Source organism: Gopherus evgoodei, chromosome 1, assembly GCF_007399415.2.
Source record: "Gopherus evgoodei ecotype Sinaloan lineage chromosome 1, rGopEvg1_v1.p, whole genome shotgun sequence".
Lineage (NCBI taxonomy): Eukaryota > Metazoa > Chordata > Testudines > Testudinidae > Gopherus > Gopherus evgoodei.
Window position 1 is genome coordinate 265,376,436 of NC_044322.1, and position 144,179 is coordinate 265,520,614.

Consider the following 144,179-nt stretch of genomic DNA (forward strand, 5'->3'; position numbering starts at 1 on the left):
TCTCAGTTCCAAGAGGGAGATGTCCGTGGCAGCTAAAGTATGGACAACTCTTTGCTGCTTTGTGGGCAGAGTTCTATGCAGCTTACTCTGTAGCTTTCTGAAAAGATCTTACAGATGGAAAACTCAGATTTTAAGTTATTTGAGGGAAAGGGGGACAAGAACAAACGAGGGTTACAACAATATGATTAAGTGGTTCTCAATTCAGATGTGCACATCCTGGTGGGGACTCAGTTTTGTTATGTATTGAATTCAGAGGAGCAGTAGTAAAGATGGGAGTTTGTTAGATCATGGTTGAGGTTTTAGCTATTGGCAGTGTGAGGGAAGGATCATAGCCTCAAAACAGAATAAAGAGTAAAGGCAAGATTTGTACACAGACTATTGGGAGGAACTCGAGATGACTACCTGGCCGAGTCTGTGTGATAAGGAATAAGGTGGTGTTTTCAATGGTAACAGAGAGGAGGAAGAGGAAAATGTTGCAGGGAGGGATGTTAGAAACAAGGTAGCTGATGTAAATCTTTTATTGGACCAACCTTCAGTAAGAAGGGGGGGAGAAAAATTTTACACTATATCAGCTGAATTTCTTGTGGGATACTTTTTGAAAAGTTGAAAACTAAACTAGCAGAAAACAACATGCATAGGTGGTTTCTAGGACTACACATTTAGTAGTTTGTAGCTGTGTAGTAAACATTTGAATGCTTATTAACCTGTGTGACTTCTTACATCATCATTTTTACATAATCTGAATTTCTGTCTGGGTGAAGGAATGTTTCATTTGAGGACCAATCAGACCTTTGATCTGAAAATAGAAACAAAGTGGAATGGGACTGGAGGACCAGAGAGTAAATTTGAATAGCCCATTTAACAATTATTAAATTAATCCTGTGTAGCAAAACATAACTATCAGCCTGCTTGGCCCTTGTTCAAAACACAGACAGTCCTTGCCTGCAGATCTTTCCTGCAGTGTGAAAAATGAAGACAAATGTGGAGACATAAAAAATGGAAACCAATTTAAATTCTTTTTATATTTGGGAAAGTGAACGCATAATAGCACAATAGATTAACATAGGTGAGCCTAATAAATGAGGTTTCAAGAAGGATAAGAATGAATTATTATGTAAGATTTTTTTAGAGGTAAAAAATGTTCATAAAGATCTGAAACTTAAAAAAAACACCAGGATTTCCCCCCACAAACGCTTTTCTCCTGGATCTTGCATATTAGTGGTGAAAGAAACAGGCTGGTTGTTGCAGATGCCAATGTACAGAGCAGTGAACAGTCCAATTGCTGGATTATTTCATGCTCTCGCTGAAGGATTTTTTTTTTTTAAGAACCACCCAGATTTGTATTAAACTATAGTTTCTTCATGCTAAGGTCCAGAGATCTGTTATACCGGCTACTTCAACATGCTTGCAGTTTGGGGGCAGAATGAGACCTGACGGCTGGGAAATGCCCCACCCCTGAAGTTTTCTCCAGTTTTTTCCTGTCTCCACAGTGGCAGGTAGCTTTATCAAACCTCCCTGCTGCAAAGATTTTTCTGAGAAATTCCAAACTCAGATCTGCTAATAGACTACTGGGTGTTCTTGGGCAAGTCACTTCATTTCTCTGTGCCTCATTTTACCCAATCTACAAAGTCATTATCCATATACCTCTTTTACAAAGTGCTTTGAGCTCTACTGATAAGTGCTATAAGAGCTAAAATACTTGTTAGTCTAAATATTTGAAATAATAATTTGGGGGCTTTGGTCCTTGATCACATGCTCAGCTATCCTAGTGATACAATCAAACTTCATGAAAAACTGAGGCTATTCACAGTCATCAAAAAATCTACTTACAATCCTGGTTCCTGCCAGATAAAATAGAAAGGAATATAGTCTATATGGCAAGTTGAAGCAGTCCCTGAAGTACAACAGGAGAAGATACTGCTTTGCAAGCAGCAGCTAGAAAAAGTAGTCAGTAACTGCCCTCTATTGCCTCAAAGCTATACACAGGCCTCTCAGCCAGCCCCATCTGGAGTTAGACCCTCAACTGGTGCCAGTTCTCTCAATTAAAGAGCAAATGAGGTCAATGGATGCTAGTAAGAGTGGGTACCCTATGGAGCTCTGCAAGAATTACAGGAACAACTTTGCCTCATTCCCAGTCTCAGCAATCTATGGAAAGGCCATGGTATGAATGAAATCTGTCAGCTACTTCAGATCAGAGCAACTCACTCTCCATACTATTTCCAGCCTCAGAAAATCAGGGACAAGTAGAGCAGGGCCCAGTCTGAAACACTGAAAGTTCCTAAAGGAGGCTTGTCTTCAGAGTATGTCCATCTTACCATCCTCAGACTAGTATGTTTTGCAGATGAATGGCAGCTTTTTTTTTTTCTCCCCCTTTTCCCAATCTGATCTTACATGTGCTCTCAGGGTCTAGGTCCAGGATCACGGTACCAATAGGACTGGTGTTAGGGAAGAAGAAAATTCATCTCGCTTCCTGAACAATCTTTCTGATTGGAGTTCTGTACAGAGAGAAAGCTGAAGCAAACAAACACACAGTAATAGAGTTTCTGGAGTATCCTGGATTCAGAACAATGGGGTCAGGGAAATCAGGCCTGGAGAGAGGACAAATACACCTCTACCCTGATATAACACAACCCGATATAACATGAATTTGGTTAGAATGCAGTAAAGCAGCACTCTGGGGAGGCGGGGCTGTGCACTTCAGTGGATCAAAGCAAGTTTGATATAACACGGTTTCACCTATAATGCAGTAAGATTTTTTTGGCTCCCGAGGACTGCGTTATATCGAGGTAGAGGTGTACTATCAAATACTGTACAAAGGCTCATCATCTCAGATGAATGTTAACAAGATGACCATAATGGAAAACAAGTGATTTCACATAAGCAAAATTCAATTATTAGTGGAGCCTACTGAGAATTCTGATTCTCCATACAGGCATGCTTCAATGATCCTCTCATAAACAGATAGTTAAGGGTTAATGTCTCTTTTACTTGTAAAGGGTTAAGAAGCTCAGTAAACCTGGCTGACACCTGACCAGAGGACCAATAGGGGGACAAGATACTTTCAAATCTTAGTGGAGGGAAGTCTTTTGTTTTGTGCTCTTTGTGTTGTTGTTGTTCGCTCTCAGGACTGAGAGGGACGGGACATCAATCCAGGCTCTCCAAATCTTTCTGAATCAGTCTCTCTTGCTTCAAACTTGTAAGTAATTAGCCAGGCAAGGCGTGTTAGTCTTATGTTTGTTTTTCTCAACTTGTAAATGTTGCTTTTTGCTGGAAGGATTTTACCTCTGTTTGCTGTAACTTTTAACCTAAGTCTGGGGGGGGGGGGCTGGTCTATAGGAATCTGATTACCCTGTAAAGCATTTTTCATTCTGATTTTAGAGATAATTTTTACCTTTTTTTTTTTAAATTAAAAGCTTTCTTTTTAAAAACCTGATTTATTTTTCCTTGTTTTAAGAGCCAAGGGGATTGGGTTTGGACTCACCAGGGATTGGTGGTGGGGGGGAAAGGAGCGGGGATGGTTAATTCCTCCTTGTTTTAAGATCCAAGGGGTTTGGATCTGTGTTCACCAGGGAATTGGTGAAGCCTCTCAAGGCAACCCAGGGAGGGGACAAAGTTTTGGGGGAACAGAGAGTGCCCCAGACACTGGCATTCTGGGTGGTGGCAGTGTTACTGGATCTAAGCTAGTAATTAAGCTTAGAAGTGTCCATGCAGGTCCCCACATTTGTACCCATAAGTTCAGAGTGGGGAAAGAACCTTGACAGATCCGAAGTACATCTGATATTCAGTAATGTTGGGATCCACATTCTCATCTCATCCAGAGAACTATTTCCAACTGTATATTCTCTGCTTTCACAACTGATGAATGTAGAGAATCAGATTTATTTTTTAAAGGGAGCTTCCTGAGTCAGTTCAGGGAATGGGTTCTAAAAAGAGAGAGCACGGCATCTACCCACTGGAACACTGATTCCTGGAGATCTCCGTGCACTGATCCTTCCATGGATAACAAACTGGTTCTAAAGCTTGTCTCTCTCACCAATAGAAGTTGGTACAATAAAGGATATGACCTCACTCACCTTTTCTCTCTAATATCCTGGGACTGACACAGCTACACTACATACTGTTCTAGTTGTGATAGTCAGATGGGGTCTTCGCAATTAGGAAGAATATGATCAGTCCTACCCTAGAGAGATTCTTCTGTCCTGGGAAAGGCAGTTTCCTATCTCTATATATACTCCCCACCAGCAGGGAGTAGAACACTGAGATTAGCAGAGTGGTTCCTACATCCACAAATATCTCATGTATAGTAAATCAATGTGGTGGGCTGCTGATCAGCCTTTTGCATCTGAAAAAGATAAATATGTCTATGTGCCATATGGTATGTGAGATGGTGAATGACCACAAGCAAAGCTTGTTGTGGATGTCTTCCCATTTTTTCCCCTGACAATGCAAAAAGATAGCAACAAGAGAACAGCAGTGAAACCATTTATGCCTTTCTGGCTGAAACGACTACGGATCTCAAATTTTATTTTTAGCACTGGCTCTTCAGCTGTTTCTGTCTCCCGGATGAGGTCTGCTACTGCAAACCCAATCCATCATCAAGGATCAGACAGATTTAAAGGGAACATTTGGAAGAAGTGATTATTACTCTGATGGACCCCAAAAGAGAAGTCATCAAATAGAATTTATTCTATTGGCTGATGCAAAGTCTATAGTTTAACTATCATGTTAAACAAGTGAAATACAGTACAGCCTTGAGCTCCAACAGGAGGGCTTCATTATGGGTGCATAGTAGTGTCCAAGCAAAAAGGTCAAGCAATATGATGTTCTGGGCATGTTCAAGAAAAGGATATTTTGTACACATCCCAACATTAAATATTTCCTTAGGACAACCACCCTTATTCCAACCCTGCAGGATCACAGAGCATGACCTTGGAACCTCATTCTGCTCCTTACAGCACTGTGCAGATGGAACCCCTGCTTTATACTTCCTATCCAACAGAAGATGGCTAATATCTCCAATCAGATGAGTTCCTGGAAGGTGGAAGCTTTCTCTAGCAAGAGCCACTATTGTACTTTGAATTCAGACAGTCCTCATAACTGTCATAGCATTCATTCCCTAAGTAAATTCAAGAAATATTTCTCCTTTTGGTAAGCATCAAAGTCCAGTCTTTAGGAGCAATGACAATCTCACAGCAGAGTAGTCATGTCTCCTGTATTGATATCTGCTAGACACCCCCACAGCCATCAATACAAAATAATAAAATCCTGGATACTAGTCATCCAGTCTTAGCCAATGATGTTCCCTTTCTTTTGGCAGATGTCTTCTCCATGCCTTAGTGCCCAGGGGAAGATGGAGGATATATAGCTGCAGATTATAATCTACCTAATTTTGAATGTCCACATTTAAAGGAAGGTCTTACTTCATATCCTGGAGGCTATGAAAATCCCACTGTAATGGCTCTGTGGACCTTAGCATAAAGAAAAATTATCCATGCTTACCTGAAAATTTCCTTTCTTTGAGTAATAAGGTCCACCAATCCAGCCCACTTTGGGGACAAATGGATTATTCAGAATAGAGAGAGGAATTTATATCCAATTTGATTTGTTGTTGTTAGGTTGAATTTATCATGTGCAGTAGTAGGAAAAATCATTGTGCTTTTTCCTCAAAGTATAGAACATAATCTATAATTTAGAAAAGTATATTTGAATTATCTTGGCTGTGGAAGTTCTCACCAAAGGGAACTTCAGGAGGTGGGGCATTCCCTTGCTTCCAGTGACTGACAGATCTGGTTCTGCCCCAAACTGCTAGCAAGCTGAAGTACCTACCATAGTGGATCTGAAAGAAGGGAAATTTTCAGGTTAGCACAGATACATATTCCTAATACTGAACTGTGCATAGTTTGTTCTGTAAATAAAACTACCCTCTATTTTTTTCCTTTTTTAATATGAAAGAATAAGAGTGGAATCTGTCTCTTTTTCCCCTATACAGAATACATCTATTTAATATGACAATGTTTTAAAGAAACCAGAATTGCACAGCTAAGCCCTCAAGCAGGGAAATTCCAAAATTAAGGCTGAATCAACACCATTGTTCTGGGTATGCATCACAATACTCAGCCACATGAATGGTAATAGAATTTCTACCTGCTTGGTAAGTTGTTCTCCAGTTGGTGTTTAATACAACTGTAGAAACAACAGCAAAAAACCACCCTCTTTAATCTTGTCATATTAAGAGTTTTAAATTAAGAAATTAACACTTCACTTGATATATACAGTCTTGAATAAAATACATTACTATGGTCCCATGGTTGGGTTGTGACATGCTAGACAATGGGGAACAATGGTTATGAAAATACTTGTTGCTATGCAAAAACATTCTCTCACAAATTACAGTTTACTTAGCATAGAGGATGCAAACATCCTCCAGTCCCTTGAGTACTGAAAGAGAGGACTATATCATAACACTGATTAGTTCCCAACGTTCTCAAACCTCATTGACAGATCAGAAAAGGAAGGGTATATGTATTGAGGGTGTTGTTTGCAAGGAAAAAAAGTATTTATCTTGGTATTGGATTATTTACTAAGTTTCCTCAGCAGTTGTAAACCTCTAAGAAAATAAGAAGAAATGAAGAAAAAACTGATTTATTGCCGACATGTCCTTAATTATACAGCGAATGTAGCAAGTGTTACAGTCAATTGTACTTTATGTATGTTTATATGTGAAATGTATACTCATGACAAGCAAAATAACAGTTCAAGTATTCAGCAGGGTTATTTCAAAGAGAACAGACCTGATCTTACATTTCATGCACAACAAAAATTCCCATTGTAGTCAACAGTTTTGGTTCATGGTTAAGCCCCAAGAATTTAGTAGGTTTTTCTTTTGAAAATTTGATACAAAATCAATTTACAATTTGATATTTTTGATCACACTTGTTTGAATTTCCAGACATTTAAAATATGGAACATGTCCCTTAGCAGTTGCTCACCTCACCACTCTTTCATGCATTTTTATCTTCTGCCTGCAAAGGAGGAATATATACAGACGACTTGCTCATGAAAGCTTATGCAGAAACCCTCGACAACTTTAATTTCAGTCAGGTGACATCTAATGATTGTTTTTGTCATGTATCACTTCTTTCACACCCACAAAGACTAATGACTACCTATAGTAACTGCTATTAAAAGGTCAGCATTCCTCAGCAGTTATCACATCGTGGTATATAAGATATCTGTTTTTCCATATGCTTAAGAAATAACTGCAGTGGCTGTTTGCATATCTTGTCCACTTTTAATATTCAGTAGTTTAAAAGCAAAGACTTGTGCCTTTTAAAGTAGCTGTGGCTCAGGCACAAGACCACACTCTTCCCCTCAGACTTCTCTGCCTCCTTCCTTCTGGAAGCAGTCTTTAGCTAATTCCCTCTCTGATCCTGTTCTCCTTCTAGCCCCAGGAAGAGGAGGAGGAATAACAGACAGAAGTCAAGGCCAAAAAAAAAAAAAGAGAGAGAGTGTTCCTGAAAGAGGAGCCAGCTTGAGGTTTCATAACCTTGAAAGAGACCCTCTAAAACCATTTTGTTATTTATTCGCTTTATTTTAGCGCCCAGAGTCCCCAACCAAATCAGGGCCTGTAATGGGGTCTACAAACCCCAGATTGGGCACACAGAGGAGGGAGGAGAATCTTTCCTGTTAATAAACAAGCAGCTTGATCACAACCCCAGGCAGCTGCTAGAACTGCAAATCATAAAAGCAGGCATCCACAGCTGTGACCAATAGAGAAAACAAGAAAAAATGGAGAGTACAGGGAAAGAATGAGAGGCAGAAAGGTGTGGAATAGTACCAGGCTGTCTCCACAAAAACAGCCGAGAGACTGCAAACCCGAAATGTGAAGAGCTGATGGACTTAACTGGAGGCAAATGTCCAGCAACTGACAGAGAAAACTAAGAAGGTCAGTCAGGAGAAGATGAGACCACACTAAGACAGTGACAAGGCCCTCTTATAGTAATGATTGTACATAAATATGGTAAATAGTCTTTGCACATCCTCTCCGTGGAGACTCTAGCTATGTAATCTCCTTCCATCCCATAAGATTGCGAGCTTCAATTTGGGCTCAACTTCCAGTGGCTTCTTTGCTGCAGTAGCAGTTACCTAAAGGACTTTTTGAAAGTCTTTTACTTACCTGCTGCCTGATGAACAGTTTTGAAAATTCATGCTGCTAACTTTTCTTGTTGGTTAGTATAATCGTTCTCGGTATTATCATAGGACTGGCCAGTACAACACCAATTGCTAAAGACCTAGGTACATTGGTGGCCAGTTTGATGGGGAAACTTCTTTAAAAATTGTGTGCTTGGGATACAATCTAAAAACCTAGTCCTTATGTAAATGATAGCAATTATATTGCCAACCTTTTATTATGGTCACTTTTTGTAATACAACTTTTAAAAGTACCAGTGAGCTATGAATTAAAGCCAGCTACTGCACAATTTCATGCAACAGAATACAATTTGGCTAAGGATATTTTTATTTCCATCCTTAAAGGTTAAAGTTCCCTTTTTGAATAAATTAAAGGTATTCAAATTAATTTAAAGGAGCAACAGGATTAAACATTGGTCTCTCTCTCTTTGCTTGTATCCTACAATAAGTGGCTTCAAAATCTCTCTTTGTTCCATTCAAATTTTCTAGATTTCCATTTTTTATATTGTATCCTAAAGCAGCTAACTTTTTAATTCTGTACTGCACAATTTGGGTTGTCAGCTCCAGCACCATTGGCGTCTCTTTAATCTGATCTACAGAAATTCCTTCCTTCAGCAGTCCCCTGAGTCTTTCTTCCAGAACTAGAACAGAATTGTAGAGGAGAGCAGGGCATTTCAACACGAGCTCTTTTAATTCTTGATCACTGCACTTAAAAACATCTTTGGAAAAAAACATGCTCCTCTGCATAGTGTCAGGACTAAGATTAAAAATAAAACCTTTAAGCCTAGATAGCAGCTGCAGAACTTCAGAATCAGTGAAATCTTTCTTCTGGAGAAACTCCAAGTTCTCCTGAACTGCTGTGGAGCTATTTAACAAAATAAATGGGTTTTGACTCAATAATTTCAGAAGCCAGATCTTCATATTGGCATTAGAACCACCTAAATTTAGATACATTCTCTGTAATGTCTCTACTATATGTTTGTTTTTCTCAACAGGCTTGTAAAAAATATCGGGTGCACTTGTGAAGAACCTGCTGATTATATTATTCTTCAGTCCCAACTCTTGAAAGAATTGAACATTAGATTTCTGGTTCTCATGATGTTCAACAGTAAAAAAAGACTCTGGAAATTGTTCTATTAATTTGACCAGTTGTTTTTCATTCTGGCATACTGATTGCCACAGATCTCTTTGAGAGTTTATCTCTGCTGGGGTACAGAGGATTGCCTCTGGGCAACGTTCCAAAATATTTGCTATGGCAGTCTTATCAGCTCCCATTTCACGTAAAGCGTTAGCAGTTTCTTTAACATAGGCTGCATCCTGAAAGAGGACCCACTCCTTTAGTCTCCGAATTTTTTTAATATCAACGGCTAATCTGTAGAGATTCTCCACAGTTCTTTTGTTCTCCACTTTCGATTTTATATCAGTTGTATAACTGAAATGCTGTAAAAAGCTTGCATCTTTTATGTTTTTCCACAGGGATGAGAGAGTCAACAATGGTTTGCAGTGCTGAGATCTAGTCAACGAAAATGTAAACATGTGTGTTGCACTATTAGCAATTCCTCTCAACATTCTGGAGTGCTGCACTATATACAAAATGAATGTAAAAACAAAAATTAGAAAACATTAATTTCTGTCTTGCAAAGTATTTTCAAAAGACATTCATGCTCAAACCTGAGCTGCTATAGGAGACAATTACTTCTAAAAGGAACATTTTCACATACCTAGCTTTCATTCCACTTCAGAATGAACATGGAATTTTCTGCTAACATTTCAAAGGATGCTTCATTAGAACAATAAAACCCCCAAATGCCATATAGGGAACATGGAGCAGAATGTGAGTGTTCTGCCCCAAATACCACACAAGTTTAACTGACCCCAAAAGGATGTTCATTAATAGGCTACTGGTGGATGCCTCTGATGTACTGCAAGATACAATGATGGTTGGGGGAATCCTGCCAAAAATGCATCATTAGCCAACTCATGGGCACTCAGAAGTGTCTTATTGCTATTACAGAGTAGCTCTCCAGCTGCACATTTAAAGTATGGGATTCTATGCAATTTAGCTGCTGCTTCTTTTTTTTTTTAAACAAAAGTTTCAATTAAAAGGATCAATGGGAGGGAAAAGCTAAATGCCTTTTTTTCAAATACTTTGAATATATTCAATTTTTTCCAGACATCCTCTCTTTCTTTCATTGGCTATATATATTCTAAAAGCCACTGAACTCACTTTTTATAATAAATGATAATTTGGACTATTGGACAGCTTTCTTATGACTAGTCAGGTAGGTTAAAAGTGGCTGAACTAGCAGCTTGGCATTTTGGGGAGGGAGTTATTGTTACCGCTTTCTCCTTTAGGCTTCAAACAACTACTTTTCTTCATCTCCCATCCCCATAGCTGCCTTATCTTTTTCTGTACTTAACTTCCCCTGTCACCTGTTGAACAAAATGAGCAAACGGATTTATGTGTAAATGAGTTCCCATCTGTGCATCCTTTGGATTTGGTGCACAGATGTGACAAACGCAATCAGTTAATCAGAATGTGATTTTGGATAATTAGTGTTCCCACCCACCCTCTAACTGAATTTAGGTTATCGTTAATGCAGCTGCACATATTCTGAGATGACAGGAAGAAGAACAGTGTTTAAATACAAAAGGGCACTAACAGGTATGTTTTTAAACTTAAATTTCTACTTTTAATAAAAACCTTTTAGAAGCTAAAGGGGAGAGTAAAAACTTGAAAAATCATATTTGTTTGAAAATTTTGTACCAATTATTGCTATAAGTAACACACCACTGATTACTATAATTAAAAGTCAGCAAAAAAAAAACTGAATTCAGTTTGTGCACTTGACAACTTTGTGTACTGTCAGTTTTACTGTACAGCAGTTTCTCCTCAGCTAAAAATACCCTTATAAAGATCAAAAAGAGAGCAGGAAAAAAGTCAAATTTTCATAGACTTTAAGGAAGTGGTCCCCAAACTGTGGGGCATGCCCCACTGGGGGGCACGGAGGAATGTTTTTGAGGGGGGTGCAGCAGGGCCTGGGCCAGCTCTCATGGGGGTGGGGAAGGAGCGCAGACCAGCCCTGCTCTGCCCCCAGCCGTGGCTCCTGACCATGGCTCCAAGACCCAGCCTTGGTGCCACTCCTGTCTCCAGCTCTGCCCCCCCTACCCCACTACTCCTGTCCATGCCCCACCCCCACCCCTGAGCTGTGGCCCTGCTTCCAGCCCCAGCTGCCGAGAGGATGTGGGGTGGATGTGGACAAGGTTAAGGGGCAGGGGCGCAACTGTGAAAAGTTTGGGGACCACTGCTTTAAGGACAGAAGGAACCATTATGATATTCTAGTAGACTAATCTCGCACATACCACAGGACAAAGAACCCTCCCTAGTAATTTCTGCATCCAACTTTTGTTTGATACATTTTTAGAAAAATATTCAGTATTTCTTTAACGCCCCCAAATGATAGAGAATCCATCAAGTCCTAGGTAAATTATTCCAATGATTAATTATTCTCACTTAAAAATCTGTCCCTTAGTTCTTGTCTAAATTTGTGTAGCTTAAACTTGTAACCATTAGCTTGTTACACCTTTTTTTCTGCTAGATTAAGAAGCCTTTAATACTTCAGAAATTTAGTTCAAATTCTTAAATAATTGTAGGCATGTTTATCTTACATACAAGAGGACACTGATGTAAAACATTTTTACTAGTATTTTTCTTTGAGATTATTTAAAATTTTTGAAGCTGAATAAGATTTCTGCCCATAATCCAGCTACTATGTGAACATACTAAAGTCGCAATCTAAGGTTTCTGATGTGATCTCAAGAGTTTCATAATTTAAGGAAGCCTTGTCTAGCAAGCTGAATCACAGAACTGGGACTCAGGCAGTCTTGGTCTGTTTCTAGGTCTGTCAAAGCCTTGCTGTGTAACTGTCGGCAAGTCATTCAACTTTCTGTGCTTTAGTTTCCCAATCTTGAAAAACTGGAATAATATTTCATGGGGTTTAAGGCCTACGGCCCTGATCTTGCAAAGACTTATGCAAGTGCTTAACTTTTCGTACTGTGAGTAGTCCTACTGAATTCACTGGAGCTACTTGGTGGGTAAACTTAAGCATGTATGTAAGTATTTGCAGGATCAGGACCTTAGTTAAACTGTGTGTGGCACTTTAGCACCTTCAATCCACGGTTCTCATGGAAATGAAGTATTATTAAAAGTGGTTGGAGACTTTGGTAATGAGATACATAAAAGTACTTACTAGTAAAATAGCCAAGCCCAACTTTTATTTTCAATTTACAAATTGTGAAAGAAAGGACTTAAATGACTAGAATAGACTTCAGTACCATATTCACTTATAAATACACTACTCATGAACACTTTTTTCCAATAAAATCTAATACATTTCTTAAGCAAATTTTAAAGAGTGAAATTTGGCCTAGTAAATGCTATCCATGCTAATCTGAGGTCAGGCACATAAGTCACAGCACAGGTTCTGTCAAAGGGACTCAGCCAACTTAAAATCTGCACTTCTGTTTCAACGTTTTACCTATAAAAAATGCCCCAGATTACTAAAGTGAAACAAACTAGATGGGAAAAATCTTTGTTTTATACTGTAGACACTACTTTGCGTGTAGTCAGTTTCTCTGTTGTTTAGTGAGGGTCACAGAGAAACAGGAAAGATAAAAACATTTTTTAAAAGTAGAAAAATGTGATTTGTTAACATCCAATACTTGGTATGGGTATGCAGGGCAATTGTAATACATGAAATTAATTTGAACTTTAAAAAAATGAATAGATTCTTAAATTGATAGTGTCCTGCTAAAGAAGTGTCTAAAAGCTATGATTTGATATTGAAATAATATTATAAAGTCTGTAGATGAGAATATCATTTACAAGAAGCTTTGTAGGAAAACACTGTTTTCAAAATAACCAAGTTCTGGAATAATATTATGAGATAGTCTCTGTTCAGCGTAGTCCACAAAATCTCCGGAAATTTTTCTAACAGATGCTAGACTGTTCTTACTATCCTTAAAACGTATAGTTCCAAGATATGTAGATACAAATATGTATAGCTACATTCAGACTTTTAGATATTTCATATGTTGTGGTGGCAGTAGTGCAGTTTTGGGAGATGTTAAGAAAAAGGCCAGACTAGATGAGGCCTTTGATCCCATAGTCAACAAGGATGCCAGTTACATCCAGATGTGGTAGTAATATTAATGAAGTATACAGCTGTCTACTACGAACTTGTCCAGGATTAAACTCATTTCACCTGCACCAATGACTATTTGCTAACTTTCAAGCAGTGTACCAAGGTGTGATACTCTTGATATTTTTTTAAGTTTGAAATTCCAGTAGTGAAATATAATATACAATAGTGCAGCAGTTTACAATGCTGTATTGTAAAATAGAATAAAAAAGTTCTGAGGAGAGGGTGTAGATTCCTCCATAAGCATTACATCAATGGTATTTCTGTAATATTAGGTACATAGAAGTCCTCTTACATTTTAAAATGTGGTGGTAACACCATGGGTCTATGAAAATGCAACAATTATAAGGCTAAACTGCTGAAAGATTATAAATTAACTCCTTTAAGGTACAGACCTCCTGCAGCAGTCTGGAGAAAACATCTCTCCACTTTTATAAAATATATAGTCTGAGAAGGGAGGATTTCACACCTGTCAGGATTTATACAGTCTGAGCACCTGTGAGCAGCTAACGCTCAGCTCAGACACCTGCACTTTTGCTTTTTCAAATGTCCCCTTCAGTATGCTCAACTGTCTTCACCGAATTAGGAAAACAAACGCCATCTAGAGCCCCCTACCCCCCAGCACTGTGTACAGGAAACGGGGGGGGGGGGGGCGCTCTCTCTAGCCTCAGTTCTCAGGGGCAGCGCGAGAGAGGGATTGATTCAGCGATGGGCGACCCCGAAGAGCTGAGGATGTGCCAATAACTGGCTCGCCCCCTCGCGCGGATACCGGCCTGAGGAAGAGGCTGTGGCGCCACCCCGCCGCGCCGTACGGGTGGGGGCGGGCAGGCCCCAGCTCCGCGTTGGCGAGAGGGGCCCACGAGACCCCGAGTCGGAGGGGAGGGCGGCAGGGCCCCGCTGTGGTGCCAGCCGTGTGGGAGGGACCCAGCCCTGCCTGAGCCCCCAGTGGCCGGGCTGCTGCGGGAGCGGTCGCTGGTGCTCAGCCCTTGGGCCGCGACGGCCGCAACCCCGGGCTCCTGACCTGGGCTCCGGGCTCCCGCCGGCTCTCCTGAGGGGCGACGCGGGCTGGCGCCGGTACCGCCCGTTGGAGGAGGGAACGGAGCAAAGCCCCCCCCCCGTACCGGGTCGGGACCTCGCTGGCTCAGCGCAAGCGGCCTGTCCCGTCCCTGTTGCCCGGTGGGAAGAGCTAGGAGGCTGCGGGCCCTGGGCCCAGCGGGAGCAGCACAGCGTCCCCTGCTGGGAACTCCCCTGCCCTGCTGAGCTGCAAAGGTGGGGCCTTTCCCAGTGACGTCCAGGGGCCCCCAGGGTCTGGCCCTTTAAAAATTAGAGTTAAAACTTGTAAATCGCTAATGGGATGTTTGCATGAAATGAATGCAACGAACCCAGGCCCCAGCACGGTGGCCTGTGACTGGGTAATTTAAGGATAACTGGGGGAGGGAGACTAGGGTGTGTCTGAGTGAGGAGGGCAATAGGGAGGCCTCTTTAGACTCTGCAGAAGTGCATTTCACAGATCACTGTAAAATAGCCGATGTTTTACGATGGGCTGTCCTAGGAGCAGTTGGTGGCTAAGAGCCAAATTCAAGGGAGTAGCTATCTTTACTTCTCTAGGATAAACCAGAGCTGAATCTGCCCTTATGATTTCAGCTTTGCTGGTTATCCCCATATAATATCCTGGCAACAGCTGCACCAGATTGTTGACCAAGACTGTGAGACACCCAAAAAGGTTATTCCCCTGAGAATCCATCCTAGGTTTGACTGGGCCTTCTGCATGCTGGGATGGGTTGGGGGAATTTAGGCAGTAGTATGTGAATACTCTGGCAGTGCAGGGATGGGTCTGATTTCTCTCACCACTTCTATGTTGATGTAAATCCAGTAGTTTTGATGTTTTCAATCAGTGCAAGGAGGAAGAGAATACTTTGAGTCAGGGCTTGGCTACGCTCAAAACTTCAAAGTGCTGCCGCGGGAGCGCTGCCACAGCAGCGCTTTGAAGTGTGAGTGTGGTCGCAGCCCCAGCGCTGGGAGAGAGCTCTCCGAGCGCTGCATGTACTCCACCTCCCTATGGGGATTAGCTTGCAGCACACTGGCACTCTACAGCGCTGTATCTTGCAGCACTCAAGGGAGTGTTTTTTTCACACCCCTGAGCAAGAAAGTTGCAGCGCTAGTGTAGCCAAGGCCTCAGTCAAGCTCGCAGCTGGTAGTGAAGTACAGTTGTTAATAAATTAAGTCTCAGTGCTCTCGTTTCATTGTGGTAATTTACCAAGCTTTTGATATGCTGTAACTCATGCTACTGTATCTTCTTCCTTAATTAGAGGAGGATAAGCAGACTACAGCATCTTTCTAACTGAGAATCACTTATGTTCATATTTCTTCCACTTGATACAACTGTTTTTGTTGCAGTTTTAAATAGAAATGTTCCAATTTCAGACACTGAAGCATGTCTAGATTTAATAAAATTCCCAGACATGAAAATGGAATTAAGGTTTTAAATAAAGCAATAGCCTTTATTTCAAAATATTAGAATGTGGTTATTAAAGAAACAAATATTTGAAATTTAGTTTTTTTAAAAGTAAAGCTCTGTAAAATAAAAACCTCTACATGCATATCTCCAACCAGCACAGCCCTAAATATAGCTCACAGTTCATACTCCATTTCACCTACTAGAATAGCTTATTAAGGCCAATATCTCTTTCATAGTCTCCCAAAGAGAACAGAGACTCACATCCCAGTTTTCCTCTGTGGTCAAAAGACCCCAATATATCACATTTTATGTCAGAATGTAGGCCCAGATTAGATGTGGGTGGACTCTAGTTTTAAACTGAGTTGGAATATTTGCATAGGTCCTAAGCATGTGACCAAAAAGAATGAGATCATGAGAAAAAGTTGTTTTGTTAAACTTATTGTTACCCTTTGAAATACCAGTGTTATATTACTTAAGGTTTGGGTTCCTTGCCCTGTCCTTCAGGCATTGTGGATATTATAGGTAGAGAGAAAGGGAGAAGAGAGGTGATTTGGGGCCTCTGTTCCTCATTTTTATGTTTCCTCTTCTTTGAGGACCTGAAGTTAAGCCTATAAAGAAACAGTATTTGAAAGCCTTAAGGCCATTCATGCTCCGATTGAAGTCAGTGGCAAAACTTCCGTAGACTTCAATGGGAGCTAAACTGGCCCCACAAACTCTATTTAAGCTGTGTGGATCAGTGGTAGCTTGTATAGCAACAAACACCATAGGGCTCTCTAATCATGACAGCTGGCAGCCGCTGTACCTTAAATATTAATAATATTTCATAAAGTTCTGGAGTTGGAGAGGGACAATCAGGGCCATCCTTAGGATTTATGGGGCCCTATGCAGTATTCTTAAACTGGTGCCCCTATGCCCGATGGCAGCCCGTGCTCACAGCCCGGGGTGCGGGTGCAGGGGAGGGACGAGGCAGCAAAGGATAGCTAGATGCCTGGCCCACTTCACTGTGGCGGAGAATCACAGTTCCCCGAAGAGACCCCCGTACCCTCTCTCTCATGCAGAATGGACATGCAGAAGGTACCTAATTAAAAGCACTAAACTTGGCAATAAAAATGTCAGTCACAGGTTTTTTGATATGCCCTGACATTTGTCAGACATTTATTTGCAAAGATTTTGTAGTAAGGGCGAGTCAGCTGTCTTACTGAATACAACATTAAATATTATGGAATACATGACGCAGCTCTTCTGTTTTACATTTTCTTAATCAATATTTTAAAGCTGATTTTATATTTTAAATGTACTCTTGAGCTTTTATAAAGTAATCGTTCCAGATTACTACATATTTAACTCACTGAAACAAAGACATTCTTTTAAATTAATCAGTCTCAGACATTTAGTGTGTTCATAACAATGTTCATTACTTTTAGAAAAAGGGAACACTTAATTTACTCTGTGTGATCGCCTTAACAATAGACATATGTATGAAATTTCACCAACTTTAAAAAATATGTTTCCAAAGATTTTAGGCATAACAAAGGATTTTATATATTACTAAGATACTGATTTTGCTGGAGGGTTCTCTTAAAACTAGTTCATCAGATAGTCAGAAGTAAAGAGAGGGAAACTTTGTCCAGCTATCTGGAAGGAAAGGGGTGTTGTCCCTTTAAGGGCTTTCTTCAAGGGGTGGGGGGAGGTAAGGGAGAATGGATGGACAGAAAGGACAAGAAGCAAGTTTTTTTTACTATAGTAATTTAAATTGAAATCTATATTTTAGATAAGGATGGTCTTTTGAAGGATTTATTTTAAAAACTGTATGTCTGAAGATCCAAGCATTTAAGGCTAAAGATGCTTGTGCATCTAAAAATCTATGCAAGGATTTGTTAGAGATGTGATTTTATAATCTTCACCAACTCAGTAGTAAAATATTTTTAAAGCAAATTTTAAACTAAGGTCCTGTAGACTAATATGTTCTGAGTAAATATTTTATTAAGATGATGTTAAAAAAAAAAGTGAACGGTAGAGAGTTTAGGCATAGTAGTTTCTGGTTATCAGGGAATAACATACAAATTATCGAGGGTACAAAGTTTGGTTTAAAATCGGGTGGCATAAGGAATACATAATCTGTAATAGTAATGCACAACTGTTTTTGTCAGTAAATTCAGAAACTGACAGTATATACCTGGGATTTGGCAAATGCCTTCATTACCACTTGGATAGCTCTTTAACAGTTTCAATGTTGTACTAATAGATCTGGCTGGCGGGAAGGCTTTTTCACTTTAAGTTACTAGATCTCCTCCAGAGTAAGAGTCACCAGGCTGCAGCAGTCAGCTGTGGGAGCCTGCAGGCACGGTCAGAACAGGGATAGGAAGGTGGAGGGGTGGACACTAAGACCTAGTGGTGCCCCAAATTTTCAGGTGCCCTATGCAGCCTCCTATTTTGCTTATGCCTTAGGATGGACAGCATGGAAAAATGTAAGGTGTCTGTATCTCCAAACAGGGAATGAAATGGTTAATAGGAGCCCATACCTCCCAACATTTCAAGTGGGTAAAGCTGGACACAACTCCCTTTAGATTTGGCCTCTCCACCCCTCCATAGATGGGCCAAATCTGAGTGGTGCTATGACTGTGGTTCCAATGCCACTTGGTTTTCATAGAGGAAAGAGCACAGGATAATGGAGGGAAGCCCAGGGAAGAAAGCTAGGAGAAAGGTAGTTTCCTCTTTTCGGTTAAAGGCTGTGAGATGCTTGTTCTAGAATCAGAAGGTCCTCAGCCAGAGGTAGTGAAGTCTAGGGCCAGAGGCAAGACCTCCTGAGCTAAAAGTAAACTTGAGGCAGTAAATCCCAAGAGGCTGTGATGGCAAATCTTAAAATGCGTTTGGGTCTGAAGTTTGAAGGGCTGCATGGGAAGAGAGGAAAATGGTCTCCTTCTGAGGAGTAGGAAAGTAGAGAGTGGAAAGACCTGTGGGGAACAGGAAGGTCTGGAGAGTGAGGAGGAAGTCCAGAGAGGGATGATAGCTGGTATCCACAGAACTCGAGTAAACTCCTGTGGCTGACCGTGACATAAGGGTAAGAACTGGACCTTTGGAGATAAGCTCTGGGAGATGTTGCTTGTTACAAAGGCCCCAGGAAGGGGCTGGGGGAAATGGCTGAAGACAGGAAAGCGTCCAGCGAGGCAATGATGAAGTGTCTGACAGCAGACATAAGGTATCTGGATTGGAACACAATGTAGATGGTCGGCATGGGTTCCCCACTAGGAAGGAGAGAAGAGTGTGATGACCAGTGGGCCCCAAGTTAGAGGGCTGGAGAGACAAGGTCTTGAGATTATGTGTTCCAACTTCTGTTTGTTGGACTTTCTGTTACTCGAGAAGGGACAGACTTAAATGTGATGTGACCTGATTGGAGGGCTATGTCATGAGAAGAGACCACTGAAGTGACTGTAGACAGAGGCTGCTAGAAAGGATAGCTGCTATGCCACACACAGCTGCAAAGGTGTTGAGTCCAGCTTTCTACATTACACTATTACTCTATTTACAAAAATCTACTTCAGTAGAGAACAAATAACTAGTTTTTTTTTAAATAGTGTTCTGCTTCTAAGTAGGGACTTCTGGTCTGGGTTCATTCCTTATTGGGAGAAAAACAGGTAAATGGAGGCAGGATGCTCTTGCATAATTATTTTTATTTGTAATCAGCACACACTTCCTGTTGTTGTCCATCCCTTAAGGTAAAACTGCAAAAGCCAACAGAAAAAGTTAAAATTACCATGTGAAACTGTTTTCAGTACTCCACCAACAGTAGCAGTGTGAGGAACACATGAATTGCTATACTGTGATGATGCGGTTCTGGCGGGACCCAACTGAGAGTGCCAATTCAGGACCAATTGCTCAAACAGGGCAGTACCACCATAGGCTGTGGTTTTTCCACCTCTAAGGCAAACCAAACCAGCCAGATAAAAAGGACTTCGGTTTTACCCCACTGACTAACCACAAGTCACACAAGCAATTTCCTTAGACACTCCAGTCTCCCAGTATCACCATCAGTGCCAGTCGTCCTGGAGATGAATGGTTATGAAAACCAACACCCCATTTAAAAGAAAACGGTTCTCTCAATCCCAAAGGACCAAGCCCCAGACCGAGGTCAATATACACATCAGATCTTACCCACAAATCACGCTGTTGCCAATCCTTCAGAATCTAAAGGTTTATTCATAAAAGGAAAAAATAGAGATGAGAGCTAGAATTGGTTAAATGGAATCAATTACATACAGTACTGGCAAAGGTCTTAGTTCAGGCTTGTAGCAGTGATGGAATAAACTGCAGGTTCAAATCAAGTCTCTGGAGTACATCCACAGCTGGGATGGGTCATCAGTCCTTTGTTCAGAGCTTCAGTTTGTACCAAAATCCCCCAGAGGTAAGAAGCAGGATTGAAGACAAGATGGAGATGAGGCATTAGCCTTATATAGGCTCTTCCAGATGTAAGAACACTTCTTTCTTCTTACTGTGGAAAATTACAGCAAAATGGGAGTCTGCAGTCACATGGGCAAGTTCCTGTACACCCTGCTGAGTTACAAGACAGATCTGCCCCCTCTCAATGGGTTAGTTGTGTAGCTGATGGTCCTTAATGGGCCATCAAGCAGGCTAGGCAGAGCTAACACCAACTTGTCTGGGATGTTTCCCAGAAACACAGCATAAATTTGAAATACAGACAGTATAGATCCAATACTCATAACTTCAACTACAAAATGATACAGACATACAGAAGCATAATCATAACCAGCAACCAAGGTCTTAGACATCTTATATGACCCCCTTTACATAAGATTTGGTGCCACTACAGGACTTTGGTTGCAAACCATGTTCTATATGGTCCCAGTTTATATCAATAATGTCACATATACTAAATTAGACCAGTGGTGCAGCTAATCCAATAGTTTGTTACGGACAATGGCCAACACGAGATGCTTCAGAGGAAGGTGCTAAAAGACCTGTAAGAGGCAGGGTAAGTTTCCTCTTAGGCAACCTATAATTATTGGTTGCCTTTAGTCCTGGAGCATGAGGGTTTATATCTTTTCCAAAATTCATGGCTTTTTATTTGGTACTTACTGCTGTATATTATGTTTGTGTAAATGTCTAATTGCTGTTTTAAGTCTGCTAAACTTTTGGGCTCAATTATACTATTTAGCATTCAGTTCCCATCTGGAATCAGGGTATGCAGCAGAGTCAGTCATTGGGCAACCTAAAGAGTGCCACTGGCCGGTAGCAGATTGCTTGATTGGCTACTACACCTGATGAATAGGAAGAGTCAGCAGAATAGCTCTCTAGCCCAGCACCAGCAGTTTGGTGCCTGCTCAAAGCATTTGCCCACAGCTGTAATAGCGCTTGCTTGTACTCAGCCTTTCCCTTGTTTCTCTTCAGGTAACCCAGCTCTGAGCCTTGGTTCCAATTTCTCATTTTTTGGCTCTGACCTGGGTTTCTATTCCTGGCTGCCTGATTCCCCTTCCAACCACTAGGCCTGAATGCCTATGTCCTGGTCTCTGACTGTTCCACAGACTAACCTGCATTGTACGAAAATACTTCCTTTTATCAGTTTTCAATTTGCCATCTTCTAGTTTTTGGGATGCATTAACAGGAGCATCATATGAAAGACATGGGAGCTAACTGTTCAATTCTACTCCTCACTGATGAGGCCTCAGCTGGAGTACTGTGTCCACTTTGGGTGAGACACTTCAAGAAAGATGTGGACAAAATGCGTGGAATCTAGAGGAGAACAACAAAAATGGTAAGTTTAGAAAACTTGATCTAGGAGGAAAAGTTCTTTAAAAAAAAAAAAGTCATGCTTAGTCGTGAGGAAAAGATTGAAGAGAGGGCCTGGTAAATCTAATATGTTAAGGGCTGTTACAGGAAAGACCGTGAGCAATGTTCTCCATGTCCACTGAAGACAGGACAAAAAATGATCTGCTTAATCTGCAGAAAGGGAGATTTAGGTTAATAGTAAGAAAACTCTAAGGGTAAGTAAGCCCTGGAATAGCTTACGGGAGGCTGTGGAATCCCCATCTTTGGAGATTTTTAAGAACAGAGTAGATGAACACAGCCGGGGATGGTCTAGATATACTTGGTCCTGCCCCACTGTGGATAGCTGGACTGAATGACCTCTCAAGGTCCCTTTCAGCCCTACATTTTTATGTTTCACTGAATGTCCCCTTGTTCTTGTAATGAGCCATGGTGAACAAAAAATTCCCGATATACAAAATAATGGTACAGAAAGGTATATTATCATGTCCCTTCTTAGTTGTTTGAAAATCTTGAGCCAGATTGCATCCCATGCACAGTTCCCAACAGCTGCGCAAAGTCTGCATATCTTAACTGCACCTTTAAAAAAATATTAATCATTCTTTTCAAACACATATGTAGCTGTCACTCAGAATTACCTTGGGTTTATACTAGTTATGCCTGTATCTCTAATTAAACAAAAAAGAGAATCATTGTAACCTGTTCCATAAAAAAGGACTTCCTTTTGTGAGACAAGAGGGTCAATACAGTGACACTGCATTCAACTGCCTTAAATGCTAACTTACAAAGCTCTGCTTGTAGAGGATACTTTTTTTTAAAATGACCTATTTCAATTCATGAATTATCATCATCTTTGGTTAGAATATTATTCTGCTTAAGGTGTCCTATATGTGTTCCTACTCTCTCTTTGTAACAATAATGGTTGAGTTTGACAGGAAAATGTACTGTCTGGGCTTATGCTGCTCTTATGCTGCTCTTAAACATGAAAGCTCTTTTGAGCAAGAAACAGCTGAAGTATGGAAAGTAAATACAAAAGTAAAAATAAAAAATTATATAAAGGCAAATCTGACAAGTGTCTCAAATGGAGTAGGGGAAATCTCTTTCCTTGGTAATGAAAGGTGTATTTAAAAGAACACAATTTTTTTATTAAAGTTGATTATAAAATGTACTTCTTGGTATCTTTACTGTTTTTTATGTTTGTGGTTTTCTCTCTTTTTCTTTCAGCAGATCATTCACCAGGATCCACAACCTTGAGTTAGGTCTAGTCTATGCCTATAATTGACATAGCTATGTTACTCAGAGGTATGAACTATTCACACTGAGTGCTGACCTAAATCTGGCTAGGCTGAAGGAAGCTAGTCAGCTGTAGCATAGCCATGCCCATAGTTTTGCCTTTATTTCTAATCCTTTCACTTCCTGGGTTACGTGCTAGCCGACCCAGTGCAGCAGTGGGTGGATTACAAACTGTGCAAAGGAAAGATGGTGTTTTATAGGGTGACCATGTGTTCTCTTTTGGCTGTGACAGTTCCTTTTTATTAAGCCCAGTCCCAGCCATCTTGACTTCTTTGGCAAAAGTGGGCATTTATCCCCTTTGTTCTTGCCAACTTTTTCAAAAAAGTGGGGTGTGGGTGTGGTGCAGAGAAACAGGCAGGGGAAAAGTGGAGATGCCAGCCTGGGCTGGAGGGTGGGGGAATAAGGGTTCTACTGTGTGTGGGGGGACAGACAGGATTCCAGTGACAATTTCAGGTGGGGGGCCAGCAGGATTTGAGTGACCAGTGACAATTGGGGAGGGGGGAAATGTGCCTTAAGCAAGCAGTTGGGGCAAGCTTCATGTGGTGTCTCATTTTTCCTTTGGGAAATAGGCATCCTAGGGATGGCGGAGTCTTTGGGATGAAGGAAAAATAAAATCCTTTTAAATATTATCATACAAAATAGTACTTAGTACAAGTCACACACTCCAGCCCCCAAGAAAGTGCAGGGGGGCTGGAACAATGTGTCTAGGGGGATGGCTGAGAGCCATTTAGCCAAACTGTAAACTCTGACTGTAATGGAAACCACTTCAATCCACAGCTGAGCTGCCAGTCCCCTAGTTCTAGCATCTCTCAGGTAAGAGCAGGGCCAGTGCAACCATTTAGGCGAACTAGGCAGTTGCCTAGGGCGTCGAGATTTGGGTGCACCAAAAAGCGCCCCCCAATTTTTTTTTTTAATGGTTGAGCAGCCACTGCTGCTGGGACAGAGAGAGAGTGTGAGCTGCCCGCGGCAGCCCAGGGGGTTCCCCGGGTCAGGGCGCCGCCGCGGCAGCCGGCAGCCCAGGGGGTCCCCCAGGTCAGGGCGCCGTTGCCGGCAGCCCAGGGCTTCCTCTGGGTCGGCGCGCCAGCAGGGCCGCCTAGAGAGGGGGACAAGAGGGGCAATTTGCCCCAAGCCCTGCAGGGGCCCCCACGAGAGTTTTTTGAGGTCCCTGGAGCGGGGTCCTTCACTCGCTCCGGGAGCCCCAGAAAATACTCATGGGGCCTGGGCCCCTAGAGCTTCTTCTGCTCCCAGTCCTCGCTGGCAGGGGGTCCTTCCGCTCTGGGGCGGAAGGACCCCTGCCGGTGAATTACTGCTGAAGCAGGACCCGCTGCCGACATGCAGCCCGGTCTTCAGCAGTAATTCGGCAGCGGGGGACCCTTCCGCTCTGGGACCAGTCGCCAAAGTGCTCCGGAGACCTGCGGCAGGGGCCCTCCACCACAGAATTGCCGCTGAAGACCCTGCTGCACTTCGGCGGCAATTCGGCGGTGGGGGGGGGGCCCTGCGGCAGGTCTCCGGGGCACTTCAGCGGCGGGTCCCGGAGTGGAAGGGCCCCCTGCTGCTGAATTACCGCCAAAGCGGTGGCCCCCCGCCGCCAAAGACCCCAGGCCCCTGGAATCCTCTGGGCTGCCCTGGCGTGCCGTTGGCAACCTAGGAAGGTCCCCTGGGTCAGCACGCTGCTGCCGGCAGCAGCCCAGGGGTTCCACTGCGCAGTCCTGCTTGGAGAGGACACAGAGCAGAGGTGAGCTGGGGTGGGGAGGTACCGCAGGGCTCCTCAGGCCCAGGGGTGGGGAGCTGCAAGGGGGTGGGGGCGCAAGGTGAAAGTTTCGCCTAGGGCACGAAACTTCCTTGCACCGGCCCTGGCTAAGAGGGCTACAAGCGGTCGGGATGACGCAGGGGTAGGTGCGTGGAACAGCGGCCGTGCACGAACCGGGCGCGAGCCCTAAAACTGCGCCTCGTGCAGCTGTTATGTAAGCGACAGGCCGTGTCCCTGCTGCTGCGACTCATGCCGGGTTCGCCCCGTTCTCTGCACAGCGACGTAAGCACCAAGCAGCAGCTCGGTGGGAACCGGGCCCAGGCAGGCTCCTGACCCCTCCTGCCGAGCGTCCCTCTGACGTACACAGGCGGCTTTGCATAACAGCCGCGCTCCCCGGCGTGCACGCGCGCACTGCGCCCTTCCGCCCCTCGCAAGCATGCGCCGTCCCCCGCTGCTCCAGCAGGGGAGCATGCGCACGAACAGACACTTTTGCTGCCAACCGCAGGCACGCGCTCGGGCGCGCCAGGAGCAGCCTCGCAGCCCCGTGCTCATCCGGGCTTCTCCGCCCTTGAGACAAAGGGGGTGGGACTCGCAGTCCCGAAAGTGCCGCCCCTTCGCCCCCCTCACTTCGGTTACCGAGCCGGCAGACGGGCGGATTTGTTCACGGGAACGGGATCGGTTGTTTGCCTTTAGCTCGACAGCTCCTGTCGGGTCCTGTCCAGCCCCTCGGCCGCGCACCCCCCTTCCCCAGCCTCTCAGGGTAGTAAACACACGTTAGGAACGTGAGGGCGGCTAGGCAGGTGGGGCGGTGGCAGCCAATAGGAAGGCGGGGCGGGGCTTAACGGTCCCGTCAGCTCTGAAGTCCGGCGCAGTCACAGGGCTAGTGGCGAGGAAGCCACCGCCGCTTGGAGCTAGACACCGCGCGCGCCGCTAACCGTCACCTGTGGCTGCGCGCGGCCTCTCGGCGTGGGCGGGAGACTCCTAGAGCGAAGGTTTCGGGGTGATGTGTCCCCCTCAGACGGCCGGCCGCGCTGCCGCCTCCGCGGGGTCCTAGCGCCAGCGCACGATCGCCAAGCAGCGGGGGCGCCCCGGTAGCCGCTTCGCCTCTCAGTGTCACAGCCCCGCCCCGCTCTTGGCGTAGCCGGGCTTCGCACCGCGTTAGGGCTCCACGGGAGAGACGAAGCCGCGTCCGGCATGAGCCGCGGCGGCTCTTCCTGAACCCGGCGCTCCGCGAGGGATCGCGCCCCCGGCCATGGGGGTGAACGCCGTGCACTGGTTCCGCAAGGGACTGCGGCTCCACGACAACCCGGCGCTGCGGGAGTGCATCCAGGGCGCCGACAGCGTGCGCTGCGTCTACATCCTCGACCCCTGGTTCGCGGGCTCCTCCAACGTGGGCATCAACAGGTGGCGGTGAGTGAGCGAGCCCGGCCGGCCGCGCGTAAACCTCGGGTTACATATGCGGTCACGCTGCCCTCCCCCCATCGCTCTTATTGGCCCTTCTGCACCCTGAGCCCCGCGGTCCCTGCCTGCCCGCGGCTCAGGCAGCGGTAATCCATCCCCAGCCTGCGCGGCGGGCCTGCTGTGCCAGCCACAGCAACACCGCCCTCCGCCTCCTGAGTGCTCCCAGCTGTGCTGTCACCCGGCTGCTGGGCGGCCCGGAGCGTAAGCTTCAGCGCCCAGAGTGCTAGGAGCTTCCCCCCTTCAAAAGAAAATCTGCCCCAGCGCCAAATAAGGGAGTCCCTGCCACCCTGGCCAGCGCTCCTGCTAATCTCTGACTTTAACCCCCTATGTTGTGTAATCATGATTCAAGGAGATCTAGATGATGTACGTTAAATACTAGTGATTTCAGCCACTGTGACTTCCAATAGAGGGGCACTGCTGGTAGCAGTGGCTGGAAACTGTAGGGAAAGAAACTAGTGTATGCAAGTCCAAAGAGCTTACCTTCTAAATCATAGAAATGCAGGGCTGGAAGGGACCTCAAGAGGTCATCTAATCCAGCCCCCTGTGCTGTGGCAGGACCAAGAAAACCTAGACCATCTCTGGCAGCAGGTGTTTGTCCAACCTGTTCTTAAAAACCTCCAGTAATGGGGATTCCACAACCTACCTTGGAACCTATTCCAGATCATAACTATCCTTACAGTTACGAAGTTTTTCTTAATATGTAACCTAAATCTTCCTTGCTGAAGATAAAACTGATTATTGCATGTCCTACCTTCAGTGGACATAGAGATCAGTTGATCACCATCCTTTTTATAACCACTCTTAACCTATTTGAGGACTGTCAGGTCCCCATCACTCTTTTTTTTTCCTTCTCAAGACTAAACATGAACAATTTGTTATAGCTATGAGAAAAGAAAAGTTTAGCAAAAAGAACATCACTTTTGTTCTGGACTTTTTCCAATTTGTTCATAAATTTGACTCCCAGACCTGGATGCAGTGCTTCAGCCAAGGCCTCACTGGTACTGAGTAGAGTGGGTCAGTTATTTCCTGTAAATACCTGAGCTGAGATAATTTTGAGACAAAAAATGCACTGACACCAGGTATTGAATTCACGAAAGGATTTTTTAATATTGCTTAACATTGCTTAACACACATTGCTTAACAGATTTATATGTAAATTCTCAGAAAATCCATTCAATCCTGAAAAGTATAAGTGATGTCATTTTCAGGAAGATGCAAGTTTAACAAATTTCATACCAAACAGTGGCTACATCTTCACACTTGTGGAAGCTCTCATCTGAGCTAGCATGCTAAAAAGAGTAGTGTAGCACATTCAGATGAGAGTTAGTGTGAATATGGGTATTTGAGCTGGGAATCACACCTAACTTGTAGCGAGAGGTTGAATCCTGCTTTGAGTTTTGCTCTTATCTGTCATAGCTCCGTAGTTAAAGTTACCTGTATAATAAAGAGATGACATCGCAAGAAAAGAAGAAATAAGAGAGAAGGTAGTGGGGCTAGGTTATACTGCAAAATGATGAGCTTACTTAAAACTTCAGTATTTGTCTGAAAGGTTTTCCTTTTCTAATAAACTGATAATATCTTGGAGTTCATGTAGAATCAGCAAAGAGCCTGTAGTCCTTGGATGGATGAATGCTAATTTAGCCTCCATAGAACTGTAGTGCTGAGAAGTGTTAACTTCACTTTACAAATGATGAAACTGAGGTACAGAAAGATGAAGTTACTTACCCAAAGTTATACAAGGAATGTATGGCAGAGTTAAGAGGAGAACTTTGACTTAGTAGGCTACCAGTTTAGAGCCTTTTCTACAAGATCTTCCTTTTATTTTATATAATTTTCTCTATCCAAGGACATCAGAGTAAAGAAGTTAGCTTGTCCATGAAGTAAATGTTTGGAAGTTGCCAACTTCTGCCCATGATAGTCCTATTTATAGTTTTGAGAAGGTAGAAATACTAGAGTACCCTTCCTATGATATTTCATTTTTGTTGACAAACATGCATTAACCATCAATTTAGAATTATGCAGTATAATACGGTTGTTGCTGGACACTGGTTCCAAATGGGATGGTCAACAATTGTCTTTACAAGTTGTTTTCAGCAGATACTTTCTGCTGAAAAACATATTTTCTTTATAAACAATTCAGAGATTTCTGCTTTTATGGTAGAACTACATACATGCCATTACAAGCTGTGAAATTATATTTCCTAATCATTCTATCTGCTGGAGCCAGCCTAAAGGAATAAGGCAAGTCTGATGTTTTTAAAGTACTTTGCAGGTTCCTAAATTTGTTTGTTAGTGGAGTAGGAATTAAGAATGTTAAATATCCTGAAATATGTAATATTATGCAGAAACAAATCAAGATATGCTTCTACTCCTGTAGTCTCTAGTCTTTAAAAGGTCAGCATGCAGCATGGAAGCTTATGATCTGTGAGCAGGTGTGAACTTCATGGGACCTACTAAAGAAGAAGAGCCTCATTAATATTAATATTAACATCCTCTGGGTTTCTGGCAACCAGTCAGTGTACAATTATATGTGTATAATGTATATTACTCATATTTAGCACGTGTTAGCTTGCTTAGTCTAAAAATATTCTTAGTGCTGTACAGAAGACAGTCAATCCCTGCTCTGAAGAACTTATAGTCTAAAAGAAGAAAGTAGGACTTTGGAGACCTTTTTTTTTTTTTTTTTTTTAAAGGAAGAATGCCTGCTCTGTGCTAATCCTTCACCTCTCCAACAAGATCAGAGATCTCCCAGAAGTAGTTTCAGATACTGCAGCACCCTTTCCTAAGACACCATTTAAATTGCTTCAGATTTCAGTGCCTATATGGCTCTTGCTATAAACACAGTTTGTGTACCAGAGACTCTTCCTTCTGCTTCATAGTTCTTTATTATGTGCTTTATTCAAGCTTTTTCAAGTAAAATTTACAGCCACCATTAAGATACCAACAAAACTAGTCTCAACAACTATTTACCAGAATGATTTCAATAAGTTTTTATAAACAAACAAATAAGTTTGTTTTGAACTAAATGGAAACAATTTACATTTTTTTTCATAATTTTGTTTTCATTTTTTAACAGCTGTAGTATGTGCACAAGACCTGTAAAATGGCCCTTTCAGTTTGGCGCTATCATTCAGCAGCTGAAATTGACAGTCAAGTGCTTATCTTCTCAGATATTGGTTATTTGCTCATGTGTTTTTACAGAACAGGGCATTGCACTGGCAAAACTACAACAAAACAACTCAGTGTGAATAGGAACAGATACTCACTCAGCAACTGAAAATCTTAAACTTTCTTGTCAGTTTCCTTTTTCTGCTGCTAATTTACAGTGCCATTTTTTCATCAACATGAGTTTAGCATTGGGTTGAGGGAGGGTTTAAAAACTGAGGAAATCTATATAGACAGAAATATTTGTCTTGCAAAGGGCTGGACCAGTGACCCAGATTCTCTTCTAGACCGTGTCACCTTTTGTTCAAAATCAGTACATCCGGAGTGACTACCATTGTCAGGTTTTCATCTATCTTTGAAGATAAAGCATGGTTAACAGAATGGGCATAGAAAAAGATGCTATAATAAAACTAGAAAAGAAATGAGAGGAGACTAGGTTTTGTTTCTTCTTGGAAATAACATTACATTGTGATAGCTGTCTTCACATCAGTCATGATTGTTCCATTCACGTTATAAGTTGTGCAAAATAGAGACATTTGCAGTTTTTCTGGTTTTCAGGGTTTTTTAACCTGGCAAATTGAGAGCATACTTCAATATATTGATGTTGTATGGGAAATTCTCCTCTTAACCATGCCGGTAACTCTTGTGTGAATTAGTATCTTTGTATAGTTGTCATATTGAGCAAGTGTAATTACTAACCAGTGACATGGCCTTACTGACCTCTTTTTCTCTTGGCTTCTTTCCTACGCCCTCTAAAACTTAATACCATGCTTTTGATTATTATTCTGCCTCTCAAGTTGTTAAACTGGCACCTAAGTATATCTCCCTGTTGATCATTCCAGAGGTACTGGATCTAGATAACAAATTTTTCATTTCCATTCTCAAATGTAAGATTCTGTCCTAACAGAAGATTGATTAAATTAATGTAAAAAGTGATAGGACATGGGGCAGGAAGATGCAAAATGGAAGTTTTGTCCTTAACTCCTTGATATCAGAGTTATGTCTCTCATTTCTGGCATTGACATATACCGGGGTGGCCAAACTTGTTGACCCTCCAAGCCACGTATGACAGTCTTCACAAGTTTGAGAGCTGGGGCACAGCTGCCAGGACTCTGGGCTTCAGTCCTGCTCCTGCCGAAGACCCAAGCCCCAGTACGTTCGCCACATGGGGCTGAAGCCCTGAGACCCCCTTTCCCGCTGGGCAGAAGCCTCTACCCTACCATACTGCTGCAAGGCAGAGATCCCAATCTCTCTTCTCCCCCCTCCCCCCCCAGTCTGCTAGGTGGAGAATGGGGAGGTGTGGGGGCTCTGCAAGCTGCACATTAACTGTAAAAGAGCTCATGAGCCACTGTTTGGCCACCCCTGACATATATTAAGAAATCTAACTGGCTGTTCAGTTACTCTTACTTTACTTTACATGGTTTAAATTCTGCCCTCAAAAAAATGTTGTAGCTTTCATTTCACAGTGGAACCATAGTTTAAGAAGAAACTGAATGACTTGTGAGCTTTTCTCCTCAAAATACAAAAGTTAAAGGTATAACTTTTTTTTCGGGATAGGTTACAAAGGGTTTGAGCATGACTTTGTCTCATATTGACTGTTTTTGAATATGTTTGCCTGTTACGAGCAAAGAGTACAAATCACTCTGATCACATTTGTCTTCAGGATGAAAGAAAATGCTTTTACTCTTGTTTTGGCATTTGATTAATAGAAATATCTCCACATATTTTTTTTTTCTTTCCTTCATTGTCTTGCCATGTAAGGATTCAGTTTGGCTGATCATTTACATTTCTTCTGTTTTCCTTGATTCCTGTTGGTTGGGAAGGATGCTGGCATGAAGGAGTAGTTTTAGAAAACCTTAGGCATCCTGTTAATTTCATGTGGTGGAATTTTTTGATTTTTTCTCTCTGTTTTCTTTAAAATACTTGTTTGTTTTGTTTGAAACGAGAAAATATTATTAACTCTGCATACAGTTAATGTATTTTTATTTTGAACTGAATTGTTCTTTTGCTATGGAAATATTTTGACATGTTCAGTAGCTTATAATGTTAGGTGCTGTTTTTTTGGTTTTTTTTTTATGGCAGAAGGTTTCATTTGGGAGAGGGAGGGAGGCGTTATGTAGAGTTTCTCCATAACCTGTGCTTCATAACTTCCTGGTTTGAGGCACTGCCAGTCTTATTAATATAGTCTGCTGCTCTACCCAATCAGAGAAGTAGAGGTACAAGCATTTATTTCTCTTTTTCAGGGGCACTAGAATAATTTGTATAGTGGAGGTGCTAAGAGCCATTCAACCACATGCATCCGACGAAGTGGGTATTCACCCACGAAAGCTCATCCTCCAAAACGTCTGTTAGTGTATAAAGTGCAACAGAATTCTTTGCTGCTCAACCAAACTGTAAACCCTGTATATGATGGAACCATCTTAAGCCAGGGGGTGCTGCGGTACCCCCAGTTCTAGCACTCATGTTCCTTCATGCTCTCAACTTTTCGAATCTTAATTCCTCTGTAATTTTTTAAACAAACTCACCTTCATGGTTTGTAAGAATTATTAAGTGTGAAATATTCATACATCTGGTGCTTGAATTTCCATCTTAGGTGTCTCTTAGGTTACCCCAGCAATTCTGAAAGTCTCTCATTGTGAAGGCACATCATAACTTCAGTGCATAACTTCGCTGTGCTAGGACCTGCTTGTTGACTTTGTGTTTGCAGATGAGATTACCCATAGATAAAAGGAGAAGAGATAGGAACCAATGGCAGAGTGCTGTGGAACTCCTGCAGAAAGCTGGAGGGGGATTCTCCAAAGGTCAAGCTGACAGAGTGATTAGAAAAGTAGGAAGAGAGCTAGGATAGGATAGTCATGAAAGCCAAGGGAAGACAAGAATTTCAAGAAGAGGAGCCATGGTCAGCTGTGTCACAGGTAACCAGTAGGTTGAGGAAAATGATGGTTCTGAGATTTGATTAAGATGTCATGAGAGATGGTGAGAGTGATTTCAGTTGCGGTAAAGGCAGAAGCTGGATGGTAGGGGGTCTAGGATGGAGTTGGAGGAGAGGAACTCCAGACAGCAATTATAAACAGCACAGTGTCCTTAGATATTAAGGGAAAAGGGAGAAGATTGGAGAGGCAAGTAAATAGAAAGGGAGAGCTCTCTTTCTCAAGATGTGAGAAGTTAACACTCCTTAAAAAAAAAAAAAAAAAAAAAAGAACTAAAACGCAGCAGTCGTCCTGGGTTCAGTTTTTACTTTGAGAAGTGTTGTTCTTCTGATCTAGGCATCTAACAGCCTGTTCCCTGCTCTTCTGGGTGACCATCGGCAAGTCATGTCATTTTTCTGTGTCTGTTTTCCCCCGTTGTAAAATGGGGATAATGATACTTGCTTTTTAAAGCACTGTGAGATCTGTGGATGAAAATAATGTACTTCTGTTAAAAGCACAATATGAGAGTTGTCATTGATTTTTATGCTATATTTTAATAATAATATGATCTTTTTTTATTCATTATACAACATAAATAGATACTCCTGAAATTAGGCTTGGTTTGAAATGCAGATCCCTGTATCCACATTCATCATCATCCAAACACCTTTTGAAGGAGGTACGTTATGGAAATTCTCAGAAAAGCAATTGAGTAATTGATTTTCATAAGTTTCAGTTATTATAGGACAGAGAAATAATTCTAGTCTGGGTTTACACTGCTTAGAGACCAATCCCGTGGGTAATGGATAAACTGTCTTTTCATTCCTCAGGTTAAGATGGTCTGTGGTTTTCAGGGAGAGCTCCTCAGTGATTTCAAGATCTCTTCTTCATTTTGTACCCTCCAACTCTAACAGAGGAATATCCAGCATTTCATGAGTGAAAAGTTGACTATGGACCTCTGACTGGACTGAGTATCAGAGGAGAAATGAGTTCTGAAAGGAATTATTAATCGTTATGCCATAGAATTATATGCATTTGAGCTCTTCTCTCTTCCCATATTCCCCACCAAGAATCTGACATAACTTCCTTCTCTTGCCCAGTATTTATTTTAATTAAATAATGGCAGTCTGACTTACTCTGTTCTTGATGTCTGTGTTGGTGCCAAGAAAATGGAAGACTCTCTTTCCAAGATGAAAAATCTAAAACTGAATGGAATGGTTAAATCAAGATGTTTGGGAAATAACACCCAAGAAATCCCAGCTGGGGACTACTTATTACTCAGTGGACATGAAGGCAGCTTCCTTCATGCAATCCAGATATATAAAATGTTTTCCTTTAGTCAAGTACACCGTTTATATGTGACATTATCGTGAATTTTTGTTTTTTATCCAATTCTCCACATACAGTTGATTTACTGATTGCTGTCTTCCTTTCCTTTCATGTAATAGGGAATATGGACAGTCAGGTCATGGAAGTATCTTAATTCTGTGAAGTGACCAGTGACTCTTGAAGAGTAGTACTATATGGATATTACAGGAAAAACAGTTTTTATCATCAGGTTAAACAAAATTTCCTGACTCAAGACATTTTCTTCATTAGAGAGAAGAGGAAAAATCTTCAAATTAAGGAAATTGATTTTTTTGCTTAGTTATTCCTTCAAATTTTCTGGCAAATCGCCAGTTACTTGCCCAAGCAATGATATTGTGTGCAGAAAAAAGGGATGATAAGAGCAAAATTCAGAAAACTTTTTTTATCTCCCTATCAGTATGCTATATCTTCCCTCAAACCCCAAAAGTTTTAAGATGGTTCTCTTGAAATGCAGATCTTGCTTGCTTTTTGTGGACATGCTGTTCTTCAGCTGAGTAGAGTTTTCTCGGTTTCTTTGACCAAAATTTTCCTTTCCAATAAAGCAGTTGGCTTCCACTGTCCAGCTCAGAGGTACTTATATTTCTGCAGTGCTGCATGTATGTAGGAATTTGTTGGAATGAAAATTATAGTGGGGTTAGGTATGTAGATCCCCCACCCTCCTTTTATGTAATTCTTTTTGTATTGGGGACAGACAAGAGGTTGGCGTGTCTTTGGAAAATCTTATGGGCCCCCTTGTAAATCATCTTCAGGAGGCTGATCATTTCTTCTTCCAGAGTCTATCTTCAGGCTGACTTAGAACAACGCTTCCTCAGCTCTCGTCCCCTAACACTCCTACTCTACTTGTGCTACACTGATGAAATCTTCATCATCCGTATCCATGGAAAAGAAGCCCTTGAGGAATTCCATCATGATTTCAACAATTTCCACCCCACCATCAACCTCAGCCTGGACCAGTCCACACAAGAGATCCACTTCCTGGACACTACAGTACTAATAAATGACGGCCACATAAACACCACCCTATACTAAACCTCCTGACCGCTATACTTACCTACATGCCTCCAGCTTTCATCCAAACTACACCACTCGATCCATTGTCTACAGCCAATCTCTATGGTACAGTCACATTTGAACCAACCCCTCAGACAGAGACAAACACCTACAAGATCTCTATCAATCGTTTTTACAACTACAATACCCACGTGATGAAGTGAAGAAACAGATTGACAGAGTCAGCAGTCACTTACTACAAGACAGGCCCAACAAAGAAAATAACAGAACGCCACTAGCCATCACCTTCAGCCCCCAACTAAAACGTCTCCAGAGTATCATCAAGGATCTACAACCTATCTTGAAGGACGATCCATCACTCTCTCAGATCTTGAGAGACAGGCCAGTCCTTGTTTACAGACAACCACCTAGCCTGAAGCAAATACTCCCCAGCAACCACATACCACGCAACAAAAACACTAACCCAGGAACCTATGTTTGCAACAAAGCCCGTTGCCAACTCTGTCCACATTTAGGAGATACCATCAGAGGACCTAATCACATCAGCCACGCCATCAGGGGCTCATTCACCTGCACATCTACCAATGTGATATATGCCATCATGTGCCAGCAGTGCCCCTCTGCCATGTACATTGGCCAGATCAGACAGTCTCTATGTAAAAGAATAAATGGACACAAATCAGAGGTCAAGAATTATAACATTCAAAAACCAGTTGGGGAACATCAGCCTCCCTCACCACTCGATTACAGATCTAAAAGTCGGAATATTACAACAACAACAACTTCAAAAACAGACTCCAACGAGAGACTGCTGAATTGGAATTAATTTGCAAATTGGGCACCATAAAACTAGGCTTGAATAAAGACTGGGAGTGGATGAGCCATTACACAAAGTAAAACTATTTCCCCATGTTTATTCCTCCTGCTCTCCTCCCCACCTCAGTTCTTTAGATCTCCTTGTCAATTGCTGGAAATGGGCAATTTTCATTACCACTACAAACAGTTCTTTTTCTCTCCTGCTGATAATAGCTCACCTTAACTGAGCAGTCTCCTTATAGTGTGTATGGTAACACCCATTGTTTCATGTTCTCTGTGTGTGTATATATATATATCTTCCTACTGCATTTTTTCCACTACATGCATCTGATGAAGTGAGCTGTAGCCCACGAAAGCTTATGATCGAATAAATTTGTTAGTCTCTAAGGTGCCACAAGTACTCCTGTCCTGTCTTCAGGAGTGTGACTGCAGAAAAGGCCTATCCCCTTCTAGAACTCGGATTCTTGGCATTCTTGAACTTGGATTCTCTGCCACCGAACAGATGCAGCACTCCTCTTACTCTTGAGTTTCCCTCAAGTATTCTCTGCTCTCCCTTTTTTTTAACCTTTTCAAGATTCCACATACTGCACTTGGCTAGCCTTGGCAAAGTAAAACTGCAATGGTCTTAATTTATTGTGTTGCTATATTTAGGGAAGTGCTATTTGCGGGAGTAGTAGAGGTTCGTAATGTTTACAGTATTTGCCCAAGACTTAGGTGCTAGAACATCATCCAGAGTTTTACATCCATGTTATCATTTGTCAGGGATTCAAATAATTTTCCTATTGACTTACAGTTTTTGTCAAGACTTAAGATACAAATAAGTTACTTCTTTCCCCATAGAAAACTGTACAAACCTCTCTATTAATGTTGTCTTCATTAGGGCATATGTGAGGCTTCTATTCTTCAGGGTTTATTAATTTCATTTTTTAGAGTTTGTTTTTAGCAATTTTTGAGTTTTATTAGGATGTCAATCTATTTGGGGGGGGAGTCTCTTTGTACTGTAATGTATACAGGGTGGATTTGATTTAAATCACTAGTCAGGAAGACTCAATTTAATCAGGGATTTCTACATAAAAGTGCATGGGTTATTATAACCTTAATACATATACTTCACAACTCAGAAATAGATGTAGGTTTCATTTGTAGAAGGTACACACTATACATTTTTTTAAGTGATTTATTTTGAACACTTTTCAGATTAGTTTTACAGCTATATCACTAAAGGAATGATTGTTAGGTAATTGAAGCAGTTCACCTCCCAATGACTTCATAAATATCTCCAATTCAACAAGTTAATCATTAACATTTGGAGGATTTTCTTGCCAGACTATATTAGGAGGAGAACATCACCAGACGGACATTTAAATTGTTTTTTTTAACTAAAGCAACAACATTATGTAGTCTGGATTTTTTTTCTTCAACAGCAAACATAATATTTTAACAAAACAAGCATATGAATTTTTTAATTTAAACTTTCAAGTTTTTTAAAATCAGGTTTATTTTTGTTAAAATTGTTTTTAACTAAAATAGTTAAATGAAATATTAAAAAAAAAAAATTAAATAGACTGTCAGCCAGGTCAACATGAGAAACTTAAAATATTGGCTTCTGCAGCTAATTCAGTCATCTTCACCTTCGTTTTCCTCTTCATAATCTGGAAAAGAAAAAACCAGCTTTCCTGTTTTTCAGGTCCCAAACGATTTCTCAGTTTGGAATGAATTAGTCCAAAGGAATAATATGCTGCTCAGACAGTTTCACTTTTGTTTCTACTGCCTGGCCCTCCCTTCTCACATTTATTTCCAGACTTCTTCTCCTTGTCCAGATCTATTCTGCCCCAACAATCTTCTATTCATTGAACTTTTTAAAACTTTTAAATAGAGGTAAGGGATTGACTCTCTGTTCACAAATTTTCAGAGGGACAATAAGGTTGAGGTCTGTTATTTCTCACCTCTCTCTCTATATTTATTTATTTAAAAACATTTTTGCTGTTAGCAAGCATGTTATCTCTGGAGACACACATCCACAGTTTGAGAACTGCAAAACTAAACATCTCTGATGAGTGAGACACTAGACTGGGCACTGAGTCCCATTGGGTAGGTAGAAAGATTAACCTAAATAATCTATGCAGAAGCCCCTGGAACCCCATAAGATTGGGTCCCAAATCCATGAACTACTCGAACTTGTTTACAAAACTTTTCTTAAATGTTGCATGAATATATTGTCTCATACTATAGAATTAGAATTTATAATCCCTATTCCATGATGAGATATCTTTGAGCTATAATGTATCGTAATTGAAAAGATCTAAAGATAGTTTTCTCAAAAAACATTTTATCAAAAAAAATGGATTTTTTTTAAAAATTGATTTTTATCCACCCTGAATGTATATAATATACATTACTTATTATTGTGTATACTACCGTCATTTTTTGGTAATATTCTCTAGTGCAGTTTAATGTAGTGCAGCTTCAAAGAGCTCTCTGTTAAGGCATACTAGGGAACCTTTGGTATATGCTAGCAGGGTCTACACTCACCAATTACTCCTGAGGGAATTCTGCACCACTGCGCAAGTGCAGCTTTCATGTCCCCTGCAGATTTCTTTGCTTCCCCGCAGAAAACTGACTTTTGACGGGGAGGCAAAGGGAAGCTGCAAAAGTGAACACACACCCCCTCCTCAGCCGCACAGGTGTGCCATTTTGGGCATCCAGAACAGCTGGCGGACCGTGGGTGGCGGGAGCTGGGGATGCCCTGTCCAGTGGCTTCTATCCTGCGCTGGACTCAGCTGCTAGTCTTGGCTGGGCTGGGAAGGATGGGACTTCCTCTTCCCCTGCAAGGAGCGGCCAGGGCTGGGTCAGACCCACTCCCAGACAGTTCCGTTGACTGCAGGAAGCTATACACAAGCACATCCCCACTTCCTGCCCCCCTTGCTCCTCAGCTGCAGAGGAAAGGATCATTGTACAGGGAGCTGCTCCCCCATCTGCCCAACTCCCTATATTCAGACACACACACCCCGAAACTCCACTCTGCCACTTCTCACCCCCTGCACAGCCCCTCCTGGACCTCCACCCCAGTGGGCCCTCCCCCACCTTAACTACCCTGATGAGCCCTGTGCACCCCCACTCTTCCAGCATCCAAACCTCCCCCCCCCGAGCCACAACCACCTTCACCTCGACACCCCCCTCCCCAAGAGAGTCCCATTGCCCCTGCACCTGCCAATGAGCAAATTTTTGCAACATTTTACTTTTTAAAATTTTTTTGGCACAGAATTGTCTCAAGTAACCAATTAATGTGCAGCATAGCACACTTTAGAAATCACATTCCCTTAGTCCATATTATTGCTCTGTGTAGACAAGCCCTTAGATGCAAGTAACCATTTCTGGTGTTTATAGGATAAATACCTATTCCTTTTTTATGTTGGGGGTGCTCTACTGGTGTTTATTAGTTAAAACAAAAAATCAGAAACCCTAGGTATACTGTGTAATAATGGATTTGCATCTGTAGCACCTCTCTTGTTCTTGGAATGTGATTTCCCCCCCCCATAACATTTTATTGCACATATTAAGTATGTGGGCTTAATGTAAATGGTTGGGAAGTTGGATGGTTGAGTAGCCATGTATTCTACAGGTAAACATTGTTGACTTTTCAGTTTTATCTAAGAGGTAGCTGTCTCCAAAATTTTAGTAAAATTCAGATTTGTTTTCATAAACTTCTGAGTAAAGATGTACTGGTAGACTTATTTCTTTTGGAAAATGGTAACACAAAGCTTGTTACAAAGGATAGGTAAAAAGTTATCAAGTAACTGTCAGTGCTGTTTCCTGGATTTATGTTATATGTTTCCTCTACCACCATCTTTGCATTTAACCCTGTATGAAGGTAAGTATCAATTTTAACTTTATCATTGCTGAGTTTTGTCACAACCTTAATGTTATTCAAGTCTATAATCGAGGAATATCTCTCCTAGCTACTCTCTGTGTTGTAGTGAAGCAGCCTGTTTACAGTGAAGATTGCTGTCAGAGATGAACACTGCTTTTGGCCATGTTCATTGTGGCAGCTTCTCATGCTATTTTCTGTTAGTATTTTTGAGTTTTAATAATTGACTTTCTTAAATGCTTTTTGAAGTCTGAATGTGTACTGAATAGTTTTGTTTCTATATTGAATATGTTTCTAGTCAGTGTAGAGGAACTCATTGATCTGGGTTCTGAACATTCGGGAAGTCTGTTCTAGCAGTTGAGGGCCTCATCCTCCCTGATTGAACTGACCTCGTTATCTCTAGCTTGCTTGCTAGCACACATATATATACCTGCCCCTGGATATTTCCATTACATGCATCTGAGGAAGTGGGTATTCACCCACGAAAGCTCATGCTCCAAAACGTCTGTTAGTCTATAAGGTGCCACAGGATTCTTTGCTGCTTTTACAGATCCAGACTAACACGGCTACCCTCTGATATTCGGGAAGTCTGTTTTTGTTTCCAGGAAAGATGGGCTTCATAAGTTAAAGATTAGTCTTCTCTCTTTAGAATGTTTCAGATGTGAACATGAAATTCTGGTTATATGAGGCTGTCCTAGGAGGAGCTGAAAAGTAGGTCATTGTTGCAGGGAGTTGTCCAAACAGCCTACTGGTTGCTAGAGCAACGACCTACTTTAAGAGGCTAATTCAGTTGATTCAAACCTGCCTATTTCCTTTATATGATTTCTAAAAGATCATTTCAACATGAATCAGCATATGGATGTGAATTGCACAGCTTTGTAGCTAACCCTTTTTCTCTGTATTAAAAATGTATCTTCTCTTTTTCTCCACCTCCTCCTGTCTCATGCTCTTTGGGGGTAGGGGGTTTAAATCAAGGCTTCATTTTTAGTCTTCAGAGGTTTTATTTCCTCTCCTCCATCAGTGGAAAACTTCTCCTCCCTGGAGGCCACACATAACAGTTGTGCTTCCTGAGCAATGAGGTGTAGTTTTAGATTTCAGTCCAGAGACCATGAAGGAAGGGGCATTTCTTTCTTTGGGTATAGAAATGGCTACAGGGTTACAATAAAACCTCAGAGTTACAAACATCTCAGGAATGGAAGTACTTTGTAACTCTAAAATGTTCATAACTGAATGAAATGTTATGGTGGGTCTTTCAAAAGTTTACAACTGAACATTAACTTAATACAGCTTTGAAACTTTACTATGTAGAAGAAAAACACTGCTTTTAACCATCTTAATTTACATGAAACAAGCACAGAAATGGTTTCCTTAACTTGTCAAATCTTTTCTTAACCTTTCCCTTTTTCTTTTTCTTTTGTTTTAAGTTGTTTACATTTAACACAGTACTGTACAGTATTTGCTCTCCTCCCCCCGCCTGATTGTGTACTTCTGGTTTCAAATGAGGTGTGTGGTTGACCGGTCAGTTATTAACTCTGTTATTTTGGTACTCTTGAGGTTCTGCCAATGGTGCCAGAGCAAGGGGAGGCCATAGTCCTCCCACTTTTTGAAGGTGGATGGGCCTGGCCCATCCACATTTCGCCAGGGCAGACCCCACACCCTTCCCCTGTTCTTTTCCCCTTAGGCCCCACGCCCTGGCGAGTCCAGTGGGGAGCCCAGCTAGTTGTGGGAGCCACATGGACACTTCACCTGACTGCAATGCAGGGGGGTTGAGAGCAGCCCCTGGGGTGGGTGCCCACCCACCCCAGCTGCCCATCTGGCCCAGGCAGATGGAGGGTCCATGACTCCATGCCAGCTGCCCGCACGGCTCTGATCATGGCTGGGCTGTGGCACCGAGGCTCTGCCCCTGGGCCGGAGCTGGGTTGGGGAGAGCTGCACAAGCATCTGTGGGGAGCCTGGGTCCTTCCATCTGCTCTGGGTGGGAGATCTGGGGGCCGGGGACACTGGCAGGGGGCTGCTTTTGGCCCCACCCCATCATAGGCATGGGTAGAGGGGAAGGTTTCCCTGCCCTGCTCCAGCTTCTGGCTTGGCTGGGGAGGGGCAGATGCCTCCAGGGCAGGAGGAGGGGTGGGCCCGTGGGATGAAGGGGAGGGGCCTGTAGCCCCCCCCCCAATCTTGAGAAGGCTCAGACCCCCTTGGGTTCTACTGTATATGAGATGCTCCTTTTCCTCAGTAGCTAAATTCTAGAGAAAAGTGCTCACAGTTGCTGCCTGCCCAGCAACCAACCCAAAGTGTCTCTGTGGGGTTCTTACTGGGAAGCTGTCTGGAAGCCAGTTTTTACTAAAGGGGTAAAAATTCATGGAAGTTGATGACAAAATGGCTTTAAAAAATATAACTAGCCTTTTAAAAACAGGATGATTCTTTATAATTAGCTCCCTACCCTCCGCCCCTGCCCCTCATCAAACAAACAAATCTGCAACACTAAAATATCCTCAGTGCTGGATTACCAGCACTGGCAAATTGGAAGCACTAGCTGTGTGACCATCTCCATGAATGTAATGAAGTGTATGTATACAACATGCTGTTTCTCAGCCCTGTCTGCTTGCCTTTATTCTTAAAACTATAGTAGGGGTTGGAAGCTTACAGGAATCCTCAAAAAGTAAATTTCAGTTACGTGCCTGCTTATGAGAAAAGAATGGGTGGACACGTAGAATGATGGAAATATGAAAGGCACATCCATTCCAAAAATAAAGTTTGACCTTGTTTTTAAAAAACTTGTCTCTCTGAACAGCTGATACAAAATGCTATGCAAACTTCTAGATATAAGTACTTTTGAAAAAAGGGAAGTTAACTTTGAATATGAAGTGCAGTATGTAATTGTACATTAATAAGTGTAGTACATTTATTTGAATCTGAGTTGGTTAGGTCTTGTCTGTAGTGCAGTAGCTATTCCTGCATAACTCTGGGTATGTCTGCACTATGAAATAAGGTTGATTTTATAGAAGTCGATTTTTAGAAATTGATTTTATACAGGCAATTGTGTATGTCCACACTAAGTGCATTAAGTCCGTGAAGTGTGTTCTCACTACCATGGCTAGCATCGACTTACGGAGCAGCGCTTGTGGGTAGCTATCCCACAGATCCTGCAGTCTCCACTGCCTATTGGAATTCTGGGTTAAGCTTCCAATGCCTGATGAGGCAAAAACGTTGTCGCAGGTGGTTTTGAGTACATGTCTTCTGTCGCCCCTCCCTCCATGAAAGCAACGGCAGACGATCTTTTCACGCCAGACACCAGGGTGATTAGAAGAGCACAGTAAGGTGCGCTGCGCGTCAGAGAGGCTTTGAAAACCAGTTTCATGGCTGACCAGGCTTTGGTGTGACAGTTGTGTGTGTTTCTCTTTGATGCAAACCTGCCCCCTTTGTTGAGTTTAATTTTCTGTAAGCCAACTACTCTCCCCCCTTTGAAATAAAGTAACTATTGTTTTGAAACCATGCATTCTTTCTTTATTAAATTTTTTTTAAAAAGAGATAACGGACAAGGTAGCCTGGGTGGGGTCGGGGAGGAGGGAAGGACAAGGCCACATTGCTTAGTGTAGCCACACTAAAAATCAAACTGTTTGAATGACAACCTTCTGTTGCTTGGGCCATCTCTGCAGTGGAGTGGCTGGGTGCTCAGAGCCTGCCCCCCCCCAAGTTCTTGGGCATCTGGGTAAGGAGGCTATGGAACATAGGGAGGAGGGTAGGTGGTTATACAGTGGATACTGCAGGAGTCTGTGCTCTTGTTGGCTTTCCTGCAGCCCCAGCAGATGCTCCATCATGTCCGTTTGCTCCCCCAGCAGATGCTTCATCATGTCCTGCCTCTGCTCTTCGCGCTCACTTAATTCTTTCCTGGCCTCGCCACTGAATGCCTCCAGGCATTAAGCTGTGCCCTATCAGTGCAGGAGGACTGCATGAGCTCGGAAAACATGTAATCGTGAATGCGTTGTTGTTTTTTTTCTCCACCTTTTAATCTGCGATAACCTCAGGGATGGAGATGATACGGGGAGCATAGAAACATTCTACGCTCTATGATTCGGGGGGGACTGTATGGTCACCTGTGCTGCTGAGTTCGCCACACTGACAAAACAGGAAATTAAATTAAAAAGTTCCTGGGGCTTTTCCTGTGTACCTGGTTAGTGCATCAGTATTGAAAGTGCTGTCCCGAGCGATCACAATGGAGCACTCTGGGATAGCTCCTGGAGGCCAATACTGTCAATTGGCATCTGTACTACCCCAAATTCGACCCAACAAAGTCAATTTTTAGCGCTGCTCCCCTCGCGAGGGAGGAGTACAGAAGTTGATTTTAAGAGATGGAACAGGGTGCGTTGTGTGGTTCATTTTTAAATCGACCTAACATGGCTAAATTCGACCTAACCCTGTAGTGTAGACCAGGCCCTTGTGTGGATGCTCTTATTCTGGAATAAGAATGCTTTGTTCTGGTTTAACTGTATCCACTTTGAAAGTGGATTAATATAAACTAGAACAAAGTGTTCTTCTAGAATTAGAGCATCCACACATAGAGTTGTTTAGAAATTGCTGTTTCCTGAATAACTGCAGGTATGGACAGGTCCTCAGAGTGAGATACCTGCAGCACATTCCAACAGGCAGTGGTGTCATGTTCATGAGAGTACAGATCATACAAAACAATAAAGTACTCTAAATGCAATGTCCCTCACATTAGCTCACCCTTTCCTTGGGTATTATCTGTGTTTAGGCAAACAAGGTTTCCCATCCTCTTGCCTACCCTGCCAGCAGCCTCCTTCATCTTTATCTGGTGCAAAATGACTCCTCAGTTCACCCTGTGAGTCCCTTTATAGACTCCTGTTGGGTCTACCTGCTGTTTTTGTTCCCCTCCCAGTAATTTTCCATTACTTCCAATTCCCCTTCTTACTTTCTCCTCTTGACTGAAGGGATTTCTTCTCCTAGCTGCAGCAAACCCATCATCCCAAGGTGTTTTACTTTGATGAGCACTCAGTGATCACATACCCTTTTCTCTGATCTGAAAGAGACTTGACACAACCCTGCTAACGCATGTAGGCTTTCCATGACACAGAAATTTCATGATATGATTTTGTAAAATTCTCCACAATTCAGAAATGGTACAGACTGAACCCCCATTTTGTTACATTTTAACATTATAAAGTGTCATTTCCTGATGTATATTTCAGAGTTAAGGTTTCACGTGCAATTCAAGTTTGTTTGTGTGTGTGTGTGTACACATACTATTCAGCAATACACTTGCTCATTCTATGAACAGATTGGATTGTGCACAATAAATGAGGTTACTGAGCTATATTTTTATCCTTGCTGTTAAATTAGTGAAGTGGACCCTTGACTTAATTACAGAACACCTTACAACTTGTGCACTAAATGAGAGAAATGGGGTACATGAAAATGACAGAAGATGGAATGGAAACTCTTGAACCTAACTATAATGGTCACAGCTGCTGTAATTCTTTACTGTGGCTAATTTTGTCTAATGGTCATTTATGTCAGAAGCAGCAGCTGGCTCTGTATTTGGGCAGGTTAAGAACACATGATATGTTGCTCTCAAATTGGCAAGCAGAGAGAATCATGTCACACGTACTAACCTAGACCCAGCATAACTCTGCATCTTTCCAAAGTAGGAGTCCTGTATCAGAGTGGATTAAGTGAAAAGTTTAGGGTTTACACTTGTGACAGAAACTCCTTAGCAAGAGATCTATCTTTTTGCAAACATCTCTCTCCTTAAACCTGGCAAACTCACTACACCAAACAAACCTTACGTGTTACTCTTTATGGGTGTATATATATATATATTTACCCATAAAGAGTATCCTGTATCTACAGAAAACTCATAGCTTGTCAAGATTCATAATATTGTGAGAGGCACACATGGGTAATATTTGAGGAATAAAATATTTATATTGATATTGTGCTTTATGGACTTGGAGTAAAAATTAGTCACCAGAGGATAATGTGTTGTAGTGGTGGCCCATTCATTCAGGAGGGAGTTGTCACCCCGTCCTATTTATCCAGTGATGCAATGCAAGGCTTAATTTTTTAGCCTTCTGCTATAGTATGACATTCAGTTGAAAACTATGAAAAGGAACTGCAAACAATCCAAACTTCCTGAAGGTAAAAAAGGAACATTACAACAAGACAAGGTTTCTTCCTATCTGTGAATAGAAACAAAAGATTGTTTCAGTATAACACAGAGTAGGGACAAGTCCTCTGGATCAGTTAGTTCACTGAGGAAATCCTGTGTAGAATGAGGGTGTCTAGTTAAATCTTTACCCCTTCTTAAATAAACCTACGTTTGTTGTATTATAAATGCTCACAAGTGTAGTGTGGTTTACAGGCACACTGGTTTAAGGTAAGCTGGGGCATACTGGTTCTTGGCAGCAGAGCACCTGGGATTTCTGTGAGTAATGAGTGCCAGGGGCTAGATATCACAGAGGTATGATTTCAAAGGGAGTCAGCGACTTGGATGCAAAGACAGGGCTGGTACAACCCAGAGGAGAGTGCTTGAGGCCAGGTCAACACTCAAGAGTTAAGCTGACCAAACTATGTTGCTCAGGGTGTGCAAAATCCACACCCCTGAGTGACATAATTAAGCTGACCTAGCCCCTGGTGTAGACAGCACTAGGTCAGTAAAAGAATTCTTCCATTGACCTAGTGACTGCCTTAGAGAGGTGGTTTAACTAAGTGAATAGGAGAACCCCTCCCATCTTTGTAATGAATATCTACACTGAAGCGCGATAGCGCTACAACTGTGCCACTGTAATGTTGCAAGTATAGAGAAGTCCTGAGTGGCTGAAAGGCTGGTGATATTAAGGAGCTGACATCCAGTCAGGTACAGGCAAGACTCCCTAATGCTGGAGGCAGGGAGTGGTAAGGTAACTGTCAGTCCTGGATACCCCAAGAATTGAAAAAACATTCAGACAAGTACAAGCACTTGGATTGCAGCCCTCTCCCTATATTTTAGCTGAACAGGAAATGCAAGCTTTCCCTAAACTAAAGATTATGTATGAATGATTTGCTACACGCTATTGAAAATTCTTCTCACTTTTCAATCTATGTGCTCTCTGTGTGAATAAGAGTGAATATGGGAGAAGCTTTGAGGGTAGGAGTAAAAACACTTAGGTCATATCTACACTACAACATTATGCTGACCTAAGTTATGTCTGCATACAGCTGTGATAGTTATTACATCACTTGTGCATGTGCACACTTGGCTCCTCGTGTTGGCAGTGTGTGTCCTCGCCAGGAATGCTTGTATCAATGCAGAGTGCAGTGCGCTGTGGGTACAAATCCCACTGTGCAGCTCACTAACATCCAGTGACCAGGGTGTGTTTGCAGCACCCTGAAACAAGTCACTCAGGGTGACTGGGAGCATGGGGCAGCTTCCTGTAATGTAGTGTTCTGTAGCCCATAACTTCATCTGCATCCATAATATTTCACTTCTTTTCAAAATACGCACAAACCCTTGCATTTCTCCTTGCTGTCCGCCATCACTGACAGCATCATAGAGCCTGCACTATTGTCATGAGTGTTGCAAGCACAGGGCAGATGATCCTGCAGTATTTGCTGAGCCACACAAGTCCTCAGAGGCTAGATTGTTCTGAGACTCAGAAAGATAGAGTTCAAGGTTGTTGGCGTTCAGGGAGCAGCTGCAGATGGTGGAGTGCTGGTTCTGATCCCAAGAAACTGGTGAGATTGCATTGTCATGTAGGTTTGGGATGATGAGGAGTGGCTGCAGAACTTTTGGATGTACAAGGCCATCTATGTTTCTGGATCTGTGTGCCAAATTCGCCTCAGCCTTCCAGTTGAGAAGTAAGTGGCGATTGCACTACGGAAACTTGGAACAGCAGATTGCTGCTGGTCAGTCGAGAATCAATTTGGAGTCAGGAAAATCGCAGAATGGGCTGTTGTCATGATAGTGTGCAGGGCCATTCATTGCCTCCTGCTATTCAGAACTATTACTCTGGCAATATGCGGGGCATAGTAGATGGTTTTGCTGCAGTGGAATTCCTGAACTGCAGTGGAGTACTAGATGGTACACGTATCTCTAATTTAGCACCAGGTACAGAATGGTGATTGAATGTGCCTTTGGTCATTTGAAAGGTTGCTGGCATTGTTTACTTACAATGCAGGACCTCATTGAAACGAAACAAGTACATTTTCCCTTCTTTAAAAATGAGCATTTTTAAATTACCAGGAGAAACCAACATTACTGACAGAATCCCTTGTTTTCTTACCTGAAATGCATGTTCAAGGTCTTGATTATGATATACCTTAATCATGTACAGTAATTTTAATTAGTCTCAAAAATCCTTTTTAAACCTTAACCCCTTCTGCATTTTAACTTAAGGGTGAGATTTTTGTTTAATGTTGTAAATGTTGTTTCCATCTGTCTGAAGTCAACTTAAACAAATCTAGCATATTAGAAATGTATATAGATGGATGTCTGTTGAGTTACACGTAGACTGCATACATGATGAATTAATCAAATAGTAGTCAATTTGACTTGTAATTTTAAATTAAAATTTAATACACTATGTAACTTTGAAAGTATATTGAATGGGTTTGTGAAAATGTAGGGGGGAAAACATCTCAATAAGAAATAATAGGGTCACAGTATGGATCAAAAATGATCTGGTTATGCTGAAAGCAAACAAGATCAAGGGTGCTCACTTACCCATAGTACACCAAGTTCATTTAATTTTTCCCTAACATCTTAAAAGTTCACAACTCTCTTAAGAGACACTTCAGTATGGAATATTTGCACTTCTTTGAAGACAGCTAACTAGATCTGAAAGGAATATAATGAACTGTTATTATCAAGAACATACTGCATTGAAATGGATAGCCTTTTTTAGAAGAATTTAAGGCACCTTAAAGATATCTTACAGTCATCTGTGTGAGGTGCCTAAGGAAGAGTTAAAGTGCTCCTAAAACATACGGATGCATGCCAAAAAGTGCTGTCATATGAGGAGACCCAAAAGTCTTGTTCTTTAAAATGGCAATAGTTGTGCTGGAGCAGTGTTGTCTCTGTGGCCTTTAGAAGATTTGCAGCTTGTCATTAGCCCAAGGGTCACATCTACGTTATATACGTACTCAATGCTGCAAGAGCTTGGATTCCTTGCTGCTGATCCAAGAAAGATAAGATAAAACGAAGGGTATCCCTCTACCCCTCCAGCAGAAGATAAGCAAAATGGTGGCAGCTACTGAAGCCTTAGAAAGGACATAGCTCAGTCTTTAGTACTAGGTACCTCAGAACAACTAAGTCAACTGTGGAGAAAAGGTAACTGAGGAATCTCCTTAGGGCAAGCCTGGATGTTGGCAAGGCAGACCCCAAGGGATCCCAGCTTCAAATCCTTTGAACACATGGAACTTTACCCCAATGTGGATGGGGTGATGAGCAGCAGGCTCCTGATCTGTTGCAGGAACTGAGCGATAGTGACAAAAGGGTATCTCTTGGCATCAGGGGAGAGGAATTCTCTGTTGATGCTGGAGGAGCTGTCTCAGAACCCAAAGGAATGTAAACAGCACCCTGGAATGTAAACTTCACTCTTCAGCACAGGGGAATTTTGCTGCCAGGGCCTTATTCATTCTTATAAGAGTTCCCAGAGGAAGAACAGGATTTTGTGTAATGATGATGTCATCTCTCTGTTCTTCAGTCTGTTGATAATGGAACAAAGTCTGAGGCCTCTCATGACATAGCACAGTGGTGCTCAAAGCCAGTCCGCCACTTGTTCAGGGAAAGCGGGCTGGGCCAGTTTGTTTACCTATCGTGTCCACAGGTTTGGCCGATCCCGGCTCCCACTGGCCTCGGTTCACTGCTCCAGGCCAATGGAGGCTGCAGGAAGTGGCGCGGGCTGAGGGATGTCCTGGTCGCTCTTTCCGCTGCCCCCATTGGCCTGGAGCGGTGAACCGTGGCCAGTGGGAGCCACGATCGGCCAAACCTGCGGACACGGCAGGTAAACAAACGAGCCCGGCCCACCAGGGACTTTCCCTGAACAAACGGTGGACCAGCTTTGAGAACCACTGGCATAGCAGACTATCAAGTCTATCCTAGCAATGAGGATCTCTCGGAACTAAACTTTAAGGCATCCTCTGATCAGAATTAAAGAGACTGGTCTGGATGGAGCCAGTTCTCAGTTTGAATCTGTCCTAAAAGCTAAGCTAATTATGAGTATGAAAAGTATTTTCATCCTTATAGGCCTTTCTAGTGTACTTAAGGCAGCTGGAGAACTGATTGGTAAATACTTATTATCCAAGATATCAGTTATAAGGGTCTGACACCAGATAATTCATGTTCATAAGAAAGACCTTCCTTAAACCCAGGTTTTTTTGTTGAGTCTGCAATCCACATGTTTAAGGCAATTCCAGGAACCAAAGGTCTCCAAAGTTTTTGTTAAAGCAGCAAAGAATCCTGTGGCACCTTATAGACTAACAGACGTTTTGGAGCATGAGCTTTCGTGGGTGAATACCCACTTCCTCAGATGCATGTAGTGGAAATTTCCAGGGGCAGGTGTATATATATGCAGGCAAGCTAGAGATAATGAGGTTAGTTCAATCAGGGAGGATGAGGCCCTGTTCTAGCAGTTGAGGTGTGAAAACCAAGGGAGGAGAAACTGGTTTTGTAGTTGGCAAGCCATTCACAGTCTTTGTTTAATCCTGAGCTGATGGTGTCAAATTTGCAGATGAACTGAAGCTCAGCAGTTTCTCTTTGAAGTCTGGTCCTGAAGTTTTTTTGCTGCAGGATGGCCACCTTAAGGTCTGCTATAGTGTGGCCAGGGAGGTTGAAGTGTTCTCCTACAGGTTTTTGTATATTGCCATTCCTAATATCTGATTTGTGTTCGTTTATCCTTTTCCATAGCGACTGTCCAGTTTGGCCGATGTACGTAGCAGAGGGGCATTGCTGGCATATGATGGCCTATATTACAATGGTGGACGTGCAGGTGAATGAACCGGTGATGGTCTGGCTGATCTGGTTAGGTCCTGTGATGGTGTCGCTGGTGTAGATATGTGGGCAGAGTTGGCATCGAGGTTTGTTGCATGGATTGGTTCCTGAGCTAGAGTTACTATGGTGCCATGTGCAGTTACTGGTGAGAATATGCTTCAGGTTGGCAGGTTGCCTGTGGGCGAGGACTGGCCTGCCACCCAAGGCCTGTGAAAGTGTGGGATCATTGTCCAGGATGGGTTGTAGATCCCTGATGATGCGTTGGAGGGGTTTTAGCTGGGGACTGTATGTGATGGCCAGTGGAGTCCTGTTGGTTTCTTTCTTGGGTTTGTCTTGCAGTAGGAGACTTCTGGATACACGCCTGGCTCTGTTGATCTGTTTCCTTATTTCCTCGTGTGGGTATTGTAGTTTTGAGAATGCTTGGTGGAGATTGTGTAGGTGTTAGTCTCTGTCTGAGGGGTTAGAGCAGATGCAGTTGTACCTCAGTGCTTGGCTGTAGACAATGGATCGTGTGATGTGCCCAGGATGGAAGCTGGAAGCATGAAGGTAGGCATAGCGGTCGGTAGGTTTTTGGTATAGGGTGGTGTTAATGTGGCCATCACTTATTTGCACCGTTATGTCTAGGAAGTGGACCTCCCGTGTAGATTGGTCCAGGCTGAGGTTGATGGTGGGGTGGAAGCTGTTGAAATCGTGGTGGAAGTTTTCCAGAGTCTCCTTCCCATGGGTCCAGACGATGAAGATGTCATCAATGTAGCATAGGTAGAGAAGGGGCGTGAGTGGACGAAAACCGAGGAAGCGTTGTTCCAGGTCGGCCATAAAAATATTGGCATATTGTGGGGCCATGCGGGTGCCCATAGCGGTGTCACTGATCTGGAGATATATATTGTCATCACATTTGAAATAGTTGTGTGTGAGGATAAAGGCACAGAACTCAGCAGCCAGTTGTGCCGTGGCATCATCAGGGTTACTGTTCCTGACAGCTTGTATTCCATCTGTGTGTGGGATGTTCATGTAGAGAGCCTCTACGTCCATGGTGGCTAGGATGGTGTTTTCTGGAAGGTCACTAATGCATTGTAGTTTCCTCAGGAAATCAGTGGTGTCACGGAGATAGCTGGGAGTGCTGATGGCATAGGGTCTGAGTAGAGAGTCCACATATCCAGACAGTCCTTCAGTGAGAGTGCCAATGCCTGAGATGATGGGGCGTCCAGGATTTCCGGGTTTGTGGATGTTGGGTAGTAGAATAACCCTGGTCAGGGCTCTAAGGGTATGTTGATTTGTTCCGGTGTTAGTGTAGGGAGTGTCCTGAGTAGATGTTGCACTTTCTTAGTGTATTCCTCAGTGGGATTTGAGGAAAGTGGCCTGTAGAATTTGGTGTTGGAGAGTTGTCTGGCGGCCTCCTTTTGGTAGTCAGACCTGTTCATGATGACAACAGCACCTCCTTTATCAGCCTCTTTGATGATGATGTCAGGGTGGTTTCTGAGTCTATGGATGGCATTGCGTTCTGCACGACTTAGGTTTTGAGGCATTATGTTGTTTTTCCACAATTTCTGCTTGTGCACGTCGGCGGAAGCATTCAATGTATAGGTCCAGACTGTCATTTCGACCCTCAGGGGGAGTCCATGTGGACCCCTCGGGGAGTCCATGTGGAGTTTTTGTTGAGACAAAACATAAAAACAAAAACCTATACTGTCCATAACTGTGGAGAAAAACAAAGAAATGGCTCAGCTAGCAAGTTGAAGGAAGCAGAGTGATTTTGACATGCTCTTCTGGCATTTGTCAGGAACAGCATTTATGGATGCCATATTTCCTTATGTAGCTTCACCTGGACATTTCCATTACTTGAAGGAAAGTCCTCACAGTCCCTAACGAGCAGAATTTTCCAGAAGGTTTTGGACCTTGTTGCAGGGAGCAAGCCTATCCATAATGTGTGTATTTTGTACTGAAAAAGCTTAAAGAGAAAACGTGTTTACTCAACATGATGTTGAGTACTGTCAGTGTAGGTAGTAGCTTACAAAAGTGCATATAAAATCTGATTTCAAGGCTGCAGGGGAACAAATATCTCTGGGAAGATTAGTACAGCTTCTTGGAAACTTCTTGATGACAAGTTTTTTTTTATTTATTTATTTTTCTTCCAAAGGGGCAGAACATATTGTGGAACACACAGTAAGGTTTGGGGGGGGGGGGTGTTTGTTTGTTTTTTATGTCAGATTCCTGTAGAAATATCAGTGCTTTGTTAGTACTTCTAGGCGAGCTCAGGCGGTGTGAATGTAGCCTGCCTTCCAGCAGAAGGAGACAAGAAAACAAAGAAAACTTTATTGCTCACATACAAAGACCTTACTCGCTGCTTGGCCTTTACTGTTTGTTTGTTCCTCTAACTGATGATTAAATTCATAACAGAAAGGTCGGTTCACAAATAGGTACTTTCAGAGAGGTTTTGTACAAATAGCCCTGTGACATAACTTTGGATAGCTGTTGCTTGGCAGGTATTTTCTGTATTTAAAAAATCAGTTGTTTCCTTTATGAAATTTAAATTGAAGTAGTCTGGAGTAATTTAATTTCAACTAATCTACACTTATTTTTGAATGTAGGTGAATTTTTTTTGTTCCACTTGAAAATCTTTGTCATTGCTCAAATGAATCTTGAAGCTTCTTGATCTTTTCAACAAGCACATAATTGCCATATGTTTCTTGAACGTTTGGCTGGACAGAAAGTGGGAAAAGGTCATTTGGCTGAAGTTGTCTATGTGAAAGTTTGGTGCTGAATATAAAGGGCCAGTCTTCCATACTAGCAGAAAACAAAAGTCCCACTCACCTGTGAAGTTTTAAGTACCTGAGAATATTTTGCTGTGATTAGTCAGTAAATGATTTTAGGCTCATAGAGTGAGTTTTGCAGTAGTAGTTGCCTTCCACAAGTTTCAATGACGAGTTGATGATCAAACCCTTGAGTTTTGCTCTGACCTATCTAACACACATAGGAGCTCTGACTGGCTTCTTTCTCTAGAGAGGAATTGAAGCCTGGGGCAGTTCAGTGGCCTGAGATTTCTCTCCAGTCATAATAGATCTTTCCATCTTTAATTTCTGTGATATCCAGCTAAATAGATGGGATAAGTACACTAGCTAGATATTTCTGTGAAAATAAGCCGTAGTAAAATAGTTATTTTGCAACCATAGTCACTAATAATTATTTTTAAATGAAAGCTTAAGTTCTGTCAAAGCCAATGGGACCTCCAGCAGATCATCATAAAGAACTTTTAAAAATCCCCCCCAAAACTCACAAGCCAAACATGGGTGGAGGTTGTACACCACAGTTTTAGAGGCCTAAAATGTTGCATAAAACTGCTGATGCACATCCTAAATAATCTGGTATGATTCATATTCCAAAATTTTCAAATTTGTATGACACCAATACATAGCCAAGACTTATTGCAAGGTCCTCCTTCTGTATAAGGGACTAGAACTCAGATACGCAGAAACTGGGACAGCTGACATTCCCATATCGCCACCAAGAACCTACGTGGAGCCACATCCAAGGAGCACCATGGAGATTAGGCGCTGCAAGAATTACCGCCTAAAAGGTCCAAAGTGACAGCACTCTGGGGCCTTCTGATTGGCCATTGCTCACCAAAAAGGTGCCCTAAGCAGTTATCTGTGCATCCACATAGACTTCTGGCCTTCTGTGACTTCTCACTTTCTGATTTTCAGCCTCTGACAGTGACTCTTGCCTTCTGATTCCGGCATGGTAACTCTCATCTCCGGTCCCTGACTCTGACCCTGACTCTTGCCTATTGATCCTGGCACTAGTGATTATTCCAATCCCTACTCGTTAACTACCACCTCATAACCATCCTTGACTTGTGACCAGTAGGTCAGACTGCCTATGCCCTGGTCCCTTACAATCTGTGTCTCAGGTACACCAAAGAGAAGCTGAAGTGTGTCCCCAGCTGTGCCAAAGACCACCTGAACTTAAAGAAATGTACTCAAATTGAGAGGAGCAGCAGCCCAGATATTCTTTGGAGAACAGTTGATGACCAAAACAAAAAATGCCAAAAAGATTCTCTTGAAAGCTCCAGCCTATCATATCAGGTGACTGTTTACAAGACCACATAACTGGTCTAGAAATATTTTTTCAAAAGTAAATTGTCATGTGGCCAAAGTGAACTCTTATACATCAATATCCTGTCTGAAAGGAAGATAGCAGATGGTGGGATCTGCCTGAGCATAGAATGAGGATCTCTCATGCTGGCCCAAATATCAACTGTCCGTAACTGGATCAGACATATCGTACTCCTTATGTAGGAAAAAAAAAAATCTCTAAAAGAAGAGAGAGATGTGGTTGTGTGTGTACAGTAATGTAGTTGAAGAAGGTCATAGTAGGGAGTAGAGCAGAAGGAAGCAACTTTCTGTAGTTCACCAAACAAGTTGGGACCGTTTCAGATACTTATTTGCTTCTAGCTAATATCTACCACTGTAACTAATCTGGTAGTGTGCTAGTTAGGGGAAACCTCTCAGTTCAGACAGTTGTCAAGGGCCTGAATGGACAGAGCTCCTGTTGCTGCATGACAAGTAACCCAGTTGGGTCTAGTTTGAAGACTTTTCCAGATGGCTCACAACTTAGTATAACTCACTGCTTTCTTTTCATTTCCTCTCATTGTTTTCCAAAATAGCTCAACCCTTTAACTTGGCCTTTTCATATATTATTAGACAGTGTGATACTCATAGAATTTGGTAATGGAACTCTGCAATTACACTGGATTATCCAACTATATCCTGTAGTATTTTTTTCCTCCCTCCATCACTACTTTGACATGGTGGCAGTGAAGAGAATAAGAATTGTTATTGATTAAAATAATCAAAAAATCATCTTGTTGCCTCATTCACTTTTCTGTTTTGCATAAAGTTTATCTTGTACTAACATGTGAAAACCATGTTGTCTGTTAACATAAAGCATGGAGAGCAATACAAAATACCAACTTCCTTACTGAATACTTTTTCAGCCTTTGAAAGTCACACTAACTTTCATATTGTATTGTAACAATATAAAATTGATATGGAATTAAATGAATCAATAAAACAAGCATCTTTCTAAACAGAAGGACCTTGATTTGGCGATAGGAAGGTAGCAGTCCATCCCAGGGTCAAGTGATGCTGTGGAGTGTACATAACATTTAAATCCTGTCTGAGCTTAATCTGTTTACTTGAACGTACTGGCCCTACTGTATAATGACTGATTGCTACAAACCAAGGTAAAAAGAAAATATGCTGGCATTCGATTTGCTGAAATCTCTGATAGTGCTGTACTGTATCTCAGCAGTCTAAGTGACAGTTTATCTAACTAAAACAATCATACATCATCTGCCTCATATAGATATTAATGCAGTGAACATGTGTAGTTGAATTTAAAAAAAACCACTTTCATATATGATCTAACTGGATAAATGACAGAATAGCAGACCTTATTACCAAGTGCAGTAGTCTGGGGTTGGTTTGTTGGTTTGTTTTTAACAAGGAGGGGAGTGGGAAGGCATTAATATGTTTAACAGTTTTAAAGCTTTAATATAAATTAAAATTCCTCATTCATATCTAACAATTTAAAGCTGACTTTTCTTAATACGTAACCTTCTTTCTCCCTGGTACGTCTTGCATGGCACTAAATTTTGTGAAAGGATGAAGCAGAAGGGTCTGACTAATAGTATCAATGAAAATGTGGGAAGGTTAAGATAAAATAGACATAGGAAATATGAGAAGCTACTTAATAGGGTTTTGGGAGAGCGAGCCTGTGTGTGAGAGCTAGTGTCCTAACATGTCTTGCACTTGACAGCCTTGCAGTTTTTTGTGTGGTGGTTCAGATATAAAAATTGGAGTGAAGTTGCATAGTCAAAAATGAGGTGCAGATAATTGTCCAGCTAAATAAAAGGGAGTTTGCATGGATTGGCAATCAGTTTTAATTTAATCACAGCGTGTCTGTTTAGTTTCTTATTAATATAGGCAACTTCAATTTGAGTTTATAGATTCAAATTTTACTGCAGTAGAAAGTACTTAAGAGTGATGTCAGTTCTTTTCAATATGTCCTGGAGGCAAAATGCATGAGGTATCATGAATAAAATATTAAATTAACATATTTAATCTGTTCCCCTTATGTACCTGTTGCCTATACAGAAACTTATTTGTATACTTGTTTGCCTTCCCAGTTGCAACAATTTTTTTTATGATTATACAGACACCTCCCACAGAATCCTAATGATTATTCCTAGGATAAAACTACATTGTAATTTTAAGTTTCTTGTTTAAAAGCTAGGAACAAAATAATCTTAAACAAAACTCTTCTGGTCTCCTTAAAAAAAGAGAATTTATAGTATGAGAGCTTATTTTAAAAGGTGCAATACAAGTTCTGCATGTGTGTTGAAATGATAAGTTAATCTAAAAAGTTTTGCTCTGCCTGGCAATTCGATATTCAAAAGAATTTACCCTGAGTAAAACTTGAAATACATTTTAAATTAACATTTGTAAATTATGTTGAGAAAAGTGACTCAAAAATGGGTGACCAAAGTTAAGCTCCTATTTCCCTATTTAGGTCCCTAAATAAGTAGCCTAACTTTCAAAAGTTCTGAGCACCTACCAGTTCTTAGTGAATATCTGGCTGCACTTGAGATTCCCACAGTTGGAGCTACATAAATTCTGTGGGACTCTTTGGGTGATCATTGCTCCTAAAAATCAGGCCACTTACTTAGAGCCTTAAGAGTCTCGCTGTAGTCGCACAGTTTTGGAAAACTACAGCCTAAATAAAAATTTCATCACCTTATTTGTTAGTCTTATATTTAGGCTTGGCAGCATTTTGTATTTATTTTATTATAATTTTGACAGATAACATCAATGTTTATTTTTAAGCATTTTTAATTTTTTTATCAATTTTTAAATTCTTACAGTTATGGGAAATTATGGGGTCATCAGAATAATTAGAGTAAATGTTGAGATTCAAAAGCTTTATAACTATTAAGACACAAATGGTCAATATCACATGGCAAAATATACAAAGTTAAATGAAAGTTGTCAAGCAGTATTTTTCTTTCTTTGCCTATATGTAAATATCGATTCATGTTGGTGGAAATATTGTTTATCCTGGTTTTGTGTGTGGTGAAATCAACGTTTATGGGCGCTTACCAGGCCTGTTTATATTCACTTTTTCCCATAGACAAAGATTTACTCCTGTTAATACTACAGAGCCTGTACTGCTGTAATATACTTGATTTTATTCTGGCTTTCTTGCTGTCCACACAATTATAAACTAAGATTCAAACTGTAAAATCTTAATCTTGAGTGGACCTCTGTGTGTCTCAGTTTCACCTTACAGTTATAGTACATATTAGGTGTGTCAAAGTTACTGGTGATAGTTAGGAAGTAAAAACCAGAAAACGCAACTTAGATTTCGGATCACAGGCAGTATGCTTGGGATTGTCAGAAATAACATTTTTGTGATTATAATGGTCAAATTATATATAAAATTCATCGTCTTGCTTTCAAAAGTTCACATGTAAAATCAGAACATATGAAAATAAGGCTGGTGTGCACGGATGACTTTATGAACAAATAAGATGAATATGCAGGAATGTGTAAATTCTACTAAAAATCTTGCCTAGGACCAGTAGAATCCTTCGCTATATATAACTAGCAAATCTAAGCCTATTGCTTGTGGAAGCCATTTGCTGAAAAGTGACCTAATTTTTCTCACTCAAGGCAGGACTACGTAATAACTAGACCATTCCTGACAGGTGTCTGTCTAACCTGTTCTTAAAAACCTCCAATGATGGAGATTCCACAAACCTCCCTAGGCAGTTTATTCCAGTGCTTAATTACCCTGACAGGAAGTTTTTCCTAATGTCCAACCTAAATCACACTTGCTGCAATTTAAGCTCATTGCTTCCTTGTCCTATCCTGAGAGGTTAACGAGAGAATTTTTCTCCCTCTTCCTTGTAACAACCTTTTTATGTACTTGAAAACTGTTATGTCCCCCTTCTGTCTTCTCTTCTCTAAACTAAACAAACCTATTTTTTCAATCTTTCCTGATAGGTCATGTTTTCTAGATTTTTAATAATTTTTGTTACTCTCCTCTGGACTTTCTGCAGTTTGTCCATCTCTTTCCTAAAATGTGGCACCCAAAACTCGACACAGTACTCCAGTTGAGGCCTTAGCACTGAGTTACTCATATCTTACTAACAACACTCCTGCTAATACATCCCAGAATAATGTTTGCTTTTTTTGCAAGAATGTTACATTGTTGGCTCATATTTAGCTTGTGATCCACTTTGGCCCCCAGATCCCTTTCCACAGTACTTCTTCCTAGGCAGTCATTTCCCATTTTGTGTGCAAATGATTTTTCCTTCCTAAGTGGAGTACTTTGCATTTGTCCTTCTTGAATTTCATCCTATTTAATTCAGACCATTTCTCCCAGTTTGTCCAGATGATGTTTAATTTTAATCCTATTCTCCAAAGCACTTGCAACCTCTCCCGGCTTGGTATTGTCTGCAAACTTTATAAGTGTACTCTCTATGCAGTTATCTAAATAATTGATGAAGATATTGAACAGAACTGGACTCAGGACCAATCCCTGCAGGGCCGCACTCGATATGGCATTCTAGCTTGACTGTGAACTACTGATGATTACTCTCTGGGAACAGGTTTTCAACCAGTTATGCACCCATCATTAAGGCTATGTTTATGTCATGGAAGTCACGGAAGGTGTGACTTCTAGAGACCTCCATGAAATTTTCTGCTTCAGCCCCTGGGTCTGTGGGACTGGAGCTGGCAGCCAGTGAGGCCATGGCAGGGTTCCAGTGACAGATGACAGCCTCCTCAGGGTCCCCCTGCAGGTTTCCAGTGACAGGTGACACAGCCACCTTAGGGGACCCTCCTCAGGCTTCCAGTTACCGGGGACAGTCTTGCGGGGGGGGGGGGAGAGGAAGAACCCTGCAGCTCCCAGCCACCATGGTGGCAGGAGAAACGATGGAGCTGCAGCAGCAACAGTCACAGACAGGTCACGGCTTTTATGAAATTTTGTTTATTGCCCGTGACCTGTCCATGACTTTTACTAAAAATAACCATGACCAATCTTAGCCTTACTCAGGCTAAGTAAGTATGCCTGAGTAAGTATTGTAACTCTGTCTAGGCTGTATTTCCCTAGTTTATGAGATGGTCACGTGAGATGGTATCAAAAGCCTTGCTAAAGTTAAGATATACCACATCTACCACTTCCCTCTGTTCACAAGGCTTGTTGTCCTGTGAAAGGTATTAGGTTGGTTTGACACAATTTATTCTTGACAAATCTGTGCTCAGTGTTATTTATCACCTTCTTATCTTCTAGATGTTTGCAGATTGATTGCCTGATTATTTGCTCTGTTTTCTTTCCAAGTACTGAGGTTAAGATGACTGGTCTGTAATTCTCTGGGTTGTCCTTATTCCCCTTTTTATACATTGACACTGTATTTAATCTCTCCCATTTTCTCAGAGTTTTTGAAGCTAATTGCTCATAGTTCAGATATCTCCACAATTAGCTCCTTGAGTATTCTAGGATGTATTTCATCAGGCCCTGGCGACTTGAAGCCATCTAACTTGTCTACGTAATTTTTAATTTGTTCTTTCTCTATTTTAGCCTTAGATCCTACCTCATTTTCATTGGCATTCACTGTGTTAGACATCTAATCACTACTAAACTTTTTGGTGAAAACTGATGCATTCCCACTCTACGTACTATTGTAATAATCCTTATACAAATTATGCCTTGGGAAATACCATTAGAAAACTAAACTCGATCAATAATGTCATGATGTAATGTATGTAGCAGGATAATATCTAAAGTTATGAAATCCCCCTGCATGATGATCTTAGCATATTTTCAAAACCACACATCCCTGCTCAGGCAGAAGTATCCTGAACAAAGAAATGTGTGTTTACCTTAGTTTACATATAAGTAGTAAGCAAGGTCCTCAAGACAGCAAGGAGAGCAGATGCCAGAAGACAGAGAAAATCTGCATTTCAGCAAACACAGGTGAGCAGGAAGAACATGGAGCGTCCTTCACCATGAGACTCCGTTTTGCCTCCTTTACTGTTTGAATAAACTTTGCTTTGAGAGGTAACTCTCCGAAGAATCTATTTTGAAGGTTAACTGGACTATAAGAGAAAGGGAGAGAAACCCCCAGTTACTCTCCTACTTTCACCTAAGAACACAAAGCAACCTGCCCTTTGACTTTGGGGCAAGATCCTGACCTGAGAATTTGCTCACCCATGTTGCTGGGATCTTGTGGCAAAGATTTTACCCTGAATCAAGTCTAGCTTAAGTTGAAGCCACTAGAAAGCGTTTTATCATTTTCTCTTGTCACCATTTCTGATTTTAATACCTGAATTCACTTAAAATCTATCTGTTTTTGTAGTTAAATAAATTCAATGTTGTGTTTAAACTGAACTGTTTGCTACTTTAACTGGGGTTACCAATCTGTTGAATATTGACCCTTTACAGGTGCAACGGACCTTTAATACCTGAACTGTCCAGAACTGTTCATTTTGGGGGAAAATTCAGGAGTGGAAGTATGTTGGGAGCCCTCTGCAAGTACTAACCAAGGCTGGTGGAAGTCAGATTATGCCTGGAGTTTTGCTGACAGGCTGCTGGGGTCAAAGCTGCTGGACGAGGGCTACAGCTATACAAAGATGCTCAGGGTGTAACATGCATGCTGGTAGGCTGTTTGTGAGCAGCCCAGGTTAGGAGTTGCAATAGCAAAGCAGTGTGAGGTGGTGGAGCAGGTAGGCCAGGTGATGACACAGTTCCTCACTGGTCTGGATTGCACCCCAGAATGTGATAGAGGCGTAGTCAAAGAAGGATTTATACACATCTTGGTATTTTAACTGATATTTACACATTAAGCAGCGGTAGAACAATTTTAAGTGAGTATGACGTGTGGTGGCTGGGAACAATCACAAGAAAGGCTACAGCTTTATTATTTTCTGTCCGTTTATTTCGAGAAACGGAAATAAAACCATAGTAAAACATTAATATGAGTGCCAGCAAAACAACTATAAAACTAGAGCTCACCAGGTTGAGAGCAAAGCATCATGAGGTACCCAAATCTGCGAGGTAGGTGGTGACACAACTCCTCACTGGTCTGTGTTGCACCCTGGAATGTGACACACTCTCAAGATACCTTCAAGCTGTGCATCTTCCTCTCTCAGCCAGAAAGCACTGAAGAAACAGAGGAGATCTGCTTCCATTTTCACTTCTACAAACAAAATGATGGCTGAACCTGATGGAACGCAGCTGATGGCTGTAGTACAACAGGTAGCTGCATATTCTGTTGAAATTAAATCTACAGTTTTCACCCTACAGACTGCCATGACTGAGATTCAGAGTGCACCACAAACTCTATCCAGGCAGGATTGTTGAAGCAGAACACAGAATTTCAGAAATGGAAAATTATTTCAAAGAGAACAAATTACAGGTTATGAAGAACTGTAATGATATCAAGACTACTAAGACCAAGCTTATTGATCTAGAAAGCCACACATGATGATGTAACATCAAGATTGTGGGTGTCCCTGAGGGAACAGAGAAATGTGTCTCTAAACTGCTATTTAAGTTGTAGAGGTGGATTTTTTTTGTTTTGTTTTTTGCTATAAAGTAAACGTACCAAGCCTTTGCCCCATGCCAGCTCCAGGAGGTCAGCCTACAGCATTGATTGTGAACTTCCTGAAGTATACCTCTAAAGAAGTTATATTGCAGAAATCAAGAGAGGAAAAAAGGAGCTGTTATGGGGAGAACCAGCAATTTAAAATAATGCTCTTTCAAGATTATGCCCATGATGTGGTTGCAGTGAGGCCAGCTTTTAACCAAGCAAAGCAATTGGCCGGGAAGATGGACTTGAATTATTTTACTAAATACCTGCAGTACTCCATATTAAGATTGGCGAGAAGATAGTATCATTCATTTCCCCTCAGGAAGCAGGAAAGTACCTCAAAAATCTGCAAACTCATCCGTAACAAGAGGAGACATCTTGGGCATGGTCTGACCATATGAAATTTGGATTGCTCTCTACAATTTGATATGGCTATTCTAGACAAGTTGATGGGCTCTAGTTGATATATGTTAGTTCCTTTTCTTTTTTCCCCATCACTAATGGTTAGAGGATTATTCTTGATTTAATTCCTGTTGTCCTAGCTCATGGGAAAGGAGCATTAGTGTAAAATATATCATTTGGTTAGTAAATTTTGTATAAAGCTTCACTTTATTAGATACTAGTGTATCAAGGTTCTATTGGTATTAGATGATAACTTTAGCTGTAATGTTTGGGGTTCCAGGGTTGGGAGGATCTCCAAGTTTCACCTGACTTGTCTGCACCCTCTGCATGTCAAGTTTGTATATTTGGGCTGTGTAAACAGATATTTTTCTCTTCTATTGTATGGTACCAATGTGTATTTTTCTCTCCGCTGTCTCTTCTGTTTTGTTTTCACTTACCCTCTTTTGTTGCCCTCCCATTCTGGGAATTTTTCTCACTTTTTTTAGAATATGTACAGGGAAGCAATACCCTGTGCCTGGATTATATAACTTTTACTGCTTAGATATGCAAGAACTGTGTGCTGCTCAGGAAAACTTGCAATTTCTCATTTATTCAAAATGCGACTGTATATATTTTCCAATATATTTTAACAATGAAGCTTCTTATAATTAAATGTCTTCTGGAATATAAAGGGTTTTAGTAACCCTGTTAAGAGGAAAAAAAAATACTCATTACTTAAAAAGAATTTTGGCATTGCCATGCTCCAGGGTACACGTGGTGGAACATGAAGCTTGAAAACTGAACAGAGATTGGATAGGCCTCTCAATTTCTAGTTGGTTTAATTCTAAAGAAAGGGGCATTACTATACTAATGGATAAAAAGTTGAATGTTAATATTCTGAGCACAAGGGTAGATTTCTGACAATGAGGCTAGATTTCCTGTCCTCAAGGCTCAAAATGACAATTCTGTAATTATCATTGCCAATCTCTATGGGCCAAACCAGGATGATCCCAAATTTTTTCATATTTTGGGGGGGGGGGTATAAATGACATAGCCACCATCCTGTTACAGCTGAAGACTTAACGAAACTCTAGATCCAGTCTTTGATAAATCTTCTCCATCTCCATATAAAAACGTGAATACTCATCAGGTATGTCATGCACACATTGCTGATATAAGTTTACAAAATGTGTGGAGCCTGGGTAATCCTACAGCCAGAGACTATGGGTTTTGGTTTTTTCGGCATCTCATTTAACATATTGAAGATTGGACTATTTCTTAGTCATAAGATTTGATCAACTCTGTCACTGATTGTTGCATTGATACTGTTGTTGTTTCTGACCATGCTCCTACAGATATATGTTTTAGGCCCCCAGGGTATGCACTCCTAACTAAAATGTGGCGATAAATGCCTTCCTGCTGTTTGATACATCATTTAACTCTGTCCAACAGGAGTTAAAACTTTTTTTTGTTTTAAACAAATGCCCCCTCACTTCATCAACTGCCACATTTTGGGGAATCTTTTAAAGCCTTCATCAGAGGCTGTATCATCTCTTATGGCACTTTTAAAAAGAAATGAAGAGAATATAGAAGACATATCCTTACAAAGGGAATTAAGGCCTTGGGTGTAGTAGACTATGCTTCTTCCCCCTCCACAGAGAAACTCAGAACCCTCTTCAATCTAAGATGCAAAATCAACAAACTTTTGTCCCAAAATGCTAAGTTTGTTTTATTCTGTTTGAAGCAGAGCTACTGGGAAATCTGGTGAGAGAGCTGTCAAAGTGTTGGCATACAGAGTTAAGCAGAAGCTAACAAATGAGGTTGCTGCTATTTGCAATAGTACTAATAAATTATATACAACACAGGTTTTTATAAACAGTTGCAACGGTTTTATTCAAAACTATATTTAGCAGAAGAGAGAATCAATAAAGATGCCATACATAACTTCAGTGGATTGTGTCTGCCACAAATATCTGACTCTCAGAAGGAACTTTTAGATGCCCTCATAGAAATCACAGAACTGATTCAAACTATAAAAGAAGTGAAGATTGTAAGACTCCTGGTGCAGACGTGTTCCCAACTGAATTTTACAAAAGTTCTCTGAAACCTTTAACACCTAGATTATTGAATATGTTCCAATGAGGCCAAGAACGAGCAAACTCTGCCACCCACTGTAAGAGGAGCTGTAATTTCAGTTGTTCCTAAACCTGGAAAGACCTTGGACTAGATAATAATTATAGACCAATTTCTTAATCAATTGTGGTGCTAAAATTTTACTTAAAGCTCTTGCTATGCAATTGCTATGCAACTGGATAAAGTTCTTTCACACGTTACACATATAAATGAGGTGGGCTTCCTTCATAATAGACATGGCTCAGATAATTTACATCAACTGATATTATTGCCACTTCATGAGATTCTAAAGAATCTTAACTGTCATTTCTTTAGATGCTGAAAAGGCCTTTGACCACATGGACTGGCACTATCTCTTATGTTAGCAAAATTTGGATTTGATAAACAATTTATTGCTTGGATTAGGCTTTTATAGTCTAACCTGATTTCCAGGGCAGTTACTAGTGGTGGTGTTTTGGCCTCATTTTCATTATACAGAGGTGTGAGGCAGGGCTGCCTCCTTTATCCTCTTCTGTTTGATTTAGCTCTAGAATCTCTATCCATGCGATGCAAATCAACATATTCATAGTATCAGGGTGGGCCAAACAGCAGAAAATTGTGCCCTATACTGATGATGCTCTTGTATTTATATCTAAGCCTGAAGTTACCATTCCTAACGTTCCAACTACTGTTAATAAGTTTAGACTCCTCTCAGGATATACAATTGGGGTAAATCAGAAATCTTAGACATTAACAAATATATACAAATAGGCTTCCCTTTTTTTGTATTTAGCCAGTTGCATATTCATTTCATTGGGTGATTCCTGGTATTTGTATTATGTGAAAAGGTAAAAAGACTATATTCACTTTTTCTACATCATTCATGATTTAGTAGACCTCGATCATATCCCACTTAGTCATGTTTTTTTCTAAATTGTAGAGTCTTAATCTGTGTAGTCTTTCCTCATATGGAAATTGTTCCATACCTTTGATCATCTTTTTTTGTCCTTCTCTGAAAGCTTTTCCAGTTCCACTATATTCTTTTGGAGATGGCCAGAACTGGACACAGTATTCAAACTGCAGGTGTACCATGGATTTATATAGTAGCATTATGATATTTTCTGTCGTCTTTTCTGTCCCTTTCCCAATAGTTCATAAGATACAGTTAGCTTTTTTGACTGCTGTGTACATTGAGCAGAAGTTTACAGAGTATCCACACTGACTCCATAATCTTTCTTGGGTGGTGGTAACTAATTTAGATCCCATCATTGTGTATATGTAGTTGGGATTATGTTTTCCATTATGCATTACTTTGCACTTATCAACACTGAATTTCGTCTGCCTTTTTGTTTCCCAAATCTCACAGTCACCCAGTTTTGTGAGATTGTTCTGTAACTCTTTGCAGTCTGTTTTACAACTTAATTCAAGAGTTAAGTCTATCATCTTCAGACTTTGCCACTTCGCCGGTCAACCCCTTTTCCAAATCACTGGTGAATATGTTTAACAGCGCAGGTGTCCAGTACAGATCCTTGAGGACCTTGCTGTTTACCTCTCTCCATTGTGAAAACTGACCATTTATTCCAACCTTCTGTTTCCTGTCTTTTAACCAGTTACTGATCCATGGGTGGACCTTCCCTCTTATCCCTGGCTACTTAGTTTCATTAAGAGCCTTTGATAAGGGACCTTGTCAGAGGCTTTCTGAAAATCAAGTACACTGTATTGACTGGATCATCCTTATTTGCATGCATGTTGACTCCCTCAAAGAATTCTAACAGATTGGTGAGGCATGACTTCCTTTTATAAAATCCATGTTTATCCATGTGTCTGATAATCTTGTTCATTGCTATACTTTCAATGAATTTTCCTGATATTAAAGTTCACCAGCCTATAAGTGCCAGGATCTCAGCTGTCCTTTTTAAAAACTGGTGTTACATTAGTTACCTTCCAGTCATCTGGTACAGAAACCGATTTCAGTGATAGGTTACATGTCACAGTTAGTAGTTTTTGCAGTTTCAGATCCAAGTTGTTCAGAATACTGTCTGGTCCCAGTGACTTTTACTGTTTTAGTTTATTGGTTTATTCTAAAACCTCTCCTACCGAGACATCAGTTTTGGACTGTACTTCAGTTTTGTAACCCAAAAAGAATAGCTCTGATGTGGGTATCTTGCAACATCCTCTACAGTGAAGAATGATGCATATAATTTGTTTAACTTCTCTGCAGTGGCCTGTCTTGCTTGACTACTCATTTAACACCTTAGCTCCTCGGGGATCTAGAAAGAGCTTTAAAAGGAATGCGATGTTGCCGTCACTCATTTGTGTGCTGACTACTAAGCAAGAAAATATTCTCATTATATTTTCTTCAAGCAGGATTTTACAAAAGATTACACCCTAGCAGGGCTGTCCGTTTGGAAGAGCGGGGCCTGGGTTGGCAGTGACGTCACTTCAGGGGCCGAACACATCGGGGGAAGGTAGAGGAGGCTGGGGGAGGTAGTCCCTGCCCAAATAGCCAGGTGTGGCCCCGCGTACACTCCGGCCATCCATGCCTCCTGCCTTCCTGGGGCTGGGAAGGCTGCAGCGGCGCCGCCGCATGCTCTCCTCCCGGTGTGCTCTCCCTCAGGTGGAAGGGGTGGGGCTGGGGGTAACCTCCCCCAGCCAGCAGTTCACCCTCCAACCAATTGCACTGGCTTGTGGGGTCCCCAAAGCGCAGGGCCTGGAGCAGTCACCCCGATTCACTGTTACCTAGGGATGGCTCTGCTCTCTAGTTCCTTGTAGTTCAAGTCTCTGCCTTCATTTTATTTTGAGGTAATATTTAAAGGTCTCCTATAGGATCTAATTCTTGTTACATAAGGTGTGTCAGGCTGCAGTAGCTAATTCTTTGTTTACTTGATGGTCCCCTTATCCTTTCCTGGAGTCAAAGGACTTCTGGAAGTAAACTTATTCACCTGTTTACCTCATATGGAAGCCTCTTTGTCCTGGAAAACAGCTTTTCACATAGCAGTAATTTTGGCCCAGTGGGTAGGAGAAATTGGCCATCCCATTACAATAATTAAATCCTTTAAGTGCTAACTGAAAAAAGCATAGCATCCAGCCTGCTAGTCCTCCAACTGTGGCACATTATCCTCTTCCCATCTTCACCTACATGTACCTCCTTTTCCAGGCTCACTGTTACATCTATTTTAGTGTTTAGTTGGGGTCTAGTTCTTCTACGTCTTGATGGAGAAACTGGGAAGCTATACCTAGATAGGTGAGTATAGCTGAAACCTTTGTTTTTCCTTCTTTGTATTCATTCTGCTTGGAACAGCTACTTGGAACCCATCACTTTACACTGAGGCAAGAGGACCCCAGAAAACAGAATTTCTTGATTATTCTTTCTTTTCTGTGAACAGGCTTAATCACTATTGACACTTGTCTTTTGGTCAAAAAATTGGTCCTCCTCTCCTTAAAAGTAGTTATTGTTGGTACTAATCCAAAACAAATTGCAGCACGGAAAGTCCTTGTGCTGGGAGCAGAGAGATGCTGGCAGAGATGAAATATGGGGATTAGAAATTATCTGTTAGTGTGCTTGATTGATGGGAAGGGATACCCATCACTCTGCATTTGTTAAATCATATCACGTATCAGAATTAACAGTAGAATTTCTGTGTATGGAGGCTAGCAGCAGGCAAAAACTGTATTGTTAGTTTAAAGCTATTAATGATTCTGCAATATTTAACTAAATTGTGATTGTTTTATGATGTCATAGACAACAGGATCTATTTCTGTTGACTAACTTCAGCTGGCAGTTAATTTAAACATCTTCCTTAAATTTTCATTTATGTACAAAATTGTACAAGGGGGAGATGAGTTCCTTTTTTAGTGCAGCTAAATGCCTCAGAATTTACCGTATTAGTGTATATCTTACCCACCAAAAGTATTTTCTTCCCAACCTATGATGGATTATTCTTGCTACATGGGAAGTTTTGTGTGTGTGTTGGATGAGTGGGGAGATAGTGATGTATGTAATGCTTGCAATATTTGAATACTTCAGACTTGCATAACATTTCACGAAGTAATTTATAAGCATTAACTAATCCTCCACGCTCCTTGTTAAATATCTAAAAACAGTTATATCCTAATTTTCATAGATTAACTGCTATATGCCAAAAAATTATACTGCCAATTCGTAGTAACTAATTGTACTAGTAATGAATGTCACATTTAAGCTTTATGGACTTGGAGAGACTTACTAAAATAATTTCCATTTGGAAAACTTGTAGACTGGCCATACTAGAGATCATTTTTGGTTGATTTATTGGGTTCATGGTTTGGCTATTTCATTTGTCTTGTTTAAATAATCCTACTGGGTGGATAGCTAAGGCAATGAAATTTTGTGGCTTCCAGAGGAAACCACAAATCTTAATTAGTACATAGAAATCCTATTTTTATTGGTTTTGTTTTTGTTTTTTTAAGTTATGATCATCTAGTGCAGGGATTGGCAACCTGTGGCATGTGGCCTGCCAGGGTAAGCACCCTGGTAGGCCAGGCTAGTTTGTTTACCCGCCACATCTGCAGGTTTGGCCGATCGCAGCTCCCACTGGCCGTGGTTTGCTGCTCCAGGCCAATGGGGGCAGCAGGAAGTGGCAGCCAGCACATCCCTCGGCCCACGTCATGCCCTGCCCCCCCCCATTAGCCTGGGACAGTGAACCGGTAAACAAACCAGCCCAGCCTGCCAGGGTGCTTACCCTGGTGGGCCGGGTGCCAAAGGTTGCCATCCGTGATCTAGTGTGACCTTAACTATACTAGTACTCAGTCACATTTTAGGTTACTGTATTGTATGAGGCCTTACTACACAAAGTGTTTATACTCCTAACAACTAATTGACTCCTGTTCCTCACTCCTCTGCTGTCCCTCCATTATTGAAAAACTGCACTCCAAATTATAACTAGCATTCATTTCGGCACATTCCAAAGTTAAAATGTATGATGCAGAAAAGTGAAGTTGCATTGCAGATAGATTTTTTTCAGTTCAGTGTAGAACAATACATCTGGTGAATATAAACAACTGTAGTCAAAATAAGTATGTATAATTTGAACCTTGATAAGAATATGCATGTATGAACGCAGGTCTTCTGTAAAATCCTGGAAACTTGGTAATTTCTGTTTGACTATCCACTTGTAGTCGCCTTCCTATTTCCCCTTTCCTAACTGAAAATGTGTGTTTGAACTATTTCAGGAGGATAAATGTTGCTTTGGAATAAGATCTTTCTTCTTCTCCACAGATTTCTGCTTCAGTGTCTTGAAGATCTTGATGCCAATCTACGAAAATTAAATTCTCGTTTGTTTGTGATTCGTGGACAGCCAGCAGATGTGTTTCCCAGGCTCTTTAAGGTAAGCTCTAGGCAGAAGTGTGTTTTAATTCAAATGCAGCATTTTTCTTTTCATACACTGTTTCGCCTCCACTCAGAAGTTTTTAGCTTTCAATCATCAAACTAGTTTTGTCTGGGAAGACTTGAGTCCTGTTGCACTTTAACTTAAATCACTACTTACCTAAATACCTTTGAATCCCTCACTACTTTTTAAGATTAGAGAATTTTAGTTGGGCTCCTATTCTGAGAGAGAGAGATTTAAAGAAATGTGTGGGTTTTTTGCTTAGCAGCTTCATTGTTGACTGATGTTCGCATGAATTGATTGAAATGATTTTGACTTTGCTCTTTTTTGTGTAAAATAAAATATAGCTCATAATAGCCTGCAAAGTATATAAAAATTTTGTGCTGTTGCTAACTTTCCTCCTAGTTTGACAATTCTCCCTGAAGTAGAGAGGAAGTTTTTATTCTGGGAAAATTGTTCAGGGTTCATGGACAGAAATGTTATATTCATCCCTAATCTATAATGAGATTCCTGTATAGAGGTTAAATTCTTTGGTTGGTTTTTGGGTGGGTTCAGGGTAGTCTGGCTGCCCTCCACCCCCATTATCCACTGTGTGTCTCACTGTCTCATCTTATTGAGTCTGGAATCTTTTTGGGGTGGGGGGGAAGAATCCAACATTTCAAACTGTTCCTCTTAAATTTATAAACTTTAAAGTTGAAAATTGGGGGATCATAACTTTTCTAATTGTATAGAATCAAGCTATAATTGCTAGCTGTCAAGCTAATTCTGCTAGATACTGCTTGACTTATTTTGATAAAGTTAGACACCTAGCCTCTAAAAGGATTTATGTTGAAGATGTTTTAAGTTTGTGTGGGGAGTTTATTACTGAACAATTCAAACCTGCCAGGGATTGTGTGTGAATCTCTTATGCTTAACAATCTGCCCTTCCTTGTATGTAGCTTGGACATCTGAGTATGTCTATCCTGCAATTAAACACTCCTGGCTGGCCCATGTCAGCTGAATTGGGCTTAGGCTATGATGCTGTTTAACTCCAATGTAGCTATTCGGGCTCGGGCTGGAGCCCAGGATCTGAGACCCTGTCAGCTGACACTGGCCAGCTGTGGATGTTAAATTCCAGTGTAGACATATCCTCTGGTTAACTTCTCCAGACCTGAGGAAGAGCTCTGAGAAGCTCGAAAGCTTGTTCTCCTCCTTTGAGTATTGTCCTTATGAGTTCTCCACTTCAGCTGCACATGTGCCTTCAATAGGAGAATTTTTTTACAGTGTTTTTTTGCTCACTTTGGCCTGAGATGGAGTTTCAGCAGTGTCCACTTTGAGCTTGCCTTATAGATGTTTCTTATCCTAGTTGTTAGTTTAGTTAGTGTAGGGTAGCTGGTAGTTGGTTTATATGAGATCCGTTCGGTCTTTTTTATTTTATTTTCCCTCTGGGAAGGTTTTTACCTCAACGGGAGGGTATTCCTGGTTAATTAGGGTTCAGACGCTTCCACACTTTCCAGGAGGCCATCCTTGTGAGTAATGGGCATTCCCACTGTATCCGTTGCCTCGGGGAAACACACATCCCTTAAAAGTGCAACTTCTGCTTTGCACTTAAATTCAGAGTTAGGAAGAACTGGAAAATTAAATGGAGACTCCTCACGATAGAACAGGGGTGGCCAACCTGAGCCTGAGAAGGAGCCAGAATTTACCAATGTACATTGCCAAAGAGCCACGGTAATATGTCAGCAGCTCCCCTGCTCCCAGTGCCGCCGCCTCCCCCCTACTCCCCATGCCTGCCGATCAGCTGTTTTGTGGCATGCAGGAGGCTCTAGGGGGGAGGGGGAGGAGCAAGGGCATGGCAGGCTCAGGAGAGGGCACAGGAAGAGGTAGAGTGGGAGCAGGGCTTGTGGCAGAGCCAGGGGTTGAGCAGTGAGCACGCCCCAGCACATGGGAAAGGTGGCGCCTGTAGCTCCAGCCCCAGAGACGTGGTCCTTGTATAGGCACCATATTAACTTCTGAAGAGCCGCATGTGGCTCCGGAGCCACAGATTGGCCACCCCTGCGATATAACATTCCCTGCCATCCTTCGTCCTGCTGTACGCTGGTCTCCAGTCAACAGAAGTGCCCCTGCTATCTCAGCACAAACACTCTCTAGAGGAAGATTCCTGTAGAGGCCTCTCAGAGAGACTATTAAGACTGTGTCTGTGCTGCAATGTAAGCGCAGGCTTAATAGAACTCAGGTTAGAAGACCCTGAGTTTGTTAACCTAGGGCTTGAGCCTCTATACTCATTTGTAACCCCAGGTTAGGAATTGTTGAACCCTGGTTCCAGTCTCTACGTTGCATCATGCGGACCCGCATCCAATCACCCGTATCCCAGACTTCCTAGTGCCCTTCCAAAATGTGTTCACTCTAGTCCTTTGTTTGTGGTGCAGTGTGGGAAAACTGTCTAGGGAACAAAGAAAGTAGGCCTGTGGGATACCCTGGGAGTCCATCAAAAGTATGTCTGCTGCGCAGTAAAACAACTGTGGCTGGCCCATATCAGGTGATTCAGGCTGTGAGGCTATAAAACTGCATCTTGGTTTTCTCTTTTCTTTTGAGATAATTTTTTAAAAGTCACTTTGATCATTTTTGGATTAATTCTCTCTGAGAATTTAGCTTCCCATGCAGTTAAAACTGACAGGAATGCTTAAAGGGCAGCATTTATTCTCTGAGAAGGTAGTGTTGAATAATGACTAGAGGGAGGCCTGGTTTTTAGTTTATCTTTGCTACTGCTTCTTTTAAGATTTTTGACTTTTTCTGATGTGCAAGACTGGATTATTATCTAATTAGGTGTGGAGGAATAAGTGTCTCTTCCCCTCCACCCCCCGGCAACTGGTGTTTCTAACTAACACTTTTTTCCTGAATTTCAGGAATGGAACATTGCAAAACTTTCTATTGAATATGATTCTGAGCCATTTGGGAAGGAGAGGGATGCAGCAATTAAGAAGCTGGCTAGTGAAGCCGGAGTGGAGGTCATTGTACGAATTTCGCATACATTATATGACTTAGACAAGTAAGTTACCACTGTCGTAAGTTCACAGATCTGTGTTTTTTATGCAGCATTCAGTCATTGTTTTGCACAGAAACTGCAATGCACAGTTGCAGTCTTCTTTACTGTAAGCTTAGTCAGGTTTCATTCCTCCTCCTTACACCCCCTAGTGAAATAATGACATCTTATTTCAATACAAAGTAGAGTTTTGAACTCCAAAATGGGTCAAGGAAGCCAACATATCAGTCCTTTAATAAAATATGCCATAATCGGTCTATAAAAATGGCTGCATATTTTTTGGGTGGATATGGTGCGTTAGTGCCTATAATTCGCTTTACATAGGATTTATCATTTTATTTAAATTTTAGATTTTGGATATAGTTAAATAAATACCAGTTTTTAACAGTTCTACCATTCCATACCATCAGGGTGATAAAGAACCTGCTAAGAATACTAATGGTCAAGATCAGTACCCTTGCTTCAAATTAGTGCAGTCTTCAGTATGCAAATATGTCAAGAAGTTTAAAGTCCTTAACTGTTTCTAGTGGGCTAGTTCTGAATGGAACATTTTTCAAACACTCCCTTTCTTTCATTTATGTATCTAGAAAGTTATTGGGGATTGCTTGATATCATCATCTTGCCTTGCACGATGTCATTTATATTTTTCTACAGACCACTGTTTTTAATGGATTAGTACTAGATTCCTATTATACATACATACATACATAATCCACAAAATGTAAAGTATTGGTCCCATTGAGATTTCGATAAATTTATTAACCATGTTATAATTTCCAGTTTTATACTATTATAGCTGATTTAAAAGTAATTTATTTAAAATCTCTCACATTTATATATTTTTTCCCACTGTTTGGAACCCAGGGGTTGACCTTTCATCAGTGGGTGGGGAGAACAAATTAATGAAGTAGTTAAAAAAAAAAAAAGAAAGAAAGAAAGAAATTGCTGCTCCCTCTGCACAACATGGTTTTACCATTCTATGCCACAATATTAGGGTTGTTTTTTTTAAATTCTGCTTCAGTGTTCTCTGGAGTTTTGGGTATATCCAAAACAAATTATTCTTTTGAGGAAAAAGTGGAGTATAGAAGCAGGGTGGGGTATGTGCATGCATGTAGAGTGGTTGCCATTAAAAGCATTAGATCTTCATTTTTTGCCTAAGTAAAGTTACCATATTATTCCATGGGAATACCACAGTAATCTTTTTTTCTTCCAAATTGCAGTTTTAAAGCTTTTAATTGGTGGCTTGTATGTATGTCTTTGCAATAACTTTATTTTTACTGATATCTGTAATCTGTTTGAGGATGTGTATATATTTATTTGTTTATTCGTTATTTGTCCACTGCGGAGAGGTTTTTTTTTTTTTTTTTTAAACCCAGAAAGCTAGAATAGTAATCACTTTGTTATGCAATTAAGTTCTTCTGTCTCCCTAGTGGGATTGGAGTGGTATAATTAAGGTTCTAGGGGTGTGTGTGTGTGTGTGTGTGTGTGTAAACAGAATTCAAATTGCAGGTAAGGACAAATTGTGTGTGTATAATATATAAAAATTGTAATATGCACTGGTATTAAATGCAGGAATTTATGTGTTTTGAACACAGGATTATAGAATTAAATGGGGGCCAGCCACCTCTTACCTATAAAAGATTTCAGACTTTAATCAGTAGAATGGAACCCCTGGAGATGCCAGTGGAAACCATCACTGCAGAAGTAATGGAAAAGTGCACTACTCCAGTTTCTGATGACCATGATGAGAAATATGGTGTTCCGTCACTAGAAGAGCTAGGTATGTTATAAGACTTGTATTCGTTCATTGCACTGTGTTAGACACATTTTCAGTATTACTTATAAAATGTCCTACATGGTTATTTCAGTCTTGTTCAGGTGACTTTTACGCTTAAGCTTCATAAATAAACTAAAACTGCTGATATCAGATCAACCTAAAGCATAGGTGGAAAGCCTGAACAAGTGACTTCAAGACTTATTTTTTATTATTATTATTTTTTATTTTTACGAGGCTAGATGGATAGGTAAAACCCTATATTTTTTGGCCTCCTGCAGCATAACCATCTTTCCATGATATCAGAGTACACTTGTTTGAAAACACTGTACTGGCTAATATGCTTAGAATCATAGGACTGGAAGGGACCTCGAGAGATCATCTAGATCAGTCCGCTGTATTCATGGCAGGACTAAGTATTATCTGAACCATTCCTGACAGGTTTCTCTAACCTGCTTTTAAAAACCTTCAATGATGGCAATTCCACAACCTCCCTAAGCAATTTATTCCAGAGCTCAACCACCCTGATGGGAAGTTTTTCCTAATGTCCAACCTAAACCTCCCTTGCTGTAATTTAAGCCCATTGCTTCTTAACCTATCCTCAGAGGTTAAGAACAACAATTTTTCTCCCTCCTCGTAACAAACTTTTATGTACTTATATATTCATAGACTCTAGGACTGGAAGGGACCTCGAGAGGTCATTGAGTCCAGTCCTCATGGCAGGACCAAATACTGTCTAGACATCTCTGATAGACATTTATCTAACCTACTCTTAAATATCTCCAGAGATGGAGATTCCACAACCTCCCTAGGCAATTTATTCCAGTGTTTAACTACCCTGACAGTTAGGAACTTTTTCCTAATGTCCAACCTAAATCTCCCTTGCTGCAGTTCTTGTTCTATCATTAGAGGCTAAGGTGAACAAGTTTTCTCCCTCCCCCTGATGACACCCTTTTAGATACCTGAAAACTGCTATCATGTCCCCTCTCAGAGTACGTCTACGCTACGGGATAATTCCGATTTTACATAAACCGGTTTTATAAAACAGATTGTATAAAGTCAAGTGCACGCGGCCACACTAAGCACATTAATTTGGCGGTGTGTGTCCATGGTCCGAGGCTAGTGTCGATTTCCGGAGCATTGCACTGTGGGTAGCTATTCTGTAGCTATCCCATAGTTCCCGCAGTCTCCCCTGCCCCTTAGAATTCTGGGTTGAGAGGCCAGGGGCTGATGGGGCAAAAATCATTGTCGCGGGTGGTTCTGGGTAAATGTCGTCAGTCATTCCTTCCTCCGGAAAAGTAACAGCAGACAATTATTTCGCGCCCTTTATCCCTGGATTGCCCTGACAGACACCATAGCACGGCAACCATGGAGCCCGTTCAGCTTTTTTTTTTTTTACAGTCACCATATCTGTACTGGATGCTGCGGACAAAGGCGATACTCCAGCGCTACACAGCAGCATTCATTTGCTTTTGCATGATAGCAGAGATGGTTACCAGTCGTTCTGTACCGTCTGCTGCCCATGTAATTTGGCAATGAGATGACGGTTATCTTCCTTCTATACCGTCTGCTGCTATCATGGGTGCCCCTGGCTGAGATCAGCCGGGGGCGCAGAAGCAAAACTGGGAATGACTCCCCGAGTCAATCGTTCCTTTATGGTTTCTAAAAATAGACTCAGTCCTGCCTAGAATTTGGGGCAAGTGTACTAGAGAAGCAGTGTATCAGAGAGCGCAGCTGCTCCGTGTCAGATCCCGCAGAAATGTTGAGCTACATGCCATTCACGGGGGGTGCCCCTGCAACAACCCTACCCGTTGCTTCCCTCCTCCCCCAACCTTCCTGGGCTACTGTGGCAGTGTCCCCGCCCCATTTGTGTCATGAAGTTATAAAGAATGTAGGAATAAGAAACAGTGACTTGTTAGTGAGATAAAATGAGGGGGAGGCAGCCTCCCTGTGCTATGACAGTCCAGGCAGGACATTAAGCGGTGCGGGGGAGAGGAGCCCAGCATGTCGCTGCTATGATAGTCCAGGCAGGACAGAATCTTTTCTTTACACAGGAAAGGGAGGGGGCTGATGGAGCTCAGCCCCCAGTGGCTATGATGAGGAGCGTTACCACCCGTTCTGTCCCATCTACTGGGAATGACCAGGAATCATTCCTATTTTTACCCAGGCGCCCCTGAGGCCAGCCAGGAGTATTCAGCAGTTTTCAAGCATGTACCATCTGCCACCAGGGAGGGGAGAGGAGTGGATACTGCTCTTCCCTACTACAGCATTGTGTCTACCAGCAGCATTCAGTAGACATAGGGTGAAATTGGAAGAAGTCAAGAAACGATTTCTTTCCCTTTTCTTTCACGTGGGGGGAGGGTAAATTGATGAGCTATTCCCTGAACCACGCCAGACAATGTGTTTGAACCTTCAGGCATTGGGAGCTCAGCCAAGAATGCAAATACTTTTCGGAGACTGCTGGGGACTGTGGGATAGCTGGAGTCCTCAGTACCCCCTCCCTCCCTCCATGAGCGTCCATTTGAATCCCAGGCTTCCCATTACACTTGTCACACAGCACTGTGTAGCCTGTAGAATTTTTTTTTTGAAATGCTTTGGCATTTCGTCTTCTGTAACGGAGCTCTGATAGAACAGATGTTTCCCCATACAGCGATCAGATCCAGTATCTCCCGTACGGTCCCTGCTGGAGCTCTTTTTGGATTTGGGACTGCATTGCCACCCGTGCTGATCAGAGCTCCACGCTGGGCAAACAGGAAATGAAAATCAAAATTTCGCGGGGCTTTTCCTGTTTACCTGGCCACTGCATCCGAGCTGAGATTGCTGTCCAGAGCGGTCACAGTGGTGCACTGTGGGATACCACCCGGAGGCCAATACCATTGATTTGCGGCCACACTAACCCTAATCCGATATGGTAATACCGATTTTAGCGCTACTCCTCTCATCGGGGAGGAGTACAGAAACTGATTTAAAGAGCCCTTTATATCGATATAAAGGGCCTCGTAGTGTGGATGGGTACAGCGTTAAATCAGTTTAACGCTGCTAAAATCGGTTTAAACGCGTAGTATAGACCAAGCCTCAGTCTTCTCTTTTCCAGACTAAACAAACCCAGTTTTTTCAATCTTCTGTCTTAGGTCATGGTTTTCTAGATCCTTAATCATTTTTTGTTGCTCTTCTCTGGACTTTCTCCAATTTGTGCACACCTTTCCTGAAATGTGGTGCTCAGAACTGGGCACAATACTCCAGTTGAGGTCTAATCAGCACGGAGTAGAGCATGTCTTTCTTACAACACTCCTGCTTATATACTTACAGCTCCTCTTTTGCATTGAACACCTTCCCTATCTCTGTGCTTCAGGATAGTACCTTGTGTTCATACAAAACTGTGCTGAAAACCTATTTCTGCAAAGTTACACAAGACATTATGATAAAGTAAATGAAATAAAATAATAAAAAGACTCCTTTATCCTCACTCTGTTTGTAATGTATTTAATCTTCAGTCACTTCCATTAAACACAAGCAAATATGACTTTGCCTCCAGGTTGTCACCAGAGGTGTCTGGAAAAATCTTGTCACACCTCCACTGCTCTGTCTAGTCCAGTTCAATTCAAATCACACACCTTGGGTCTAAGAAAAAAAAAAAAGTAAAACATGTATTTGATCAATTTAGTATATAATTAAACACTTAGTAACAACTATGCAGATCACTTTTTACATAATATTGTTCACAGTAATGATCTGTTTAATTACCATTGTTGTTTGAATCTGGCAAACACAAGTGCACATATGAAAACATATCAGGCTAAACATAGCATGATGAATCAAAGAGATACTGACAAATTGAACTTTTTGATATTCACCATCAGTTTCTCCTGGAACACCTTTTAAATATGTCTGGACCCTTACAAATCATTTAAAAACATTTTTATAAGGATTTTTCTGCTCCTCTAACAAATGTCTTTTCAATCTCTGCGGGGGGAGAGGAATTACTAGCTTCTTGTCACAGTATTCTTGAGTGTAATTTATCACTATAGCAGGTATAGAATTGTCATACAAATTTTCAAGTTAACCTCGTCCCTTTCAAAAATTGCAGATTAAAGGCCCAATCTAACAAAACTCGTAAGCATTTACTTCAGTGACACTACTGCACTTATTACTGCCTCCCTGGGTTATGCAGCATATCCTTCTCATTGGTTACTGAGGGCTTGTCTACATCAGAAAGTTGCAGCGCTGGTGAAGGAGTTACAGTGCTGCAACTTTGAAGGTGTACACATCTGCAGGGCATCACCAGCGCTGCAACTCCCTGTTTGCAGCGCTGGCCGTACTCCCGTTTTGTCTCGGGTGTAGAGGATCCAGCGCTGGTGATCCAGCGCTGGTAATCCAATGTAAACACTTACCAGCGCTTTTCTTGACCTCCGTGGAAGGAGGAAGCCTCTGGTAATCAAGCTGGTCTCCTTCCCCAGCTTGCTCTCGCGTTCCCGGAACCCCGAGCAAGCAGGTCTCCTTCCCTGCGGTTTGCAGGGGGGTTCGGGAACGCGAGAGCAAACCGGGAAAGGAGACCAGCTTCGCCGCGGTTTGCCCTCCCGTTCCCCGAGCAAGCAGGTCTCCTTCCCTGCGGTTTGCTGGGTGGCTCCGGGAACGCGAGAGCAAACCGCGGCGAAGCGGGTCTCCTTTCCCGGTTTGCTCTCTAGTTCCCGGAGCCCCGAGCAAGCAGGTCTCCTTCCCTGCGGTTTGCTGGGTGGCTCCGGGAACGCGAGAGCAAACCGGGAAAGGAGACCAGCTTCGCCGCGGTTTGCTCTCCCGTTCCCCGAGCAAGCAGGTCTCCTTCCCTGCGGTTTGCAGGGGGTTCGGGAACGCGAGAGCAAACCGCGGCGAAGCGGGTCTCCTTTCCCGGTTTGCTCTCTCGTTCCCGGAACCCCGAGCAAGCAGGTCTCCTTCCCTGCGGTTTGCAGGGGGTTCGGGAACGCGAGAGCAAACCGCGGCGAAGCGGGTCTCCTTTCCCGGTTTGCTCTCTCGTTCCCCGAACCCCGAGCAAGCTGGTCTCCTTCCCTGCGGTTTGCAGAGGGGTTCGGGGAACGCGAGAGCAAACCGCGGCGAAGCGGGTCTCCTTTCCCGGTTTGCTCTCCCGTTCCCCGAACCCCCCCTTGAAGCCGCCCAACAGCGCTGCAGTGTGGCCACATCTAACACCACTTGCAGCGCTGGTTGCTGTAAGTGTGGCCACTCTGCAGCGCTGGCCCTATACAGCTGTACTAATACAGCTGTAACTACCAGCGCTGCAAAATTTTAGATGTAGACATACCCTGAGTTAGTTCCTGGTTCTCTGTTCTGCTCCCAGGCACTCAGTTTTTCAATAGAATAGAACAGGGTTCAGCAGCCTTTCAGAAGCAGTGTGCCAAGTCTTCATTTATTCACTCTAATTTAAGGTTTTGCGTGCCAGTAATATATTTTAACGTTTTTGGAAGGTCTCTTTCTAAAAGTCTATAATAATATAACTAAACATGTAAAGTAAATAAAGTTTTTAAAAATGTTTAAGAAGCTTCATTTAAAATTAAATTAAAATGTAGAGTCTCCCGGATCAGTGGCCAGGACCTGGGCAGTGTGAGTGCCACTGAAAATCAGCTTGTGTGCCGCCTTTGGCACACATGCCATAGGTTGCCTACCCCTGGAATAGAGTAATAGAACTATAGAGTTGGAAGGGACCTCAAGAGGCCATCTAGTCCAGCCCCCTGTGCTGAGGCAGGACCAAGTAAACCTGTTCTTAAAAACCTCCTATGACAAGGATTTCACAACTTTCCTGAGAAGCCTATTCCAGTGCTTAACTATCTTGACAGTTGGAACGTTTTTCCTAATATCGAATATCTGACCTAAATATCTCTTACAGCAGATTACCTTCAGTGACATGGAGAATATAAAGACTTGTCTCTGTAAATTTTAGTTCCAAATTTAAAAATTTTCAAAACGAGCTGTTTCCATTTTGGCTGTTTTTTGTTATGCATTCTTAAAATCTAATGGAGAAGGTTGTCTCTTTGAAAAATAAAAATCTCGGTAGTTCTTCCATCCCAAATGTTACAGAGCTGAGAACTCAAAAACGAAACTATAAACAAAAATGGAAATTGTTCATTTTTTTTAAACTGTCCATGCCAAGGGAAATGTAGAAAGGAATTGAAGTAAGATCTTTCCACCCTTGCCTTTTATAATAGAGCATAAAAATCATATTTAAGCTAGTTGCAGGTAAATGGTGTTCTAAAGTAGTTTGCTAGGACTTGTCACTTTGGCAAACATTGTTTTAAAAGCTGTATTCTGCTATCCAGTGATGTTCTCAAACCATGATACAGTTATTCTCCAAGAATAGGGATAACTACTGGTTCTTTGTGCTACAGTATTAAAAAATGTATCTTTTTTTCTTCTTTTAATTCACTCATCAGGTTTTGATACAGATGGTTTGCCTTCAGCAGTGTGGCCAGGTGGAGAAACAGAAGCTCTCACGCGACTGGAAAGGCACTTAGAACGAAAGGTATGTTGCAGATCATTGATGTAAGCAAAAATTGGCCTCTTGAAAACCATGGTTAATTACTGTTACAAATAAGTGTGAGGAAAAGAAGAACAGAATTTCCAGGAAACTGCAACAAAGACCTATATCCTGATACAGATTGAATAGCTATTTTATTTTTTGTAATGATTTTTACAAGTCGATAAAAATTTAGAATTTCAACTTTTATAAAAATTGAACAACTAGAAGAAGATTTGATAACATCTCATGTAGTTTTGAAAAATATATGAACCCCTTTTCCAGTGGAGATACCTTCAGTAAAGTCACAAAAAGTGACTATAAAGATAACTTCTTAATCATCAGTTATGTTTCAATTGCATACTCAACTTTATAATCTTCCTGTCTGCCTGTGGATCATCTAGTCTGTATTCTACCAATTTGTTTTTCTTTTTCTAAGGCTTGGGTAGCAAACTTTGAAAGACCACGAATGAATGCAAATTCCCTTCTTGCAAGTCCCACAGGGCTTAGTCCCTATCTGCGGTTTGGCTGTCTGTCATGTCGCCTTTTTTATTTCAAGTTAACAGACCTATACAAAAAGGTATGAACTCAACTTGGTCAGATAATCGTGTTTTTATGTAAGTGAAAAAAATTCTAATAAAATTTGTTTTCTTTTTGTGTTGCCTTTCAGGTAAAGAAAAACAGTTCCCCTCCCCTCTCCCTTTATGGCCAACTCCTGTGGCGTGAGTTTTTCTACACAGCAGCTACTAATAATCCACGCTTTGATAAAATGGAGGGAAATCCCATCTGTGTTCAGATTCCATGGGATAGGAATCCCGAGGCTTTGGCCAAGTGGGCAGAAGGCAGGACAGGATTTCCTTGGATTGATGCAATTATGACACAGCTCCGTCAGGAAGGCTGGATTCACCATTTAGCCAGACATGCTGTGGCATGCTTCTTGACTCGAGGTGACCTGTGGATTAGTTGGGAAGAAGGAATGAAGGTACAGTTTTTCATTAATGAATTTCTGATGCGGATAATAAGAATGAAATACAAACGATACCCATTGGTAAATGCATCCAAGTAGGTTTTAAAGCTTAAACTGTGGTCAAAAAATTTAAACCATGTAGTTCTGGTAGGAGTGTTGAGGTCTAACTTTCAGGTGCATAGCATGCCCTTTTGTAGATGTCTAGAAATGATCTTTGGTGCTTAACTTTAGGTAACCCAGTCTGAAAATTGAGGCCAGCAATTATTAAATCCATGGGTTCTTTTAAAATCTAAATAGAATATGGGGGAAGTGAGGATATGACCTCTTGAGGTCCCTTTCATCCTTACATTTCTATGATAAGAATAAATACAGATTATTCATCAGCTAATAGAAATTCTTTCCCAAACATACTCTCTGCCCCCCTTCCAAAAAAGAAGCGACCCACCTTTTCTTTTCAGATTAGTAGAGAAAATAAGATGGGAATTGAGATGGGGGCGGAAAAGTAAGTTGTTGAGGACACTCGGCACCTGGCAGTATCAGACCCATGCATGTTGGACAACATGATTTGTGAGTAATCGCTATTAATTAGTCCAACTAACTACACTAACTAACTAACTAACTACACCTCTACCTCGATATAACGCAACCCGATATAACACAAATTCAGGTATAACACAGTAAAGCAGTACTCTGGGAGCTCGGAGCTGTGTATTCCGGTGGATCAAAGCAAGTTTGATATAACGCGGTTTCATCTATAACGCGGTAAGATTTTTTGGCTCTCAAGGACAGCGTTATATCGAGGTAGAGATGTAGTACCAAATCTTCCTAAAACTGGAGACATGGCCATTCAGAGTACAAAGTTGTATCAGTCTCATTGTTATTGTTTGCATCATTCTTTGTTCAGTCCTTGCTTTTGTTTGTGTTTGAGATAATAAAACTAAATTTCTAAATATGGTTACAATTTTTTAAACTAATTACAGTTGTAAACAAAGTTTTTACTGTTTGAAACTTGAACATTAATATATTTGCTGGTGGTGGTGTAAGTTCACTTATAATATCTCTTCTAATTCTTTTTTTTAACCATTGAGTTGTGTTCACATCCTTCTTCCTGTTTCACATGTAAACAGCACTCTTGGTTATGCAAGTAATTGCATGAAAAATCCTAAGGCAGCTTGTCTTATGCAATTTATACATGTGTAAATTGTATATCCGTATGCCTGTAACATAGAGCTTTGTGCATTTGTTTGTGCGTATTACAGTTATTACTTAGCCTACCCTTGGAGTAAATAACCCAAGGTAGAGAGGAACATATTTATGTAGTACAAGAAGAAATAAATGATACCTCTCTGTACCAGTGAGAGTGAATCTCTCCTGCTAATTCTAGGTCGTGTGTTACACAATCTTAGCAAGTGTGCTTGAAGGGGAGCATCTAGTGGACCAGTTGTGTACTTACATTTTGTCTCTCACCAGCAGAAGCTGGTCCAGTAAAAGATATTACCTCATCCACTCTGTATCTCTAAACTTATTAGATTGGTAGCCACTTTAATTTAAAAATGCTTAAAAAGCATTTCAACTAAATATTTTTGAGAAAATACATAACTAATTGTTTTAATAAAAAGACAGAGTTGCAGGTATTCAGGTAACGGTTTATAGGGTTTTTTTTAATATCTTGTTTAAATAGCTCTTGTTAACTGATACTGATTGAACTCTACTTTTTAGCTTTCTGAAGTGTTCTAATAGTGAATTTGGAATGAAGTATTAAATGCAAGTTTAGCAAGAAGAGACCTAATAATCCCTACCCTCCCACACATACTTTTTTGCTGTGTATTAAACATTACTATTTTATTTCTGATTTCTAGCAGAACATGTTAATTCTAGTCATGGGTCACATTAATATTTGTGGTTTAGTATTGTCCTGGGAAGGGAATTAGATTGTTTGTTTGTTTGTTAGTTATATAGAACATCTTGTGATTAAGTTTTTTAAAGGAAAAGTAACTACTCATGAATACTTTTAAAATGTGTGCTAAATAAGAATATATGTATTGAAAAGAAACTTTCAAAGCAACTTTAGAAAACCTTTTCACTATTTTAGTATTTTCCTTCAAGGAATAAGATTCTCTCTCTTTCAGACAACAATCTTAATGATGCATCTAAGCAGGGAGCTTGTTTTATGCAAATTAGGCTTAATCAGATGGGCTTTCTCTATAGAAAGCACTGGAAATTTGAAATTCTACTTTGTGTCCTCTACAACTATGTAGTCCCTCTCTTGGGACTGGTGCAGCAGGACAGTAGAATCTTCTAGTAGAAGTGCCAATTAGGCACCCACACTCTCCCGCACACCGCATCTGGTGCTCAAGTATGTTCTGAGGGTGAGATGTAAAGAGGTTGTGACACTATTGGACCTCCATTTCTTTCCAGCTGCAGCACTAAAAGAATGTGAACCAACAGATCTCATGATCCCCTGATACTTATTGCCTATATCTTAGTGTAATGTTGTTAGTTAATAGTTTTATAGTTAGTAGTCTATAGTTAGTTTTTACTGTAACCTATAAATTAGGTTAGATTTAGATTAGATCGTGGATTTAAGGAAAAGCTTTATTTTTCAGTATGGTTGATCCAGTGTGAAGAAACACAGGTTCAAGCAGTGCGTGTTTTGCCCAGAGGTCTTCCTGGTATCTGACCTGCAGGTTCAGTGTTTTAAAATGTTTTGGAGGGAGCCATTACCCATCTATAGCACATTCACATCTTGGGCTGGCAAAGAAAAAGGAAAGGGATTGGTCCTGGCACTAAGTTCCAGTTCCAGATTGGTGGATTTGACCAATTCTAAACCCTCTGATATGACTCAAATTAATGCGTTATTTTGTGGAACTGGTTTCCGACTTTCTCATGACTCTCCTGATAAGAGACTGAGATGGGATACTAAATGCAGAAAATCTCCAGCATCTGTTCCACAATCTAAGACCCTCAACTGGATCGTTAAGAAGGGGCTTGTCACTACTTTACATGACCCAGATGCCTATCATGGTCACTTCACTTGCTGCTTCAATATTGGATCCACAGATGTAGAGCCAGATCCCACGAGCATACCTGGGATCTGATCATTTTCAGATCAGAATTTCCATTCTTGGCACCTTATATTCTGAACAAAGGATATAATGAAGGATTGGAGTGACCAGCAGGATTGCCCTATATGGCCTTGGAGTCATTAGCCATATTGGTCAACCTTAGCTTACTACTGTCACTTTATGAAGCATGAATCTTCAGTCCTGGTTCATCTTTCACCAGGACCGAGGGGCCTGGGTCTGACACCTACAGAATTTTCTCCATCCTTGCTACAGGAGACACTATTTGATGAAGAGCATCAGAGAACATCTCCTCTACAGAAATTTCAACAACAAGATATGTAGCCTGGACAGTGGCTCATCGCCTGATGAAAATGTGGGTGTAATTGCAACATTATCTCCTGAGGATGTGATTTTAATTTCATGAGCTAATGGATAGGGTGGTATCAAGTTTAAAATTACCATCAGTAGCTTAGGAAGAAACCACGCATCCAGATTTTGACATTTTGGGCTCTGTTGTAAAGAGTAAGATCTCATTGCTCATTTTGGAAGATCTCTACCATCTATAAAAATATCTCTGGTCCAATACATTTTCATCACTGAGCTTAAAAACAGGCAGATAAATTATGTCAGGTCCCAATGAAGGGTTCTCCTATTTTCATGTGCACCCTCAGCCTAATTCACTAGTGGTAGCAGTAAGTTCAGTGATCCAGATCAGGTCAATGTTTGACTTCTTCAGCTCCTTAAGACAGAGAGGGGAAAAAAGTTGGATGGACTCTCCAGGGAGAAAATTATTTTTGCCAGCTTCTTTAAACATGCATGTGGCCAATTATCAAGCAGTAATGGCCAAATATTAATTTAACTTCTGGGAGAAGATCTCAGTGTTAACCAAGAACCTCTCAGAGGATCAGAGAAGCTTAACAACCGCTCTCATTAAGAAGAGCCAGAATGTGGCAAAACATGCCCTTTGGGCATTGTTTGATGTTTGTGACACCGCTACAAGAGCTATGGCATCAGCAGTAGCTCTCCACAGATATACATGATCTTCATCTTTGCCTGTGGAAACAAAGACAAAAATTAAGGGTTTACCTTTTGAAGGAAACGGGCTGTTCAGTTCAAAAACTGCTGAAGTGCTGGAGAAAATGGACACACTCTCCACTGCGAGATCTATGGGGTTACCGGGGCCGGCTCCAGGCACCAGCATTCCAAGCAGGTGCTTGGAGCGGCAGTCTGCAAGGGGAGGCAGTCAGGGTGTGTGTGCCTCCAAGCAGCGTGCCGAATTGCCACCGTGGACAGTGGGGGCAGTCCGTGGGCTGTTAGGGCATGTAGTGAGGCAGTGTGGCTCCCCTCCGGCCCAGAGGAGGAAGAGCCCAGACGGAGGCCAGAGTGGGCGGGGCTAAGGAACTCTGAGCCCACCCCTCAAAGGGTCAGACGCCGACCCAGAACTATAAAGGCCGGCCCTCAGAGCTCAGTCAGGCCCCAGCAGCCAGAGAGAGCAGACTTCCCGTAGGGAGCTCGAGACTGGGAAACTCCTGCAGCCCAGGCCGGCCGCCTCAACTGGTCGGAGCTCCCCCATGCCCGCTACCCGGTGGAGCCCCTAGAGTTTCCCTGCGCCTGCTACCCGGAGGAGCCCTCGGAGCTGCCCTGGCCAGACTATCCGGAGGAGTTGCTGGACCTACCACCCAGCCCCAGCCGCGACAAGACCATGCTCATGGACCCTGCAGAGGCCGATGTTAGGGCCCAGGTAGGTCCTGAGGTGGCGTTCGGAAGTAGCCCCGGGGCAGCCTATGTCAGTGTGTTGCAGCCAGGATCCCCACTAACTGAGCAGCGGGTCATTGGCCTCTGCTAGAGCCCCAGGCTGGGACGCAGTGGAGTGGGAGGGCCTGCGTCCCCCCTGCCACTCCAGTCCAGGGTGGCAGACTCCCCCTCTTCCTGGCCTGACGAGGCCGAAGCCACTGTTTGCTGCCCCGCCCTGACCTGGGGCCGGGCCTTAAACTGTTATTGTTGCTCAGCCCTGCCCAAGGGCCTGAGCCCCTTGCCCCACAGGGCAGGCGATTGTCACGAGGACTGCCGGGCTAATTTCCCGGATCCACCGGTGCGTAGTGGGCCAGCGTGGCTCCCCTCATCCCCTCAGAGAGGGTCGAGCCCCGGCCACACTCATGTACAGGGTGGCACACGTGTTTCCGTGGCGGCATCAATTTGGCAGCAGCTTCTATGTTCAGCTGTGCGTGGCAGTGCAGCTTCTGTCTTCCGGCTGAGGAGAGAAGCTGCTGCCGAATTGCCGCCACCGCAGAAATGCGCATGCCGTCCTAACGGTGCACGGACTGCCCCCGCCATTAGCGGTGGCAATTCAGAACGCTGCTTGGGGCGGCAAAAACAGTAGAGCCAGCTCTGGGGGTTACTACCTCCTTATTGTAGAAGGACATCTGCATTTATCAAATTTCAGAAACAATACACTGGACTCTTGCTAAAACGCGGGATTTGGGATCCATGCCAAGTACCGGGTTATAGCGGGGACCACGTTAAAATGAAATTATATTTTTGTGACCGAAATTTCAGTACAGGTATATGTAGTTGTGTATTTGTAGGTTTATAGTGGGCTAACGATAGCATCAAAACTTGGAACTGTCGCAAAAAACAAGTCTACAAGATACATTACTCACCACGGGCGTCAGTGGAAATTGCGTTTTGAAATGAAGTGATTTTAATGAATTTGGTTAAATGCTTTGTGTACTTTGTTTTGATTGTCTGCTTTCAAGCGCCGTGAACTTCCATCTTCACGTATGGAATGCCATGGAGAAAATTATGTACTGTGTATATATATAAAAATGGATATAGAAATTTTTGTAGCACTGATTACCTTCACATCCATAAAGTATAGAAAACCTTAGAAAATAAGCTCCTACTTGAAGGAAACAGTAAATGAGGGAAAAAAGTGTTGCTTTATTAGAGATTTAAAGTAGACATTACAATAAACTAGTTTACTTTTTCTTTAAAAAGTCGGTGAGTTGCTTTTGCTTTTTTCTGCTGTGCTGCTTCCGCTTAGCAAACTGTAAAAGACTACATAGTTGCATAATTTTTATAGGCTCAACATCTTGCGTCTCAAACTCCTGTGGTGTGAGTTTTTCTATAGAGTTTTAAGTCTTCCAAGATATTTATTTATTTCATATGCTGGTAACTTTAAAGGTAAAGTCATTTCTCTCATTCCTCCTGTCTAGATAGATTAGTGCATTTAAGAATGTTACAGAAGGGCTTCTTTCACCATTCCTAGCCTGGCCAGAGCTCATTCTACTAGAGCAGTAATTTACATCTATGGCTTTTTATAAACATTGCCCTTATTGAGATATGCAAAGCTGCTACGTGGAGGTTGTTTACATTTGCACAAAGCATTATGCATTGGATATGGCATCCCGGTTGCACACCCAGTTTGGTAGAGTGGTGCTCCAATCCTTGTTTAGTTAAAACTCTGCATCCCTCTATTCAATTTGCTGTACTGCTTGCAAGACTATCCCAAGAGTGGAGATACGCTGAGGACACTCAAAGAAGAAATGAAGGTTACTCACTTGTAACTGGAGTTCTTTGAAATGGGCTCTGCACATTCATGCTCCCTGACCACCTTCCCCACTCCTGCAGAATCCAAATTAAAATATCTTGGATTTTCTGCTCTAGGAGTGGAAGGAACTGAGGGGGCAATGTTGCCATGCCCCCTTTAAACTCTCATAATCAGAATGCGCTTTGTAGACAAGCGGACTCACCCCTGCGGCGCCTCCTGGTGGTGACTCCTGGGAATTAGCTCGTTCCAGCTCTGGAGTGCTCTCTGCAGGCCGATGATCCGCCTGTCCTCTGGCCCCTGTCTTCCTCCCTGGACCCCGTGCCCTTTTACATGGGGTACTAATACCCGCTCAGTCTTAGGGTCTCCCCTCCCTGAGGAACCCCCACCCACTGTCCCCACCTTGCCTCAGTATAAGGCAACTACCAGTCATCATCTAGCCCCACACCCTGGGGCAGACTGCAGTATCAGCCTACTCATCGCTGGCAAGGAGGGTTTGGACCTGCTGCCTTGGCCTACCCCTGGGCTGCCCTCTGCAACCCCCAGTACCTATTAGTCCAATGCTAGGCCACAACCTGGGGCTTTCCAGGCTAGAGCTCCCCAGCTCCTCTGCCTTTCCCCAGCCCTGCTCCAGTCAAGTACCTTATGTCCGGCTTCCTGCAGCCAGGCCCATCTCCCTCTATAGCTAGAGGGAGACTGTTTGCTCCTAGCTTCCCTGGCCTTATTATAAGGCCCTGTTGCTCAGTTTGGGGTGTGGCCCCAGCTGCAGCCACTTCCCCTAATCAGCCAGGGTTTTACCTTGCCCTTTGCAGGACTTTTCCAACCCCTTCCAGGCTGGAGCGGGTGGTCACCCCACTACAGTGCTCAAGTGCTAGACAGGGTGAGCAGGGGAACACGGGTGCCTAATGAGCACTGCTAACACATGGTTACCTCATGTATAACAGTCTGTTCCATTTAACTGTGACACTGAGTACCTTTCCCAGACCTGAAGAGCACTGTGTAAGCTCAGAAGCTTCTGTCTTTCACTAAGAGAAGTGATCCAATAAAAGATATTGCCTCACGCACCTTGTCTCTCTAATTATTAAGTTAACTGTTAAGTTAATTGAAACATCTTCCAAAAAACTATGCAAATTAACTTTCCCACTAGAAAGCATTAGGAAATTAATGTAGCTTTCTAGTAGAGTATGTATGGAGCTAACTGGGAAAGAAAATTCCACCCCTGACCAGAGACATTGTGACCCTAGTGAATAGAGCACAGCACAGGGATTCAGGAGACTTAGGTTCTATTCCTAACTCTGCCACTGGCGTACTTAGGTGACTTTGAGTGAGTTATTTCACCGTTCTTTGCCTCAGTTTTCCATCTGTAAAATAGATTTGTGCAAAATATGTCCAACTTCTGTGCTGTAGAAGCCAGACATACCTCTTTTCCACTATCCCACTTGAATGGACCTATGAAGAAGTACTTGTGTAAGTATTGAGCACTTTTTGGATGTTACCAAGTCTGGGCAAATGTCAGAAAATACAGGATTTCAACATTTAAGAGACTAGTTTCCTTACTGACATCTTGATAGCTGAGCAATGCATATTTAGAATAACTTGATACTGTTATTTCTCAAGGTGTTTGAAGAATTGCTGCTTGATGCAGATTGGAGTGTAAATGCTGGAAGCTGGATGTGGCTTTCCTGTAGTTCATTTTTTCAGCAGTTTTTTCACTGCTACTGTCCTGTGGGTTTTGGCAGAAGAACTGATCCTAATGGAGACTACATCAGGTAATCTCACATACAGTCCTCCCCGTTAACATACAACCATCATTAAAGTTGCCTCAGTTTCAAAGAGCTGTGTGTTTTAAACTATACTTTTTTTTTCTTTAAAGACGTTATTTGCCTGTACTTAGAGGTTTCCCTGCAAAATACATATACGATCCTTGGAATGCCCCAGAGAGCATCCAGAAGGCTGCAAAATGTGTAATAGGAGTTCATTATCCTAAACCAATGGTAAATCATGCAGAGGCAAGCCGCCTGAATATTGAGAGGATGAAACAAATCTACCAGCAGCTTTCACGATACAGAGGATTGGGTATGACTGTAGTCTCCTTCATATATTTATTTGAGGTTTTTTCTCGCCTTCAAGTTGTGACAACCCATTCTGTAGCCATGGTGGCCAGATATGAGCCCAGTGTCAGAGTTGGCCTAGTTAACTGACTAGAGTGGATTATAAGAACAGTGTACTGCTAACACTTATTTTTTCTCGCTCACTCACCTCTTCCCAGCCCTTTGCAATGTATGTCATCTGCATCTGCCTAGGGAGTTAGAACTGAAGCTTCTTTTATGGTCATGTCATCTCCAGGGCATCAAATTAGTCTTGTATAGATTAATTTAACTGCCAGATAGAACTACTGCATGAAAAAGTTACAGTGGAAAAGGTCTCGCAACCTTTAACTGTACATCTGCTATTCGCAAACATGGTGGTTTATCTTGAGAAATTAATTTTAACCCTTTGTTTACATTCTTCCATCTATTTAAAAAAGTCCACTTCTCCCACTGTTGTGCAACATGTGCATTTGTTGACACCTGCCTGTCCAAATAATGGCTGTAATCCAGGGATACAGGGTATGCATATATATGACATAACTTGTGATATCTTTTGCACTAAAATGTACCATATTTAACATAGGCAATTAAAGTTTCTTGCAAAAATAATACTGACTTTTTGATAAGTAAAATAATTATAATCTAAAATTTCTTGGGCAGATATTCCAATTTATAGTAGAGGGGGGAAAAAATAATTCTCTCCACTGATGAAGTTAAACTATTAAAGAAAATACTATTGGGAAACAAGGGAAGATATATACTAAATCAAAATATATTTGCTTGCCTCAATATTGTTGACAATGAATTTTGTTTCCTTGATTAGGGCTTCTTGCAACAGTGCCTTCTAACCCAAATGGAAATGGAAATGGTGGCCTAATGGGATATTCACCAGGAGAAAACATCTCTGGTTGTAGTAGTGCAAGTGGTAAGTAAAATCTCCTGTTCTAACAAAAGTATTGGAACTGACAAGTTGCCCAAATTCCTTAAGTGATCCCCCTAACATGCTATTGTGTAGGAACAGCTACCCTCGCAAAAACAGTTTTGTGAAAACTGCTCTTAAGAATGTTTTCAGATCCACTCTTCCACCATAGTTAATTTTTGCATGGTTAGATAAATGCAGATAAGCCGCTCATCTGAAGAATCGGTATATTCAATGTTAAGTAAGTAAACCTTTAGAGAGGAATGTTCTAACCCTTGTAAAATTATTAATACATTTCAAGCAATTCTCCAAAACATTTGTACATCTATTTCCCTCCTAGGAATCAGAAATACCTTGTGACAGTGGTAACATCATAGATTAAATCAGACTGTAAATTCTTTGAGGCAAGGCCCATTTTTGCTATATTTGTACCATGCCTAGTACTTTGGGGACTGGATACTCTAGGCACCACCACAATATAAATAATGATGGTAAAATATCCCCAACATATGTACAATACACAGGGCCAGCTCTAACACTTTTGCCGTCCCAAGCAAAAAAAAAAAAAAAAAAAAAAAAGCGCCGCCCTGCTGCAACACTCCCCCGCGTGAGCGCCACGCCGGCAAACTCCGTCCCCCAAGCATCGCCCCGCCCAAGCCCCCCCCCCAGCGCGGCCCAAGCTCCCGCCCCCCCCACAAGCGCCGCCCAAGCCCACCCACCCAGCCACACGCGCACACACACACACAAACACACCCCCAGCGCTGCCGGGCCAAACCCAAAAAAAAAAACCCTCCAGCACCGCCCAGCCGAACCAAAAAAAAACAACAAACTCTGAGCACCACCCCACCCCAAGTTGCTGCCTCAAGCACATGCTTAGTCGGCTGGTGTCTGAGGCCGGCCCTGACAATATATAATGTATAACTTTCAATTGGGTTTTAATGAAAAATATTTTTGCCTACAGACATTTTTTTTATGTGATGTACAGATGCTAGTATTTTATATACAGAATATAGGGAATAATAAAAAGCATGCTTGAAACTTAAACATCAAAGGCAAAACTTGTAAAGGGGCTTCAGTCCAGCATACAAAATGAAGGGATGATCTTGCATTATCAAATTCGCGTATACGTAACTGCATTTGTATTTTTCATATCCGGAATTTGAGTCACCTACCTGGTTGGTGCACAGAGAACTGAATTTGTTTGAGCAGTATCTTGGACATACAAAATTTTTCCCATAACTTTAGAGGTTACATTAAAAAAAATCTTCAAAAATTTGACCTTACGGAACCCTTTATTGCTTTAGAATGCACTGTTCAATCATTCCCATTTTGTACAAGACAAAAGTATATATTTCAAACATTACACTTAATTATTTATTAAATGTTCAAACTGTGCTGTATTCTGTGCTGAAAATATTTTTTTAAAATGTCCTTTTTTCAGGAGCTCAAATGGGAAGCAATGATGGTCATACAGTGGGTGTTCAGACATGTTCCCTAGAAGATTCGCATGCAGGTTCAAGTGGAATTCAGCAACACGGTATTATTTAGCAAATAAAATGTGTTCAATGACATTCTCACGATTCTTGAAATTGTTAAAATCCTAAAAATATCTCTGATTTTTTTTTTTTTACTGGTGACAGCAGAATTCTAAGTTGAGCTTGGCTCACTTTTCTTTGTTGATACATAAATGTGTAATGATTATCATTTAGCATGATATTAATTTGTGGCCTCAAATACAAAGAGCTGTCTCCAGAATCAAGTCACGGACTCTGTTTGTTTTCAGAGTTGGGGTAAGGATATTTTACAATAGTCTTGGGTGGGATACCAGCACAGAAATCAGAGGTCTCTTTTTGTCTCCTTTTACAAATAACACCTAAGATCACTACAGCTGAGAGCTTGAAGGAAGTAAAATTTCCATTTGTTTACTTTGTGCATTTGACAGCAATTTGTGTAGAGTCCACTGTTTGTATGGGTGAACAGGCACGAGAAATATTATTTTTTTTAAAGAGTTAGAAATACAGTTGCTGTCAAATAGGTATCCACATCATACAGTTGCTGTCAAATAGGTTTCCATATCACAAAATCATTACCCGACTTGGCTTCGCATTGTAATCTGAGCAGGAGTTGAGGGTTGACAGAACAAATGTGGAGACAGGACTTTACTCTCACTCCTTACAGGCCTCCAGAACATGGCTGAAGCAAATGTTTGGGCAGAATAGGAAAACTTGCCCTTGCTTCTGTAGTACATGTTCTCTTGATGTATCGAGGGCTGTTGGGCAATTTACATGAAACAGAAAATTCTGGTTCATCCCAGTTTAGTTGTGCTGTTGACTCCTGTTATCTTAAGAGAATAGTAAAAAGGATGATTGGGTGGTGTCAAAACTGAAGTTTGTAGCAGTTAGAAAAGGGGGGTGTGCGTGGGTGGGTGTGCGTGTGTGTGTGTAGAACCTTTTAGTACCAGACGGTGTCTGCAAACAAGAATGGTGTCTGGCCAGACTTCTCTGTTTTTGGGAGTTCAAGGTTTGGCTCCCCTTGTTCATACAAAAATTTAATGGATACAAGGCTATAACTGTGATAAATAAAAGGAAAACACAGGAATGATTTAAGTAAATGTGTACTGTGTTTTTAACAGGTTATTCTCAAGGCAGCAGTATTTTACATTATGCCCAGGGAGACCATCAGCAATCACATTTACTGCAACAAGGTGACTTATGTTTTAAAAGATATCATTTGGATACATAAAAAGCAAACTAGTTTCTCACATTAGGTGTTGATTTCCTTTTTCAGGAAGAACAGGAAGCACTGGTGTCAGCACTGGGAAACGCCCAAATCCGGAAAAGGAAACTCAGAGCATTGGGCCGAAAGTCCAGCGACAGAGCACTAATTAAATTGGTAAGAAAGGAGAATTCTAAAACATCTTGTTAGTGAGCTAAATTATTATATACTGTTTACACCCATTAATGTACAATATGTGTGCCATTGCATGGTATAAAGGGGAACAAATATACATAACTTCTGACTGAATGTGGCTGAAAAGGTACAGCAGCTGTGCTCTGCTTTTTCATGCACACAATTGCGGTGGGAGTAGAAGGCCAAAAAGCAAGTTCTTCTTTGAGTGCTGGTCCCTATGTGTATTCCATTGTGCGTGTGCATGCGCCTTAGACTAGAGAAATTTTGAAAGCAGTATCCATAGGTCAGGGCCTGTGCCTCTACTCTCTTCATGCTCTGCACCAAGTATATAAGGGATGAGGAGGACTGATGGCCTCTTCAGTTATTCTTACTGCACCATGGCCTAAATCTGAGTCGCCAGTGCAGTGCTGTTTGTTTCCCTTCAGCCTGATCCTTAAAAACTGTAAATATATAAGAGCTTACCTGTTTTATCTTTAGTATAGTTAGTGTTTTTAATAATTCTGTTAGTATAGCAATGGATAGCTCAATGGATAGGTAAAATCCTTTCCTTGGGGACTTGTGTGCATCCCAGAATGTGAATTAGATTATGTCTAGATTATCTGGCTTTAAAAGCTTTATCTCTTGTCCTTGCACCCCTTTCTGGTCAGAGACAACCACCAGTGCTGCCTGTACTGCTTTGGGGAAGTGCCTGTCTCTTCCAGGTGCAGTATCTGTCACTCCTTTCCCACTACTACCTTAGGTTCTATGGAAGATTCAGCAGCACAGAACATGGAGTCACCCTTGTCACCCCCAAATGGCTCGGACAGTTCTGGTTTTGAAGCCTCCTACAAATGTCATCCTGCCTGCCTGTCAGCATTCAGTTCATCCTCTCATTTATTGATTATTTATTTTATTATTTTTTTGAAAGGCCTGATTAACATTTCCCTTCTGTGTCTGCTCCTGTACCTGTATGGGATTTAAACTCGTCCTCTCCAAACACAAGGGACTCCCTTTTGAGCCTATGGCTTACAACTTCATTATCTTTGTCTATGAAGATGACCTTTTTGGTAATCACTTCTGTCAGGAGAGTTTCAGAATTTCAGGTTATTCTGGCTGGTCCTCTTTTCATGGCCTTCCATATGGACAAGGTTTCCCTTAGGATACGCCAGAAGTTTATGCTTAAGGTAATGTCAGCTTTTTATTTAAACCAAACAATCAATCTTCCAGTGTGTGTTTTTCCCAAAACCTCATTTGTCTAAAACAAAGGGAAAAAGTTGTATGTGGGATGTTCATAGAGCCCGGCATCCTACTTGGACCATACTAGATCTTCAGGACTTCCCTCAGGTTTTTTGTAGCCTTTGCCGAGAGCATTAAGGATCAATCCACATTGTCTTGGCTAATCTTACTGGATTTCTGACTGTATTAAGCTCTGCTACAATCTTGCTAAAATCTCTCCTCCACCAAGAGTAATAGCTCAGTCCACTTCATCAGCTTTTCTCAGCAATGTTCCAGTAGCTGTTGTATGCAAGACAGCAGCATGATTGTCTGTGCATAGCTTTTCCACTCATTATGCCATCACTCAAGTCTCCTGTAATGATACCAGTTTAGTAACAGACTTGCCAATCTCTCTTCAGATGATCCAAAGTCCCTCCACCTGTAAGGGAACTGCTGATGAGTCACCTACAGTGGAATGTATATGCGCACTCGAAGGAGAAAAAGGTTATTTACCTGTATAGTAACTCTTGTTCTTCAAGATGTGTTGTGCACACATACATTTCATGATCCTCCAACCTTCCAAACTACTTCGGACATTACATACAGCGATGTGAAGGAACGGAGCAGAAGGCGGCAGATACTCCGCTTGTATAATCTCACCTGAAGGCATGAGGAGATCAGGGAGCCTGCACTGCCTGGTGATGCTGCTGCACTGAGCACACAAACATCGACAGTGGAACGTATGTGTTTACAACACGTCTCAAAGAACAACCGTTACCATACAGATAAGTAACCATTTTTTCTTGCTAGTTTAGATTCCTCTTACTCTCAAGACGGTGGATCTTTCCCATAGCTTGCCACAGGTTCACCTGGCACAATCAGTGCGTGTCCCCCACCATCAGGGATTTATTCAATCTTTACTCACCCACCAACAGCCAGTTTCCAGAAAGTTCTGATCAGAATCTTTCTGCCGGTAAGAAAACCAACCCCTTGCTGGGACCTTAATTTAGTACTTTCATGTCTTACTAACCCACTCTTTTTGAACTAATAGCTATGTGTTTCACATCTCACCTGTAGATAAATGTTGCCTTCCTCATTGCTATCACCTTGGCCAGAAAGGTAGGTGAATTTGGGGTCCTAATGGCCATACACAATATCCCATAAGGACAGAGTCTCTATATCCAACAACTACATCCAAAATGTACTCATAAAATTGTTCTATCATTTCATATAAACCAGTCATTTCATTTACCTGTGCCTTTTCAAAGCCTTGTGCCTTTAGTGAGGAGAGGAGACTTAATTCTCTCGACTAATTATGAGCATGGTGATTTTTACCTGCAGAGAACAAAACCAATCAGAAAAGCCATCTAGACTGTTCATTTCTATTCCAGAGTGAGTTTAAGGTCAAGCTATATCTTCTCAATGGATCTCTGGGTATATCCTATTCTGTTACCAGATGGCACAGCTTCCTCCCTCACATGGGGTAAAGATTTACTATGCAAGGGAACAAGCAGCCTCAGAAGCATCACTTCAAGAAGCATCCCTGCTTAGCATTTGCAGAACAACCTACATGGAGTTTCATCCACACATTCATAATGCATTATTCCTGGGTCCAAGACTGCCGTTGACTTATCTTTTGGGGCAGTGATTCTACAAGCAGCTATACCACTTATGTTCTTGCACCCACCTGCTCTCTGAGTACTGCTTGTCAGTTATCCGTAGGGACCAGCACTCAAAGAAGAAAGGGAAATTTCTTACCTTGTTGTAACTGAAGTTCTTCAAGATGTGTAGTCCCTATTTGTCTTCCACTTCCCAACCTCCTTCACCTCTTCTTCAGAGCTTGGCAAGATTCACAGTAGAGAAGAAACTGAAGAGGCAGTTGGTCTGCCCCACTCCTTATTCCCTCACAATAGAGCACAGGAAGAGTAGCGGTGCAGGCATGAACCAATAGACACTACTTGCAAAACTTCTCTGGTCTCAGGCGCATGGAACGCATGCGTACTCACAGTGGAATAGATAGGGACCACACATCTTAAAGAACTCCAGTTACAACAAGGCTCTGTAGACCCTTCCTGGACTCAAATGACACAGTTGCCCGATCCATTGCTACTGCAGTAGTAATGCGACATGTATCATAGTTGAACCTTTCAGAATTCCCTAAGGAGATGCAAAATACAATCGAGGATCTCCCGGTCGAGGGACAAAAACTAATTTCTGAGTGCACGGACAACTCCTTACATTCACTGAAAGACTCCCGATCCACTCTAAAATCCCTCGGTGTTACACACAGCAGCCAAAAAGAAGATTGGGAAAATATCAGCTGTCTCCACCATCTCACCCTTAGCCATACTACCCACAGCAGCAGTGTGACAACCAACACCGTTGTCACTGACTTCCCAACAGGCGCAGACAATCGCCTGCATGAGGGACGCTGGCCCAAACACTCTAATAAGCAGCAAATTTGAAGATGTGATCAAGGTCCAGAAAACCTCCTGCCTGCTCCAGTTGCCCCTACCATCTGTAATGCCATCTACATACCAACAGTTTGGCAACCGCTTAGCTCCATTTTTACCATCTTGGATGCTCATTATCTCGGACAGATGGGTCCTGGAAATAGTAAAGGAAGGTTACTCCATTCCTTTCCTAGTTATGCCATTCCTCCACCCCTCCCCCCTCCACATCCTTTTCAGGGATCCCTCTCAGGGGAGCCCATCCTGGAGGGAAAGGTGAGATGACAACTTCAACTGGGAGCCATAGAACGAGTCCCTCCACAACACAAAGGATGTGGTTTTTACTCACTACTTCCTGGTACAAAAGAAGTCTGGTGGTTGGTGCCCCATCCTAGTCCTTCGCAATCTCAACAAAGTTTGTCAGACTACAAACTTTTGAAGATGGTCACCCTATTCACCATCATCCCAGCACTGGAACAGAGGGATTGGTTCTCGGCCCTCAACCTATAGGACGTATATTTTCATATTGCAGTAGACATCCTTCTCACAGACATTTCCTACAATTCATTGTAGGCCACAGTCGCTACCAGTACAGGATACTACCCTTTGGACTATCCACAGCTCTGTGAGGTTTTTCCCAAAGTACTTGCAGTGGTCGTGGCCTTCTTCTACAAACAAGGTATCACCATTTCCCCGTATCTAGATGACTGCCTTATCAAAGTGCCATCCAAGATTGAAGCGCTCCAAGCAGTCCACACTACAAGGACCCTCTTTACAAAACTGGGCCTCCTTATCAATTTTGAAAAGTCCACACTAACTCCAGTGCAGACACTGGAATTCACTGACGCTCTACTCGATGCCAACCACGCAAGAGCGTGTTTACTACCTCACAGGTTCCCAGCGATAACACAACTAGTCTCAACTACCCAAGCATGGCCCCAAATCCCAGCACATATATTCCTCCAATTTCTGAGACACATGGCTGCAGCTGTGTTTCTGGTCAAACACGCGAGGCTGCACATGCAGTGTTTTCAGGGCTGGCTCCATACAGTATAACTTTCTAGCAAACACAGCATGCAGAAATTTCTGTCCAGGCCAGCCCAGGTCAAGGAGTAACTACTGTGGTAGACGTGTCCCGACAATGTCTGTGCCGGAGTCCCTTTTCTTCAACCTCCACCTACCGTGATACTTACCACCAAGGCCTCCCTCCTCAGCTGGGGAACACATCTATGCAAGCACACTATACAGGGCAGATGGATGCCCACTGAGGCCACCTTACACATCAACTTCCTGGAACTGAGGTCAGTCTGCAACGTCTGCCAATGTTTCCTACCACTCCTCAGAAACCAGGCTGTTCGAGTAATGACAGACAACCTTATTTGCATGTATTACATCAACAGGCAAGGAGGTGCCAGGTCCCATTCCCTGCACTCAGAAGTGATCAAGCTATGGAATGGGTGTATCCACGACAACATCTCCATCTCTGCTGCATATCTCTCTGGACTTCAGAACGCGAGAGTGGATACACTGAGCAGAACCTTCTCACACGAGCACGAATGGCAGCTCAACATGAGAGCACTCTGACCCATCTTCCACCAATGGGGGTCACCCCACCATAGACCTTTTCACCACTCAGGAGAATGCCCACTGACTTCAGTTTTGTTCCAGAGCAGGCCTGGGACGCAATTCACTAGGGCAGGGGTTCTCAAACTGGAGATCAGGACCCCTCAGGGGTTGTAAGGTTATTACATGGGGGGCTGTGAGCTGTCAGCCTCCATCCCAAGCCCCGCTTTGCCTCCAGCATTTATAATTGTGTTATAAATCAAAACCACTTTTTTATATAAATATTTAAGGGGGATCATGCTCCATTCCCTTTCATATTGGACTACGCCCTTCAACTCAAACAGCACCTGGCTGCAGTTACCACATTCCACTGCCCTGTCAAGGGATATTCAGTGTTTGCACACACCCCTATCATACATTTTCTTAAGGGTATTTGAAACCTATACTCTGACATATGTCCCCCCCCATTCCATCCTGGGGCCCCAGCCTAGTCCTACGCTCTCTGACTAGACTTGCATTTGAACCAATGACAACCCGCTCACTCCTTCATCTAGCAATGAAAATGGCCTTCCTCATCAGCACCATGTGTGGGAGAAATATCAGCTTTTATGGCATACCCATCATATACAATGTGTTATAGAGACAGTGACCCTCCATCCCCTCCCAAAATTCCTGCTGAAGTTAATGTCCTTCTGTCTAAACAAGCCTATATTACTCCTTCTTTTCCAAACCACACAATTACCAAGAAGCAGCTCACCACACATTAGATGCACATTGTCATTCTGTTTGGATAGAACCAAAGTGTTCAGTAACTCACCTTGCTTGTTCATATCCATTGCCGAACACGCTAAAGGCTCTGCTATAGCTAAACAATGCCTCTCTAAATGAATTTCACAGTGCATACGCCTGTCTTATGAACTTGACAATAAGCAACCACCTGGCTCTAACAGGATACATGCCACACGAGCGCTCTCAATCTCCATTGCATTCCTCAGTAATGTTCCTATAATAGATATATGCAGGGCTGCCGCATGGGCATCCTCTGATACATTCACCCAACATTACGCCATCTTGCAGGATTCCTCAGTGGACACCTTTCTTGGACATACGGTCCTGTCCTTGGCGATACCAGCCACTCCGAAGCTCCAACCTTCCAGCTAGGGACACTGCTTTATAGTTACTTACAGTGATGGGGACATCACTCGAAGAAGAAGAGAGGATTACTCACCTTGTACAGTAGCTGAGGTTCTTTGAGATATGTGTCCCCATAGGTGCTCCACTACAGCCCTCCTCCCCTCTGCTTTGGAGCATAGCGTTAGGGGTCGCCCCACACAGCAGTATTTATACTACCCGTGCACAGTGCAGGGGAGGAGAGGTACTCATGTGTGGTCCAACGGGCACTGCTATTGAAAATCTCTGACTCCAGACACAGAGGTGCTGCCACACCTGCAGTGTAGCACCTGTGGGGACACACATCTCGAAGAACCTCAGTTATTGCACAAGGTGACAGGTTTCAGAGTGGTAGCCATGTTAGTCTGTATCAGCGAAAACAACGAGGAGTCCTTGTGACCCCTTAAAGCAGGGGTGGGCAAACTTTTTGGGCTGAGGGCCACATCAGGAGTTTCAAAACTGTATGGAGGGCTGGTATAGTGTATTAAATTGCTCCCCATAGGAATGTGCTACTAACGGTACTGCTTGGTGCGCAGTAAGTGGCACATTTCTACAGGGAGCAATTTAAAACACTACACCTGGCAGTTCACACAGCTGCACTGCCTGGCAGGACCTCACAGCCCCACGGCCCAGAACGCTGGCGGCACGGTGAGCTGAGGCTGCGGGGGAGGGGCTGGGGGCTAGCCTCCCCGGCAGGAGTTCAAGGGCTGGACAGGACGGGTGGCCTGCGGGCCATAGTTTGCCCACCTCTGCCTTAGAGACTAACAAATTTATTTGGGCATAAGCTTTCTGATGCATCTTATGAAGTCGGTTTTAGCCCACCAAAGCTTATGCCCGAATAAATTTGTTAGTGTCTAAGATGCCACAAGGAATCCTCGTTTTCACACAAGGTGAGTAGCTCTCTCTTCTGTCTAAGTTCACTCTTCATGAAACTATGTAAACTCTGAAGAACAACTTTGGACCCGCCAACTCTAGGGCTTGATGAGTGTCTCTAAACTCCTAGGTTAGCATTACTGGTTTGAAAGTATAATCTCTGTTTTGTAATCTGAAATCAGTAAGTGGCTGCTGAGCTCCGCTTGACCTCCTATTATTGCTTGGTCTATAATGCTGTAAATCACAAGTGTATTACAAAGAAAAAAAGTCTCTTTTAGGAATGTGACTCCTGTTGTACTGGTATTTGGAGAAGATACATGAATTCACATGAACCTAAATGAGAACCTATTGAAAGCAGTAGACTAGTCTAGTCATTGTATGTCCCAATGAATGAGATGTTGTCCCAATGGACAAGACACTATATATGCTATGAAACACTGATGGAAGGAGGTCTGCATGCCTCTCTTCTACATCATGTTTTTCTGTAGCTGCCGATTGGACTCTCAGCCACTCGGTGACAAGAAATTTTGAAAAAGTTGTGTTTTTTATTTTTTATGCAAACATTGTAGTCTAGTTTGGATGAACGTGTGTAAAGAAAGAAAGAAAACCTTTTTTCCCCTGTCAGAATTAATGGACTACACATCAGGATGTGTGTATGTTCATTTACTTATTATTGGAGTTCTCCAAATATGTTGCTTTCACCAATCTATACACCTTTCTCCACGCCCTATGCACCTTTGGATTTCTTCCACAACTCCTGAAGAAATTCCCCATCTTTCCAGTCTTTTGTGGTGAATTTTTCTTGTGAGCACAATTACACTTTTGGGAGACCCTAATTGTCTAAAATGTCAGTTATCATTTTGTTTAAGATATATTATATGGTGTTCCTGGACTCTACTGAAACGTTGTCATTGTAAAATTGTAGTCAAATGTAATGTACACGTCATGGTAATCTAGTAAGAGGGCTATGTTTATTGGCCAGTTTACTGTAAAGATCATCATCAAAACATACATTTTATATGATAGTGTCCCGGGATCTGCAAAAATATTATTCCTCAATTGATTACTTAATTTCTTTTTTCCTACAGCATTGTTGGAAGAGAAGATGTCGCACAGAATGTGTTAAAGGCAAAATTTTGTTGCGCTGTATTGGAGCTAAAGTATTGTGATAGTACTTGTATTAAGATAACACATTTTTCATAAATTTGTTTCAAATGTTCTGAATTGTTGTAAACAAGTTCAGTTTTTGGAATGCTTTATTTCTAATTGGCATTTTTATGGATTTTTACTTTTTAATGACTTTCATAAAGGGCAAATTGAGATTTGTATATAAAGTATTTGGCGAGGAATTTGTTAACTTGAATGTAAATACAAACATTCATGATTAGTGATAGACTCATCAATATATTTTTGATATTTCGTGTATGGTAACAGTAAAGACAGTAAGGTAATAGTGGTTCTGTAAAATAGAAACTTTGTGGGCAGAAATTGGAAGGTATGGAGGGTTTTAGACTTAATATTTTTAGAGTGGACAGGATTTTAACCTCTATGATCCAACTTCTGCATATTTTCATAATGTAAGAGCTTAGGACTGTGTTTAATTAAAATACAGTAGACTTGTAACCTCTATTAAATGCAGCTGTATATAAGTCACAAGCCATTTATTTCTGTCAAGAAATTGTAAAGTTGTCATGTATATGTCCAGTCCTTGTATTTCCCATTGCCTTGTTCAGTTAAGCTAAAATGACCTTGTTTAATAAAAATGTATATACATATGTATTGATTTTGTGTGTGTGCGTGTGTACATGTACACTATATGTTGTTGCTCTGGTGATTATTACCCAAAAAACTTCTTTGAGGGAGAGGGAAAGAGATGATCTTCAGATTTAGAATGGTTGACTGCACGGCTTCCTCTTTAATTATTTCCACAACTTTTTATAGTAGCAGAGCTAAAAATTGTCTGTGTACAATTTGCTCATCTGTTGAACTAGATATTTAAAATCTAATTATGAAAAACCCATGTGACAAGAATGCAAGGTTACAAAGTCTAGGACTCAAAAGTTAGGAAATGCTAGAATGAAGTTTCCTGTGCAATCTTAATTCAGATCCCTTGTGCACATTGCATACAATTTTTTTCCACAGGACTCCTACGTCATTCACTGGATGCTTTATATAGGCTTAGATGCCTTGTTATGCTTGTTCTGTGCTACAACTACAAGAGTAATTCAGCAGCTTAGTGGGCAGCCTTTTCCTTACGGCAACTAGTTTGCTCTTCTGTGGCAGTGGTGATTTCTGCAAATCCACTCAATAGTTTGCCTTGATCTGAACTTTTCTGGGGGGAATTGCAAAAATTAGAAATCTTCCAACAACATAAGGATCCTAGAAGGAACAACCCGAATTTACATTTTATATAAGCAAGGCCAGTTAGCTGTTTTGGTGGATACACAAATAAATTCTCATTTGAGTTGCTAAGATCTGTTCTTAGCAACGTCTTTTCAGATGACCTTTAGTCATAGGCATTTTCTCTCTAGCATTACGTGTTAACTTGAAGTTACAAATTCAAACCAAACCTATATAGCATGTTGCGTTGGCAACTTGTCTAGGACCAAGTGCCATACTGCACAAGATGGTGCAATGCCCCTACAGTGTGAGATAGTTTTAGATCCTCTTCTATACAATGACATTAATATAAGCAACCTGTTTTGGGCAGAGAGAGAAAATGTAGTTAAAAGTACTACTAAATAAATACGACTTGTTTTTCACATTATGTTCTTTGTCTGTGGAATCCCGCATTGTTTGAAGTGCAGAGTGTTTGAGTGTTCTTCAAGCAAATTACTGAGCACTAAAACAGAGAACCAGATGTGAGGCATTTTTCCTAAATGAGTTCAAGCAGAATATGCACAAAACCGCCAAAATACACAAAGGAACCTTATGCCCATTTTGCTCATTTTAGGGTTCTAAAAACTTGAAGAGCAAAGAATAAAAGTGTGAAATGTTTTTGAAAATACCTTATGTTGTTGAAACAAAGTCTTACTGGAAGTTATGTACCAGTCCCAGTTAAGAACAAATGCTACCATCCAAGCATTCTGCAGCCCAGCGTCACTGTCTCCCATAATTCTGGACATCTTGGCTGCTCTCCTATCTCTGCTGCTCATGGAAGTGGATCAGCATTTTGGTGCTGTGTAGTGTGACCCTTCCCACTTTTCTCCTGGTTGCTCCCAGTTTCTCTGCCTCCACAGCAGCAGCAGACAGTGATGATTTCTGTTGCTCCTGCCCTTACTCCTTCATTTTTTTTTTTGTCCATGGGCAGTGGGGAACAGTGTTTTCCTTCTTCAGCATTCCTCCTCCTTAGGTCATTTAACCCTCCCTAAACCTGCACTGCACCCTTACAGGTATGGCAGAGCAGCTAAGAAAGCACTGGGTTAAATCCAGGCTGTGCTCTATGTGTAAGTCAGCCTTCCCAGAGTTGGTAGATGGCAAGTTGTGCCCAGCCTTCACACAGCCTTCTATTTCTAAATCCCTTAGGTCCTGGAACTAGAAGTCAGACAGACAGATGGGGTTCCCCTGCCTGCCTACTAAGCCATGACTCCCAACATGGGGAAATTGGACCAGGAACTCAGAGAAAGGAGATGCTCCAAAAGCAGGAAGGACCCTGACCATTTGACTTGGGATAAGTTCCAGGGGACCCTTTCAGAACATAGGGGCCTGTGGGGCCACAAGACTCCCTCCACTCCAAGTCTTACAGTTTGTCCTGAGCGCCCTGAGTGAAGGAAGCGCAGAGGTTCTAGTCAGCCTCCCAAGCTGACCTGGAGAACTCCAACAAGTTCCTCCCTTCTCCCTCCTGGGGGAATGGGACCCAGTGTGGGAGAGTTCTGAGACTGATCTCTTGAAGGGAAGGCAAGCTGTGAAAGGCCTCACAAAAGCCATAGTAGAGCTGCTGCGCTCCCAAGATGTGCTAAGAGTTTTTAAAAAATCTTAAAAAGGGAAGAAAAAACACACATCCAGGAGATTTGAGTTCTCTGACTCCTCCAGTCAGGAAGGTGAGCAGTCTGGCACCGACACCTGAGCAGACTCCTGTGAGTAAGCCTCAAATTTTTCCCTTCAAAATCCTCTCCTGAGGTTGCAATTCCTCATTCATTCCTTCTTTGAGGCAGTGATTAGGGATGAATGGAGAAAGCCAGGTTAAGGGCAAGGCTCAATAACATTTAAAAATCCAAGGGCTCTGTTGCTGAGATACCGAAGGTTAACACTGCTGTAGTGTGGTATGTCAGGGATATGTTACTTCCTCAGAGGGTGGGAGTTCTAACCGAAGGAACCCACAGATGGAAAGATGGAGCCATTCTGTGCTCTAGCATCTCCCACAGTTCTTTACATCTGGACTGCTCTTCTCTCTCTGCAGCTCACTGAAGTGGATCAAGGTTTCAAAGCAGCATTGTCTAGCCATGCCCCCTCAGATCCTGTTTGCTTCCAGGTTCTCTGCCTCCGTGCCAGCATGTGGACTGCAGTTTTTACAGTCCCTGTCTTCATACTGACCTAAAGTGGACTTTTGTCAAAAATTTGGGGTGGGGTGAGCAGTGAGTTCCTCTCAGTCTCTCTCCCCATGCCCCTTGGGTCAGTTTTTTTTAGCCAGGTGTTGGCACCACCCCGAGCCTCAGCTGTACTGTCCTCATGCTGACTCCTCTCCATGGCAGAGCACCCTAAAAAGCACCAAATGAAATGCAAATAGTGCTCTGGCTGTGAGACTATCTCCCAAGTGCAGTTAATGGTGAGTTGTGCCCAGCCTGCAGCCAGCCTTCTGTCCCTAATTCTGTTAGGTCTAAGGGCTATGAGTTGGCCATGCATGTGAGATCCCCTATCCACTGGAGCAACCATGACTTCAACATGGGGGAAATGGACTAGGAGTTAACGAGCAGAGCTGGATGAGGCTCTAAGGATGAGAAGGATCACAGTCAGCTGACTCAGGGTGTAAGTCCCCGTGGGGTCCCTTGAGACAGAGAGGAGAGGACTGGGGAAAGACTCAGCAAGGGGGTTTTTTGTATGTGTTTTTGTTGTTTTTTCCCTCCCTGAGAAATTCGAGGCCATGGGCAGCAAGATTGTATCCACTTTTCAGTTTCAACCTTTAAAAAAATCCTGAGACCCAGCCTCTGAGCAACTTTCTCCCCTCAGTATCCTCCCTTGAGGTCACCGTTCCCTACATGCCTCTTTTGTGGAAGTAATCAAGGGTGAACGGGATAAGCCAGACAAGGACAAGCACATCAACAGAAACAATCTTAGATTCTATAGGATCCAGGAACCAAAAGTCCAAATTACTGAGATACCAAAGGTTGATGCTACCATAGCATCCTTGGCTTAACAATATGGTTGTCCCCTCAGAAAAGGAGTTCTATCCTAAGGTCCCTACAGAAATCAAAGTGGAGGCCACTCCCAGGTACCAACGGCAGCAGGGAGGCCTCCCTCCATATGCTGGATGTCCGCAAAGCCCTAGCGTTCTATATAGAAAGAACAAAAATGTTTAGAAAATCTTCCAGACTGTTCATATCCACAACAGGATGCTGTCAGGGTAAAACGATCTCCAAGCAGAGGCCATCTAAATGGATATCTACATATATCCAGTTATGTTACCAAAATTATAATATGGAAGCCCCCTCTGGATTTAGCGCATACTCCCCTAGGGCACTCTCCACTTCTGTAGCATTTCTCAATAATATGCCCATTATGGACATTTGTAAAGCAGCTATCAGCCCATACCTTTACCAAACACTATGCATTAGAGCAGCAATCAGCTGCAGATGTGCAGTTTAGACTATCGGTCCTCTCCACTGTACATAAATCAGCTCCAAAGCCCCTACCCTTCACTGAGGGGCACTGCTCTACAGTCACCTACAGTGGAGCACCCACAGGGACACTCCTCAAAGAAGAAGAGACGGTTACTCACCTTGTGCAGTAATTGAGATTATTCGAGATGGTTGTCCCTGTGGGTGCTCCACTACCCCCCCTCCGCCCCTCTCCTTTGGAGTTTCACTTCAATCCTCTGGGGTAGAAAAGGAACTGGGGGACGGTTGGCTGCACTCGCAGGGTAGCTGCTCGGAGTGGTGCGAGATGGCTGCCGCATGTGCACAGCCAACCGAGGCACTGCTACTACAAATCTCTGATTAAAAGCACAGGGCACCAAGATGCCTAAAGTGGAGCACTCACAGGAACAACCATGTCGAAGAGCCTCAGTTACTGCACAAAGTGAGTAACCTCTTCTCAGCCAAAGCCAGGATCTCAAGCTCACTGACAGGTGCCACCGATGGCTCCATCTCTGGAAGGTGGCTAGCCACTCTAAGCAGGTGCTGTGCTCCACAAAAATCAAAAGAGCCCTGATTTTTGGAGATAAGCTAGACAAGGTAGTGGCGGACAATGCTGCAAAATCTAAGGGTATGTCTACACTACAAAATTAGGTCGAATTTATAGAAGTCGATTTTTTAGAAATTGATTTTATACAGTTGATTGTGTGTGTCCCCAATCAAGACCATTAAGACCATTAACTTGGCAGAGTGCATCCGCAGTACCCGAGGCTAGCGTCAACTTCCGAAGCATTGCACTGTGACTAGCTATCGCACAGTCTCCACTGCCCACTGGAATACTGGGTTGAGCTCCCAATGCCTGATGGGTCAAAAACATTGTCGTGGGTGGTCCTGGTACATGTCGTCAGACCCCCCCTCCCTCCGTGAAAGCAATGGCAGACAATTGTTTCAAGCCTTATTTCCTGGGTTACTCATGCAGACACTGTACCATGGCAAACATGGAGCTCGCTAAGCTCACTATCACCATACATCTGGGTGCTGGCAGACGTGGCACTGCATTGCTACACAGCAGCAGCAGCTCATTGCCTTTTGGTAGCAGATGGTGCATTATGACTGGTAGCCATCATCGTTGTCTCCTGGGTTCTCTTTTAGCCAACCTCAGTGAGGTCTGTCAGGGGCACCAGGACATAAATGGGATTGACTCCAGATCATTCTCTTTTTAAGTTTTGTCTTGTGGAGATTCAATCCTGCCTGCAGCCGTACTGCACCGTCTTCAGGCAAGCACCCAGGAGATGATGATGGCTACTAGCTGTCGTACTGCACTGTCTGCTGCCTGCCTAAGAGGTATAAGAGAGGTGGAGTGGATCAAAACAAGAAAGAGACCAGATTTGTTTTGTATTCATTTGTATTCATTTGCTCCCAACTCCTTCCTTGAATAGTTGGGGGAGGGATAGCTCAGTGGTTTGCGCATTGGCCTGCTCAGCCTAGGGTTTTGAGTCCAATCTTTGAGGGGGCCATTCTGTGTGACAGTTGTGTGTTTCTCTTTGATGCAAACCCACCCCGTGTTGATTTTAATTCCCTGTAAGCCAAATCATTCCTCCTTCCATCAGAGCAACAGCAGACAATCATTTTGCACCTTTTTTCAGCGCAGACACCATAGCACGGCAAGCATGGAGCCCACTCAGATCGCTGCCGCAATTATGAACACTATAAACACCACGTGCATTATCCTGCAGTATATGGAGAACCAGAATGTGCAAAAGCAAAACCAGGTGAGGAGGTGATGGCAGTGCAGTAACGAGAGTGATGAGGACATGGACACAGACTTCTCTCAAAGTACAGGGCCCCGGCAATGTGGACATCATGGTGTTAATGGGGCAGGTTCATGCTGTGGAACGCCGGTTCTTCTTCGAGTGATTGCTCATATCCATTCCAGGTAGGTGTACGCGCCGCGTTGCGCGTGCACGTCTGCCGGAAACTTTTTTACCCTAGCAACTCCAGTGGGCCGGCAGGTCGCCCCCTAGAGTGGCGCCAGTATGGCACCAGATATATACCCCTGCCGGCCCACCCGCTCCTCAGTTCCTTCTTACCGCCGTGTCGGTTGCTGGAACTGTGGAGTGCGGCTTGCTGACCTCCACGTCCCTAGCTCTTCTGTTCGTGTTCGTCGTTTTTACTTGTAAATAATTCTTAGTTAAGTAGTAGATAGACTGTTAGTATAGTAGATAGTTAGAATCTTGTAAATAGTTATCTAGCATCACTTGCGGGTGGGCCGTCGCCCTCCCCGGCACCTGGCACCGGGCCCATGCCTGGCTCGCCGGGTTTCAAGCAGTTCTCAGCATGCAAGAAGCCGATGCCTATGAGTGATCCCCACGACGCATGCCTTAAGTGCCTGGGGGAATTGCACATTAGCGACAAGTGCCGCATTTGCAAGGCTTTTAAGCCTCGCACTAAAAAGGAGAGAGACCAAAGACTTCGCGCTCTCCTTATGGAAGCAGCTCTGTCTCCGGCACCGGCGGCGCAGTCAGCCAGTTCTACTCCGGCACCGGACTGCGCCGGCACCAGCAAGACTCCCCGGCACCGACCGTCTCCGGCACCAGGAGCAGACTTACGTCCCTCAGCGTCTGCGACACCATCGAGGCAGGCCCGAGTGGAGCGCCCGGCACCTACCCTGGCCGTGGCAACGCCTGCAGGACTGCTGTTGACTCTGGGCCCGGAAGGTCTGTCGAGTCCAGCCCCGCCTAGCTCCCCCGTAAGATCAGGGGTCGAGCTACGGGTACCGTCTACGCCGGAGACCTTCGCCTCGGCTCGGGACTTAATCGCATTGACTGAGCCATCTCAGCCTCAGCCGGCACCCCCGGGACGCGTAACCTCCAGGGGTAAGCCAATGCTTCGAGCGCTGTCTCCCGAGTCCCGGCACCGATCACCCCAGAGGCGCGAACGCTCGCGCTCGGGGCGCCGCTCGGAGTCCCGGCACCGTTCGCCCAGGCGGTACCGGTCGTACTCGCGGCACCGATCGCCATCTGCACGGTCCCGGTCGGGCTCGTCTCACTGCCGGCACCGAGACTCCAGGAGCCGTTCACCTTGGCGTTCGGCTCCTTGGTCGACCTCCCGGCACCGAACCGGTGGTAGGTCCCGATCCCAGTCGACCTCCAGGCACCGCGCTGGTGGTAGGTCCCGGTCTCTGCTGCCGTCCCGGCATCACGTTCATCGAAGATCGCGGTCCCGCTCCCGGCATTGACATCGCTCCTGATCCCGATCCGGATCTCGGCACCGATCATCACGCCGTTCCCGGTCCCGATCCCGGTACCGATGTGGGTCACAGCACCGGGCCTCGGCACCGAGGGGAGCGTCGGTCACGGCGCACAGAGCTGCATACCAACCAAGCTCAGCGCCCCCGTGGCCTTCTAGGGAGCCGTCAGTCTCTTCCCAGACTGACAGCGCCTATGCCATGACACAGGATAGACACTCGGCCCTGTTCCAGGACCCTCCACCACAAGAACGAGGGCATCCACAGTGGGGATTTTGGACCCCATAGGCATACTCTCAAGCCCAGGGTCCGCAACACATTACCCCCCGCCCTATGGCGGAACACAGACCACCAGAGGCGATGGTATCTAGACCCCCTCACTCCCCGGAACCAGACGGCAGTCACCGGGACCCAGAGCTCCCTCCAGAAACGGAGGTGCAGCCCCACACGGAACCCCCCGTGGACACTTTGTTGCCGGGGGTCTCCTCGTCCTCTTCTCCGGATGAGGCAGCGGCGGGTACCTCGTCCTCCAGTCCTCCCCCACTGGATTTGAGGGCACACCAAGACCTCCTCCGCCGAGTGGCACAGAAGGTGGTCCAGTCGGTGAACGACAGGGAGCGCCATGGGCAAGAGGCCCCAGCGCCCAAGTCGAAGGAGGCGAGACGAATGGACCTCCTGGGCCGCAAGGTCTATTCGGCGGGGGCGCTACAGCTCCGGGTCTCAAACCAACAGGCCCTCCTCAGCCGCTACTCCTTCAACTCCTGGGTAGCGGCGGGGAAGTTTGCGGAGCTCTTGCCTCAGGATGCACGCCAGGAATTTTCCACCATCCTGGACGAGGGCAAGAAAGTAGCAAGAACATCGCTACAGGCCTCCCTTGATGCTGCCGACTCGGCCGCTCGGACCCTAGCCTCGGGGCTCACGATGCGCCGAATTTCTTGGCTGCAGGTCTCTGGCCTTCCACCAGAGCTCCAACACACAATCCAGGACCTCCCCTTTGAAGGCCAGGGCCTGTTTTCGGATAAAACAGGCCTTAGACTGAAAGATCTCAAAGATAACAGGGTCATAATAAGGTCGCTGGGCATGCATACGCCGGCGACACAACGCAGGCCATTCCGGCAGCAAAACCAGCAGCAGCGGCGGCGGCCGTACCCTCAGTTCCGCCCGCGGCAGGACCTTTCTAGGCGCCGAGGCAGGAACAACCGCCGCAGGCAGTCTGGTGGTCAAACGGGGCAGAACCAAGGCTCTACCAAGGCCCCTCCAGGGCCTAAGCCTTCATTTTGAAGGTGCGCCCGAGGGTGCAGTACCAGTTTCCCCTCCGGATCCCTCCCCGCAGTTTTCCAACCGCCTTTCCTTTTTCCTCCTGGCGTGGATCCGAATAACGTCGGACCGTTGGGTCTTGCGTACGGTGCAGGCCGGTTATCGCCTGCAGTTTTCTTCGCCCCCACCCTTCCACCCACCATCCCCGTCCCTCTTCAGGGACCCCTCTCACGAGCAATTCCTCCGTCAGGAAGTGCACGCGCTCCTTGCCAAGGGAGTCATAGAGGCGGTTCCGGAAAACGAGAAGGGCAAGGGGTTTTATTCCCGTTACTTTCTAATCCCCAAGTCCAAGGGCGGCCTCAGGCCCATCCTCGACCTGCGGGAACTCAACAAGTATATCGTGAAGTTGAAGTTCCGCATGGTATCCCTTGGAACCATCATCCCATCCCTGGATCCCGGAGACTGGTACGCCGCCCTCGACATGCAGGACGCTTACTTTCACATCTCCATTGCCCCCCAACACAGGCGCTTCCTCCGCTTTGTGGCCGATCGCCAACATTACCAATTTGCGGTCCTTCCGTTTGGCCTCTCTACGGCCCCGAGGGTGTTTACAAAATGCATGGCAGTCGTCGTCGCACACCTTCAGCGTTGCCGCATTCACGTCTTCCCCTACCTGGATGACTGGCTGATCCGAGGCACGTCGGAGCTGCAGGTCCGCGACCATGTCGACAGGATCAGCACCCTCTTTGCAGCCTTGGGCCTCGTAATCAATGTGGACAAGTCTACTCTGCTCCCCACGCAGCAGATAGAGTTTATCGGGGCCGTTCTGGACTCTACCCTGGCCAGGGCCTTGCTACCTTTGCCCAGGTTCCAGTCGCTGTCGGCCATCATTCTACGTTTGCGAGCGGCCCCGCTGACCTCTCTACGAACACGTCTGGCCCTTCTAGGCCACATGGCAGCCTGTACGTTTGTAACGGCATATGCCTGACTCCGCATGAGACCTCTTCAATCATGGCTCATTGCGCAGTATCGGCCGGCCAGACAGTCGTTGGACACGGTCGTCACCATCCCTCAGAGGGTGCTGGACTCTCTTCGCTGGTGGCTGGACCAATCCGTAGTCTGTGCGGGGCTCCCGTTCCATCCACCCCAACCCTCGGCATCCCTGACCACGGACGCCTCAGATCTGGGCTGGGGGGCTCACTGCGGCACCCAGAGAACTCAGGGCTTCTGGACACCGCATGAGATCAACCTCCATATCAACATACGAGAGTTGAGAGCAGTCCGCCTTGCTTGTCAAGCGTTTGTCCATCTCCTTCAAGGTCGTTGTGTCGCGGTGTTCACCGACAACACGACGACCATGTTTTACATCAACAAGCAGGGCGGCACCAGATCCTCTCCCCTCTGTCTCGAGGCAATACGTCTCTGGGAGTTTTGCATAGCCCATTCAGTTCACCTTTCCGCCTCCTATGTCCCGGGAGTGCGGAACACTCTAGCGGATCAACTGAGCAGATCCTTCCATTCGCATGAGTGGTCCCTCCGTCCGGACATTGCCCTCTCACTCTTCCAGAGGTGGGGTCGTCCCCGGATGGACCTCTTCACGTCCAGGCAGAACAGGAAGTGTCGAGCATTCTGCTCCTTCCAGGGTCGGGAACCAAGGTCTCTAGCGGATGCATTCCTGATCCCATGGACAGCCCACCTGTGTTATGCATTCCCGCCCGTTCCACTGATTCACAGAGTTCTCCTCAAGGTGCGCAGAGACAGAGCTCGGGTGATTCTCATAGCTCCAGCATGGGCCAGACAGCACTGGTATCCCATGTTGCTGGACCTCTCAGTAGCCAACCCCGTTACCCTGCCCCTTCATCGGTACCTGATCACTCAGGACCACGGCAGGCTCTGTCACCCGGACCTTCCGTCTCTACACCTTACGGCATGGCTCCTGCGTAGTTGACAGATTCCGAGTTGCGCTGTTCCACCCCGGTTCGCGAGGTTCTCATGGGCAGTAGAAAGCCTTCCACCAGAGCGACTTACACAGCTAAGTGGAAGCGTTTCTCCTGCTGGTGTTCAGAGAAAGCTCTTCGCCCTATGGAGACTCCCGTCACCACTATTTTAGACTACATCTGGTCCCTCAAGACCCAGGGTCTGGCACTGTCATCCCTCCGGGTCCACCTAGCGGCCATCTCCGCATTTCATCCTGGAGTGGACGGATGTTCCATCTTCTTCCACTCTATGGTGGCGAGATTCCTGAAGGGACTGGAGCGGCTCTATCCACAAATTCACCCTCCGGCCCCTTCATGGGACCTCAACCTGGTCCTGACTCGGCTCATGGGCCCTCCATTCGAGCCATTAGCTACTTGCTCCCTGCTCTACCTCTCGTGGAAGACCGCCTTCCTTGTGGCCATTACCTCAGCTAGACGAGTGTTAGAGCTGAGAGCCCTCACAGTGGACCCACTGTATACCATCTTCCATAGAGACAAGGTACAGCTGAGGCCTCACCCTGCCTTTCTTCCCAAGGTGGTCTCAGCTTTCCATGTGAACCAAGAGATTTTCCTCCCAGTCTTTTTCCCAAAGCCCCATTCGTCCCGCAGGGAGCAACAGCTCCACTCGCTAGATGTCCATCGGGCGCTAGCATTTTATGCGGACAGGACCAAACCCTTCCGCAAGTCCCCCCAGTTATTTGTGGCGGTAGCGGACCGGGTCAAGGGGCTGCCGATTTCCTCCCAAAGGTTATCTTCATGGGTTACCTCCTGCATCAGGACCTGCTACGACCTGGCCCACGTTCCGACGGGCCGTGTGACTGCTCACTCCACCAGAGCACAGGCATCATCGCTGGCTTTCCTTGACCGTGTGCCAATCCAAGAGATCTGTAGGGCGGCGACCTGGTCATCGGTCCATACATTCGCTTCCCATTACGCCCTGGTCCAGCAGTCCAGAGATGATGCGGCCTTTGGCTCTGCAGTACTCCAGGCCGCGACCTCTCACTCCGACCCCATCGCCTAGGTAAGGCTTGGAAATCACCTACCTGGAATGGATATGAGCAATCACTTGAAGAAGAAAAGACGGTTACTCACCTTTGTAACTGTTGTTCTTCGAGATGTGTTGCTCATATCCATTCCACACCCGCCCTCCTTCCCCACTGTTGGAGTAGCCGGCAAGAACGAACTGAGGAGCGGGTGGGCCGGCAGGGATATATATCTGGTGCCATACTGGCGCCACTCTAGGGGGCGACCTGCCGGCCCACTGGAGTTGCTAGGGTAAAAAAGTTTCCGGCAGACGTGCACGCGCGGCGCGTACACCTACCTGGAATGGCTATGAGCAACACATCTCGAAGAACAACAGTTACAAAGGTGAGTAACCGTCTTTTCTGGGCCCGGGAAACAAGCACAGACATGAGACCGCATAGTGTTGCATGTCTGGGACAATTCCCAGTGGCTGCGAAACTTCCGCATGCATAAGGGCACTTTCATGGAACTTTGTGACTTGCTATCCCCTGTCCTGAAGCGCAGGAATACCAAGATGAGAGCAGCCCTCACAGTTCACAAGTGAGTGGCAATAGCCCTGTGGAAGCTTGCAACGCCAGACAGCTTCCGGTCAGTCGGGAATCAATTTGGAGTGGGCAAATCTACTGTGGGGGCTGCTGTGATGCAAGTAGCCAATGAAATCAAAGAGCTGCTGATATCAAGGGTAGTGCCTCAGGGAAATGTGCAGGTCATAGTGGATGGCTTTGCTGCAATGGAATTCCCTAACTGTGGTGGGGCAATAGACAGAACCCATATCCCTAACTTGGCACCGGAGCACCAAGGCAGCTAGTGCATAAACTGAAAGGGGTACTTTTCAGTGGTGCTGCAAGCACTGGTGGATCACAAGGAACGTTTCACCAACATCAACGTGGGGCGGCCAGGAAAGGTACATGACGCTCGCATCTTCAAGAACTATGGTATGTTTCAAAAGCTGCAGCAAGGGACTTTCTTCCAAGACCAGAAAATAACCTTTGGAGATGTTGAAATGCCTATAGTTATCCTTGGGGACTGAGCCTACCCCTTAATACCATGGCTCATGAAGCCATACACAGGCACCGTGGACAGTAGTCAGGAGCTGTTTAACTATAGGCTAAGCAAGTGCAGAATGGTGGAAGAATGTGCATTTGGACGTTTAAAAGCATGCTGGTGCAGTTTACTGACCCGGATAGACCTCAGCAAAACCAATATTCCCATTGTTATTACTGCTTGCTGTGCGCTCCACAATATCTGTGAGAGTAAGGGGGAGATGTTTATGGCGTTGTGGGAGGTTGAGGCAAATTGTCTGGCTGCTGATTTCATGCAGCCAGACACCAGGGCAATTAGCAGAGTACAGGAGGGCATGATGTGCATCAGAGAAGTTTTGAAAACCAGTTTCATGACTGGCTAGGCTACAGTGTGGAAGTTCTGTTTGATTCTCCTTGAGGAACCACCCAACCCCTTGGTTCACTCTATTTCCCTGTAAGCTAACCACCCTCCCCTCCCCTCTTCGATCACTGCTTGCAGAGGCAATAAAGTCATTGTTGCTTCACATTCCTGAATTCTTTACTAATTCATCACACAAACAGGGGAATAACTGCCAAGGTAGCCCAGGAGGGGTGGGGGAGGATGGAAGCACCGGGTGGGGTGAGGTAGGAGGGAAGGACAAGGCCACACTGCACTTTAAAACTTACTGAATTCCAGCTTTCTGTTGCTTGGGCAGTCCTCTGGGGTGGAGTGGTTGGGTACCCGGAGGCCCCCCCCCCACCGTGTTCTTGGGCGTCTGGGTGAGGAGGCTATAGAACTTGAGGAGGAGGGTGGTTGGTTACACAGGGGCTGTAGCGTGGTCTGTGCTCACGCTGCCTTTCCTGCACCTCAAACATACGCCGGAGCGTATCAGTTTGTTCCTTCAGTAGCCTCAGCATTGCCTCCTGCCTTCTGTCACCAAGCTGATGCCACCTATCATCTTCAGCCTGCCACCTGTCCTCACGTTCATATTGTGCTTTCCTGGACTGACATTGTCTGCCTCCATGCACTCTGCTGGGCTCTTTCAATGTGGGAGGACAGCATGAGCTCAGAGAACATTTCATCGCAAGGGCATTTTTTTGCCTTCTAATCTTTGCTAGCCTCTGGGAAGGAGAAGATAGTGTGAGCGTTGAAATATATGCAGTGGGTGGAGGGAAAAAAAGGGAGAGTGGTAGTTAAAAAGACACATTTTAGAGAGTATCAGAGGGGTAGCCGTGTTAGTCTGGATCTGTAAAAGCAGCAAAGAATCCTGTGGCACCTTATAGACTAACAGACGTTTTGGAGCATGAGCTTTCGTGGGTGAATACCACGAAAGCTCATGCTCCAAAACGTCTGTTAGTCTATAAGGTGCCACAGGATTCTTTGCTGCTTTTACATTTTAGAGAACAATGGATAGACTATTTAAAATGGGTTGGCAATTTAAAAGGAGGGGCTGCGTTTTTTGGGTTAACATGCAGCACAAACCCAACTAAACCCACCCCCCCACACACACACCCAATTCCCTGGGATGATCACTTCACCCCTTCCCCCCCACCGCATGCTTAACAGCGGGGAACATTTCTGTTCAGCTACAGGCAAACAGCCCAGCAGGAACAGGCATCTCTGAATGTCCCCTTAATAAAATCACCCTATTTCAACCAGGTGGCTGTGAATGATATCACTCTCCTGAGGATAACACAGAGAGATAAAGAATGGATGTTGTTTGAATGCCAGCAAACATCGGGACCATATGCTGTGTTATGCAATGATTCCAGACTACATGCGACTGGCTTGGCATGGTAAAGTATCCTACCATGGAGGACAAAATAAGGCTGCCCTCCCCAGAAACTTTTTGCAAAGGCTTTGGGAGTACATCCAGGAGAGCTTTATAGAGATGTCCCTGGAGGATTTCCTCTCCATCCCCAGACTTGTTAACAGACTTCTCCAGTAGCTGTACTGGCCACAAATGCCAGGGCAAATTAATCATTAAACACACTTGCTTTTAAACCATGTATAATATTTACAAAGTGTGACAGGGTCAGGCCAGATAGCTACAGGATAGAGATCGAAGGTAGATATATTAGCCCCAGGTTAAGTAGGTCCCCTTTCCCTGGATAAAGTAACAATCAGGAATTTTCTGGAAACAATTAAGGCAGACAGGCTGATTAGAACACCTGCAGCCAATCAAGAAGCTGCTAGAATCAATTAAGGCAGGCTAATCAGGGCACCTAGGTTTAAAAAGGAGCTCACTTCAGTTTGTGGTGCATGTGTGAGGAGCTGGGAGCAAGAGGCGCAAGGAGCTGAGAGTGAGTGCTGCTGGAGGACTGAGGAGGACAAGCATTATCAGATACCAGGAGGAAGATCCTGTGGTGAGGATAAAGAAGGTGTTTGGAGGGGGCCATGGGCAAGTAGCCCAGGGAGTTGTAGCTGTCATGCAGCTGTTACAGGAGGCACTGTAGATAGTTGCAGTCCACAGGCCCCTGGGCTGGAACCCGGAGTAAAGGGCAGACCCGGGTTCCTCCCAACTCCTGATCACACAAGAGGAGTTGACCCGGACTGTGGGTTCCACCAGAGGGGAAGCTCTCTGAGGCGAGCAAATCCGCCAATAAGCGCAGGACCCACCAAGGTGGAGGAAGAACTTTGTCACAAAAGGTACACTCACCAGCGGTCCCTTCTCCGCCTGGCGGGTCTGGGTGGGTTCGGGGGTACTGTCTCCAGGTCCAGGGTGAGAAACAGTTCCTGGCTATCGGGGAAAACGGTTTCTCTGCTTGCTTGCTGTGAGCTAACTTCAGCCACCTCATCATCATCTTCCTTGTCCCCAAAACCCGCACCCCTGTTGTGTGCAACTCTATTGACTGAGTCAAAACACAGGGGTGGGGTAGCTGTAGGGGCACCCCTGTCATAACCTATTCCCAGATTTGGACCTTAGCGTCCAAAATATGGGGGTTAGCATGAAAACCTCCAAGCTTAGTTACCAGCTTGGACCTGGTAAAGCTGCCACCACCCAAAAAATTAGAGTGTTTTGGGGCACTCTGGTCCCCCCAAAAACCTTCCCTGGGGACCCCAAGACCCAAATCCCTTGAGTCTCACAACAAAGGGGAATAAACCATTTCCCTTCCCCCCTCCAGGTGTTCCCTCCCTATTTCCAGTCCTGGAAACAGAAGTGCTTCCCTCTTCACCCAGATGGAATGCAAAGTCAGGCTAGTAAATCTAACACACACAGATTTCCCCCTGACTTCTCCCTCCCACCAATTCCCTGGTGAGCACAGACTCAATTCCCTGGAGTTCCCCACTAAAGAAAAACTCCAACGGGTCTTAAAAGAAAGCTTTATGTAAAAAGAAAAATACCATAAAAATGGTCTCTCTGTATTAAGGTGACAAATACAGGGTCAATTGCTTAAAAGAATATTGAATAAACAGCCTTATTAAAAAAGAATACAATTCAAAGCACTCCAGCAACTATACCATGTAAATACAAAAGAAAAAAAAACAATAACCCCTATTGTTTTATGATCTCTGTACTCACAACTTGGAAACAGAAGATTAGAAAGCAGGAAATAGAAAAATCCTTCCCATAGCCGAGAGGGACAGATACAAAACAAAGAACTCAGACACAAACTTCCCTCCACCCAGATTTGAAAAAGTCTGGTTTCCTGATTGATCCTCTGGTCAGGTGTTTCAGGTTACTTCTTTCCAGGTGTAAGAGACATTAACCCTTAGCTTTCTGTTTATGACAACCCCTTAGAATGGCATGCAGCTCATCACAGAAGTGGCATGTCTGGGGCTGTGACCTGGAGCGGCCGTTTGCCTCTCTGGTTTTTGGTAGGCTTGCCTCAGCTCCTTAAGTTTCACGTGGCACTGCTGCAGGTCCCTGTTATAGCCTTTGTCCTTCATGCCCTTGGAGATTTTTTCAAATTTCTGAGCATTTCATCTTTTGGAGTGCAGTTCTGATAGCACGGATTAATCTCCCATACAGTGATCAGATCCCGTACCTCCCATTCAGTCCGTGCTGGGGCTCTTTTGCAATTCTGGGACTCCATCATGGTCACCTCTGCTGATGAGATCTGCACTCACCTGCAGATTGCCATGCTGGCCAAACAGGAAATGAGATTCAAAAGTTCGTGGGCCTTTTCCTGTCTACCTGGCCAGTGCATCTGAGTTGAGAGCACTGTCTAGAGCAGTCAGAATGAAGCACTCTGGGATAGCTCCCGGAGGTCAATACTGTTGAATTGTGATCACACTATCCCAAATTTGACCCGGCAAGGTTGATTTCAGCGCTAATCCCCTCATCAGGGAAGGAGTACAGAAACTGATTTTAAGAGTCCTTTAAGTAGGAAAAAACTGCTTTGTCGTGTGGATGGGTACAGGGTTAAATTGATGTAACGCTGCTAAATTCAACCTAAACTCATAGTGTAGACCAGAGCTAAACAGTCCCTCCTGACACTGAGAGTACAGACAAACATTCAGACAAAGGCATTCCTTTCTGTCTTCATCCTCACAGAAATATGAGCAAAGAAACAGCAGGTTCTCCAGAGGAAAGCTGTGGAACTGTGCCTAGGGAGGATCAAGGGAACTCCCAAAGCCTCTTTGGGTATGGCTACACTGCAGTGTGTCTGGTCTGGGTCAGCTGACTTGGGCTCGTGGGGCTTGGGCTTGTTGGGCTATAAAATTGCTCAAGGGAGAGGGTCCCAGAAACCAGGCTTCAGCCTGAGCCTGAATATCTGCACTGGAATTTTATAGTCCTGCAGCCCAAGCCCTGCGAGTCCAAGTCAGCTGACCCAGGCCAGCTGTGGGTGTTTTGTTGCAGTGTAAACATACCCTTTGTGACAAAGATCGCATAGGTCTTTGCCTGGAGCTGAAGCGTGGGGGCAGGATTTCCCATTCCCTGGAGGAATGGATTGCTTCAACCATGGTCAGGAAGGTAGTGAGGCAGTGATACTCCCTCAAGTTTCAGGCTCCACCCCATCCATTTTTTATCTAGTCTCTCCTTTCCAAAGACCCCATAAAGTGCAGTCTAATCCAGAACAAGATTTTCACCATCAGCAGGTGGGATAATATTCACTCAGAAGAAAGAGGCTCAGGATTCTGCTCCATCTTCTTTATTGTTCAGAAATGTACAGGGAAAATTTGAGCCATTCTAGATCTCAAAAGGCTCAATAAGTGGATGAAGAAAATGAAAATGCTGGATGGAGACTCTAACTTCTATGATGACATCCCTGTTCCAGGGGGATTTTCTGACTTCAGTGGATCTAGTGGATGCATATCTCCATATTCTGATCCAACCATGCCACAGGAACCACGGCCAATGGGGCGACGCCTGCGGACGGGACAGTGCGCAGAGCTGTCTGTCTGTGCCTCCACATAGGAGTCGGAGGGGAGACATGCCACTGCTTCTGGGAGCTGCTTGAGGTAAGCACCTCCCCCCTGAGCCTATACCCCTGACCCCCTCCCTTGCCCCAACCCCTTGCACCACCCCGATCCGCCTCTCACCCTCCGAACCCCAGAGCAACCTCCTGCACCTCCAACACCTCATTCTCAGCCCCACCCCAAAGTCCACACCCCCAGCTAGAACCCTGACACCGCCCCACCTCCACACCACAACCCCCTGTCTCAGACCGGAGCCCCCTCCCACATCCTGAACTCCTCATTTCTGGCTTCACCTCGGAGCCCACAACCCCAGACGGAGCCCTCACCCTCTCCTGTACCCCAACCCCCAATTTTGTGAGCATTCATGGCCCGCCATACCATTTCCATACCCAGATGTGGTCCTCCTTGTAATATCTTGTATTAATAAAGTGGATCCATCACAAAGGCCTGAGGTTCACATGGCAAGTTAAACTCATTTGGAAACAAATTTCCATACAGGTATCGCAAGCTTTCATTGGCTTTGTCAGGACCTTTGTTACTATCCCGTGACACAGAGAGGTTTTAATGGAGGAGGTAGCTTAAGAGTCAAATCCAGAATGAAGTTGATGTACTGCTGCTCTACCTTTGACTAATTCAGGATTAGATGAAGTAGTTGCCAGTTGTAAGTAGGGGGTTAGTTATTGTTAAACCCAAATAAGTGCATAGGGCATTCAAGCAAGCAATGTTTGTGCAGTCTCAGTAAAGAGATCCACACAGACCTGTTTGCAATGTATTCTGAACCCTTTCTGCTTGCTGGGAGACGTAAGCCATTTGCTTGGACGTGTTGTGTCCACAGATCTCTACCCTGTCAGGGAGAAGACCCGTTGCTGGGATGAAGTGAGGTACCCTCATTCTGACTGATAGTCTGAAGCCAGATTTCCAGCCTGATGGGCTCAGCTTTGGCTGTCTACAATGGAACTGAGAATCAGACCTCTATAGGCCAGTATTGGACAACAAGGATCATCAAACCTTTGTCTCTCTTAAGCTTTGCCAAGGATCTTTTACCACTGGGATTGCTGGAAAGGCTTACAGGTGTCTCCTGTGAATGAAGAAGGCATCCCTTTGCAGCACAATCCTTTCTCAGAGCCATGAACAGACAACCAATAGCATTATATTCAAGTAAGCGGTCTCTGCAGAAAGTCACTTTTAGTCCACTGGCTGTGAGCTCTGGCAGCTGTCAGATTTGACAGCACAGTCAGTTCAGACTCTGCCCCATCATGGTTGTGGGGTGGTTGCACAAATGGTAGCCTCTCTAGTTATCAAAGGAAGCACAATTGTGTGGAGGTTTGTGTGAATAGTTTCACTTCCAAAGTGAATTAAGCTAAACTAAATTAAGGCCGCTGTAATTCTGAATGCGAGTGTCCACACAGGGGTTTAATGCAGTTTCATTAACTTTAAATTAATATCTTTAGTTCATTTGGATTAAATTTCCTGGCTGTTCCCATGTGGACAATCCCAAATAAATTAGATAAATTATTCACTGTTATGATACTACAGGAGCCAAAGTACCAGAGGATATATGTGCCAATTCGAAGGCAGAATTCATGGCATACTTGAGGAATACCTGTCGCTGAGCTTTGTATTGCTGCCACATAGAACTCCAGTCATGTTTTCACTCAGAACTACTGTATTTAGGAGCCAAGGCAGATGCCCAGTTTGGGAGGACAGGCTATAATTAGTACCTGTTTCACCCTTTTGCAGGGGATTGTTACTGCTACCTCCTGAGTGTGTGGATATACAGAGGCAGTTATCTAGGGCAAAAAGATTACTTGCCGATAACTGCAGTTTTCAGTATATGTGTTTATGTGTATTATAGGTGGCACTGGCAGTGCTGCTTATTAAAGTTGTCCAACATTTACCATTATAGTACCCTGTTTTCTGTTGTTTATAATTTTGCCACACTTCAACAATTTGAGCTAAAACGTTCCTTGCCAGATCTCTGCCTCAGGCTAAATTTTGTTTCAAACACGAATGCCTTTCCCATTGCTTTTCTGCACTTGCCCTGTAGATGGTGCTCTAAGAGTTGAATTATTGTATTTTCCTGAGTATCACTGCATAGCTGCCACATAATGGCTGCAAGCAAAATATGGAAAAAGGTCCATCAAGTGCATCATTTTACGAATGTAGCTCTGCGTTCTTATGTGCCATCTCACTGTGACACTGATATACAATTCCATCCTCTCTGCAGGGAGAGATAGCATTCACCGAAAAGAACATGCAAAATGCTACCGCTATCTGCAACGGAAATTAAGTATAAGATTGCCACTGAGTGAAACCTTTGTTTATGAGAACAATGACTCGCAGGCCATCAGGATACCTTGCTCACAGTGGGGAGAAAGAATGGGCATGGAAAAAAAATTAAAATTATTATATACTATAAAAGCAAAAATAGTTACTGTGCATTTTAAAAAAATCTGTCCTCCACTGTTGGCCCATTCACATCGTGAGGGTGTTTATACTGAAGCCAACCACCTGTGACAATCTGATCCATTCTCCTTGTAGCTGAAACAGGCAAGAGGTTCTCTGTCACTGAGGCAAAAATGACCAAAGAAACCCCACAAAAGGGCCATTCCAGTATGCCTCATGTTGCTGGCAAGTGTAAAATTGGTACCTAGAACATTCAAACATTGTGCAAAACAGCTAACGCTGTCCTCCTCCTCAAGCAGTTGAAAAGCCTGAACATTGATTAGTGTGCTGGCCAGGAAGTGATGAAAAGAAAATTGAGGACTGTAGCGGGGTAGTCACCTCGCTCTGGTGCTGAAGGGGTTAAAACTGCCCTGGGAAAGGGCTGCCCTGGGGAGCCAATAGGAAAAGCAGTCAGACTAGGCTGATTGGGGAAGCAGCCATAGCTGGGGCCACACCCCAATCAGGCCATAGTTGGCCCTATACAAGGGCTGTGAGCCAGGAGCTGAATCAGTCTCTCTCTTGTTCTGGAGAGGGAAGGACTTGGCTGCCTGGGAGCTCAGGGTACAGAGCAGGGCTGGGGAAAGGCAGGAGGAGAGGGGGAGCGAGAGCCTGGCAAATCCCCAGGCTGCAGGCCTTGCTAAAGGCCAAAGCTGGTACAGGGGTTGCAGAGATGCAGCCTGGGCTTAGGCAGAGGCAGCTAGTCTGACTCCCTTGCCAATGATGAGTGGCCATTACAGACTGCAGTTTGCTCCAGTGAGCGGGGGCAAGAAGATGACTGGTAAGGTGGGTTTAGAGGGTTGAGGGTTCCCCTGGGAGGGGAGACCCAGAGTGTGGGGGTACTACTGGGGCAGAACCCTGAAGTAAAGGGAATGGGGTCTGGGAGGAACACAGGGCCAGCGGCAGGCAAGACACCGGCCTGCAGACGCCGCTCTGTATGTTGGAAAAGAGCTAATTTCCAGATGACCAGCAGGACACACTGTGCCGGTGAGCCTTCACCTCGCTACAGGGACCATACATTTTTATTCTCAGGCCATCCCAGTGGGTTACTTCAGCAAGAGGTAGCCTTTGTACTTTCACCCAATTCCCAGTGGGCATTGCAAGGTTGGTGGATGATTAATGAGTGACTTAGTGTCTGAATCCATACCTGCTGTGGGCATCTTACCATCTTTGCAGTGTATGGTCCCACCATCACCAAAGCTAATTGGGCAACTGCAGATAATTTTTGCTAGTACCTGTAGTCAAGTCCTTAATGATGTTCTGAGAAGAGATGTCATGATCCTGGGTGATTTCAATGTGCAGGTAGGAAAGGATAATGACAACAGCGCAAGTACTCTCAGGAAGTTTGGTCTTGGGCAGAAGTACAGGAATAGGCAGCAGTTGCTGGAATTCGCAGCTGATAATGACATGGTGATCACTGATTCACTCGTCTGTCATCCAAAGATTCACAAGCAGACCTAGTACACCCCAGATGGTTTCATCAGGACTGTTACTGATCATGCCCTTGTTAACAATCACTGGCGATTAATGGTCAGGAATGTAAGAGTTTGTAGAGATGCTGAACTTGCCACTGACCACCGGCTTCTGCTGACAAAAGTGACCCCTGACTTGGAAGATAGATAGTTAATGGGCCAAAATTACAGTGATCCAACCAAAGGCTCTTATTACAGCCAAGCTATCAGGTGCTTGCTGTTCTGGACTGCTTACAACAATCGAAGCATTATGACTGAAGTCACTTCCTCTATTGCAGGGGTCAGCAACCTACGGCACATGTGCAAAAGGTGGCACACGAGCTGATTTTCAGTGGCACTCTGCTGCCGGCCTGGGGTTCTGTCCGCCGGCCCTGCCCAGCCTGGCCTGCCTGCCTGGATGGATGGTCGCCTTGCCCACTGCCAGTCTGGGGTTCCATCTGCTGGTCCCTTTAAATGTAAAATGTATTACTTGCACGCAAAACCTTAAATTACAGTGAATAAATGAAGACTTGGCACACCACTTCTGAAAGGTTGCCAACCCCTGCTCTATCATCTGCTGAGCAATGGTGGTATTTCACGTGATCAGTGCGGACCACTGCCAGCTCAGTGCTGAGGCCTTAGCCCTTCAAATGTCATCCATGATTCAGTGAAGAGGTGCTCACAGCTAATAAAAAAGCCAGGCTACAATTAGTTTTCAAAGACATGTTTGAAAGAGAAAAAGCAAAGGCTGGAAGAGTTTGACTTCATAACATTATCAAGTCATTGCGTAATAAAGATAAGAAATTCTGGTGGCCAACACAGGCAGCCAGTTTAGACTTGGCTACCACCGGGCACAGTCTCCATACCTTTTATTCAACTTTGCAGTGTTTGTAGGGACACGTGGTTGCATTGACAGGAAGATCATTTCAAGACACTTCTCAATTGTTGCTTGCCCACAGTTCCTCTCCCATTTGAGAAGGGACAGGAAGTTCTGTTAGAGCCACCTTCCTTCAGCTTAAGGACTGCAATCTGGATTTGTTCCCGGTTGAAGCCTAGGCAGGCGCCAGAGATTTGTAACATCACTCCTGAGTTGCTGCAGACAAGTGAGAGTATTGTATCCTGGTTGCACGGGATATTCCAAACCATCTGGAATATTAATACCATCCTCAGTGAGTGGAAAAATGTTGTTCAGCCTCTGTTCAAAAAGGGCAATAAGGTTGAATATATCAACTATAGAGGTATTATGCTATTGTCAGTCCCAGGGAAAGTCCTTGCTTTCATGTTAACATCTCTTATAAACAAAGCACTTCATGACAAAGGCCAGGATACTCAGTGTGGCTTCAGAGCTGGTTGTTCCACTATTGACCAGATCATCACCTTTCGATAGCATTTCAAGAAGATGGCTGAATTTAATAAGACCTGCTCATCACTTTTTATAGACTTCAATCAGGCCTTTGATTCAGTGCATTGAGCAAGTGTTTAAAAAGTGTTTAAAGTGAGACACAATATTTTTATTCTCACTGAAACTAAATACATTTTTTTAGAAACATCTAAATTTTTAACTTCAACTGTTTTGCAAAATAAATATATATATTTTTAAAAGTACCCAAGTGAATGTTTTTCGAGAGTTTTCATTTTAGTCAAAAAGGCATTGTCTATTAGAAAAATGTCGACCCGCTCTATAAATTAGTTAATGTTTGTGAAGCGCTTTGAACTCCTCAGATGGAAGGAGCTACGTAAGTGTAAAGTTGTTATATTTTATTTAAAAATTATCTAAATATAATCATTCTCAATATTTTTGTATGAAATTCTTTTTTTTAAGAAAAAAGATGGGAAAAGAAAAGAGAACAAGTAAAAGTGCTTCACTCTCCGGGGCTTTAATGCTTTCTGACCCTTTGTCTGTCTTGTCTATTTAGGCTGTAAGCTGTTTGAGGCAGGAACTGTCTCTCACTATAGGTTTGTATATGTTTGTGCCTAGCTCAATGCACCCTGATTTTGGTTGTTGCTTCTAGTACTAATTTACTACAAGTAATTAATAACGACATGTGCGACCCTTCCTCTGGCATGGATCCTGCTGCAGAATCCTGGCTGCAGATTGGAAAGCTCTTCAGGACCAGGGAATGCCATTTGTTTTGTGTTGCATATGGTGCCAAACACTTTGGTGCTAAATGTATAATAATACCACTTGATTTTAGATACTAACCAAATATTTACCAATTTTTATGCACCAAGTTAAAAATTAAGTGTTGGCCTTTGTTTTACAGGCCGGAGTTTTGATTAAATATGAAGGAAAACCTCTCACCATTTGCAAAGAAATATTACCTTTGTATTTTTTTAAAGATACCATCTCAAAGATTTATTACAGCTTTGTTTCCATGCTGTAAAGCACTATCTGACGTAATTAAATCTGTAGATAGAATTTTTTTTTATTGAAACGTTATCTTTATTGCCGTACAGCATTTATATTGTGGGGTGCTTTGTTGTGTGCTATCAGTCCTAGGCAAATAATGTATTTTTATATCCAGATAAGAAAATGTTTCTTAAATAATTCAGCAGTATCTCTCTGAGTTCATTTGCTCCTAGATACACATATGTAACTCCCTTTTGATATCCATATATGTTAAGAACATGTATCAGGTCATAGTGTTTACCCTGTTTTTAACCCTCACTTATTAATGTACCGGAAAAAGCATGAGAATGAAGTAATAGAAAATGTTACATATGCTAAAGCAGTAATTCTCAACCGGGCATACATGTATCTCTGAGGGTACGCAGAGGTCTTCCAGGGGGTACATCAACTCATCTAGATAGTTGCCTAGTTTTACAACAGGCTACATAAAAAGCACCAGCGAAGTCAGTACAAACTATAATTTCATACAATGACTTGTTTATATTGCTCTATATACTATACTCTGAAATGTAAGTACAATATTTATATTCCAAGTGATTTATTTTATAATTATATGGTAAAAATGAGAAGACAAACAATTTTTCAGTAATAATGTGCTATGACTCATGTATTTTTATGTCTGATTTTGTAAGCAAGTAGTTTAAGTGAGTTGAAACTTGGGGATACTCAAGACAAATCAGACTCCTGAAAGAGGTACACTAGTCAGGAAAGGTTGAGAGCCACTGTGCTAAAGAATACTGGCTAAGATTTCCAAAACTGGGTGCCTAACCACAGTCTCTAAATCAGTGGTCTCCAACCTTTTTACGCTCAAGATCACTTTTTTGAATTTAAGGACAACCCAGGATCTGCCCCACCCCTTCCCCAAAGCCCTGCCCTGCTCCACTCACTCCATTCCCCCGCTTTCTCCGTCGCTCGCTCTTCCCCAACCTCACTCACTTTCACTGGGCTGGGGTGGGGAGTTGGGGTTCAGGAGGGGGTGCAGGCTCGGGGCTGGGGCTAAGGGGTATGCCATGTGGGAGGGAGCTCCAGGCCGAGCCTGGGGCAGGGGGTTGGAGTGAAGAAGGGCTTGAGGAGTGCAAGCTCTGGGAGTGAGTTTGGGTGCAGGAGGGGACTCTGTGCTGGGGCACAGTGTTGGGGTGTAGGAGGGGGTGCAAGGTGTGGGCTCTTGGAGGGAGTTTGGGTGCAGGAGGGGGCTCTGGCCTGGGGCAGAGTGTTGGGGAGCTGCCTCTCGGAGGGGGGTCAGGGCTGGGACAGGAGGTTGGGGTACAGGACGGGCTACAGCAGTGGTTCTCAAACTTTTGTACTGGTGACCCCTTTCACCCAGCAAGCCTTTGAGTGCGACCCTCCCTTATAAATTAAAAACACTTTTAAATATATTTAACAGCATTATAAATTCTAGAGGCAAAGCAGGGTTTGGAGTGGAGGCTGACAGCTCACGACCCCCCATGTAATAACCTTGTGAACCCTTGAGGCATCCTGCCACCCAGTTTGAGAACCCTTGGGCTACAGGATGCTGGCTCTGAGAAGGGAGTCAGGGCTCGGGCAGGGGGTTGGGGTGCAGGAGAGGGTATGGGGTGCAGCCTCCCATCAGGCGGCACTTACCTTGGGCAGCTCCCGGTTGGCAGTGCAGCGAAGCTAAGGCAGACTCCCTGCCTGCCCCAGCCCCACGCAGCTCCCAGAAGGGGCCAACACTCTCCTGGGGGATGCAAGGGGCATGTGGCTCTGCATGCTGCCCCTCTTTGCAGGCACTGCCCCCCCAGCTCCCACAGTCACAGTTCCCTGTTTCTGGCCAATGGGAACTGTGGGGGGCGGCGCTTGCAGGCAGGAGCAGTGCACGGAGACCCCTGCCCCCCGCCCCGGGGCCGCAGGGGCATGCTGGCTGCTTCTGGGAGTGGCATGGGACCAGGGCAAGCAGGAAGCCTGCCTTAGTCCTACTGCACCACCGGAGACTGCGATCAACTGGGAGATTCTCTAGGATCGACTGGTTGGTGACCAGTGCTCTAAATTCATATTTAGGCATCTAAACAAGTGGACTGATTTTCAAAAGTGCTGAGAATTCAAAAGCTCTCAGTGGCATGAGTGGGAACTGCTGGAGGTATGCTACAATTGCAGGCCACAGACACAAACTGTCTTTCCAGACCATCATCTGGGCTCCCTGCCCTGTGCAGCTTTCCCCTACGTGGGTCCCAGCCATCCTCCTCCCAGGCAATAATTTATATGGCCTAAATCAACTCCATTTCCAAGACAATAGGACTAGGCGTCTTTCTGTTTACTTGAATGGCTTTTACATAAGGCCTGTATGAGAACTTCTTAAAAGTTGCTGTTAAATACTTTGGTGTGAAATGGGGAGACCCTAGAGATTTAGACAGAATTAGTTAATACATATTGGGTCAAATCATGAAGTCATTACTTAGGGCCACATTCTGCCATAGACTTTTGAACACAAAGGGGAGTTCCACTTAAAACCCAAGATATTGAGCCTCAGATTTTACCAAGTCATTTCTTAGCTAAAACTCCAACTAACTTCAACAAGAATTTTGCCTGACTGAGGATTTGAGGGGCTATTTTTGAAGACAATGACAAAACTCGCTTTGACTTCAGTGGAGGTACAATCTGGCCCTGATTATAGATTTCAGGTTTTCTCCCATTTCACCTGAGTTTGCCATCTTTACACACATTGAGCAATACCTTCTTTGAAATTAAGAACCTAGCCCATTTTGAGTTTGGGAGCTTGTTCTTTGGAAAGATTTGGATAGAACCAAAAGTTGAATAGAACCTACTGCCAAATTACTGGGGGCAAGTGTTTCTTTCTGCTTTTATGAAATTGCTTATTTAGTAGTATTTCCAGAGCAGGAGAGTACATTACAAAAGGAGAGAAAGTGACAGTGTGGATTGTATGGAGAGGGGTACATTCCTACATGGAGTATTTACATACAGAGTATTGTGAAGTATTAATACCCTTTAGATTAGATTGAAAGATCTTTGGGTCAGTGACTCATCATCATGATGTTCCGATTACACCTCTGGTGTTTAGGGCAGCGATGAAGCTCCTCTACTCTTATCTGTTTCTGGCAAGTCTTTCAATGGTTCCCCAGCTCTGCCCCAAGTTTTTCAGCTCGGCTTCCACAGCTCTTCATTGTTTTCAGGTGCCCTCGTTTTTGCTTGCCTTCAGGTGTCCATCTTATTGCTACTCTGGTGATGGAATCAGTTTCCATCCAAAGCACATGGCCGATCCATCTCCAATGCCTCCTGGCAATGACAGGGCTGCCTGGGGGGGGGGGGGCAAGTGGGGCAATTTGCCCCAGGATCTAGGCCCCACAGGGGCCCCCACAAGAGTTTTTCAGGGCCCCTGGAGCAGGATCCTTCACTCGCTTCAGGGCCCCGGAAAACTCTACTTCCACTCCAGGTCATTGTTGGCAATTAGGCGGTGGGGGGTCCTTCCACTCCAGGGCGGAAGGACCCCCCCACCGCTGAATTACTGCCGAAGACCTGGCACTTTGGTGGTGGGTCCCACTTCGGCAGCGTGGGGCTCCTGCCGCAGGTCTTCGGGGCACTTTGGCAGCGGGTCCCGGAGCAGAAGGACCCCTCCGCTGCTGAATTACCATCAAAGTGGGGGCCCCCCGCCGCTGAAGACCCCAGGCTCCCTGAATCCTCTGGTGACCCTGGGCAATGATGGTGCTCAGATCCTTTTGGCTGCACTGTGTCAGTAGATCTTGGTTTGAGATTGGGCCAAAGATACAGAGGATTCTTCTGAGGCAGGTGGTATGAAATGAAGACAGTTTGGACATGTCATACTTTTTCATTCCTCAGCATTATACACTATAAAGTAGTGTTCAAAGTACGCAGCTCTGATAAATCTTGAGTTTGGTTTTGGTGTTGTATTTTGATTATTTCCAGACTGTGTTTAAGCTCCTGAAGGTGTTCCTGGCTTTATTGATTTTGTTCTGGATGTCCTGGCTTGTTCCACCATCCTGGCTGATGGTGCTGTCCAAGTATGTGAATGTACATTGGTGAGAACATAATCCTCTATCTGTACTGGTGATGGTGAGGCAATATTAAAGGTCACGATATCTGTCTTATTGCAGTTGATTTTCAGTCCAATTTGCTGGCTGCATGTGTTGAGGTTTTTTTTCTTGTATATGGTGTTGGGTATGTGATAGGAGAGCGACATCATCTGCGAAGTCCAGGTCTTTAAGGGATGAGAATAGTATCCTTTTAATTCCTCTTGGCATGTCTTCAGTTGTATGCCGCATTACCCAGTTGATGGCAATGTTGAAGAGAATTGCAGACATGACACACTCCTGACGTACTACTGTTTTGACTTCAGAAATGAGCTCATTGTGATCAACACTGCATGTAAAGTTGAAATAGAAGCTTTTGATGACGTTGATTGTATGGAAAGGAATTCCAAATGCCCACAGAATGCGCCATAGGCTGGTCCTGTGAATGCTATCAAAAGCCTTCTCAAAGTCTATAAAATTTATGCAGAGTTGCCGTTGCTATTCTAAGCACTGTTCTATTGTTTTGTAAAGTGAAAATCTGGTCTGTGCATCCACGCCCTTTCTGAAAACCAGCTTGCTCTTTTCTGAGAACATCTCAACTGCCTCTGATATACGCTGAGATCATAATCTTACACAATACTTTGCTTGGCACAGATAAAAGTGTGATATCACATCAGTTATTACAATCACTGATAGTTCCTTTCTTTGGTATCTTCACTATAACTCCATTGGTCCACTCATCTGGCACTTTTTCCCTTTCCCAGACTGATGTAAATAGAGGGGCCAGGATAGATGCTGCTAACTCAGGATTTACCTTGAACAATTCTGCATTCAAGTTATCCTTGCCAGGAGCTTTCTCATTTTTAAAGGATTTGATGGCTTGAATGATCTCTTCCTTAGCTGGGGTGTCTGTGCTGATATCAAGATCTTTTCTGCCTGCTGGATGTTTTCTTCCTCTTTAGGTGGCTCCCTGTTCAGCAGTTCTTTGAAATGCTCTGATCAGCGCATTTCTTCTTCTTTTTCAGTCATTAGTAGGTGTCCTTGTTTGTTCCCGATGAGAGTGTTTGTTGGTGTCTGCCATTTACCACTGATAAGCCGTGTCATTTTGTACTGTTCCTTGTTCACCACGGGCAACTGCATCCTCTGCTTGTGTTGCCACATTATCAATATAATGCCGTTTGTCTGCGCTCACAAGGCGTTTGACTCCCGGAGTGCCTTGCTATACTGCTCGTGGTATTTGTCCTTTAGCTTCTGGGATTTTTTTGTCTACAATTTTTTTCTTCAGGGCTCATCTGGTTTCTATGGCATTCCATGTGCTGGGTGTAATCCACTCCTTTCTCCTTTTCTGCCTGTAGCCTAGACAGCTTCACTGCTCTGTTTATAAATTTCTGTTACTTTGTCCTACTTCTTGTTGATCTCCGCATCTGCATTCCCTCCTTTTCAACAAGGTCTGCAAATGCTTGAGATCTGTTCTTTAACTGCAGAACTAAGGCTTTCTGCATTTCAGGGGCCTTTAGCTTGTAAGTATCATAAGGTCTATGTCCCTTGTTTGGTGGACCCACACTTCTCACTTCTAGCTTGATGGAGGCTGTCACAAGGTGATGGTTGCTGCCAACACCTGCACCCCTTCTCACTTTCACATCTGTCAGTGAGCGTCACCATTTGCCATTGATCATGATATGGTCAATCTGGTTCTTATCTCTGCCATTTGGAGAACACCATGTCAGCTTGTGAATTTCATGATGTTCAAATAGGGTTCCATCCATGACTAGGTCATTCATATTACAGAAATCAACAAGCCTTTCTCCATTTTCATTCATGGTACCACATCCATACCTTCACATTGCTCTGTCGTTTGTGTTGTCCTTACCGATCCTGGAATTCAGATCACTCATGACGATAGTTAGATTATGGCGTGGTACTCTCTCTAACTCTGCCTGTAGTGTAAGGTAGAATTTTTCCTTTACTTCTTCATCAATGACATTTGTCAGAGCATAACACTGAATCAGTGTGATATTATGATGTTTCCCTTTCAGTCTGGCTCTCATAAGTCTGCTGCTGATGGATTTCCATTCAAGCAAGGAATGCTCCACTCCTTTCTTCAAAAGGATGGCAACATCCTCATGGTGTTGTCCATCATCCCATCCAGAAAACAGCAAAATTTCTCCAGAGGCTGTTGTTAATCTTCCCAATCCCATCCATCTGGTCTCGCTGACACCCAGGATGTATAAGCTGTAGTGTCTCATCTCTGCTGTGACCTGAGTTAGCTTGTGTCGTACATTGTCTGTATGTTCCAAAAACCAAGTTTTGTTTGTGTCTTGATATTAAGCACTTCAATCTTCATGCCAGTGGCCTCCTTTTGGCTTTCACCACTGGCAGTCATACAGGTCATTAAAAGCAGCAAAGAATCCTGTGGCACCTTATAGACTAACAGACGTTTTGGAGCATGAGCTTTCGTGGGTGAATACCCACTTCGTCAGATGCATGTCGTTGACTCCTGAAGGCCATCACACACAGTAATAGTCAATTTCTCCATTGCTGTTTCCGTAACATATTTTGTTTTTTACTTTTGTGAAGTACTAATACCCTTTAGATTAGATTGCAAGAGCTTTGGGTCAGTGACTATGTACACTTTATTTGTACTCTAATACATCTGTGACACAGCCATTGGTGTCAACTGGCTAAGGGTTCATTCTTTACAAACTCCTGTCTCAGACCTGACAAACTCATTTTCATTTTCGTTTCAGCTAATACACCATTTATCCATAAAGGGTAGCATGTGAGGTCTCTACTGAAAGCTTGTAATTTACCAATACTCATAATCACTGCAAGATTGTGTTTACGGATAATATTTAAGGAATAATGTAACTATATTGAAAATCGTGCCCTCATGGTCTTGAAGTAAAAGTGAGGCCTGGTCTACACTACGCGTTTAAACCGATTTTAGCAGCGTTAAACCAATTTAACGCTGTACCCATCCACACTACGAGGCCCTTTATATCGATATAAAGGGCTCTTTAAATCGGTTTCTGTACTCCTCCCCGACAAGAGGAGTAGCGCTAAAATCGGTATTACCATATCGGATTAGGGTTAGTGTGGCTGCAAATCGACGGTATTGGCCTCCGGGCGGTATCCCACAGTGCACCACTGTGACCGCTCTGGACAGCAATCTCAACTCGGATGCAGTGGCCAGGTAAACAGGAAAATTTTGATTTTCATTTCCTGTTTGCCCAGCGTGGAGCTCTGATCAGCACGGGTGGCAATGCAGTCCCTAATCCAAAAAGAGCTCCAGCGTGGACCGTATGGGAGATACTGAATCTGATCGCTGTATGGGGAAACAAATCTGTTCTATCAAAGCTCCGTTACAGAAGACGAAATGCCAAAGCGTTTGAAAAAAAAATCTACAGGCTACACAGTGCTGCGTGACAAGCGTAACGGGAAGCCAGAGACTCAAATGGATGCTCATGGAGGGAGGGAGCGGGTAGTGAGGACTCCAGCTATCCCACAGTCCCCAGCAGTCTCCGAAAAGTATTTGCATTCTTGGCTGAGCTCCCAGTGCCTGTAGGTTCAAACACATTGTCCGGCGTGATTCAGGGAATAGCTCGTCAATTTACTCCCCCCCCCACGTGAAAGAAAAGGGAAAGAAATCGTTTCTTGACTTCTTTCAATGTCACCCTGTGTCTACTGAATGCTGCTGGTAGACGCGATGCTGCAGCAGTGAAGAGAAGTATCCGCTCCTCTCCCCTCCCCGGTGGCAGACGGTGCAATAGGACTGGTAACCGTCCTTCTTATCAACCCGTGAGTGCTCCTGGCTGGCTTCAGGTGAGGCTGGCCGGGGCGCCTGGGTGAAAATAGGAATGACTCCTGGTCATTCCCAGTAGATAGTACAGAACGGCTGGTAACCGTCTTCATCATAGCAACTGGGGGCTGAGCTTCAATCAGCCCCCTCCCTTTCACGTGAAAAAAAAAGATTCTGTACTGCCTGGACTATCGCAGCAGTGGGATGCTGGGCTCCTCTCCCCCACACTGCTTAATGTCCTGCCTGGACTGTCATAGCACCGGGAGGCTGCCTCCCCCTCATTTTATCTCACTAAAAACTCAGTGTTTCTTATTCCTGCATTCTTTATTACTTAATGACACAAATGGGGGGGACACTGCCACAGTAGCCCAGGAAGGTTGGGGGAGAAGGGAAGCAATGGGTGGGGTTGTTGCAGGGGCACCCCTCGTGAATGGCATGTAGCTCATCATTTCTGCGGGATCTGACACAGAGCAGCTGTATTCTCTGATACACTGCTTCTCTAGTACATTTGCCCCATATTCTAGGCAGGACTGACTCTATTTTTAGAAACCATAAAGGAGGGATTGACTCAGGGAGTCATTCCCAGTGTTGCTTTTGCGCCCCCGGCCAATCTCAGGCAGGGACACCCATGATAGCAGCAGACAGCACAGAAGGACAGATAACCGTCATCTTATTGCCAAATTACACTGGCAGCAGACAGTACAGAATGACTGGTAACCATCTCTGCTATCATGCAAAAGCAAATGAATGCTGCTGTGTAGAGCTGGAGTATCGCCTCTGTCCATGGCATCCAGTACACATACAGTGACTGTAAAAAAAAAAAAAGCTGAACGGGCTCCATGGTTGCTGTGCTATGGCGTCTGCCAGGGAAAAAGGGCGCGAAATGATTGTCTGCCGTTGCTTTCCCGGACGAAGGAATGACTGATGACATTTTACCCAGAACCACCCGCGACAATGATTTTTGCCCCATCAGGCACTGGGCTCTCAACCCAGAATTCTAAGGGGTAGGGGAGACTGCAGGAACTATGGGATAGCTATGGAATAGCTACCCACAGTGCAGCGCTCCGGAAATCGACGCTAGCCTCGGACCATGGACGCACACCACCGAATTAATGTGCTTAGTGTGGCCGCGTGCACTCGACTTTATACTATCTGTTTTATAAAACCAGTTTATGTAAAATCGGAATAATCCCATAGTGTAGACGTACCCTGAGTCTCTAGTGCAGGGGTTGGCAACCTTTCAGAAGTAGTGTGCTGAGTCTTGATTTATTCACTCTAATTGAAGGTTTCGTGTGCCAGTAATACATTTTAACGTTTTTAGAAGGTCTCTTTCTAGCCCCGAGGAGAGTTCTTGAGTGGCTGACAGGCTAGTTGTGTTAGGGAGCTACACCCACCTGGCAAAAGCAAGACTCCTTCGCACTGGAGTCACAGTGACAGGTGGGTCACAGCCCTGTGTGCCCCGAGAAGCAACACAGCATCTCTCAGACTTTTGGGTACTGTAGTATAATAAAAATATGGGGCCTTATCTTCAAAGATGCTGAGCACCCATAACTCCAGTTGAAGTCAGGGTTGCTCAACGCCTTTGAAAATTAAACTAATAATAAATAATGTCAATGCTTTTTTCTGAAGGAAGCAATTTAACTTATGGGGCAGCACATATCATGATGCAGTAGATGGTTTGGATATTGTGTGTGTGAATGAAACATCTGACAGGGATGTGTGTTGCAAAAATATTCCCATCTCCTAGCTACAGATAGTTTCAGTGTGTAAGACATACGTTTATTAATTAAAACATCTGCTTAGTAAACATAAAGAGGGAAATCATGATCACCCCGAACTCGTGCAGTAAACTGGAGCCAAAGGGCACAGAACTAATGAAATCAATATTAATTCAAATTATTATGGTCATAGTAATCATTGGGCTCAGTGCTGTACAGATAATAAGGAAAGATACAGGAACTTCAAGGAACTTTACAATGGAATGGCCTGATCCAAAGCCCAAAGAAGCCAATGGGAATTTTTCCACTGGCTTAAATAGTCTTTGGCTCACTAAGATCCCATTTCTCCAAACATTTTCACACATTCTTAACTTTATACACATGAGTAATTTCAGTGGGACTGCCCATGTGCATAAAGTTAGGAACATTCATAAGTGTGTTCAGGATTGGGGTCAGGGGTCAAAGGGCCTGATTTTACACCACTAAAGTCAATGGGCTTTTACATTGAGTTTTACAGGTGCAGGACCAAGCCCTAATTTACAAGCTTATTACATTGTTTGGTGGATCCTATTTCTAGTTAGCATCCTTTATGTTTGATTATCGCTCCTGTAAAGAATGGCATAATCCCATAAAGTCCATTTAAAACTGAAAGAAGTCTCCTGAACGTTCAGGGAGGTGGTGATGCATTCCATCCATTATTTATTGATTGAGTGATTGTAGCATATTTTTATCTATGGTAGGTTTTTACTGCTGCAGCCATGATGCCGTGATGCTTTTCCATCTGGCAACAGGTATGATTCGTAACAATATGATCCTTAATTTAATCCTAACAATTGCGATAATCTTTACAAATATGATCCTTAGGTTTCTTTCATTGTACAGCATAGCAACAGTAAAACCCAGGGGATTTTACATTTTTTTTAAATAAAAGTCTTATTTGTATGCAATAGCACTCTTTTCCAAAATGCGTTCTTAATACGTGACCAGAGGATATGTGAGTGGGTCCCTTTTTCGCTATGATTGTGCCAGAAGTCTGGCAATTTGTGGTGTCTTTATTAGTTACTGAATGTTGGGAAATAGTGGATATCTATTTTTCCATAGGAATTCTTTCCATATTGGAATGCATGTTGTGATGAGAATATTTTGGCAAAATTTCCCTCCCATCATCTGTTTTAATTTCTATTTCTCGTTCTTGTACCAATGTATGCATAATATAGAGTATGCTTTGCTTCTTCTAATTAAAAAGAGAGCTTTGGGATATCTCTTGGATTCTTGACCTTTTTGTACCCTTAGTAAACATTCTGCAGATCTAGAGGGAGCTGTCTCAAGGGCTGCAACTGTTTGTGCGAAAATAGGTAGCGTATAATTTGCAAATATTTATAAAATTCTGTTCTTGGTAATTGAAACTGCTATTAATTGCTCATTTCAATCCAGACAGCTGGTTTGTTTTTCTGCAGAGCTCCCACAGGATCGGAGGCATTACTCAGTGCCTCAAACCCCAACAGGCTTTGCTGTTTTGCATTGTTTTATTGTGTATATGCCACATTTCTAACAATACTTGACTGAGTAATGAAGGAGGCTGTGATTTGTTTCATGTATTAGAAAGGGGAACAGCAGGTATCTGAAGTATCCTAAGCCTTTGACTTTGAGAATTTACCAGCGGATAGAGACATGGGGAGTTGCATGGGGCTTGAATAAGAAAAGAGGATGGAGAAGAGCCTGCATGAGCTCAGCCTTATGCTAAGTAAAGTGGAAGTTCTAGGTGGAAGGATGAATATCACTAAACATCTTGAACAGTGATTTGAGGTTAATTGAATTTCAAATTAGAATCAGTCCAAGTCCCAAAAAGGAAGACAATGTTACATTGTTGCAAAGCATATTTTGTCAAAAATTATGCAGGGCTGAACTAATCATACTGGCAAATCGAAATGGGTGGGAAGGACACAGAAAGGAAAATGACAGGGGAGCTGGCAAATATTCTTCCTAGGCAGGGCCAGCACTTCCATTTAGGCGGCCTGCAGCAGGCCCACTGGAGCCGCGGGACCAGCGGACCGTCCGCAGGGACACCTGCAGGAGGTCCACCAGAGCCGCGGGACCAGCAAGCCGGCCCTGCGCCTAGGGCACTAAAAACCCTGGTGCCGCCCCTGTTCCTAGGATAAATGTATTAGAAGAGAAACAGAATTAGTGTGGGCGACCAGGAAAATACAAGGGGCTACAAAAGAGAAAAAGAGAGCAAACCAGATCTGTATAAATCAATAGGGTAATCAAGAGGAGTTATATAATTACAAGAGCGTAAGAAGCTGAAGAAGAACATAGCAAAGGACAAACAACAAAGGATTTTACATAAATATAAAGGAGCAGAAGGTCAGTAAGAGACTGTAGTGCCCTTGAGGGGGATTTGATCACAGATTGATGAGGCAGATGTTGCTGGAGAACTAAATGATTAATTTAAGGAGAGTGAATGAAAAGATAAGTTTCTTGAGAATAGAAAAAGCAAAACTCATTGAAGCTAACGGTGAAGATGGAAAAGGTAAAGAGAAATTCAGAGCATCTAAAATCATGACCTTTGGCCGGAAATATGGAAGTTCTGGTGGATGAAATATAGAACTCTGTAGTGTAGAACTTTAACTCTGTCCTAGGAACGGGGGGAAAGATCCTCAGCTGGCGTAAATCAGAGTAGCTTCACTGAAGACACTGATTTATGCCAGCTGACGATCTGGCCCCTGAGAGAGAACTAGACTGGAGGGAAGTAAATATGTGACACTCATATTTAACAAGAAGAACTTGGAAACTATTGATCTATACCTCTAATTTCCATACTGCAGTTTCACTTCTGGTCCCCTTCCTGTGGTCAAGATTTGTTAGTCAAGGAAAAAGCAGGACAGCAGTTGATCAATCTCAGATGGAAAAAGTCCATATGAATTTAAGTAGACAGTAGTCATAAGTAATCAGCTGGACTGAGCTATCTGAGCCAATCTGAGGCCCAAGTAAACAGCTTCATTCCTGTTCAGTCAATGAGAATGAATAGGAATGAAGCAGTTTATCTGGGTTTCCAGTTGACTTTTGATACAATACCATATAAAAGTTTAATGCATAAGCTTAGCAAATACCTCCACTCATTTAGATAAACAGCTGACTATGTAAGAGATGCTGGCTGTGGGTATTAAATGGTTACAGAACAAGCAGCAGGTAGGTAGTCTACTGCAGGGATTAGCAAATGGACACAGTCTTGCTCACTCTACATATCAGTGACAGAGAAGGCAAAACCATCAGGGCCTGATCCAAAGCCCGCTGAAGTCAAGAGAAAGACTCTCATTGACTTTAATGGGCTTTGGATCAGGGCCTAGGTATGCAATCATTCAGATGCCACCATACCCCAGTGTAGCAAGATTCTTAAGCACAAGCCTAACTTTAAGCATTTAATGTAAGTAATCTCATTGACTTCAGTTGATGACTGGGTTTTTAATTAGACGAGCACTTAAGTACCTTGCAGAACCAGACCTAAATGAGAGGGGTGACCAATACCAAAAGAGGAGGGAGGCTATATCTAGAGAGACCTGGAAAAACAAGAGCATTGACATATAAGTGGCTTATACTATTTAATGAAAACAAGTAGAAAATAATGAGAGGAATGAAAATGCAGCCTCCTTTCCTTTTGATAGCTGGGGTAAAACAGTTTATATAGATCATTATTATTAATACCCACCTATGTTAGTTTATATTTAATACACTGAAAAGGGGTGAGATGTTTTAGTTTAATTTTAAAAATAGCTATGCATATCTATTGCAGGAACCCCAATTATTTTAACTTATTTATTTATTTGGGTGGATTAATTATGTAGCCAGCCACTATATTCATTTCTGTAGGATAAGAGAGGACAGAATTCAGAGAAAAGAGGTAAATATATTGTCAGCTGTATATATGTCATTTAATTGACCATCCCTCATATACTGTCACCCCCAATTCCAACATAACCTTTAATAGCAAGTGCTAATGATTGCACAACCAGAGAAAATAGCCAAAGAAACAGAGTAACTCTGCTAGGACCCTCCAGCTAAAATGAAACTCCCTGTAAGATCTCCATTAATTAAAATCTCTGCAACTGGATTCCCTTAATTGTAGGAAATGAACACAATGCCTATAATTAACTCTTCATTCAAAGGCTTTCTTCCTGCATCTACAGAGAGAAGCAGCAGTTGTTTGGCATCTAAATGGACTGATGCATGATGCTGCTAACTCTTTAAAATGATCTGCTGCTCATAGACCAGCAATAAACTCAGTTTGATCTCTCTTTGAGAATCCCCTAATCAGCCTATCACATGTCTAAACCTTGGCCTTTAGGTTAATATCAGTATTCATGAAAACAAGTCACCATCTTGTGTCTTACCTCTTTATCCCTGAGGCCAAGCTTACACCACAAAGTTTTTCCAAAGCATGTTACATCAGCATAAAGCTGCTGCAATTAGTACCTCACTTGTGCGTGTGGACACTTGGCTCCTTGTGTCAGCGCTGCACATACTCACCAGGAGTGCTTGTGTCAATGCCCAGTGCAGTGTACAATGGGTTGGTATCCCAGTGCACAACCCACCACCATCCAGCTCACTGTCATTTGGGAAGTATTGACAATGCAAGGTGGGGCAGAAACAAGTCACACAAAGGTGACTGGGAACAAGGGATCAACTTCTCAGAGTGCCTCTGTCTCCAACCCACAATGTCATCCTTATCCTATAATTTTCACACCTTCTTTAAAAGTTCTACAAACTCAGTGTGTCTTTCATGGGCCAGGGACAAGCCAGTGCTTCCCACAGCACATCCAGTTTGTGTCCAAATCTTACCATTGCTTCCTCCACAACAGCTCTAAAGTTCAGCTTTTTCTCCTGATCATGACATTCAAAGTCTGGTGTGGTCCTTTACCATCTCGATTACTGCATCCTGTCCCTCTCAGCCAGCCAACCACCCCTCTTGCCCTTCCTCCTACCTCCACTTGTGATACATTCCAAGTGTTATAATCTTCTCTGCCTTTCACACACAGCATGTCACATCCCTCCACTGGCATGCTGGTGTGAAAGCATAGTGAGCAACGTAGCAACTACTTTTAGGTACCTAGAAAAATCACAGGAACAACACTGCAATCGAGAAAGCGAAGTCAGGCACCTAGGCTCCCTATACGATGAATGGGAAGAGATAGGCGCCTAAGAATGCAAGCCACAAAAGCCAGCACGCTAAGTTGGGAACTGCCTAAGGTAGCCAATGAGAGATGCCGACAACAGGGGTGTGTGCTAAGCCTCTCCCTTCTCACAGAGATAGGAACCTAAATCCAGGCTGCAGGGAGGTGCCTCGTTCTGCTAGTGATCCATGAATGGGAACCAACTGTCTGGATTCAAGCACCTTAGGCCTCGCAGCCACTTGAGAGAATGAATTTGGTGCCTGAGGAGCAGGTGGTGACTATATCTTTTAGTCTAGTGGTTAGAACACTCATCTGGGATGTGGGAGACCCACATTCAATTCCCCTGGGTCAGCCAGAGGGTGAAGAAAGGATTTGAACAGGGGTCACCCACATGTCACAGACAGTGCTCTAACCACTGAGCTATGGTATATTTTAACATGGGGCTTCTTCAGGCTCACCTGGTGTGGTGGAACATTAGCTGTGGCATTTATCTGAACTTCAGCAGAGTTAACAATGAAGTTCAGAAGCAGAGCAATTTTTGCTCTAGGCATGATTGAGCTCTGTATGCACCAATAAGTGAACTTAACCCTTTTGGTCCCATATGAAGAGTTAGTTGGAGGCTTCCTGAATGCCAAAATAGTGAAAATAACGTGTATCTGTTATTACTAACCAGTAATGTGGATGTTCAAGTAACTTTGCCTTACATGAAGAGGAATTTGGGGGGCACCACCTGGAGAGAGATCCCCTGGTAAGATGGCTTCACTGGACCCGAGGTCCAGGAGGCAGTGTGGGTGAACAGGGTCATTGTGAAGACAATAAGATGAATACCTAACTCTTATGGGCTTGGTCCCCTGAGAGCTGCATTCACCTTAAGGGATCCACAGCTTTTGAAAAGCAAACTCCCTGTTCATTCCGCTGGGGAACAAATACCCCTCTCCATGACGGATGGATCCTTTGGAAACTCTGAGTCTTGCCCCACCATGTCATAAACGAAGATTCTGATTTCTGACCCTACCTGTCCCCATGGGGGTGGCTAGCGCTGCAGAACACATGGACTGCAAATGCGCCTAGCCTACACCCGGGGAGTTATGGGGGGACATGCTAATTTCTCTTATATCCATTCCTTCCCTAACTCTCTCACAGATTTCCCTTGCTTTCCTCCTCCCTGGCTATGCTCAGAAATTCATTCTCTCCCCCCCTCCCGCCTCCATAAATCACCTGCTTTTAGACAGACAGACACACACACACTTTCAAGCCTCCTTGAGACGTTCCCCGATTCATGCAGAGTCATGTGGAGACAAACGGCCTCAGAACTGTGAACCTTCCCGGAGACAGGGGAGGAGCAGCAGAGAACAACTGGCACTGAGGTTGCCTGCTTTACTGGCTACAGAGAGAACCCTAGTGGCAGAGAGAGCTGTTTCTCTCCTGCGTGAACTACCTGTGTTTGCTTCAGTTGCTGCTAAGACAAAAGGCCCTTTTGGAGACAAAGCCACAGTAAACACATCTGCCCCTTGTTCCTTTCCTGAGAATGGCCATTGGACAAATATCCAGTTTCCCATTGGTCTAGTCTAGGCCTGGTAAGAGAAAGGATACAATGTGCTGGGAAACTGTAGAATGGTGGATGACTGTCCCTATGTCCAGCACAGGACCCCAAACTCAGACACACAGGAGTCATCTTGTTACTCCTGCATACTGAAGGCATAACAATAGGTACTTGGC

General features: G+C 43.5%; 2 protein-coding genes and 2 long non-coding RNA genes across 5 annotated transcripts; 1 reads left to right on the forward strand and 3 right to left on the reverse strand.

Annotated features, from left to right (window-relative positions):
* Window positions 1-6,626: 6,626 nt before the first annotated feature.
* On the reverse strand, window positions 6,627-14,589 carry MTERF2 (mitochondrial transcription termination factor 2). The gene is made up of 2 exons (XM_030545105.1): window positions 14,513-14,589; window positions 6,627-9,773 (listed from the first exon to the last, which is right to left on the reverse strand). Exon 2 carries the CDS (start codon window positions 9,757-9,759, stop codon window positions 8,575-8,577), a length of 1,185 nt encoding a protein of 394 aa, XP_030400965.1. The 5' UTR covers window positions 9,760-9,773; window positions 14,513-14,589; the 3' UTR covers window positions 6,627-8,574.
* A 4,914-nt stretch (window positions 14,590-19,503) lies between these two features.
* LOC115641756 lies at window positions 19,504-20,143 on the reverse strand. The gene is made up of 2 exons (XR_003998109.1): window positions 20,107-20,143; window positions 19,504-19,571 (listed from the first exon to the last, which is right to left on the reverse strand). It is a non-coding gene; the product is annotated as an uncharacterized LOC115641756 (long non-coding RNA).
* Window positions 20,144-20,299: 156 nt separating this feature from the next.
* Window positions 20,300-25,425, reverse strand: LOC115641753. The gene is made up of 3 exons (XR_003998108.1): window positions 25,310-25,425; window positions 21,396-21,597; window positions 20,300-20,338 (listed from the first exon to the last, which is right to left on the reverse strand). It is a non-coding gene; the product is annotated as an uncharacterized LOC115641753 (long non-coding RNA).
* Window positions 25,426-25,561: 136 nt separating this feature from the next.
* On the forward strand, window positions 25,562-103,596 carry CRY1 (cryptochrome circadian regulator 1). 2 transcript variants are annotated; one of them, XM_030545086.1, is made up of 14 exons: window positions 25,562-26,083; window positions 69,659-69,767; window positions 72,653-72,795; window positions 74,385-74,569; window positions 80,983-81,071; window positions 81,505-81,645; window positions 81,736-82,047; window positions 90,262-90,413; window positions 90,518-90,720; window positions 91,558-91,659; window positions 93,095-93,190; window positions 94,286-94,357; window positions 94,441-94,545; window positions 102,902-103,596. In XM_030545086.1, exons 1-13 carry the CDS (start codon window positions 25,926-25,928, stop codon window positions 94,539-94,541), a joined length of 1,863 nt encoding a protein of 620 aa, XP_030400946.1. In that variant the 5' UTR covers window positions 25,562-25,925; the 3' UTR covers window positions 94,542-94,545; window positions 102,902-103,596. The 2 variants fall into 2 exon arrangements, with proteins under 2 accessions (XP_030400946.1, XP_030400954.1); XM_030545094.1 differs by lacking the exon at window positions 102,902-103,596 and adding an exon at window positions 96,177-99,968.
* The last annotated feature ends 40,583 nt before the right edge of the window (window positions 103,597-144,179 follow it).

Bases quoted from the DNA above. Each gene is read 5' to 3' on its own strand.
- MTERF2 (XM_030545105.1), bottom strand. From the start codon at position 9,759: ATGTTGAGAGGAATTGCTAATAGTGCAACACACATGTTTACATTTTCG.
- CRY1 (XM_030545086.1), top strand. From the start codon at position 25,926: ATGGGGGTGAACGCCGTGCACTGGTTCCGCAAGGGACTGCGGCTCCAC. The intron at 81,072-81,504 runs GTATGTTGCAGA...TCTTTTTCTAAG, and splicing joins AAAGGCACTTAGAACGAAAG to GCTTGGGTAGCAAACTTTGA. The intron at 90,721-91,557 runs GTATGACTGTAG...TTCCTTGATTAG, and splicing joins TTCACGATACAGAGGATTGG to GGCTTCTTGCAACAGTGCCT.